Consider the following 144,179-nt stretch of genomic DNA (forward strand, 5'->3'; position numbering starts at 1 on the left):
ACCTGAACCGCTCATCCGTCTCTCCTCCAGCTGCCATCCACGGACCCTAGAAAAGTGTCCTGTTTCGAGCTAAATACTTCTGCTGCAGCATCCACTGTCTTGCCGAAAACTGCAGGTATATCACAGCCTTCTGCAACTCAAACCATCCATCCATCCATCCATCTATTATCCACAGGGTCACGGGGGTCTGCTGGAGCCAATCCCAGCCAACACAGGGCACAAGGCAGGAACCAATCCTGGGCAGGGTGCCAACCCACCGCAGCAACTCAAACCAAAATAAGCACATTTATTCCAAAACAAATGACCCCAGTCAAACTTATAAGTGTGGATGGGGAGCTGACTAAAATAGACGGCCCCGAGCCACCAAATCTTTGAAAAGAGCCGGACCTCCCATCACGACTAGCATCTAACAACCCAAAAAGTCCCGGTTGTTTTGTGCGGCGACGGGTACCCCACAAACCGACAAGTAGATATTGCTGCTCTGCAAACCGATGCAAGCCCCGAAGCCAGGCTTCATCTGGCACGCCCCCTACTGCTCGATACGCGCCTCGAAGTCTTGGTTTCAAATGTTCCGTCACTACATGCAAGTATGAATATCACTGTACTTTGTGCACATGACAATAAACCCGACATGAAATGATATAATAAAGGAATCAAAGCGCATAACAAGCTGCAAACCTGGCGAGGAGGGCGTGCCACTGGCCCGTGAAAACGTCACATCACAGCACGCTCAGCTGTCCTGCTGCAGGAACAAGTGACTAAAAAAAAAAGCCGGGAGGGCGGAGCTTCTGTTAAATCCTACGTTTCTCTTTCTCGCGCTCCCTTTTTTACAGTTTGCTTCGCTACTCTTCATGCACATGAGCTAACGTCGCAATGGCCGAAGAACTGTACACAAAACAACGGACTCTAGAAATGCGCAAGAGCCTTATCGGGTGAGTTAAAATGAAAGCAACCGGCGTGGCATGCGCTTTATTTCGTGCTGCTCCTGCTGACATCTTTACGTTACATTCTATCCAGTCCAGTGAACATTTAGCGTTCCCGGTTTTTTTTTTTTTTACTCACTTGCGAAGTGTTAAGAACCCTGACACGCACACCTGAGTTCGCGCCTCCAGTCCACGACCGCCTTCCGTTTGCGACGCCTGGACACTGCTTTATGGCAGCGTGGCACGCACACACGTAGTCGCTGCCCCGCGCTCAGTGTGCCGCGCTTAGTTCGATTGATCACGAAGCTGTCGTCAAGCAGAACAGCTGCACATGCACGTAGCTTGTATTTTTCATAAAGTCATTCGAGTTTTCTTAATCAACAAATGGACAAATAAGTCCTTTGCATTGCTTTCCTTTAAAGGGCCTTATAATGCAAGTATCATATTTGCATAATGTAACGCCCACTTCGATTGAAAACTATGGGGTATTGGCCATAGACATATATAGGTAGACGCCGCATGCACTGTGTTTCCCAGTCGACACAATACGACAGCGCGTCCGCCATATTGCGAGTGGCAAAAGTGCCACTTAAACTAATACAGGTAGACGTGGAAACCGGGTTTTCTGATGAAAAAACAATAACGTTAGAAACAGTATCGTTTAAATGCAATTATTTATATTAATATTATTATTTAATAACTTAATCAGATTAATTAATTTAATTAACTCCTCCTATATAAGTCACGTTTCTCGGGCTGCCTTCTTCCATCTCCGAAACATTTCTAGACTTTGTCCTGTTCTTACCCAACACAGTACTGAAGTATCGGGTAGTGCCGAGTCACCTCACGTGTAGATTACACTGAAAAAGAATATCATCATCATCATCAACAACACTGATGTTGTTCATTCAACGTAAATTTTATCTTTCAAGCAATTTAAGATGAATCATTTAGTGTTGTAGACCCCCGTGACCCTGTGTTCGGATTCAGCGTGTTGGAAAATGGATGGATGGATTTAGTGTTGTAGCTTGAAATATTTGGTTTCAGCTCTCAATCAAAGTAAAAAAAATGTGTTTGTACCAAAGTAAGTTATGGTGGAGGAAATAAACATAAAAATCCTATTTCAGTTAAGCTCATATTTTAGGTTGTCCGTGTGCTGTGTTTGAGGGGCCGTTTGTATGTTCTTCTGGTTAAACTTTCCATCGTGCTGGTTTAGTAGCTGCCATAAAAGAAGAACACTTTCCCGAGTGGAGTGGACGTGGTTATACAGGTCATGACTTAAAAATGAAACTTAAAAAATGTGGGTTTAATAAGATACAAACAATTATATTGGTTCAGATTGAAAATATTAAGTGTGAATCATTGACTTAATTATTTTAAGTTGAATGAAGGTTATACTTTTTTCAGTGTACCGTAATGCTATTCTATCTGGCATCCCACAAAAACGTATCCATCGCTTACAACTTCTTTAAAATTCTGCTGCCAGGATGATAACCTGCTGTTCTAAATCCACTGAACATATCACACCGATTCTCTCTCAACTTCACCGGCTCCCTGTTCACTACAGAATACAATCCACAATCCCGCTCTGAACATTTAAAGCTCTCCATAACCTCACTGATCTCCTCCAGACTGGCACTCCTCTCGCTCACTCAGATCCTCCTCTGCAGCTCAACTTTCTGTACCGCACATCAGACTCAGTGCTATGTGAGCTTGAGCGTCTCTCCTTGTGCTCCTCAACTCGGGAATTCTCTTCCCTCTCATATCCGTCAGCTCGATTCAATAACACATTTTAAAACTGCCCTCAAAACGTATCTTTTCAAACTGGCATACCAATTGTGAATTTTGCACTGTTACTGCCAGTTAGTTATCTTTGGTTTTTTACTAATTATTGCTTTTTGATTTATCATTCTCTTGTTTTAATTTTACTAATGTTGTTTAATTTTATTGTAAAGTGACCTTGAGTGCTAAGAAAGGCACCTATTAAATAAAATGTATTATTATTAATTATTGAGATGAAAACTTGACCAAAGTCTGAAAGTCAAAATAGTAAGACTGTAACTGGCAGTCTGGTCTGTCTTTTTAACAGTGAAATGATCCACTCAATGACAAAAAGAAACAATTTTATTGTATACAAATTGGCTTGATAATTTCTGAAAACATTTCACGCATTCCTCTCTCAATCTCTCTCTCTCTCACACACACACACACACAATGTGGTTACTTAAATATATACAGGAACAGGACTGTCTTCCATAGCTTTTTCTGGGTTTTGCCACTCCATAATTTGAGAGTATTCAGTCTGTCAATGTGGTGCAGCCTTAGTTTGTGGAAGACAGACACAACTAAAGACATGAGCATGAAATGATGGCTGTCGATTTCAAACTGTGTTTCCTCGATGAGCTCCTTGAGAAAAAACACATCATCAAGTTTGAGAAATGTTAACAGCTAAGAACAGTCTACATAGTTAGAGACTAAATACGTTTAGCCAAAACATTGTTTGGAGGCTCATAAATGCATAGCTTTGCTAGCTTAGCCTGGCGTAGCTAAAGTTAAGATTATAAAACGGGATTTTCTAATGGCCAGATATAACCAAAATAATTGTTCAGCCTTACCTATGAAATGTAATCCCCTGGGATCTGGTTTGGAGCGTACAGCGGTTTGTACAATCCCAAGTAGCACATGCGTGAGGCATCTTTACCCATTACTTCACGCCACAGCAGTGCCACTCGCAATATGGCGGCGACGTTGACGTACGATTCTGCTGGTCATGAGATGTCTAGTTATTCTATGTCTATGGTGTTGTCATCCATCCTCAAGAACAAATACAAGAATAGAGATTATTGGAGATAATTTAACTCGGCTCTCATTGTGCTTCTTCTCCTCTGACGCAGTTTTGTTTTTGTAATACATTCTCTAACAGGGTTCATGGAGCTAGCATTGAAAAACTGTGGATACTTTTTAGAGTATCTTTCTAATGTCCTTTACCAATTTAGGTCTCATTTCACTTTGTTTATTATACTCCATCTAGTTTTCTTGTTGATAGTTGAACGGTTTTCTGGGTCATTTTGAGTCGGCAGTTCTTAACACACCATAACACCTGTGTACTGTACTTATAACACTCCCGTGCTTGTTTTTTTAAATATATTTGATTAGATAAACTATTAATCCCTTGGGGAAATTTAAATGTGTAGAGCAGAAGAAACATAAAAGCATGAATACAGACTCACAGAAAAGATAATACAGCCAATCGATCAATAAATAAAAACAATATAAAAATAGGTGTAATGAATGCATCGTGTGGAACCATTGAATTGCCTGATAGCAGTGGACAAAAAAGACTCTCAGAGGTGCTTCTTAGGGGAATGAGAAATAATTTCTGCACTGTGATCATGTTCAGAAACACAAAGGGGGTAAATGCTAACATTATTCAAAGTTATTGTCTGTTTTTACTTGCATTTTTATTACTCTTTTATTACTCTTTAATATTGTTTTTTTGTATCAGTATGCTGCTGCTGGATTATGAGAATTTCCCCTTGGGATTAATAAAGTATCTATCTACTATAATTTCATTTTATATATGAAATCTCTCCAGTTCAGTTACATTTGATGGACAGCCTGCTTGAAATCATCCCATAGATTTTCGAGGATATTCAAGTCAGGGGACTGTGACGGCCATTCCAGAACATTGTACTTCTCGCTCTGCATGAATGCCTTTGTAGATTTCGAACTGTGTTTTGGGTCATTGTCTTGCTGGAATATCCAACCCCTGCGTAACTTCAACTTTGTGACTGATGCTTGAACATTATCCTGAAGAATTTGTTGATTGTGTTGAATTCATCTGACCCTCGACTTTAACAAGGGCCCCAGTCCCAGAACTGGCCACACAGCCCCACAGCATCATGGACCCTCCACCACATCTGACAGTAGGTAGCAGGTGTTTTTCTTGGACTGCCATGTTCTTCTTCCGCCATGCAAATCGCTTTTTGTTCTGACCAAATAGCTCCATTTCTGTCTCATCAGTCCAAAGCACTTTGTTCCAAAATGACTCTGGCTTGTTTAAATGAGCATTTGATACAACAAGCGACTCTGTTTGTGGCGCGAGTGCAGAAAGGGCTTCTTTCTCATCATCCTGCCATACAGATGTTCTTTGTGCAAATTGTAGAACGATGTCCAGATACACCATCTGCAGCGAGATGTTCTTGCAGGTCTTTGGAGATGATCTGTGGTTGTCTGTCACCATTCTCACAATCCTGCTCATATGCCGCTCCTGTATTTTTCTTGGCCTGCCAGACCTGCTGTGTTGGTTTAACAGCAACTGTGCCTGTGGCCTTCCATTTCCTGATTCCACTCCTTATAGTAGAAACTGACAGTTTAAACCTCTGAGATGGCTTTTTGTAGCCTTCCCCTAAACCAGGAGACTCAACAATCTTTGTTTTCAGATCGTTTGAGAGTTGCTTTGAGGATCCCATGCTGTCTGTCACTCTTCAGAGGAGAGTCAAAGGGAAGGAAGCACAACTTGTGATTGACCACCTTAAATACCTTTGACCACTCATGATTGGACACTCCTGTCTATGAAGTTCAAGGCTTAACGAGCTCATCCAACCAAGTAATCAGCACTGAGCAGTGACAGGCATTCAAATCAGCACAATGACAAGGGGACCCACATTTGTGCACAGCCAGTTTTTCACATTTGATTTAATTTCATACTAAATACTGCGTCACTAAAAATCTTTGTTCAGAAAACACCGCAGTACTCAGATGTTCCTAGGAAATGAAAGACATACCACTGTTATCTTTGTGTTGAAAGGAGAGTCAATTATTATGCAGGGTGAGAGAGGTTCCCAAACTTTTTCATATGACTATGTGTGTATATATATATATATATATATATATATATATATATATTGTGGCATCTGGCCGGGACGCCCAGGAGGACCGGAGGAGGGCTTGTGCCTCCTCCAGACCACGAGGGGGCGTCCGCCCTGGTTGTGTTGGGGGCCTCGGGTAAAGGGCTTTGAAGCCCAGCCCTGTAGGGACCCGTGGACACCGCCAGGCGGCGCCCCGGTGCCTGAATATCCCTGGAGCCCAGCACTTCCGCCACACCAGGACGTGCTGGAGGGAAGACGACAGGGGACACCCGGACGGCTTCCGGGTGCGCAGCCGGCGCTTCCGCCACACTGGGGCGTGTCTACGGAGGAGTGCCGGGAAGCGGCTGGAGCCCATCCGGGTTCCTATTTAAGGGGCCGCCTCCCTTCAGTCGGGAGCGGAAGTCGGATGGAAGAGAGACGGAGCTGGAGGGAGAGGACTGGAGGCGGCCAGGAAGGCACAAAGACTGTGAGGCCTGGACATTGGGGGAACGGTGCAAGAGGCACTAGGGTTTGTGGTGCACGTATTTGGACTTGTAAATAGTGTAAATAAACGGTGTGTGGTGGAACTTCTGATGTCCGTCTGTGTGTGTCTGGGTCTGTGTCCACATATATATATATATATATATATATATATATACTGTATATATATATATATATATATATATATATATATATATATATATATATATATATATATATATTTATAATATAGTAAAAGCTAGCCCGGCCACAGACAGACATGACAACACAATGTCCACCACACACACATTTATTTACAACCACTGTTTACAAATATTTTTTACAGTTTTGCTGTTCAGTCCTTGGTTCCTTTGGCTTCCTCCACTCCTGTCCTGCAAGCTCTGTCCTTCTTCCACCGATTCCGGCTCTCCGAATGGAATGAGGTTGTCCCTTTTATCCAGCCCCAGAAAAAAAGTGCCACTGTCATGGTTCCTACTTCCTCCAGGCATCCTATATATATATATATATATATATAATGTACATGAGGGATGTTCAAAAAGTTTCCACACGTTCTTTTAACTCTATTTATGAAGAGTTTCAAAAACAAATTACATCACTTTTCTACATGAGTCACCTTCGTTTGCGGTGCAATTTTCCCAGCATCATATCAACTTTTTAATGCCCAATTTCTACTATTCCCCGCCTTCACCATTTCAAGCAAAAATATAAAAGTGCGGAAACTATTTGAATGTGTGTGTTATATATATATATATATATATATATATAGATATATATTATAAAAAACTTGGGACAAGATGTGCTCTTTTGAAGAGAGATCTTTGAGAGGCAGAGACACTTTCACGTCATACTTACAACCATTGGAGTAAGTCCCGTGATACACATGCAGAGCGGGTTAGAGATAATGGAAGTAGGAAAATTCAAAAGTCTGAAGAAAATGAGAGTAAAGCTCGCATTAGCGCAAGCAAACAGAAAATATCATTCAGTGAAATGATGGACCAGCGAAAAGAGATTGAATAGTGTTTGAGGATGGCTAGAGTAGAGTAGAGGAGAGACAAGACAGTGACTTTAAAACGTTCAAAGCACCGCACAAAATGCAGATCACGCCGCACAGGAGCAGCAGCAAGCCAGCAGCTGATCGAGCAAAGAGGAGGTAAAAAGAACAACTGTTATTTGATTCCCATTGTACCACCGTTAAAGAGGGGTTTCGGAGGAGAGACCTCATCTCCTTGGGGTGCATTCAGCCCCCCTTTACACAATGGCGTGTAGCGAGGGGGCGGAGGGGTAGGCGAGCGAAGTGCAGATCACGCGGCATGGCAGCAGCGGTAAGCCAGCAGCTGATCAAGCTAAGAGGAGGTAAAAAGAAAAGGAATTTGTTACCCGATGTATCTTCATTTAACAGGGGTTTCAGAGGAGCGGCCACGTTCAGCCGCCCCCCTCTTCACAACGGTGCGTAGCGCTTGGCTGGGGGAGGGAAGGTGTTGGTGAGTGAAGTCCCCTAGTATATATACAGGGTGGTCCAGATCTAATTATGCAGATTCAGATCGTCTGGATGACTTTGATTTATGTGGGGACGATTCCAGTTCGGCGCAAAGACGATTCTTCATGTCGTCAGTTCGCACACTTCTCGATGGTCCGGGACTTTTCGGGTGATTTTCTATGTAATAAACTTAATAAGTTATAGCATAATGAAAATTGCATAATTAGATCTGGACCACCCTATATATCATTTTGTGATTCTACAGTGTTATACCACTTCCATATTTACCTTATGATTCAGTCATTAAGATTTTAGCAAGGTTTTACAGATTACAGCGGACCCTTGACTTATGAACTCAATTCATTCGCGAGGGCTGGTTGTAACTCAAGTTGATTGTAAGTCAAGACTATTTTTCCCATAAGAAATAATAGAAATACCCATAATGCACTCCAAACTCCCACAGCAATACTTACTTAACCTTTTCATAATAAAAAAAGGGTTGTATAATGTGCATAATTTACCAAAACGCCAATAATTTTTCTAATGTGCTAACCAAAAAGTTATAAAAAGTGCCTAGCCTACCAGAAACAACAATTTCATACTGTACTCACCATTTAATTTGACATCTTTGGGCTGCAGGAAGGGAGGAGGAGGAGAATGAAACGGAAGGTGGTTATTGTTTAGAAGGAGCCTCCTTATGCAAATCTTTTCTTTGTAAAATTGTCGAGATGGTGGATTTCGACATGCTGTACATATTCGCGAGATCGGTCACACGAACAGCACTCTCATATTTCTGCACAATTTCCTTCTTCGTTTCGATTGTGATCGCTGTTTCTCAAGTTAATAATGACAGTAGTCGAGCACTCAGTTCAAAGCTGGCCGTGTTGTGAACTGCTGTAATAAGACACTCCAAAGCAAGCCGGTGCTGACTCAGCCTGATGACATCATCATGTGCCGCGCCAGCACGCTAGCTAACATCCCTTAACAAATCGCTTTCTTTACCTTCGTTACCTTCTCTTCCTTCCTTAGCAATTATGCATCTTGCTTGCCATGGTCTTAGTGAATTATATATATATAGATAAATCACTGCACTGACCGAAATTACGTCCACAAACATATGTATCTGGGGTCCGACTGACGCTTACGAATGCTCTCGGCTGTTTGTTTACAATCGCACAAGCGGATACACGTGACCACATTCGGGTCGTAACGCAAGATGTTGGTCGTAAATCAAAACAAAAATTTTGGTCGTAAATCAAGTTGTTCGCACGTCAGGCCGGTCGTATGTCAAGGGTCGACTGTAGATTACATTATTTCATTTATAAAACCACATTTAAAACAACAGAGGTTGTGCCAAAGTGCTGTACAAAACAGCATTAAAATAAACACAATAAAAACAATCATGCAAATGCAGATTAATAAAACAACCTATTTTAACATCCACCACAACCCCATTATACACAGAGAAAGACAGAAGAGAACAAGAAGGTCTTTTAAAAACCTCGATAGAGGATGAAGACCTGATGTGAAGAGGCAAGTCATCCCAAAGTCTAGGAGCAAAAAGCTCCGTCTCCCTTTGACTTCAGCTGGAGTTGGGGTTAACAGACAACATCCTGGTTAGAATCGGCCTGTACCAGAGGCCTTCTTGATCTCCTTACCTCGTTGTTCTGTTTATGGATGTGATGACAAGTGGGATAAAAGACTAGACCCCCTGCAGGCTTTGTGCTGATGACACTGTGTTGTGTAGCAACACAAAAGATAAAGTGGAGAGGAAGTTGGAAGAATGGAGATGAGCTTTGGAAGATAGAGAGCTGAACATAAGTAGGAAGACGACAGAATAATAGAGGTTTAATGATGATTAGAATTCAGAAGTTAGCCTGTAGGGAGAGCTGTTGAAAACAGGGGAGATGTTTAAATATCTAGGATCAACGGTAGCCCAAGATGGAGAATTCTATGCAGAGACAACCCACAGAGTGCAGTGTAGAGGAAACAATTGGAAAAGTTATCGGGAGTATCTAAGATTTAAGTTGAAGGTTGAAGGTAAGATTTTTAAGACCGTGGTTAGACCAACGATGGTGTATGGAGCAGTCAAGGGAGCACAGCAGGAGCAGAAGCTGAATGTGGCAGAAATGAGAATGTTGAGATGGATGTGTGGAGTTACAAGAAGGGACACCATAAGAAATGAGACCATCAGAGGTACAACAAAAGTGGGAGAGACATCTAAGAAAGTACAGGAGAGCAGTCTCCACTTTGGCCTCTCTCACTTTTTCTTCCCTTGTACTTCCTTTTCCATCATTCTTTTTGCACATACCGTATTTACGTGTGTACCACGCACACATTTTTTCCCGAAAATTAGCATTAGAAAATTACGTGCGCATCATACACGAGGAAATGTAATTCTGTAATGTTTACTTCTTCTGCTTGGGCTCACTCTCTCTCTCTCTCTCTTTCTTGCTTTCTCGCTCTCTCTCTCTCTCTCTCTCTCTTGCTCTCTCTCTCTTCTCTCTCTCTCTCTCTCTCTCTCTCTCTCTCTCTCTCTCTCTCTTGCTCTCTCTCTCTCTCTCTCTCTCTCTCTCTCTCTCTCTCTCTCTCTCTCTCTCTCTCTCTCTCTCTCTCTCTCGCTCTCTCTCTCAACCTAAACATTTCCTATACAATCACAACGTGCGTCGTACACAGGGCAAAACGATTTTCCCAATTTTCTTTCTAAAAATTTCTGCATTCATCTCTATTGGCGTATCGAATTTATTAATTTAGGTATGTCTACAAGCCTTAAATTTCACGCCATTTGCCTTGTTCTCTCTCTCAGGGGTGGAGATCGATATGTCCTTAACTCAATCTTTCTTTTTGTAAAAACTTGATTGATTTGTATGGATTGCAATAAAATTAATAAAATTAAAAAAAAAAAAAATTAGGGTGCGCATCTTACACGAGGGCACGGTGTTAAACGAGTAAATACGGTATTCATTGTGTTTCCTCATCACATGTCCATACCACTTCTACCAACTCTCCTGTTCTTTCGTAGGTTCCTTTCCCGTTTTTGTTGTACCTCTGAGTGTCTCATTTCTTATTTCGCCTTTTTTGTAGCCCCACACATCCATCTCAACTTTCTCATTTTCGCCATAACCAATGTCTTCTCCAATTTATGGTCTGCAGTTAAATTGTAAAAATACCACTTTAATGTAAAACATGAGACTTCTACATGGCTGGGTATGGAGGAACTTAATGTGAAAAAAATTATAAAATAAAAATTTTAAACGGTAAAAAAAAAATCTGAATTGGCCAATGAAATCAGTGATTGGTATCACTCCTAAGAAAACCTGCTTGGAGCACCACTAACTAGATCACATCTGTCTGACAAATTTTCTTTTATTCATTTTGTGCATTTGGGGGACATTCAGGATAGACATCAGTGCGTACTCAGATCAGATTTGAATTACCTACAAGCGATCAGCGGTCAAACACAAAAATCAGATATGACTTGAGGCACTTTTAGCTGCAGTGAGAATATGGCCAAAATGAGGACTGGTGTGCGTGAACTTTGTGCCCAGTCAGGCTGGGACAGGCTTCAGAACTGTGGTTAGCACACAGATGGATGGATGAGAGTATCCTACAATAGCAGTAAGGTACATACAAGCAAAGAGTAAAATTATAACACCTACCACCTAAATGATGCCTCGACTACACTAAAGCTAGATAATTTAAGAGTTGGGTACTGCCAATATGACTCCATCGCCGGGCAGTCATCTTTTTGTGACCTAAAGTCAAAATAGTAATCACTCACAAAATGTACAGATTGGCTAATAAACTTTTCAAAATTTCCAGTAGGCAAAATAACCTACTGATTAGCAGGTGATGCACTGGCTTGGCGCTGCTCCTATAAAGTGGCAGGAGACTGTGTTCAAATCCCTGCCAAGCTGCTGCCCGTGTAGAGTTCGTATGTTCTCCCAATATCCGTGCCGGTTTTCCTCCCATTTCCCATAAATGTACAAGGTAGTTGCTGTGGCATCTTTAAAGTGGCCTGGTATGAACAAATGTGTGAGTTAAGTGTGTGAATGTGTCTTGTGCCAGACTGGAGCTTCATGCAGTGCTTCTGCTCGCCTTGCACAAGCTGCTACAGAGGTGCACTTTGTCTCCTTTCAATCCTGTGTTGCAATATGCAGGTTAAGGAGAATGATGAGTTTATCTGGGATGTTCATAGCTGCTTCCCTTTCCACCAAAGCAAATTAAGTTTCCTTTGTGTTTCTGAGTAAGGCTGTGGCTAAGCTGATACCATTGCAGAACACTTTTATGATCCTTACCTCTGGTTAACAGACACGCAGTGTATTTTGTTTGGCTCAGTGTCTTACTCTGTAGTTGCGTTTGGTTTGGGGGCTGGCTGCCTTCCAGCCTGAGCCGGTTAAGGTGGTTGTGAAAATTTATGGATAGATGAGTACTTTGACCTTATACTGTTTAACATGTTAAATTTTAATAAGTGTACTATTCTTTTCCAGGGCCTCCTGTAAATTGTTTTATTCAGATGATCCTGTGAAGATAATGAGGGCCAAAGGGCAGTACTTGTACGATGAACAAGGAAGACGCTACTTGGATTGCATCAGTAATGTCCACCATGGTATGCCACTTTTAGAACTTTAGAACTTTATTTGTCCCCAGCTCTTAAAATAAATAAATACAGAGATAGATAGATATTAAGTTTAGCGTAGTAGGATAGATAGGTAGATATTAAGTTTAGTGTAGTAGCCAAGATAGATAGATAGATATTAAGTTTAGCGTAGTAGGCAGGATAGATAGATAGATAGATAGATAGATAGATAGATATTAAGTTTAGTGTAGTAGGCTAGATAGATAGATATTAAGTTTAGTGTAGTAGGCTAGATAGATAGATATTAAGTTTAGTGTAGTAGGCAGGATAGATAGATATTAAGTTTAGTGTAGTAGGCAGGATAGATAGATAGATATTACGTTTAGTGTAGTAGGCAGGATAGATAGATATTAAGTTTAGTGTAGTTAGATAGATAGATATTAAGTTTAGTGTAGTAGGCTAGATAGATAGATATTACGTTTAGTGTAGTAGGCTAGATAGATAGATATTAAGTTTAGTGTAGTAGGCAGGATAGATAGATACTTACATACATACATACATACATACATACATACATACATACATACATACATACATACAGTGGCATGCAAATGTTTGGTTCCCCATGCTTAAAATGTCTGTTTACTGTGAATAGGTAAGTGACCTGATCACCAAAAGGCATAAAATTAAAGATGGCACATTTCTCTTCAGCATTTTATGCAGGATTACTGTATGTTTTTGTAAAATTATACAGTAAAAAAAAGGAAAGGACCACCATGCAAAAGGTTTAGCACCCCAGAATATTTGAGGTCTCGGATAACTTTTCCCCAGGTGGTCTCAGACCTTCATTAGCTCCTTAGGACTATAGCTTGTTCACTGTCATCGGTGTGATGAAAATGTCAAAGCTGTATAAATTCTCAGAATCCTCACTCCTTGTCCCAAGAATCACCAGCCATGGGTTCCTCTAAGCAGCTGCCTTGCACTCTGAATAATAAAAGAATCGATGGTTACAAAGCAGGAGAAAGATTGAAGAAAAAAACAAAGCGTTTTGAGGTCACTGTTTCCTCACTTCGTAATGTTATTAAGAAATGGTAGTTAACCGAAATGGTGGATGCCAAGTTGAGGCCTGGAAGATCAAGGAAACTTTCTGAAAGAACTGCTTGTTGGATTGCTAGAAAGGCACCTAAAAAACCCCCGTCTGAATGTAAAAGACATTCGTGAAGATTTAGCAGACTCTGGAGTGGTGGTCTACTGTTCTACTGTGCAGCGACAGCTCAACAAATAAGACCTTCGAGGTAGAGTCAGCAGAAGAAATCCTCTCTTAACCACAAAATTCAGCACCTGAAGTTTGAAAAGGAACATCTAAACAAGCCTGATGCATTTTGGAAAACAAGTCCTGTGGACCGATGAAGTCAAAAGAGAACTGTTTGGCCACAATGTGCAAAAGCATGTTTGGAAAATAAAGGGTGCTGATTTCCAGGAAAAGAACATGTCACCAGCTATTAAGCATGGCGGTGGATCGATCAGCCTTTGAGCTCGTGTTGCAGCCAGTGGCACAGGGAAGATGTCATTAGTAGAGGGAAGAAAGGAGTCAAATAAATACCAGCAAATTCTGGAAGCAAACATCACACCATCCATAAAAAAGTTGAAGATATAAAGAGGATCGGTCCTACAACAAGATAATGATCTGAAACACACCTCAAAATCTACAGTGGGGGAATTAAGTCTTTGATCCCCTGCTGAATTTGTATGTTTGTTCACTTTCTAAGAAATGAACAGCCTCTAATTTTTATGGTAGTTTCATTTGTAATGGAGAGAGACAGAAAATCAACCAAAAATCCTGAAAAAAACAGTCCATCCATCCATTATCCAACCCGCTATATCCTAACTACAGGGTCACGGGGGTCTGCTGGAGCCAATCTCAGCCAACACAGGGCGCAAGGCAGGAACAAACCCTGGGCAGGGCGCCAGCATACCACAGGGCACACACTGAGGACAATTTAGGATCGCCAGTCCATCTAACCTGCATGTCTGAAGACTGTGGGTCTAAACCCACACAGACACGGGGAGAACATGCAAACTCCACACAGGGAGGACAAAACAATACATAAAAGTTATAAATTGATTTTTACGTCATTGAGAGAAATAAGGATTTGACCCCAGACAACCCAGCCACAGATTGTCCGGCACACAGGATACAATCAATCAATCGATTCCAGATACAGTGAAACCTTGGATTGCGAGGATCTTAGTTTGCAGTGTTTTGCAAGACGAGCTAAAATTTTTAATAAATTGTAACTTGATAAAGAAGCGAGGTCTTGCAATACGAATAGTACGTATACATTTTGTGCGTCGAGCGTCACGTGGGGATTGTGGGTAATCGTCTCCCATGCTCGTTCTCAGTCGTCGTGCCTCTCTCATATAGTCAACATCCGTATGAGCGTATACTGTTTACTACAGCATTGTGACCACGCGTGTGTGTGTGAATTGTGACGTGTGCGTCCCTGTCATGCACCCCAAAACACGAACACGAGTCTTAATACTTTAACAAAACCAGCTTCATTCACCATGACACAGGAACAGCGCGGTTATTTATTGTAGCGGGATCTGCCGCTCTCCTATACAGAGACACAGCGGTCAGGCAGGGTTGTGACCAGGTTGGTGGCTAAGTAATCCTGTGCCCTGCATTTATAATGTTCCTTGTATCACCCATCGACGGCAGGCCATTATAGCATGACTGCAATCTTTTCTGATTCTCTTTTACAGCGAACTGCTACAGTGCCGGGAGCCTGTAGTTGCTTCGGGACGCTCTTCCACGTGTCGTCCCATTTTTCCCAAAAGAGTTTAGAAACCTTACAGTTGCTTTATTTTGTGTCCAAGTGTAGTGACTCTTCAGCCAAAAGCGACTGTCATTGCAGCGTTTCCTTGTTAAAGTCGCAAGAAAAGAAAAAGATTCCAGTGAGCCAACAGATAGCAGGGATTCCGTTAGTTAGAGTGAAGATTTTGTATTAATCATTTTTATATAAATATTTGTGGGTTGTGAAACGAATCATCTGAGTTTCCATTATTTCTGATGGGGAAATTCGCTTTGATATACGAGTGCTTTGGATTTTGCTCGCTAACTGGGGTTCCAGTGTACTCCTGGTCTCAACTCGTTATGTGTATAAAGCACACCTGTCCACAGATTCAGTTTCTTCTGTTCCAACCTCACCACCACCACCGTGGGCAACGCCAAAGAGCCGTCAAAGGACGTCAGGCTGGAATGGGCTACAAGACCACCTGCAAGAAGTTTGGCGACAGTTAGTCAGAAATGGAAGAAATATAAAATGACCATCAATCACCCTCGGTCTGGAGCTCCATATAAGATCTCGCCTCGTGGGGTGAGGATGATCATTAGAAAGGTGAGGGATCGGCCCAAAACTACACGGGAGGAGCTTGTTAATGGCACCATTGGTGACGCACTACGCCGTCATGGAGTGAAATCTTGCAGCACCCGCAAGGTGCCCCTGCTCAGGATGGCACAGGTGCAGACCCCAAGACTGTTCATTTCTTTGTAAGTGAGCAAACTTACACATTCAGCAGGGGGTCAAATACTTATTCCCCCCCCCCACTGAATACCTCAAGAGGCACAAGCTGATGGTTTTGCCACAACCCTCACAGTCCCCCATATCTCAAAAGAGCAGTGCATGCAAGATGGCCCAAGAATCTCACAGAATTAGAATTACTTGGTATAAAAACCCCAAGTAAGGATTAAAAGACTCTTAGCTGGTGTGGACGAAATAGATAGATAGATAGATAGATAGATAGATAGAAATGAAAGGCACTATATAATAGATAGATAGATAGATAGAAATGAAAGGCACTATATGAATAGGATAGATAGAAATGAAAGGCACTATATAATAGATAGATAGATAGATACTTTATTAATCCCAAGGGGAAATTCACAGACCCGACAGCAGATGTGGTTATAAAGCAGCTTTATTTTTCAGAGTCACGGTGAGAAGAGTTTCAGAAAAGCAGACAATCAAAAGTACATGACAGCGTCAGGGCTCTTCTGAACCCCATCTGTTGGGTGGGGTCCAGTTTTATACCCCTAGAATGCGTGATTTAATATCATTATAAAATGTAACAGTCAACACTTTATTATACACAATCCTTGAGCCCCTTCAATGCCCCTTGTAAAACTTGATTTCTTGGCCCCTTTGTTATGCGCTCAGATGTAAGCTAAGGGACAACGTGATAAGGCAGACTGTGTGGAATGCTTAGACCTTGAGTCCTTTGCACAAATATTTTTCTGTTTGCTAAAACAAAGCATGCTGTTACTTGGTTTCGTAAAGCTTACTTATCAGACATGAATTAGTACAAGGGAACGAAGAGAACATTCGTCTTCCACATTGGCCGCAAAAACATTTCCAAGCTGTGCTACCGGCCAAAGGGTGTGTTACTAAGTTCTGACCATGTCGGGGGCCGAAACGTTTGCTTCAGGCCCTTTCCGTTTTTTTGGTATTTTGTACCTGTGAATGATGGGAATAAAATGTAATCTTGCTTAACATATTAAAGAGATGGATCATTTTTAACTTTATGCCTGTTGGTGATCAGTTCATCCTCTGCTCACTTAACTATTCATAGTAACAGTCATTTTAAGCAAGGGGGGGCCCAAACTTTTGCATACCACTGTTTCTTTATACACATACACAGTATGGTCTGAACACACACCAGAGTGACTGAAAAAGAAGAAAACGTTAAAGAGTGTGACTTGGCAATCAGAGTGAGGCCCTATCTAGGCATACAGTGTTGCTGTTGGTATAAAAGAGCCCCCCCGTGGCATTTCTTTTATACACTTTTGTTGCTCAGTGCTGCAGTGGGCTGACGCCCTGCCTGGGGTTTGTTTCCTGCCTTGTGCCCTGTGTTGGCTGGTATTGGTTCCAGCAGACCCCCGTGACCCTGTAGTTAGGATATAGCGGGTTGGATAGTGGATGGATGGATGTTGCTCAGTGTTGACGTGGCATGGTGTGCAGGATGTGCAGCATTGTTCATAATGACACTCAGTTTTGTTTTCATTCTCTCCTCCTCTGCATCCTCCAGGGATTCCAGAGTGTGCCCATTAACGGAGCCCGCCCTTTAAATTAGCTTGTGGGATTTGATGAGCCTCTGTTGAAGTGATGTTACCAGCCCAGCACACCACACTGGGCATCACAGAATTGTAGAAGATACAATACAATACAATTAATTTTTGTATAGCCCAAAATCACACAAGGAGTGCCGCAATGGGCTTTAACAGGCCCTGGCTTTTGACAGCCAAGCCTTGACTCTCTAAGAAAACAAGGAAAAACTCTCCAAAAAAATCCTTGTTGGGAAAAAATGGAAGAAACCTTGGGAAAGGCAATTCAAAGAGAGACCCATTTCCAGGTAGGTTAGGCGTGAAGCGAGTGTCAAATAAAAGTGGTCAATACAACACAATACACCAGATGTGAAGGATGTCAGTACCTGAAGGAGAGTCTGCTCGACCCTTTCTTATATAGTTCCTCGTTGTTACGAGATCAGTCCCACCGGTCATTGATGTGGCCCCCTAAGTATTTGTAGGACTGCACCTCCTCTACATCCACTCCCTGAATCGTGATCGGGTGTCAAGGATCTTTGGTGCGGTGAAAGTCAATAAGCAGTTCCTTGGTTTGATATTAAGTTTGCAGACAATTCATTTTGCACAAGCTTGTTGGGCTGTTGAGTGGCCTGTTGTCATCACAGTTGTCCTAACGTTCGAAAATAAATGTGGTCTGGAGTTCCTTTATGGACGCCTGCTTATTCTGTGTTGTGTTTTTGTTTCTTCTTAAAGTTGGACACAGTCATCCAGCTGTGGTTAAAGAGGCTTCACAACAGATGGAATTGCTGAACACCAATGCACGGTTTCTGCATGACAACATTGTCCAGTACGCACAAAGACTATCTGAAACACTCCCTGAGAAGCTGAACGTCTTTTACTTCTTAAATTCAGGGTAAGGCTCTTTTTTTGTATGTATAGTATGGCTAATCTAAGTTGGTCTTTTTGTTGTAACTAAGGCGACCGACTTTTAAGTTGACCACTTCTTAAGGCAATTCAATATGTAGATCAATTTGATACTTTATACAAACTCATTAATTTGGTTATATTGCATTTGAGCGGTATTACTTTAATACTCGTAGTTTCTGTTATTTTTGTGATGAAATTGAAACTTTTTTTCTATATTGAGGTCGCCCTTTTAAACCCCTGATATTTACTACGCGTGAGACAGTTGTACTCCATCAACATTAATTATTTCCAGAGACATAATTTTGTCTATTTTTCCAGCGCATCGCGCACAAAAGCAAGGGAACGATGGGAGCACCAGAACTCTGCTCACATCATGTCGCTTCGTACCGCAAGCTGCAAGTAGTAAGTCTGTGATAAGCGGAATACCGCTACGCTTTCCACTTACGGGACGGAAGGACAATCCCGACCGCTTTTATATAGTAAGAAAGAAGAAGAAGATATTGCACAGTCTGGAGTAGAAAATCATCTTTTACCTGGAAAAACGAAACTACAAATCTCATCATGCATCGCAAAATGGACGGGCGTGTGAAACTCAGCGCCACGTAGCACTCACGGGACAGAAGGACAATCCTGACCGCTTTTATATAGAAGGATTACACTTTCATCATTATTACAACTAATAACAAGAAATCTCTACGTATAAAAGGCAAAGCCCTCCCTGACTCCTCACTGATTCTCCCACTTTCCATATAGTTGGGAAGCTGACATTTCGTGTGCTCATTCCTTGCAGTGTACTTACAAAAGTTCGGTATGTTTCATGTCCTATTGCAACACCCAAGGCGGGCAAACGGGTGTACCCCCTAAACTATATATATAGATAGGGGAGACCCCTCTTTATTATCCAAAATACGTAGGAAGCCCAAATTTCCCACGCTCATCCTTTACGCTGTACTTACAAACGTTAAGTATTTTTCATTTTGCACCGTGCCCCATAACAAACTTTCGAAAATAACATCTTTTTGGCGGTTCTCACCATTATGCCGTAAGGAACTTTCGGAACTGACCTCTCCTTTTGGTGGTTTCATTCCTTATTTCCATTAACAGACGATTTATTTCACGGCAGAGACGCACAAAGGCCGCCCCCAGTCCCCCTTCCTTTTTCCGCACGGCCGCTGTCCGCGCACCTACCACATGATTTGCTCCCTGCCTATATACATTAACGACATCCCGCGCTCATGTGCCTCCTCACTCGCTTCCTTACTTTCCTCCACTGTTCGTTGTGCTCACTGCTCCCTTCTTCTTTACTCCACCACTTCAAGCCTGTTATTGTTGGCCTTGCTTCACGTCTTCCTGCTGGTGACTCCTGCGTTTTCGTTTACTCCACCGCTTCAAGGCTGACATTGTTGGGTTTCCTTACTTCCTCACGTCTCCCTCCTCATGACTCCTGCCTTTACTTTTACTCCACCGCTTCAAGACAGCTTGGCCATTTTACAGCCCGAGGGCAGAACTAGAAACGTCATTTACAAAGAGATCCTTACATCCTAAAAATGTGCATTTCTCATACACAACTGTTACAATCATAAATTAAACTCTGTACAATCATCAAATTCACTCTCAATACTAAAATAAGCCTACATTGACAATCATGTTACGTTATTTTTAAAATGTTTCCTTTTCTTTTTCATAACTTCTTTAACACACTACTTCTCCGCTGCGAAGAGCGAGTATTTTCCTAGTACAGTACTGGATAAAAAAGGATACAGCGGTTTGGATTATAGATGGATGGATGGATAAAGTGGTGTCAGAAATTAAATGGATGGAGGGACTTCTGATCCAAGTGATAGTGTAAGTGAACAGAAGTTAATGAGACCCTTCAGGGGATATTTTTTTTTTATTTTCTTTATTTCGCCTTATACAATTTCTCGTATTAGGAATTTGTTAGTTTTCGCATACCCCTTGGGGTCAGAGTGCAGGGTCAATTTCAGGTTAAGGGTCTTGTTCAAGGGCCCAGCAGATCTCATTTTTGGCATTTTTGGTCTCGAGTGGCTGGCCCATCTCTTTTGGCAGTGACTGGGATTCGAACCGGCAACTGTCTGGATACCAGGACAGATCCTTAGCCTCAGGGCCACCTCTCTGTTTCAGACAGAAAGCATTTATGATTTAGATTGAAGTATTTTATTAAATAAAAACTAGGAGGCTCGGTACGCTCGCCACCCCTGGCCCTGCACTACGCGCTAGCCTCTTTGCAGTTCTGTCGGTCGCGTATGGGGATGCAGTTGTACAGTTTGAACAGATTTTTATTTTCATGGGAATTGTTACATATGCATAATAGAACTATTTTACATTACAACGAGTAATTAACCATTTTAACAAAGAGTAAAACGTAATCATTTGAAAGTAAATGATGTTTCATGTTGCGTTAGAGTTATTTGTTGATAATACAATTTTGTTCTTTTTGGCTTTGAAATTAACATGCAAATACTTTTGAAACTTACACTTTTATTGTTAAACTTCAGTAAAAACAATTTTTTAATAAAAGTTTCGTCAATATCGCATTGAATGTTGATTCTGTGTTTGGAGTTACATCGTGACAACACAACGTATAACTGGCCGTGATTGAATTTAGTTTTCTTTCACTTTATTAAATAAAACAACATTTTCGAGTGTTTGTCTTTGAGATTTGTTAATTGTCTTTTCAAAAGCTATTCTAACTGGATATTGTTAATGTTTTAATACGAATGGCATATCAAGATCTCCTTTGTTGTCTAATGTTATCCTCTGAAGATGTACTACATTACCTTTCTTGGATACGTCCTTCTTTCTACAGTAATTTGTGTGGTGGAAGACCGGACTGTGTTGACAGTTGTAGTTATTCTTCGTGATATTGTAAGTTGATGTTTCATCTTCTGCACCATCACCAGCAACTGCTCCAGCATAGCTATTGATACGAATTTAACCAATTTGCCGTGCAACCGATCAACATTTTTGACTTTCTCACTGCTAGGATTGCTCATGAACTCATTTCTTCTGTTGATAACCCTTCGTGGTGAAATTCTTCAATAAGATTTGGACGTAATACGTCTACTTTAATTGGGAACTTAAAGTGAGGAAAACGTTAAAATTTATAAGAGCTGAGAGAGCAGAAAATATGTCTGTCAAAAGCATTTACACGAATGAGAGGTGAGAGGACCACAGGCGTGGTTGAAAATGGTTGAGAGGAGGGCTTGACTTGAAAAAAATCTCATGGCCAAAGTCTCAACTCGTGGGACTTGATAAAATCTTCCAAAAACTCTCGTCTCATCACAGGATTTTTTTTTTATTATAATATAGAGAAATGTAACTTTCTGTGAAAAGCAAGTCCACCACCCTGGTAATTGTTAAATATTTTTAATTAGTGTTATCATTAACGTCATGAGGTCGCTGGTAAGGGGTGTGTGGCGCTCCTGATATCTATGCAAAAGGACGAAGGTCCAAGTCTTTAGAGTCCTGGTGCTCCCTGTTTGTGAGACATGGACGCTATCCAGTGACCTGAGATGAAGACTGGACTCCTTCATGTGTGTCTCTTCAGAGAATCCTTGGGTCCTGTTGGTTTGACTTTGTGTTGCTCATGGAGTCCCGAATGAGGCACATGACCTGCATTGTGTGGGAGCGTCAGTTACAGCACTATGGCCATGTGTCGCGTTTACCCGAGGGTTCGTAAGATCCTCATTGTTGGGGTCCCGAGTGGCTGGACCAAGCCAAAGGGTCGCCCATGTAACACCTGGCTGCAGCAGATGGAGGGTCATTTCCGGAGGGTAGGATTGGACCACATGTCTCCCTGGGGGGTTCCCAACCGTAATCCTGAGTTGTTTCGCCGTGTAGTGGGTGCGGCAACGCACTGTACCAGTGCATGCTCCCCAACTTGACTTGACTTGTTATCATTAAATTAAAGTGAAATTCAGTAATTTAATAAGTAACACTGAAGCACTGAACTTTACAATTATTTGACCAGCAATAATCAACTGAAATGCAGTATTCTGGGTTTAAGAAGTTTTGATATTAATAGAAATTTCTTGAAGTGGTAGTTAGATTTCTATATGCTTACATGATTTAAAAGTCCACCCTCACTTTAAGGGGGTTGACTTATTTCCCCATACCTCTATAGGCTGACTGAGAGACAAATTGATGACATACAGTATATTCCATTGGGCCGTAGTAAACCCTAGTTTTGATGGTGGACAGCTACAAAGCTTTACTCAACCTTAGTCCATCTGTCTCCTTTTCTCTCATTTTCACTTCCTGTATATGCCGTATTTACGCGTGTACCACGCACACATTTTTTCCCAAAAATTAGTATTAGAAAATCAGGTGCGCGTCACACACGAGGAAATGTACTTCTGTAATGTTTACATTACGCTTGCTCTCACTCCGTCTCTCTCGCTCGCGCACTCGCGCTCTCTCTCTCTAAATGCTTCCTATGCAATCACAACGCACGTCGTACACGGGGCAAAATGATTTTCGAGATTTTCTTTGTAAAAATTAGGGTGCGCGTCTTACACGAGGGTGCGTGGTACACGAGTAAATATGGTACTTGTGGATAAGTCTGGCCTTGATTTTAAAATATAATTTCTGGTATTTTATAATGCTGGTCGTATAAGTCTAATGTGGAAAACTCACGCTATTGGTTTTACAGTTGTAAGTACACGAGGCCAGTGATTTGAACACTTATAAGATTGTACCAAAGTGTACTGTGCCATTGTGACATTCTTTTGAGTGATTAAAGTTAATAAACCGATAGTTATATCCTATATTGCATGTCTTTTTTGATACAAACAAATGTACCGTATATACTTGCGGATAAGTCGGGACTTGATTTTACTGTATAATTTCTGGTATTTTATAATGTTGGCCATATAAGTCGAATGCGGAAAACTCACACTATTGGTCCAAGAGATTATGATATGCTAACGTCCACCTGAGAGAGTAACCACTGAGCACACGGCCTTTTTTTGTGGGTGCGGCAATGTGTTCTATCAGTGTGTGCTCCTAAACTCTCGCTCTCTCTGTTTCGCCTGCGTCACTACACGGTGATACCCAAACTATTCTAAGGCAACGTTTGCACTGTTTTGTGTTTTTTGTATCTCACACCCTCATACACCTTTATTGTAATAGCATCCCTTATGTACGATGGAGCGTTCGATCAGAAGAAAATATGAAGCTGGTTTTAGATTAAACGTTGTTGAAATAGTGAAAGAAATTGGTAACTGGGCAGCAAGATTGGAGGAGGCAAGAAGATGTAAAAAAAAAAAAGAAAATGAAGTGTTGCATTTTTGAACGGGCGTATAAGTCTCGGTCTGATTTTATGATCAATTTTTCAGGTTTCAAGACCCGACTTAGACGTAAGTATATACAGTATTCTTTTCAGTTTTTTTCAGCTAGCTTTGGTATGCTTTCATATTCCTCTTGGGAATTACTGACTATTATAACTGGGCACCCTTAAAGGAATATTCCACCCCATCCATCCATCCATTTTCTAACCCGCTGAATCCAAATACAGGGTCACAGGGGTCTGCTGGAGCCAATCCCAGCCAACACAGGGCACAAGGCAGGAACCAATCCTGGACAGGGTGCCAACCCACCACAGGACACACACAAACACACCCTCACACCAAGCACACTCTAGGGCCAATTTAGAATCGCCAAGCCACCTAACCTGCATGTCTTTGGATTGTGGGAGGAAACCGGAGCGCCCGGAGGAAACCCACGAGACACGGGAGAACATGCAAACCCCACGCAGGGAGGACCCGGGAAGCGAACCCGGGTCTCCTAACTGCGAGGCAGCAGCGCTACCACTGCGCCACCGTGCCACCCTATTCCATCCCAAAATGATACTTTTTTAATATGTTACTTGTCCCATGTGTTTGTAGTGAGACTTACTAGCTGATGTTTAACGGAGAACAGAGATAACAACCTCTGATCATATGGGAACCTATGGTGACCAACGCTGGACAACTGTAAACAATTTCAAAAATGTGCATGAAAAAAACACTTGTGTCACATGTCTAGTCATCCAGTCGTATACTCATAGCGTGCAAAACACACACATTTTTTTGCTAACATATTGTTAAATAAATACCTTCAGAAAATGAAAATAGTCCACAAACAGGAAGTGCATTCTCATTATGATGCTCTTTTGAATTTTTGAAGATAGGACTCTTGACCAGTGAATGAGGGTGAAAGACAGGGCACTACAAACCACATTGTTTCTGGGTAGACCTTTCCTTTAAACATCCATTGCTGTCTATAAACCTACCAATCCAGGGCCCTCAAACAAGAATAAATGTATGATTAAGCTCCCTTGTTTATCTGACGACACTACCTCAGTGGCATGATTATACAATGAGCAGAGCTCATCCCGGCCAATACCCCCAGGCCGCCAGATGGAGCCCTTCCTGCAGCATGGAGGTGCCCCAAATTCCAGCAGGGCATCATGGACTGTGGAGTTTTCCTGTACAGCCCTGCTGGATAATGTCGGGGCCGCCAGGGGACACTGCAGGGAGAACCAGAGATTTGTATTTTCCATACAGCCTGGAAGTACGTCCCAGTCACATGGACAGAGGAAATGACGTACTTCTGGGTTGAAGAAGAGGAGTTTTTACCTGACCCAGAAGTGCTGGATAATCATATGGACTGATTGCTCAGAAGCACTTCCGGGTCATGGACTATAAAGGATTCTGGGAACTCCCAGACGGACGAACTGAGTCAGGTGAGTGACAACGCGTCTGGGAGTGGAGGATTGGTTATTGTTATTGTAGTATTGATTAGTGTTTATTGTTTAGTGTTTATTGTTTACTAGCAAAATACCCGCGCTTCGCAGCGGAGAAGTAGTGTGTTAAAGAAGTAATGAAAAAGAAAAGGAAACATTTTGAAAATAACGTAACATGATTGTCAATGTAATTGTTTTGTCACTGTTATGAGTGTTGCTGTCATATATACAGGACACCCTTGCCCCTAATAGCGAGTGTTACCTCCTTTGGCTGAAATAACTGCAGTGAGGCGGTTCTTGTAGCCATCTACCAGTCTTCGACATCGGTCTGAGGAAATTTTACCCCACTCCTCAATGCAGAACTTTTTCAGCTGTGAGATGTTTGAGGGTTTCTTGCACGCATACAGCCCTTTTCAAGTCACCCCACAGCATCTCAATGGGATTCAAATCTGGACTTTGACTTGGCCATTCCAGGACTCTCCATTTCTTCTTTTTCAGCCAATCTTTGGTTGATTTACTAGTATGTTTTGGGTCATTGTCATGTTGCATGGTCCAGTTCCGCTTCAGCTTTAATTTTCTAACTGATGGTCTCACATGTTCTTCAAGCACCTTCTGATACACAGTAGAATTCATCGTGGATTCTATGATGGTGAGCTGACCAGGTCCTGCTGCAGCAAAGCAGCCCCAAACCATGACACTTCCACCTCCATGCTTCACAGTTGGTATGAGGTTCTTTTCTTGGAATGCTGTGTTTGGTTTCGCCAAACATGTCCTCTGCTGTTGTGTCCAAATAATTCAATTTTGGACTCATCTGTCCAAAGAACATTATTCCAGAAGTCCTGGTCTTTGTCAACTTTATCTCTGGCAAATGTCAGTCTGGCCTCGATGTTTCTCTTGGAAAGCAAAGGTTTCCTCCTTGCACACCTCCCATGCAAGTTAAACTTGTACAGTCTCTTTCTGATTGTAGAGGCATGTACTTCTACATCAACAGTAGCCAGAGCCTGCTGTAGTTCTCGAGATGACACTTTAGGGTTTTGGAGACCTCTTTTAGCATCTTGCGGTCTGCTCTTGGGGTGAACTTGCTGGGGCGACCAGTCCTGGGCATGTTGGCAGTTGTTTTGAAAGCCCTCCACTTGTAGACTATCTTCCGGACAGTGGAATGGCTGATTTCAAAATCTTTTGAGATCTTTTAAATCCCTTCCCAGACTCATAGGCTGCTACAATCTTTTTCTGAAGTCCTCTGACAGCTCTTTTGTTCTCACCATGGTGCTCACTCTCACTTCAACAGTCAGGAGCACACCAAACTAAATGTCTGAGGTTTAAATAGGGCAAGCCTCATTCAACATGCAGAGTAACGATCTACTAATTATGTGCACCTGGTGTGATATACCTGTGTGAGATCTGAGCCAATTTAAGAGGGAATACATGTGAGGGTGTCCTATCTTTTCCTCAGTTAGAATAGGCATTTTTGTAGAATGACATTTACAGAAGATCTTGAAAAGACTTTTCTTCAGTTTTCTTTGTTTAGTTGGATTACTTTAATCTCTCTGTATTGTTGAAACGGAGATGAAATAACCATTTATTAAAAATGTTACAAAAACCACATGCTTTCAAAGGGTGTCCTAATGTTTTCACATGACTGTATATATATATATATATATATATATATATATATATATATATATATATATATATATATATATATATATATATATATATATATATATATATACACATACATATCTACATATATACATATACACACACACCTAAACATATACATACATATCTACATATATACATATACCCACACCCACACCCACATCCACACCCACACCCACATACACATACACATACACATATATATATATATATATATATATATATATACATATATATATATATATATATATATATCTACATATATACACACATACAAATACACACACACACATATATATATATATATATATATATATATATATATATATATATATACACCCTTTAAGTGCGAGCAGCTGTTGCTGGGGGTGGCAGAATCCATGAAGGAAGAAAAATGAAAAACATTATTTGTACAAAATCTTAATTTATTTATCCATTCCTAAATACAAAGTAATTAAATGGACAGGCTATTTTGTATCAGTGCAATACGCTGATTGTTAAAACAGATGACTCCCGCTCTTACGTGCACTTAGTGCTGCGTGGGTATTATGAACTGTCGTATCTGTTCAAGTTCTATCTAAATTTTAAATATAAGTAATTTTTATTTAGTCGACAGAAATATCTTTTGTAGGAATGTAAATTAAATTTAGTCATCATTGCATGAATTTTTCTTCACCATAGAAATTTAAAGACTAAATTCAACTTACATTCCTACCAAAGATATTTATGTTGATTAAATAGAACCTACTTATATCCAAATAGAACTTGAAAAGATATATTTTTTCTAATCTGATTGCGCATTTTAGATCGACTTGACGCGCACTACATCGAGCCCGCATGCTATTGTGCTCTGGCCTATTGTGCTCTGGCCTGCCTACCTCAATAAGTCACCGTCGCTTCTCTCTTACTTTTTTACCGTTCATTTAATCATGGCTAGTCACAAAAAAATAAGAAAATGGAAGGAGGATTACACTGAGTATGGCTTTACCAAAACAATTATTGATGGCGAATAAAGTATCCATTATTCATAAAGCTTCAATTGGTGATCTGTCTTTCTGCGTTAACCTCATATCTTTTCATACTTCTTCTCAAACCAAGGGGGTGCGAAATCGGGATCGTCCGTCACAGGGGGTGCGAGGGTAAAATGAATCGGGAAGCGCTGATATATATGTATGTGTGTGTGTGTGTGTATGTATATATATATACTGTATATTGAAATAGTTTTACTGTCAAATAATGCAAACAGTACGCGACACGTGTTTCGCCCTAATTCTGGGCTCATCAGGTATACACACTCACTGCACCCCCTCTCGGGAATCGAACCTCGGCGCTAGAGGCAAAGCCTCTCGTGTAGCGTCACGGCGTGTGGTTCGTTTATTTGACAGTATGTAGATCGGGGTATATATATATATATAGCAAAATACCCGCACTTCGCAGCGGAGAAGTAGTGTGTTAAAGAAGTTATGAAAAAGAAAAGGAAACATTTTAAAAATAACGTAACCTGATTGTCAATGTAATTGTTTTGTGACTGTTATGAATGTTGCTGTCATCAAGGATTTGATTATCATTATTTTTTTCAATCAGGTTTGACCACAGGTTTGGATACGTTGTGTTCAAGTTACATTCCGTGTTTGTCAACCGTTGTAAAGATAACACGTTTCATTCATCGATTCCTTTCTTACTGCATCAATAAACAGCTCATCTTCCTCTTTATCTGAGACGTGATACACTGCATGCACGTTTTTTTTTTACACTGCCTTCTTTTAGCTGGACGTTGACTTTTTCCACCGTGTGCTTTGTTTCCGCAGTAGCTGCACTTATGAATATGCTTGTATGCGTCACTCGCTTCATATTTTTTTGCTGCCTTCTCAATTGTGTAATGCGTTTTTTGTTCAGCTTTCTTTGGAGCTCTTCCTTGTTCTCTACGTACTGTGTTCACAGTCAGTTCACATGAGCCGCTCGGTGTACATGCATTGAAGGTTCTCAGCTGTGCCTGTGCCATCTCATGTGATGTCCACGGCTTTATTTAATGTTAGCTAAGACCCGGCACTAAAGGTTTCTCTCGCAGTTTCGCTGAGTTTGTGCCAAACACCACCCTGACCATCTCATCTTCGTCTGCATAAGCACAACCCTTCACCCGCGAATATTTAGCGGCAGCGTGTCTATTGGATTGCTGCTGACTGACGGCCTTATGTGGGCAGGCACTCAATTAGGTGGGAGGCGTGACGATGAGGGACGCAACTCCGCCTCACACAGCGAGCGAGCTGCAGGCTATGGCTGGTATGTATGTACATAAGTAGGTTCCAGTTATGACCGTTACGCGTAGAATTTCGAAATGAAACCTGTCCAACTTTTGTAAGTAAGCTGTAAGGAATGAGCCTGCCAAATTTCAGCCTTCTACCTACACGGGAAGTTGGAGAATTAGTGATGAGTCAGTCAGTCAGTGAGTGAGTGAGTGAGGGCTTTGCCTTTTATTAGTATAGATTGTGGAGTGGAGGGTGCTTTGTGCACATTATTACATTAATAAAGTCAATTATTGGACTTTTACCTGGTGTCTGGCGTCTGGTCTGAGGGTTCAAGAGGACGACAGCACCCCCTATCTGTCACACTGGAAAAGAGTCCTAGTCGCATCTCCTACAGCACTGTGGTGTGATTAACCACTGGCTAAAGGTGTTTCAGGACAACAGGTGATTTATAGGATGGCAAGCATCATTCATGGCGGCCTCTCCATTTCTTCTTTCTACCTCTGCCTCCTGTGAGTCAGTCCAGATACAGGCCTTTATTACAGTTGGTGTCTCTACTGTAGGTACCTAAAATAAATCAAGAGTGGATAATTCAATACAAAGGACTCTGTAATACTGTATAGTGGGTGGAAGGGGATGATGGGACCAAAATGCACCCTTGTACTTAGACCAGCATACGAGGGCCATTCAAAAAGTTTCTGCACTTTTATATTTTCATTGGAAACGGTGAAGACGGGAGGGAGGGAAGAGTAGTAATTGGGCATTAAAAAGTTGATACGACGCTGGGAAAATTGCATCGCAAATGAAGGTAACTATGTAGAAAATAGATGTCATTTGTTTTTAAAATTCTTAATAAATAGAGTTAAAAAAAGTGCAGGAACTTTCTGAACATCCCTCATATTTTACACAATTCTGCCTGTGAAGATGTTTGAATTTCTTATCTTAGACTACTCATGAGGTATTTTTTGCATCCATCCATAACTGTTCTTCCTTTTTATGTCATTTGTTTAAAGCATGTCATGGATTTAGAAGCAACAGACAAATTGCAAAAGCCAGTTCTGGAGGCTGGCCCGGACACAGACAGGCAGACACGTTCATTTCACCCCACACACCTTTATTTACACTATTTACAAAGTTCATAAGTGCCACACAAGTCCCCAAAGTCCTGGCCACACAATGCCTTACTTTCCTGTTCAGGCCATCTCCTTGACTCCTCCAACAAGCTCAGTCCGCTCCGCTCCCGACTCTCACCCTGAATGAAGGGAGGCGGCCCCTTTTATCCACACCCGGATGTGCTCCAGGTGCTTCCCGGCAATCTCCCGCCGACACGCCCCAGTGTGGCGTAAGTGCCGGCTCCAGGTGTCCCTGCTCCTCTTCACCCCCAGCACTTCCTGGTGTGGCAGGTGCTGAGGTCCAGGGCTCCAAAGGCATGGAGGCACCCCCTGGCGGTGACCACAGGCCCCTATAGGGTGGAGCTTCAAAGCTCTGTACCCGTGGCCCCCAAAGGAACCAGGGCGGCTGCCCCCACGTGGTCTGAAATGGGCGCACGCCCTCTTCCGGTCCTCCAAGGCATCCCGGCCGGATCGTCGCCCCAGGCATCCCTGACAATGCATACACACACAGTCATTTATGTGGGATCAATTTAGAATCCATCTTCTGAAGTCAACCTGTGCAGATGCCACTAACATATATGGGAGTTTCGAGCTTGTGAGGCAGCATCACTTTCCTTGTGAATGTCAATTAGTCAGATCTTATTTTATATAATGCCTTTCCGAGCAAACACAATCACACTTTTTATATTGGAGTACAGTGTAACACAAATGATTTGATACCTTGAGCCTTTGTTTTCTTTCATCCTAGTTCAGAAGCAAATGATCTTGCCCTCCGTTTGGCTCGTCAGTACACACATCATAAAGATGTCATTGTTTTGGATCAGTAAGTATATCTTACACTATTTTTTTAAATTTCAATTTCTGTAAGTGTAATCAGAATATAAGTTTAATATATCACTGTGCCCTGTGCAAATATTTTAAATCTGCTTTTCTTTTCTTCTCACATGTACAGCTAACACAAAACCAGACTTAGCACAGAAGGGCTCATCATTTAGAATTGCTAGGCAAGCATCTTAAGACAAGACAAGTTAAGAACAACTGCAAATGGGCAACGTGCACTATGTCTGTGCGTTAGAGTCAGCATGCCTCTCTTCTGGACATGGAGAAAGAGTATATATGTGAATTTCCCCTTGGGATTAATAAAGTATCTATCTATCTATCTATCTATCTATCTATCTATCTATCTATCTATCTATCTATCTATCTTATAGTGCCTTTCATATCTACAGTGGGATGCAAAAGTTTGGGCAACCTTGTTAATAGTCATTATTTTCCTGTATAAATCGTTGGTTGGTACGATAAAAAATGTCAGTTAAATATATCATATAGGAGACACACACAGTGATATTTGAGAAGTGAAATGAAGTTTATTGGATTTACAGAAAGTGTGCAATAATTGTTCAAACAAAATCAGGCAGGTGCATAAATTTGGGCACCGTTGTCATTTTATTGATTCCCAAACTTTTAGAACTAATTATTGGAACTCAAATTGGCTTGGTAAGCTCAGTGACCCCTGACCTACATACACAGGTGAATCCGAGTATTTAAGGGGGTCAATTGTAAGTTTCCCTCCACCTTTCATTTTCTCTGAAGAGTAGCAACATGGGGGTCACAAAACAACTCTCAAATGACCTGAAGACAAAGATTGTTCACCATCATGGTTTAGGGGAAGGATACAGAAAGCTGTCCCAGAGATTGAAGCTGTCTGTTTCCACAGTTAGGAACATATTGAGGAAATGGAAGACCACAGGCTCAGTTCAAGTTAAGGCTCGAAGTGGCAGACCAAGAAAGATTTCGGATCGACAGAAGCGACGAATGCTGAGAACAGTCAGAGTCAACCCACAGACCAGCACCAAAGACCTACAACATCATCTTGCAGCAGATGGAGTCACTGTGCATCGTTCAAACATTCGGCGCACTTGACACAAGGAGATGCTGTATGCGAGAGTGATGCAGAGGAAGCACAAACAGAGCCGCTTGAGGTCTGCTCAAGCACATTTGGACAAGCCAGCTTCATTTTGGAATAAGGTGCTGTGGACTGATGAAACTAAAATTGAGTTATTTGGGCATAACAAGGGCGTTATGCATGGAGGAAAAAGAACACAGCATTCCAAGAAAAACACCTGCTACCTACAGTAAAATATGGTGGTGGTTCCATCATGCTGTGGGGCTGTGTGGCCAGTGCAGGGACTGGGAATCTTGTCAAAGTTGAGGGACGCATGGATTCCACTCAGTATCAGCAGATTCTGGAGACCAATGTCCAGGAATCAGTGACAAAGCTGAAGCTGCGCCGGGCTGGATCTTTCAACAAGACAACGACCGAAACACTGCTCAAAATCCACTAAGGCATTCATGCAGAGGAACAAGTACAACGTTCTGGAATGGCCATCTCAGTCCCCAGACCTGAATAGAATTGAAAATCTGTGGTGTGAGTTAAAGAGAGCTGTCCATGCTCGGAAGCCATCAAACCTGAATGAACTAGAGATGTTTTGTAAAGAGGAATGGTCCAAAATACCTTCAACCACAATCCAGACTCTCATTGGAACCTACAGGAAGCATTTAGAGGCTGTAATTTCTGCAAAAGGCGGATCTACTAAATATTAATTTCATTTCTTTTTTGTGGTGCCCAAATTTATGCACCTGCCTGATTTTGTTTGAACAATTATTGCACAGTTTCTGTAAATCCAATAAACTTCATTTCATTTCTCAAATATCACCGTGTGTGTCTCCTATATGATATATTTAACTGACATTTTTTATCGTAACAACCAACGATTTATACAGGAAAATAATGACTATTAACAAGGTTGCCCAAACTTTTGCATCCCACTGTATCTATCTATCTATCTATCTATCTATCTATCTATCTATCTATCTATCTATCTATCTATCTATCATATAGTGCCTTTCATATCTATCTATCTATCTATCTATCTATCTATCTATCTATCTATTATATAGTGCCTTTCACATCTATCTATCTATCTAAAGCCTTGGAACACGGCACTAACACGGCCTGGTTATATAAATGTGATTTTTTTTTTGTTGTATGGATTTTCCTGATTTTTGGTTCACACTGTGAAAAGATTGGACAGACACAGGAAGAGGTTTGGGGGCAGCTGCCTGTATACTTGAATTAGGCTGCCAAAATTGAAATGTTGGATCCATAGAACAGGTCTCAGCAGACTTCAGTCCAACAACAGAGCAAACATAACAGGCAAAAATGGCGGTTTTAAAGCCAGGCAGGGAAGTGATGTCACTGGGGCAGGAACCGGAAGTGACATCCTCCAGTCTAGGCGAAATTTCCCATGGTTGGTCTGCTGATGAAAAAGAGGGAGGATTAGTGCACCCTGCCACCCTGTGGTCCGGCATGGAATTATCCCTCTGTGAGCCCTTCAGCTACCTCCAATGCACACAACACGTATTTCCACACTCAAAATCTTGCAAAGTTTTATAAAAAAGGCCTTGGATGTTAGGATGAAATTGGTTTAAATCTATTTATTACTGTCAAGTGACAAACACATTATTTTATTTTTATTGATATTACTGCATTAGCATGCAGGTTTGTATTAGTAATCCAAACTCCACTGGTGTCATCTTCTTGGTCTTTATGTTTCACTGATGCTTTTATGCTTGATTTAATAACTGGAATGTTTTATGTAATTTCATTTATAGTTTATATTAAGTTCTATAAAAATAAAAGTAGTTTTTTAACATTCTGGATTATCTTTTAAAGCGCATATCATGGGAACCTTACCTCACTAATTGATATCAGCCCTTACAAATTCAGAAATCTTGATGGCCAGAAAAAATGGGTTCATGTGGTAAGTGTAATTATACGTGTCTTCATTAAGTTGCCATTTGAATTCTCCATTTCACTATGTTTGCTGATTCAAAAAAGGGGTGCATTTGGGGACTTTGTTAACTGCTTAAAAATTGGAATATTTTTATCTTGTGTTTCTTTACTTCTTCAGAGATACAGAAATAGTGCCCTCCATAATGTGTGGGACAAAGACTTTTTTTTTCTTGATTTCCCCCTCTGCTCCACAGTTTAAAATTACAAATCAAACCATTCAGAAGTGATTAAAGTGCACATTGCAGACTTTCATTTAAGGGTCTTTGTGTACATTTTGGTCACACAACACTTTTTCTACACATTTCCCTCATTTCGGGGCACCATAATGTTTAGGACAGTTGGCGCCACAGGTGTTTGTGACCCCTCAGGTGTGTTTCATGGCTTCATCAGATACCTCTGCTTGCTTCTACCCTATGGAGTCTGTAGTTGCCATTGTTCAATGTGAGGATAAGAGATGTGTGCCGATTAAAGTAAAAAAAAAGTCATTATGAGGCGAAAAATAAGAATAGACATCTGTAAAACCTTAGGATGATCTAAATCAACTGTCTGGAATATCATGAAGAAGAAAGAACACACTGGTGGGCTCAGTAATCGAAAAGGGACTGGTAGGCTAAGGAAGACCTGCACTGCTGATGACAGAAGAATCCTGACTATGCTAAAGAAAAAGCCCCAGACACCTGTGCGACAGACCAGAAACAGTCTTCAGGAGGCCGTAAATGAGTCTTAGACGACTGTCAGCAGAAGACTTCATGAATAGACATACAAAGGCCACACTGCAAGATGCAAACCACTACTTAGCCACAAATAAACAGGATGGCTCTTTACAGTTTGCAAAAAAATACTTCAGTGCCTGTAGAACTCTGGGAAAAGGTTTTGTGGACAGACGAGACAAAGATGAACCTTATCAGAAGGAATATCAGGGGCAGTGTGGAGGCAAAAAGGAGCTGCCAAAGATCCAAAGCAGACCACCTCATCTGTTAAACTTGGCAGTGGGGGTGTTATGGCCTGCATGGCTGTCACAGGTCCTGGCACATTTGGTGATAGAACTGCTAAGGGCAGTGGCACAATGAATGTTGAGGTTTAGGGAAATATCTGATCTGCTCAAGTTCCAGTAAAGGTGTTCAGACTCATTAGACAGTGCTTCATCTTACCACAAGATAATGATCTAGACATACTGCTGGGGCAACACAGGAGTTTATCAAAGCTAAAAAATGGAAAATTCTTGAATGACCAAGTCAGTCATTCGATTTCACTCCAATTGAGTAGGCCTTCCATATGGTGAGGACAAACTCCCCGCAAACAAGCAGGAGCTGAAGATGGCTTAATTAGAGGCTTGGCAGAGCAACACCAGAGAAGATCCTCAGCACCTGCTGATGTCTATGAATTGCAGACTTCAAGCAGTCATTACATGTGTGGGACATGCAACAAAGTTTTAAATACGACGACTTTAATAGACCTGCCAGTGCTGTGTCCCAAACATTATGGTGCCCTGAAATGGGGGTACCATCTAAAAAAGGTGCTGTCATTTCTACATGCTGGGACCAAAATGTACACAAAGACCCTTAAATGAAAGTTTGCAATGTGTCGTTTAATCACATCGGAATTGTTTGATCTGTAATTTTAAACCGTGGAGCAGAGGAGGGAAGTCAAGGAAAATGCATCTTTGGCCCAAACATTATGGAAGGCTCTGTATCACATTTTTGCATATTAACTGTGTTTGTAACATTGGGGCGTGCACGGTGGCGCAGTGGTAGCGCTGCTGCCTCGCAGTTAGAGACCTGGGTTCGCTTCGGTCCTCCCTGCGTGGAGTTTGCATGTTCTCCCGTGTCTGCGTGGGTTTCCTCCGGCGCCCGGTTTCCTCCCACAATCCAAGGACATGCAGGTTAGGTGGATTGGCGATTCTAAATTACCCCTAGTGTGTGCTTGGTGTGTGGGTGTGTTTGTGTGTGTCCTGCGGTGGGTTGGCACTCTGCCCAGGATTGGTTCCTGCCTTGTGCCCTGTGTTGGCTGGGATTGGCTCCAGCAGACCCCGTGACCCTGTATTCGGATTCAGCGGTTAGAAAATGGATGGATGGATGGATGTAACATTGGGTCATATTAAGGCATCATGGTTATAAAATAATGTAGTTACATCAGGGGTACCCACACTTTTTCGGCTTGCAAGCTACTTTTAAAATGACCAGGTCAAAATGCTCTACCTACATCAAAAACGCTATATATATATATATATATATATATATATATATATATATATATGTATGTATACACACAGTGGTACCTTGCTATACGTCCGCTTTGGAATAAGCCCAACTTGGTATACGTTCTGTCTGGACGTGAAATATTTTGTTTGGTATACGACCTTTGTTTGGAATACGACTTGCGTGCTAGAGCACCGCGCGCTACCCTTGTTTACCTCTCTCGAGACAAAGCCACGACTGCCCACGGGCGTCAGAACACGCTATAACTCTCTGTGAATTTTCATGTGATTTTCTGTTTTTTCGTGTAAATTTGAATTGATTGTTGAAAAATATGAAGGTGGCATGCGTATCCGGGACATGGCTGTTGCATACCGTTTGCCGAGAGCGACGGTATCTACGATTGTGAAAAGAAAAAGACGTTATTAAAAAGTAAAGTGAGGTTACATTTTCATTTATTTCATCTAATTGCTTTTGTATTTATGTATTTTAGTATTAAGCAGTGTTTAAATTATTTTATACATCCCCATCAATGTATAATATGCCAATAACAATAGGATTTTTTTTCATGGGAGCGGATTAATCATTTTCCCATTATTTCTAATGGGAAAAATTAGCATGGTATACGTCCTGTTTGGTATAAGTCAAAGGATCTAGAACGGATTAAGGACGTATACCGAGGTACCACTGTGTATATATATATATATATATATATATATATATATATATATATATATATACACGAGGGGGGACCCAAAAATAACGGGAAATATTTTTAAAACATGTTTAATTTAATTTTCTGTACAAACTACAATTAGTCTCCTTCAAAGTACTCTCCATTGGCGGAAATACACTTATCGAACTGTTTGTTCCATTGTTCGAAATATTTTTTAAATTTATCTGAAGTAATGCCCATTAATGCTCTGGTCGTTTCTTGTTTTACCTCTTCGACGTCAGCAAAACGCCTTCCTTTCAAGTCTTTTTTCATCCAAGGGAACAAAAAGAAATCACACGGAGCTAAATCCATTAAGTAGGTGGGTGGTTCAGGGTTGTCATACCGTTTCAATAACAATAGTTTCTGCAACACTTTTTTCAAGAAAAAAACACAATTTCACTGCCGCGCGTTGCTCACGATAATCGGCCATCGTAAAAAAAACAACGCTTGCACAAAACTACTTTTACAAAATTCACTGAACACAAGCACAACCTTCCAGACTGATGGCACTTCAGTTGTTTGAATTGTGAGGAGTGTAACTAGATCTCCCTAGTGGCCAGTACCAATCTAACAACAACAAAATTCCGGTTATTTTTGGGTATCCTCATATATATATATATATATATATATATATATATATATATATATATATATATATATATATATATATACATACATAGTATCAGAGGTGGGTCGTAACGAGTTACATTTACTCCATTACATTTACTTGAGTAACTTTTTAAAAAAAAATTGTACTTCTAAGAGTAGTTTTACTGCACCATATTTTTTACTTTTACTTGAGTACATTTGTGAAGAAGAAACGCTACTCGTACTCCGCTACATTGGTCAACACTCGACTCGTTACTTTTTTTCCATTAGATAAAGTCTGACAGACAATTTTCAGTCTGCTGTGTGTAGCGTAAGCTGTCAAGTTGCGCACGCGCCTTCCATTGCGTCTCCAGCTCTGACGCGAGGTTTTCGATGTTCCCCAAATCGAGGCGCTGCAGCTTTGAGGACAGATGTTGCATTTTTCGTTTGAAAGCATTAACTGAGCTGATCATATTGACCATATTGGTTTTCTCTTTTCCTTGCAGCTGTAAATTAAGCTCATTCAACGTGTTGGTCAGATCGGAAAAAAAATGCCAAGTCTAGCGGCCATTGATCTTTATTAAGTTGCTCGTATTCTGCATGTTTAATGACGAGAAGAGACTCCTTTTTCTCCGGCCAGGAGTCTTGAAATCTCAGCAGCAATTTCTCCCTAGCCATCTGCCTCATCGCACGTTTGATCACGCATGCAGGATGACCAGTGTGTTAGAAGAAAAGAGATCTCAGACTGGCCACCCTGTATGTCAATCAAGTGGCAAATGCCATAAGGAGGATATATGATAGATTAACATTTAAAAAAAAAATATTTGAATGCAATGTGATCTACCTGCACAACCTTTCCAATCTACCGGTCGATCACGATCGATGCATTGGGCACCCCTGAGTTACATGTATTAGTAGAGTACATAAATAATATCATAAAATGCTGTTAAAAACTTACTTAGTTGATCAATTCTTGCTGTGTCTGACAACTCTAAATGAAGCCTCTGTGTGTATTTGTGTGTGTGTGTTTGGTTGTGTGTATGACTGGGCACTCTGATCTGATGCCTAATCCAGGGTTGAGTCCTGCTTTACACCTATGATGGGCCCCGGCCACCGGCACCTAGAGAATGATATCCATTTGAGAAAGTTCTGTTGGGTTGTATTACAATACATTTTCTATAGCGAACCAAATCCCTAGGCACTTTACAAATGTAGAGAGATATTACTAATATTGTTTATATTCATATACAGGGAGATTCACTCGAAAGAGGCCCAGAATATTCTGTAATAACTCTCGCTAGGATGAAGCAATCTGAATGAAACAACGTGCAATGCGCTCCTCATTATATGGAGCTTTCAACAAGCCGGGATGCCCCTGCGTCAGAGCAATGAGTCAGGTGCCGGACAGCCGTCGGGATGCATACCGCCCGTACCCCTTCACTCAGTCATTTGACGTCTCATCAGGATGATGGTGTACAGTATTGAGCAGTGTGTCTTCATGCTGCGAACCTATTGGGTCACCAGTTCGTTTAAGCGATATCAGAATCCAGAAATGGATGATCGTGAGTTAATGGAAGATGGAGCAATGTGACAGACTTCAGCAGGGAGCATGGCAGACATCGAGTCCTTCTTCTGCAACAGGGGTAATTTAAGGCCGCCACGGTTGCCTGATCTAACACCACCAGACTTCTTCCTCTGGGGTCTGCTCAAAGGAAAAGTCTATTGAAACAAGCCTCGCACTGTGGAGGATTTGACCGAAAACATCCAACATGAAATTCCAGCTATTCCCCCCCCCCAAGACGCTTGCCGATAAGTTCAGGAACATGGAGCCCTGCGTCAAAATGTGTCTTGCAGAAAATGAAAACCACTTTCTGCATCACATGTAATGCAATCGATTACACATACGTCAAGGTATAGAGCAGATTTTCTTTGGTTCAGACTGCTTCATCCTAACGAGAGTTATAACAGAATATTCGGGACCACTTTTGAGTGAATCTCCCTGTATTTTTACAACTAGAGCAAAGACAGGCAAAGTGTGTTACTTAGGTTCACATTAGGAGTCAGAAGTGAGAATTAATACTACAACCCTTGAGTTTAAATACTTATGACTTCCGATTAGTCCACACTGCCTGCCGAGCAAAGAAGAAAACTACAAGAAGCAAATATGGATTAGGATTTAGAGGTTCATACTGTTCTTAAAGGCAATGTATAGAGGCAATGCAACTTGCTAATAAAATATTGATTATGTTGTTAAGAAAAGTGTTCAGTATATAAAATAACAAACATTTTGCTGAAAGTCTATAATACTTTTACTCGGGCTGCTCTGGTCACTGCAATACACAAAGGCAAGCAATCGAGTTCACCTCTGGACTGAAGAGCATGTCCTGCTTGGCAGAATCCTTCTCTTTGACCAGACTTGTGATGATGACATTAATGTAGCATGTGCAATAATTCTGCTTCTAATTTGGTTTTATTACAGGCCCCACTGCCTGACACCTATAGAGGAAAATATCGAGAAGGTCACCAAAACGTGGCCCAGGCCTATGCAGATGAAGTGAAATGCCTGATAGATAATGCTGACAAGAAAGGCAGAAAGGTAACTCAGAAACTCTTACTGGATAAAACGTACAACATACTTTTAGCTGAAATATTCCAATGTGGGCATATGTGTGTTCTTGTACTTCACTATCTTAGAAAAACAAAAACAGCCGATCTCCTTCATGCTTTCCTTGTTGCTGATTTGTAGGCTGCTAAATCATTTTAGATGTGTGGTATACCAATATATGAGAGAGACGGTATAAATTAAAAGTGAATACTTGAATTTGCTAATTCTAAGAGGGGTTTCACTGAGGTTGATCAGACAGTCTCAGGGAAGGTCAAAACTTAAATCAAATTCCAGATTAAAAAAATAACATAAGAAATTTCACAAAAAGCCCATTTGATTAGCTAATAGCTATGCTCTCCCAAATCTCATCCAGGTTCTTCTTAAAGGTTTGTCAAGGTTTCTGCTTCAACTCCATCTCTCGGTAGTTTGTTTCAGTTTCCCACAACCCGTTGTGTTAAGAAGAGCTTCCTGGCTTCAGTCCTAAATGCTCTTCCAGTTCATTTCCATTGATGTCCTTGAGTATGTGGTCCAGCCTTAAGCTGAAAGAATTCTGCTGGATCTACTTTATCAATGCCAGTACCTGGAAGAGGTCCCCTCTGTGTCTCCTCTGCTCCAGACTAAACAGTTACATGCTTCTCAAAGTGCTTACAAAATGTCAATTATCTTTTCATTCAACACCATGCCACAAGACTCACCAACAGTTTCAGCCCCTGGTGCCATTAAACTGTTAGCTTCCATACAGTCTGTTTGACCGATTACCTGTACTACCAATTCAGTGTTATCAAGTGGGCCCTGGAATTTAGTTCTTTGAAATAACTAGGGGGCTTCGGCCAAACCCCGTGTTTGATTTTCCGGATACACACTTTTAAATTTTTTTTTTCTTTGAATTGTTGCTATTTCATTAGTTTCACTTTTATTTCAGAACTTCTGTCAAAACAATATTTGGAATCTTTCGAGTCCCAATGTGCTGAATCTTTTTAATGAGGTCCATGAGACGTGTGTTTAATGACTTTGTACCCTAATTCAGGGTAGGTTTCTCTGTTTGGAATTTCAGCACAGACAAAACGATCTTCATCACCAGCAGTAACCAATAAATGCATGTGAGGTAAACTCCATTTTTGAAATTCTCTGACTTGAACTTCAAAGCCTTACAATATTTACATACTTCTGACATATCACCTGTGTTCATACAGTGGTGTGAAAAACTATTTGCCCCCTTCCTGATTTCTTATTCTTTTGCATGTTTGTCACACAAAATGTTTCTGATCATCAAACACATTTAACCATTAGTCAAATATAACACAAGTAAACACAAAGTGCAGTTTTTAAATGATGGTTTTTATTATTTAGGGAGAAAAAAAAATCCAAACCTACATGGCCCTGTGTGAAAAAGTAATTGCCCCTGAACCTAATAACTGGTTGGGCCACCCTTAGCACCAATAACTGCAATCAAGCGTTTGCGATAACTTGCAATGAGTCTTTTACAGCGCTCTGGAGGAATTTTGGCCCACTCATCTTTGCAGAATTGTTGTAATTCAGCTTTATTTGAGGGTTTTCTAGCATGAACCGCCTTTTTAAGGTCATGTCATAGCATCTCAATTGGATTCAGGTCAGGACTTTGACTAGGCCACTCCAAAGTCTTCATTTTGTTTTTCTTCAGCCATTCAGCCGCTTCAGCTTGAGTTGACGAACAGATGGCCGGACATTCTCCTTCAGGATTTTTTGGTAGACAGTAGAATTCATGGTTCCATCTATCACAGCAAGCCTTCCAGGTCCTGAAGCAGCAAAACAACCCCAGACCATCACACTACCACCACCATATTTTACTGTTGGTATGATGTTCTTTTTCTGAAATGCTGTGTTCCTTTTACACCAGATTTAACGGGACATTTGCCTTCCAAAAAGTTCAACTTTTGTCTCATCAGTCCACAAGGTATTTTCCCAAAAGTCTTGGCAATCATTGAGATGTTTCTTAGCAAAATTGAGACGAGCCCTAATGTTCTTTTGCTTAACAGTTTGCGTCTTGGAAATCTGCCATGCAGGCCGTTTTTGCCCAGTCTCTTTCTTATGGTGGAGTCGTGAACACTGACCTTAATTGAGGCAAGTGAGGCCTGCAGTTCTTTAGACGTTGTCCTGGGGTCTTTTGTGACCTCTCGGATGAGTCGTCTCTGCGCTCTTGGGGTAATTTTGGTCGGCCGCCACTCCTGGGAAGGTTCACCACTGTTCCATGTTTTTGCCATTTGTGGATAATGGCTCTCACTGTGGTTCGCTGGAGTCCCAAAGCTTTAGAAATGGCTTTATAACCTTTACCAGACTGATAGATCTCAATGACTTCTGTTCTCATTTGTTCCTGAATTTCTTTGGATCTTGGCATGATGTCTAGCTTTTGAGGTGCTTTTGGTCTACTTCTCTGTGTCAGGCAGCTCCTATTTAAGTGATTTCTTGATTGAAACAGGTGTGGCAGTAATCAGGCCTGGGGTGGCTACGGAAATTGAACTCAGGTGTGATACACCACAGTTAGGTTATTTTTTAACAAGGGGGCAATTACTTTTTCACACAGGGCCATGTAGGTTGGGATTTTATTTTCTCCCTAAATAATAAAAACCATCATTTAAAAACTGCATTTTGTGTTTACTTGTGTTATATTTGACTAATGGTTAAATGTGTTTGATGATCAGAAACATTTTGTGTGACAAACATGCAAAAGAATAAGAAATCAGGAAGGGGGCAAATAGTTTTTCACACCACTGTATATTCCATCTCTATTAGCCTTTTCGTTATTTCTCCGAGTAATAATTTCTCTTTCTTTGCACTAATGCGATCTTTACTTTCTTTATTTTAATACTGTCACATGATCTGACATACCCAGCAACTCAATCCAACTAGTTAACGACTCACCCCGATGCAATATACAGTAACAGTTTTAAGTCAGATAGGCAGGCTTTGTGGGCATGAGAGCTGGCAACCAATGGGTGCTCATCTGGAGGTACTGTATCTTTATATATAATACGCTACGGTGGCTGTTCGTTTATCTGTCCAGGATTTTAAATCACCTGTAGCTTGCAAACCGTCTGACCGATTGACCTGAAATTTGGTACACATATACTACGTGATGTCTGCTATCCGCTTTTGGAGCAATGATTGACCTCCAAGGTTATTCCTCTTTTTATTTTTATTTTACTTCATTGTAGAATCAACTCTCGGCGGCGCATGTGTACGGGTGCCGTTCTCATCCCTACCACCATTGCCGTCACTTCCCCAACCTCTTCATATCTTTAATCATTCGTGAGGCAGATTGAGGACTTAAGCAAAAAATTAAGAAAAACGTACTAAGTAATTGCAACACAAACACTGACTTAAAAGTTTTAACGTGAAAAGATGCCGACGAATAAAGAGAAGAAGCGGGCGGCTAGAGTGGAAAAAAGAAGAGCTGCTCAGGATACAGCAAGCACATCAACCTCTGAGCAAACGAATGGTAAAACATACAGAGAAAGAGGAGGAAAACTACGAATGTTCATGTCAAGTGGATTCACTGCAGGTAATCGTGTAGTGTGCCATTACTGGTAATGCATATTAAAACAGCAGGATGGAATAGGAAACGTGGGTGTTTTGGACCTTGAACACAGAATATATGACTTCTTGTATTTTATGTACCACGACAGAATAGGGAAAAAAATAGGCCAAGACTGCGACTGAACTCGGTGTACCTGTTAACTCTTCATATAGCGCCAGCTTTTCTTTCAAAACCATAGTGTTATTTTATCCTGATCATAGTTACCATGCATCCACTGCCATATACTTTTGTAACTTTGACCTTAACAGCCAAACAATGCATCAACTTACAAAAAAAATGGCCTCAGATTATAGCAACACCCCAAACAATGTACTATCTACCAATATGTTCACTGGTGAAAGAACTACACAAGCAAAAGTAGGTTTACAGTTGTAAGTACACAAGTCCAGTGATTTGAACACTTATGAGATTGTACCAAAGTATACTGTGCCATTGTGCCATTCTTTTGAGTTAATAAAATTAATAACCCTATAGTAATATCCTATATTGCATGTCTTTTTTGATACAAACAAATGTATTGTATATACTCGCGAATAAGTCGGGACTTGATTTTACTGTATAATTTCTGGTATTTTATAATGGCCATATAAGTCGAATGCGGAAAACTCACACTATTGGTCCAAGAGATTACGATATGCTAACGTCCACCTGAGAGAGTCACCACGGGGCACACTGCCTTTTTTTTCTATGTGGGTGTGGCAATGCGCTGTATCAGCATGTGCTCCTAACCACTCTCTCTCTCTCTCTCTATTGTGCCAACATGACCACACGGTCATTAATACCCGAACTATTCCGAAGCGACGTTTGCACTGTTTTGTTTTTTTTTGTATCTCACACTCTCATACACCTTTATCGTAAGAGCATCCCTTAACTACGATGGAGCATTCGATCAGAAGCAAATATGAAGCTGGTTTTAAACCAGAAGTCATTGAAGTGGCAAAAGAAATTGGTAACTGCACTGCTGCAACAAAATTCGATGCGTCTGAAAAACTGATGCGTGATTGGAGGAGGCAAGAAGATGTGAAAAAAAAAATTAAGTGTCATATTTTTGAACAGGCACATAAGTCATGGTCTTGATTGTATGATCGATTTTTCGGGTTTCAAGATCTGACTTATACGCGAGTATATACGGTACTTACAAATATAAACCACAAAATAACTGATGGCGTAAGGATTCAAGTCAATCATTGTGGTGTGATATTTTATAATACAATATAAATTGAGGCTTGATTTTACTGTATAATTTCTGGTATTTTATAATGTCAGTCGTATAAGTCGAATGCAGAAAATTCACGCTATTGGTACAAGAGATTATGATATTCTAACACCCACCTAAGAGAGTAACCATGGCGCACACAGCTTTTTATTTCTATGTATTGTGCCTACATGACCACGTGGTAATACCCAAACTATTTTTGCACTGTTTTGTGTTTTTTGTATCTCACACCCTCATACACCTTTATCGTAAGAGCATCCGTTATCTACGATGGAGCGTTCGATCAGAAGAAAATACGAAGCTGGTTTTATATTAAACGTCATTGAAGTAACAAAAGAAATTGGTAACTGCGCTGAGGCAACAAAATTTGAGATTGAAGGGGGCAAGAAGATGTAAAAAAAATAAATAAAGTGTTGCATTTTTGAATGGGCCTGAGTTATACATGAGTATATACGGTAAACCTACTTTTGTTCACACCAGGTTCTGAAGAAACACCAAAATAACTGAAAAGGAAAAAAAATCAAAAAAGAAATTGGCAGTCCCGGTTCCAGTAAGGCACTACACAGACTCACTGCTGTTGGTATAAAGGAGCCCCAGTAGTGTTTCTTGTCACACGTCTGCATGATGATTTGCTGGCTAAAAGTCCTCATTGTTGGTGTGTCAGTGAGATGATGTACAGCATTGTTCATAATGGCACTCAGGTTTGTCTTCATTCTCCCCTTTCCTACGACCTCCAAGTATTCCAGAGTGCATCCCATAGCTGAACCTATCCTTTTAATTAGCTTATTAATTTGGTGGTCCTCTCTTGAAGTGATGTTACCAGCCCAGCACAACACACCAGCCATCACAGAGTTGTAGAAGATGTGAAGGATATTACTTCTAACATTAAAGGAACACAGACTCCCAAGACAAAAGAGTTTGCTCTGCCCTTTCTTAAATAGCACCTCTCTGTTTTACGAGACCAGTCCAAACTGTCATTGATGTGGACCCTCAAGTACTTGTAGGTGTAGTGAATAGTACCTGGTACAGAGGCTCTTCGGTGCGGTGAAAGTCAATAACAAGATCATTGGTTTTGCTGATCCTAAAGCTGCTGTCATCCACATCTTCCTGCTACTGGATCGCTTCTCTGTTGCAGAATATCACTTGACCTCATGGCAGTAGTACTCCCTGCTTGTGGGACTGCAAGCCTGCAGCCGAGTGACCCTACTCGTCTTAAGGGATGTCTTCCCTCAGACCCTATTACCTGATGGCTAGAGCATTAAGCAAGACAGCAGAGCAGGTGTTTCAGTTTACTTATCCATTAACATATCATATATCATTATAAAGCAGAAGCAAATGAGCGTATCAAGTTACATGATACAACCGGAATCCCAGCAGCCCTTCAATGTTAGCAGCATCAGTTCATCATCATAGGTGATTTCAGTCTCTTCTCCCTGTTCTTAGGTTGGCCAGCCCTTGTAGTAAAGCAGTTACATGTTGCTTACAGCTGGCTGTCTCCTCCTCTCAGTGTCTATGTCACACCCACTCGATGACCGTCTCTCGTCTGCCTTCGCCTCATGCTTGTATTAGTTGACTCCCAACCATCAAATTTGTGCGTGTGTTTTTTTTTTTATATGACCAGTCCATCGACAGCCGTTCAGCAGCAAAAGCAACACAGGCCCCAGCTTGTGACCTTTCAGAGATGAGCTGTGGTTGAGGGTCCAAACAGCTGCCCGTGAGGCTATCATGTGCCCCATATGCCCTTTGTTTAACCTTATCTAAAAGTGTCTTATCTCTTAACACATGTTTGATGTAATTAAGGCTAATACAAATATAACAATAATTGCAAGAAAACATATCACTAACCTAACAGCAAAATATGCCATCGTCATATAATGATGGTTTCTCTGTATATATATATATATATTGTGGACGCGGCCCGGACACAGACAGGCGGACATGTTGTTTCTCAACCACCACACGTTTATTTACAATATTTACAAATGTTTTCAATGGTCACACAGACCCAGTAATGGTCACTAAGACCCGAAATTAGTGCACAAACCCCAAACACACACAGTCCTGGCCACAATATGCCTTTCTTCGGGCCGCCTCCACTCTCTTCTGTCTTGTCCTCCTTCCACCCGACTCTAGCGATGAATGAATGGAGACGACCCCTTTTAAACAGTCCCCGGATGAGCCCCAGGCGTTCTCCGGGTGCCGTCCTAAATCTTCCCCCCAGCACTTCCTGGTGTGGCGGAAGTGCTGGGGTAACAGGTCCCCAAGGCATTGGGGCGCCTCCTGGCGGTGACCATGGGCCCCTGCAGGGTGGAGCTTCCATGCCCTGTACCTGTGGCCCCCAGAGCAACCAGGCAGGCAGCCCCCACATGATCCAGGGTGGGCTCTGACCCTCTTCCGGTCCCTCACGGCGTCCTGGCTGGGTCATTGCCCCTGGCATCCCTGACATATATATATATATATATATATATATATACAGTAAACCCTCATTTATCGCAGTTAATCTTTTCCAGACTCAACCACAATAAATGAATTTCCGCGAAGTAGGATTCTTTATTTATTGAATATTTTCGTAGTTAGAGCATAGAAAACCTTCTCAATACGTTTTTTAACATTATTAGAGCCCTCTAGGCACCTCCAACACCATTAAGCCAAATGTTTAAACTGTACTCCATGACATGACAGAGATGACAGAAGGGAGCAATGTGAAGGTAGTCTCTCAGTATTTTTCAGAGGAGCGTCCGTATCCTCTAGGCCAGTGTGCGAACAGCCTCTCTGCTCACACCCCTCCATCAGGAGCAGAGAATGTCAGAGAGAGTGAGAGAGACAGAGAAAAGCAAACAATCAAAGATCAATATGTGCTGTTCGGGCTTTCCAGTATGCGAAGCACCACGCGGGAAGCATATCATATTTCATTGAGGAGTTTTATTTAATACATAATACGTGCTCTGATTGGGTAGCTTCTCAGCCATCCGCCAATAGCGTCCCTTGTATGAAATCTACTGGGCAAACCAACTGAGGAAGCATGTACCATAAATTAAAAGACCCATTGTCCGCATAAATCCGCGAACCAGCGGAAAATCCATGTATATATATATATATATATATACAGAGAGAAAGGTATAGTGTATATTTATGTACTATACATATTAAAAGCCTTAATTAAGTTTCACACTTTTGACATTTTTAGAAATGAATATATCAATCTTCTCACTGTTAACCCCTACTCATATCATTCTACAGATTGCAGCATTTTTTGCTGAGTCTTTGCCAAGCGTTGGAGGGCAAATCATATTGCCAACTGGTTACTTTCAAAGAGTAGCTGAGTAAGTATAAATGTATAATTAATCTTACATTCTTTCTACCAGAAATCACAAATTTACTTGGTAAGATACTACAGTATATATTGTATTTTCATTCAGCAGTTTTCTTTGTTTTTTTTAGTTAAACTGTTAACTAAAATTGGTGATTGGTGGTCCCATTTCTGGACCGGACACCAATACAGTCATGTGCCAGTTTACAGCCGGCAAGGGTGAGGCCATTTTTAGTCACAGCCAATGGCCTACGGAAAACAATAGGGTAATAATGTCCTGGAAGTTGCCAAAACCACCCACTACAGGCTGTAAAGGCTGTACACCTTTTCTTTATCATGTACATGCAGCAGGGCTGCCAGCCATAGACTGTACTCTGCATAGAATAGTGAGAGAAGTGGTGGTGGAGCTGCAGAGGTAGCCACCTCTTGGCTATCTTTCTTCCTGCACTGATGTTAATAACCAACAAATAGCCACAAACTAGCAATAAGTAAAAAAAAAAAATATATATATATATATATATATATATATATATATATATATATATCATTACGCTCACAGAGTTTCAATCTCCAGGGCATTGATTGGCCATGCCAGGCAGCATTTTTTTGAAGTCCCGCTTCATGTACCTGGACTATTTTTTGATTTCTGAACTATGCAGATTGTTTATGCTTTTCTCTTCCATCAAGAATATACAAATGCCTTGTAAATAATAAATCCTTTGTTACTATTATTTCATAGGGTCTTATATGCTTTCTAACTTTTGGAGGGCCCTTCAAAGTTTGTTTTGATTGGCGGTACTCCACGTGATTAATTCTTACGCATTCAGCCTGCACTGCCTCCCTTGCACAGACCTAGCATGTGACTGCCAAGACTAGAAGAACAGTTTGAGGTACTCCATACCGGCAGTTAAAGAATGAGCACCGATGACCCACACCAGACCCACAGTGTCTCAACTGATATGACCTGTACACTGTGTTATCGACAAATGGCCAAATGGCCGGTCCTAAATGAACCTGTAAGCCTGTGCATGACTGTATAATGGATTGGCAGTGGAAGACTGGTGACAACCTTTGGAGCTCCTCATAAAGCTACCTATGTCAGCCCTAGATTTTTCTGATGTCTTCAACCCCAGCTCCTAATTTTAGGACCAGACAACCCCATCTCCCTACATCAGTTGACCACTACAATGGCAAAGAGTCTTGGTTAAGTTATAGATCTTTCGTGGTGCTGCCCATTGCTTTGGGATACCATTTTTCTGCATTGTTCTTCCATTAATACAATATATCACCATGTGAGTGTCTTAAAAAAAAAATAAAGCAATTTAGCGTTCCCTTGTAGCGGTCAAGTGCTGCTAAGATTCACACCGTCAATGTGACGGTGATTTATTTATTTTAGTGGTGGATTACCAGGGACAACCCCAGCCTTGGAACGACACACACACACTACAGAGACCAAATAAGGCACGCTGGGAACATTTAATGATAAAGAATATAATGAAGTTAAATGAAGTAAATGGAAATAATAATACCACCCCTGACCCCTTCGGCGATATTACATTTAACAAATAAACACAATAAACACACAGCATAAGTCCATGTAAACCAAACCAGATGAAATGAGAGGTGGTGAAGTTAAGTCCAGCGATCTGTATGTTGAAAGGGTGAAAGAAAACTCAGTCCTACCAGTAGATACTGAAAGGATGAAGTCAGATGGATGGTTCAGGAGCGCTCCACTCTTCCGGAAAACCAATAAATTCCAACACAGTCCTCAGTGCACAGGTAGACAGATGATCCAGACCCCAACAAACGAATACAGTCCAGGACACAATGATTAATTAAGGTTCAAATAACAGCAGGAAGCACGACAGATAAACGTAACACACAACGCACCAAAACAAAACAAACTTTTTTTTCTTTCTTTGACACCTGCCCTCTTTTTAAACCCCTCTGGCCACCTTTGACCCCAACAGCCCATGCAAGGACTGCTGGGAGATGCAGTTCTAACTACTAGCATTGCTACAACCTAATTGTGATGTGTCAGTTTTACAGGTATGGCAGCTGTCATCACATCCTTTGTTAGGTGTCTTATAGTCTGTCTTAACTACAACTACCACACATTTAGAAAAAGAACTGTAATAATTAGATTTTAACAAGCATTAAGTTGACTGTTAGGGTAAGGATCATTTGCAACAATCTGAAATGTGATATAATTATTACTGGCAATTTAATCTTATATGCAAAATTCAGTTGAAGCTTTATTAAGTCCACTGTTCTTTTTGCACCAGAACAGCTTAAATTCTATCAGGCTATGATTCAACAAGATGCTGGACACATTCCTTACACATTTTGGTCCATGCTGACAGATTTTTGAAGCTCTGAACTTCCATATTTGGACCTTGGCCAAAGTGCACCTTATTGGATTACGGTCTGGCGACTGCACAGGCCATCACAGTAAACTGAAGTCACTGTAATGTTTATGGAATTAGCTTGAGATGATATTTGCTTTGTGGCATGACCGTTGTGATGTCCAGTAGAGCCTCTAAAACTCATTGAATGTGAAAAACTTAAAAACAGACCTTAGGTTCAAGCAGGCCCCAAAATATGAAGAAGGCCTGGCTCTAAAACTGGCCTGCACTCTTAAACCAGATTGAGTCAATTAATCTCAAAAAAGGAAAGAGACACTAGTAAACACTTAGCCCAAAGATCAAAACTGAGATTTGAATAATAGTAATAATGAAGTTTACTCAAAAGAATATTTAGTAATCAAACATGAAGTTTATCCAGTCTTGCCCCAAAGAGGCAACCCAAGAATGAACAAAATACAAAAGCCAAAGACAAGAGCAAAAAAGTTCAAAAACACCAATTTACCAAAATCACAAGACAAAAGGGAATTCGAAATAAGGGTCCGAACATCATGAGCAGAAGTGAGTACCTCAGCAACAGGCCTTATTTAGGCTGAGGGGGGTCCCTACAGCTGCAGCTTCAGGGGGCGCCTGTGGGCTCAATATGTAACGGACAAGAAAGCTGACTAACAGAAAAAATGAACACATTATATGAAAAACAAATGACAGAAAGTAACATAAATGTTAATGTAGAAAAATAACCAAAAGTAAAAAATATGAAAATAAATAAACCTCACAAAAGAAAATGGACACTGAGGATGTAGCCTGATAATGGAGGATTATCCCTTTCGGAAAAAGGCTAGACTGTGGACTTAGAGGGATGCACATGTTTAGCAACAGTACTTAGATGTGAATGCTGTAGCCTTTAAATTAAATTCTTTTTAGAACCTTAGAAGACTCTAGACGAGAACAGGCCATTCAGCCGCACAAAGCTCACCAGTCCTATCCACTTATTTCTTCCAAGAAAACATCAAGTCGAGTTTTGAAAGTCCCTAAAGTCTGACTGTCTACCACACTACTTGGTCGCTTATTCCAAGTGTCTATCATTCTTTGTGTAAAGAAAAACTTCCTAATGTTTGTGCGACATTTACTCTGAACAAGTTTCCAACTGTGTCCCCGTGTTCTTAGTGAACTCATTTTAAAGTCACCGTCTCGATCCACTGCACTAATTCCCTTCAAAATTTTAAACACTTTGGTCAGGTCTCCTCTTCATCTTCTTTTCCCTAAACCATAAAGGCTCAGCTCTTTTAATTTTCCCTCATAACTCATCCCCTGTAGCCCTGAATCAGCCGAGTCGCTCTTCACTGGACCTTCTCTAGTGCTGTTATGTCCTTTTTGTAGCCTGGAGACCTAAACTGCACTCAGTACTCCATTTGAGGCCTCACCAGTGTGTTATAAAGCTTGAGCAGAACCTCCTGTGACTTTTACTGCACATGTCAAGGCGCTATATACCCTGACAGTCTGTTAGCCTTTTTAATGGCTTCTGAACACTGTCGGGAAGTCGATAGCTTAGAGTTCACTATGACTCCTAAATAGTCATATTAAGTGACCTAATGTGTGCCATTGCACCACCAGCACCAGCCTGTACTGTCAACACAATATGGGATTGCTCTATCAATTCATGCTATTTACACCAAATTCTGACATGACGGTTTCAGTGTGCCAGCAGAAACTGAACTTCAACTGACCAGGTGACACTGTTTTGAATCTTCAGTGGTGCATTTTGGATGAGCTTTGCGTACTTACAGCAGTAGCCCACGTACTTCAAGGTCCAATGTATTGCTCATTACAGATGTCCTTTTGCACACTTTTGTAGTAATAATGTTCTTTGAGGATTTGTGGTCTTTCTTTTGGCCTGAGTGGGTCTGGCCACTCTGCTCTGACACCTCTCATTTGCCCACATAATTACCAACTACTCATTTGAGGTATTTTGTCTATCGGTCTATCCTATGCAAAAACCGGAGAGATCTGTGGGGATTCTGTTTCTGAGATGTTGGAAGCGCAATGTTTTGTTCCACCCATCGTGCGTCTTGTCCATTCTACACTTGACATCTTGATCATGTTTGGATGCTGTATGGCATGTAGTTGCATGTGATTGGCCGTTGGGAGAAGCAGGACGATTTGTTTTAAAGATGCAAGGAGGACCTAATAAAGTGGCCATTAAGTGTAGCCATGTTTGAGGTGAAAGCAAAAAACCTTAGCACACGGGTCCTCAATCATGATCCTGGAGGGCCGCAGTGGCTACATATTTTCATTCCAACCAGTTTCCTAATTAGAACTCATTCCTAGCTGAAAATGAAACTTGGCATTTAACTCTATGCCTTCTTAGTGCTTTCATTTATCAGAGATTACATTGTGGATTAGGGGTCCTTAATTACAGTCCTGGAGGTCCACTGTGGCTGCAGGATTTCACTTCAAGCAGTTTCTTGAATAGAACCCATTTATTTACTACTGAAGCAATATGTTTTTGGGCTCAATTTTAGTTATCTTGCCTGTTACAATTCAGAACACTTAATTGCCTATTTTAATTTTTAGCGACTACATTTAAGGTTTAATTGTTGCCTGTTTTCTTAACCACACATTAGTTAACAATGAAATACAGCTAACCTATAAACCAGCAGCTCTCCTTGTTAAACCTGTTCATATGCACTATGAAGTAACTGTGTTAAAAAATGTTTAGAAGTAAATGAGAGGGGAATTGGAAGGACCGTTAAGTTTAAATCTGTTCACGTGATTAATGTTCTCACAGATGGAAATTTCCATTGGATGAGTGAAAGAATTAACAAGTCCATCCATCCTTCAACCCGCTATATCCCAACCACAGGGTCACGCCGGAGCCAATCCCAGCCAACACAGGGTGCAAGGCAGGAAACAAACTCCGGGCAGGGTGCCAGCCCACCGCAGGGCAATTTAGGATCGCCAATGCACCTAACCTGCTTGTCTTTGGACTGTGGGAGGAAACCCACGCAGACATGCAAACTCCATGCAGGGAGGACCTGGGAAGTGAACCTGGGTCTCCTAATTGCAAGGCAGCAGCGCTACCCACTGCGCCACCGTGCCACCCACAAATTAAATAGTTAAATACCAAGTTTCATTATCAACAAGGACTTTCTTCTAATTAGGAAACCAATTGGAAGGAAAACCTGCAACCACTGCGGCCCTCCAGGACCGTGATTGAGGACCCCTGCCTTAGGAAATATGCAGCCATCATTTAGAAAGAAACTGGGTTGCAAATCAAGCCCAGGTGCTTGGGAGCAGTAAAAAGCTTCATATTGTCATTTTATTATACTTATCCACCTATTTTCCTAAACATTCTTGTAGGTCTTGGTTGCAGGCAGCCGATATGCCCACACTAACAGCATTAGTTATTTGTAAGTAATCCTATCCCATTCAAACCAGCACACCAAAACTGAATTATTTTCAGCTTAAGTTAATACACAAAACGCTCCACAAGGGGCCAACACTGACTGCAGTGCCTATGGGTCAAAAAACAAACAAGCTGAACTTCACCACCAGTGTTCTTATTGTCTAAAATGTAATTGTAATAAAAACTTGCCGCTTCTTCTTTGTAGGTATGTGCGGGCTGCAGGAGGGGTCTTTGTGGCTGATGAAGTCCAAGTGGGGTTCGGTAGAATTGGAAAACACTTTTGGGGTTTCCAGTTGCAAGGCGAAGAGTTTACCCCTGATATCGTCACGATGGGCAAGCCCATTGGAAATGGACATCCCATTGCGTGTGTAGCAACGACGCAGGAAATTGCCAGCACGTTTTGTGCAACAGGAGTGGAGTTTTTTAATACGGTAAGTATAATGCAATCTGGATGACTGGAAATCACACATTTTAGGTTTATTTCAAAGTTGAAGACAAATATGCAGTGAGTCTCCAACACTTTATTGCAATTTTCAACCTTTCTTAGTGTAAAGGCTGAAATCAGAATAAAAAATGATGTATCTTTATCACATGTATTGATAATCACTCAATTGTATAATTGTTTAATACAGTATTTTTCATCTGGATGACTTGAAATAACACATTTCAGGTTTATTCTGAAGTTGAAGACATATTTACAGTGGTTGCCAAGAGCCTCCAACACGTTATTGAAATTTTCTGGTTTTCTTATTGTGAAGGCTGAAATCAAGAGAAAAAATGTCACATCATTTTCATCTTTAAATATAATATTTAATTGTATAAAAATGAAGGAAAATTAGCCAATCAGTCATTCTCCAACCCGCTATATCCTAACACAGGGTCACGGGGGTCTGCTGGAGCCAATCCCAGCCAACCCAGGATGCAAGGCAGGAAACAAACCCCAGACAGGGCGCCAGCCCACCGCAGGGCACACACACACACCAAACACACACCAAGCACACACAGGACGATTTAGGATCGCCAGTGCACCTAACCTGCATGTCTTTGGACTGTGGGAGGCGAAAGTGGGAAGCGAATCCGGGTCTCCTAACTTCGAGGCAGCAGCACTACCCACTGCACCACCATGCCACCCTGAAAGAAAATTAATTATTGAAACATATTTAAAAACAACACTTCTCCATGGCAATTCCCTAATCCTCTCCGATTTGCTGAATGGTTCTTCTTCACCAATCAGTGGATCATCTAATTCCAATATTGGCAAATGGATGTCTGCAGTATGTCTGGTCAAGAGTGGGATGCTGATTTGCGATAGGGGATCTCCTAACCTTTTTTATTTGTCTATTTCCCTTCGCTTTTAGTTTGTGGCCGCTGGTTTCTTACATGTCTGTCCCAGCACATTTTTTTTTCTTCTTTTTCTTAATCACTTCCCACATTTTTCATTTGATTTAAAGGGTTACTTCACCCAAAAATTATAATTTATCCCCCCTTCTATGTGTTGTTTTTATTCATCCATCCATCGATTATCCAACCCGCTATATCCTAACTACAGGGTCACAGGGGTCTGCTGGAGCCAATCCCAGCCAACACAGGGAGCAAGGCTGGAAACAAACCCCAGACAGGGCGCCAGCCCACCGCAGGGCACACACACACACACCAAGCACACACTAGAGACAATTTAGGATGCACCTAACCTGCATGTCTTTGGACTGTGGGAGGAAACCCACGCAGACACGGGGAGAACATGCAAACTCCATGCAGGGAGGACCTGGGAAGTGAACCCGGTCTCCTAACTGCAAGGCAGCAACGCTACCCACTGTGCCTCCGTGCCACCCCTGTTGTTTTTAGGTTATGGCCAAAAAAAATTATTAGTATCATGTTTTTGTGGAGAATGGAATTAACACAATTCCTGGTAACAATAGGTGTTAATGGGAACCACCAATGAAAAACCACAAACAATATCAAAACATGCATAAAAAAAATCTTGACATGTCGGGTATCTAGTTGCTTACTCACCTCCCAAATATATGTATTTTTGCTTCAATATGTTTAATAAAGCATTTCCAGATAATCCCTTTGAATGAAAGTGGTGTGTGCTGAATTGAGAAGGTGCTTTTGAATGGAGGTTCTGCCTCCTTTCTCATTCATTGGTCAGGACAAGGCCCCTCCAAATGCATGGCATGCTGGGCAGTTGCCCGGGGGCTTCACTCTAATCTATGTATGTTTTGACTTGCTGTCAATAAATAAATACTATACTGTATTAAACTCTAAATATTTTTTTATCGTGTTACAAGTGGACTGATTTAGTATCACAGTCACCTCTGCCACCTCACGTGTCTGTCTGTGTACGGATTTCACGCACTGCATAACGTAAAAGCGTTTATGTTAATGTCACTTCAGCTCAATTCTTTGCAAAGAAATGTTGCAAATATTTGTGTAGAATACTTGATTAATAATAAATAATTCATTGTAATTTCATACGGTGCCATCTCCGTCTGTATGGTTTACCAAATGAGTATCATTTATATGTTGAAATTCTTCTGTTTTTCAAGGCTCATGTTATATTGTTCAGATATTTGTGTTGATTCATCTTTGCTGTATGGCATGTTTTTTAATGATTTTGTTGAAAGTAACAATGCAATAGATATTGTGGAGTACAGCCCGGACACAGACAGGTAGACATGATGTTTTAACACCACACAAGTTTATTTTACACTATATTTACAATAAAGTGAGCACGACCCAGTGCCGCAGCACCAATCACCCCTTAAGTCCTGGCCACAACACATGATGCCTTTTCCTCTTCTGACCTCCTCCACTCCTCTCCTCCGAGCTCTGTCCTTCTTCTCTCCCGACTCCAGCCATCGAGTGGAGGGAGGTGGCCCCTTATATACACACCCGGACGAGCTCCAGGTGCTCCCCGACACTCCCCTGTGTGGCGGAAGCGCCGGCTGTGCACCCAGAAGCACTCCGGGTGTCCCCGGTCCTCTTCCACCCAGCACTTCCGGGTGTGGCGGAAGTGCTGAGGTCAAGGGCTCCAAAGGCATTGGGGCTCCTACGGGGTGGACCTTCAAATCTCTGTACCCGTGGCCCCCAAAGGTACCAGGGCGGTTTCCCCCCACATGGTCTGGGGAAGGCGTAAGCCCTCCTGGGCATCCCGGCCAGTTCGCCACCCCAGCCATCTCTGACAATATATGTTTAATTTTACCCACCATTTACATTTTTATTCCTGTGAGTGGTTGTGTAGGTAGGGGCACCAGTGGGGCTATAATGCTGTTAAGAGGGCCCTGGTCAGGACTCTCATTCATTGGCTACCATCCACTTCATGAGATACCAGCGTGGCAGAGCATGGTCTGAGGAATGCGAACAACTAGAGATTAAACGTTAGAGAAAGGAATGAGGAAACATTACCAGGTGGAAAGTATGTGCCATGGTTGTGCATATTCAAGATATTTCAGAACACAGAAGATCAGTTCCACACTGCAGCCAATGCAAAATCCAGCAGTACTCCATTTTTTGCCTAACAAACAATGAATGGCGAGTCAGAGATTGGTCTTCAGTTTAGAAACTCAAAAACTATCCTGCACTCGTGTTTTTTTTCTAATTTTCCAGGAGTGATTTACCATATTTTAGCAACAATACACAGATATATTACACAACACAAGCAACTTGGTATTTTTTCATGGACCTGTTCATATTGATCGCTGTTGTTCAGCCTTGGTCATCATTGATATCTGTTGTGTCAGGAACTTTATCTTTGTTTTCAATATAACATGAGGTTAAAAAAATTTTTTCGGTCATCACTACAAATAACATTATTTGTTATAGTCATCATCTATATGCTACACTGATCCCTCTCCCACTTGGACAGAGGCAGTGGTGCTGTAAGAATTATGTTTCTGGACTTCTCTAGCGCCTTCAACACCAACCAACCTCTGCTCCTTAGGGACAAGCTGACAGAGATGGGAGTAGATTCACACCTGGTGCCATGGATCGTGGACTATCTTACAGACAGACCTCAGTATGTGCGCCTTGGGAACTGCAGGTCTGACATTGTGGTCAGCAGAACAGGAGCGCCGCAGGGGACTGGACTTTCTCCAGTCCTGTTCAGCCAACATACGTCGGACTTCCAATACAACTCGGAGTCCTGCCACGTGCAAACGTTCACTGACGACACTGCTATTGTGGGCTGCATCAGGAGTGGGCAGGAGGAGGAGTACAGGAAGCTAATCAAGGACTTTTATTAAATGGTGCGACTCAAACCACCTACACCTGAACACCAGCAAAACAAAGGAACTGGTGGTGGATTTTAGGAGGACCAGGCCCCTCATGGACCCTGTGATCATCAGAGGTGACTGTGCAGAGAGTGCAGACCTATAAATACCTGGGAGTGCAGATGGTTGATAAATTGGACTGGACTGCCAATACTGATGCTCTGTGCAAGAAAGGACAAAGTCGACTATACTTCATTAGAAGGCTGGCGTCCTTCAACATCTGCAATAAGATGCTGCAGATGTTCTATCGAGACGGTTGTGATGAGCGCCCTCTTCAACTTGGTGGTGTGCTGGGGAGGCAGCATAAAGAAGAGGGACGCCTCACACCTGGACAAACTAGTGAGGAAGGCAGGCTCTATTGTAGGCACGGAGCGGGACAGTTTGACATCCGTGGCAGAGCGACGGGCGCTGAGCAGACTCCTGTCAATCATGGAGAATCCACTGCATCCACTGAACAGGATCATCTCCAGACAGAGGAGCAGCTTCAGCGACAGACTGCTGCCACCATCCTGCTCCACTGACAGACTGAGGAGACCTCACACTATGTGACTCTTCAATTCGTTAAACAATTAAACGTTAACAATTATACAAAGTTATTGTCTGTTATACCTGCATTGTTATCACTCTTTAATTTAATTCTTTATCAGTATGCTGCTATCTGGAGTATAGTGGAATTTACTGTTAGGATTAATAAATCTATCTATCTATCTATCTATCTATCTATTATATAGTGTCTATCTATCTATCTATCTATCTATCTATCTATCTATCTATCTATCTATCTATCTATCTATCTATCAGGTTAAGTAACAGATTAAAAAAATGTTTTCGCAAGAACACTGTTCAAATGTCAGAGAGAATTGTTGAACTCAATTATGACGTCTAAGCCTTCTGCCTTCTTGCAACACTTTGTTAGCCTTGGCAATGCTGCTGACCTTAAACTGCTTCCACCACCAAAATACAGCAGCACAGCTAATCGATTCATCACCGCACACTTGCCATCACATTTCAAGAGTTTCATTACTGCTCTTCCCAAGCTTAACGAAAAGAATTCAACCACACACTTCTGCCGTACTCTCACAGGAACATCTTCTTCATCCACCACGATGACGCATACGAGGAGCTTCCTCCACTCGCTGTGACTGAATGCTGAAGAATATGGTGGTCCGACTGCACGTTAACACACATGATTGTTTGCCATTCACAGACACTTGCACAAGATTCCTACGTCCACCTCTGTGAAAGGGAAACAGGAGCAGTCTCATTACTTTTTCAATCGGTGCTTAAAGAAAATGGCAGAAGCCTACTAATTTTTAGAAAAATAGCTGAGTTAGGATTTGCTCTAGAAAACATTTTTTTTTTCAACCCAGCCACAGGGGATGCACAAACCAGTGTGTTTCTTTGTGCCGGTCCCAAGGCCCGGATAAATGGGGAGGGTTACGTCAGGAAGGGCATCCGGTGTAAAATTTTGCCAAATCCATATGCAGACGGATGATCCGCTGTGGCAACCCCTAACGCGAGCAGCCGAAAGAAGAAGAAATGCAGCACTTTTGGGGAAAACCAGCATCACTTTATTTCAACAAGACATGGCTCTTCCATTTCATTCCTCATAATAAAACACTGACCTGCTGTAATTTCCTGCTACACTCACAGCTTTTTTACAAAGGGAAAGTCTTGTCCAGTCAAGGTGGTTGCAATACATTTTTTAATAAATCTGATAGATTTTTCTTTTTTAATGTTTTCTTTCTTTGATCATGAATAACTCAAAGCCAAACATAACAGAATTATATTTTAAGGAAGACGCGCTAATCTGATATTAATATGAATTCTGAGGATTATTAGGATGTCCATGCAGCACCTGCCCTGAATTAAACACTTCATGGCTTTCAAGCTCAGTAGTTGTATAACATTTTGCTAAGACGCGGCTTTATTCATTTTTTTTTCTCTTTTTCCGTTCCTCTCCAGTTTGGAGGCAACCCCGTGTCGTGTGCCATTGGTCTGGCTGTGTTAGACGTCATTGAAAAAGAACAACTGCAGGAAAATGCAATTAAAGTCGGCGACTTTTTCATGAAACTAATGAATGACTTGAAAGAGAAGCATCCAGTCATCGGCGATGTTAGGTATGTCACATTTCCTTCATTTTGTCAGATATTTGTGTAGTATGGTGACGGTTCTTGTGTATCCTGATTCACCACTCCAAAACGGTGTTTCACGTGTCGGGGATCCACCTGGTTTATTTTGCACTATTAGGAGAAAAAAGAAATTTATGAAAAAAATGTTTTGTCTTATTTAAGATTATTATTAATAATAATAATAATATTATTATTTAAACATTTCATACTAGTTGTTACTACGTTAGAAATATATGCTAGTGCAGTGGTAGCGCTGCTGCATCTCAGTAAGGAGACCAGTGTTCATGTCCCAGGTCCTCCCTACGTGGAGTTTGCGTGTGTGGATTTCCTCCCAAAGACATGCAGGTTAGGTGGATTGGCGATACTAGTTAGTGTGTGGTTGGAGGGGATGTGTGCGTGTGTGTGTTTGTGTGTGGTGTGTGCGTGTGTGTGTTTGTGTGTGCGTGTGTGTGTTTTCACCTTGCAATCCTTGCGCCCTCTGCTGGCTGTGACAGGCTCCCTGTTCAGTACTGAGGAGGAGGAGGTTTGCCTCACCCACCACATGACAAACCAACTCAGAATCCCAGATTAGGACCCGAGTGCAGCCATGCGACGAGTGACTCCTCAGCGCCACACCAGTTCAGATGGAATGGAACCAGTGGGAGGTTTTTTTTATGGTGGCTGGAGTGCAGGGGCCCACATGCATTGCTGGGTGCAGATTAACATGATACCCTGGACAGAGCAATTGCAGGTTAAGGCATTTTGGCATTTACGGGATTCGAACCTCAGAGCCACCACTTCACCTCTGTAATAAGCGGGTTAGAAAAATGACTGACTGATGATTTACTTAATGGAAGAATTTACACAGACTAAGCAAAATTTTAAAATCGCTCCTTGTTGTGTTCACATTTTACATTGTTTACATTATTATTTTTATATGCACAGTGAACTGTTAGGGTTAGGGTTAGGGTTGAGCTATTTTCAATGTGCCAGTATATATGAGGTGTTACGTCATTTAATTGTCAATGGATAGATGTCTTTTGGCACGTTTATCCATTTAAAACTAAATCTACAACACAATAAAAGGTAAAGAAAGTGGCAGGGTCTGCATACTTTGCGAGTTGACTGTAAGAAAATTGACTTTTGCAATACTAAACAACATACTGCAGTACACATCCTTACGTCTAAGCAACAAACGCCACTACATATTAAATCCTAGGTGTCATATATATTGACCAGTAATGGTGCACTGCACGAATCCACTTGATAGGCGCATTCCTAGTCTTCATCCTCTTTCTCTGTACGTTTATCATTCGTTTGCTCAGAGGTTGATGCGCTTGTTGCTTCCTGAGCGGCTCTTCTTTTCTCCACCCCAGCGGCCCGCTTCTTCTCTTCTTCCGTTGGCATCTTTAGCGTTAAAACTGATTAAGTCAGTGTTTGTGTTGCAATTACTGAGTACGTTTTCTTGAATTTTTCACTTAAGCTGGCACTTAAATCTTCAATCTGCCTCAAGAATGATTTAAAATATGAAGAAGTAGAGGAAGTGACGGCAAAGGTGGTAGGGATGAGAACGCCACCCATACACATGTGCCACATGGCAGCCCACAGCCGAGAGTTGATTCTACAATAAAATAAAATAAAAATAAAAAGAGGAATAAAAATCATCACCCTGAAAGCGGGTAGTAGACGTCACATAGTAGATGTGTACCAAATTTCAGGTCAAACGGTTTGCGAGCTAACAGGTGATTTAAAATCCTGGACAGGCATATGGACAGCCACAGTAGCGTATTATATAAGAAGATTTTGCTTACTAGTATTTGCTAAACTCAAGACAAAAAAAGATCTCTCTCCATGATATAATTGTAATTTGTGAACTAATTTTAATTGTCAGTCATTTTCTAACCCGCTTAGTACTGAACAGGGTCGTGGGGGTCTGCGGGAGCCCATCACAGCCAGCACAGGCCACAAGGCAGAAGAAACTATGGACAGGAGAGGGCGTCAGTCCATCGCAGGTCAAACACACACACACTCACATACCAAACACACACTTGGGCCAATTTAATGTGTCATGTCCACCTAACCTGCATGTCTTTGGATTGTGGGAGAACGTTCAGACTCCACATAGGCAGTCTGCATCTCCTTACTATCTCCTTACTGCGAGGCAGCAGCGCTACCATTGTTCCATTGTGCCGTCCTAATTCTAGCTGGGAATATTCATATCTCAACCCCATTGTTATAACAAAATAAATCTGGACAACTGAGTTAAAATTGCAGTGAATAAAGAAAAAATATTTCAAGGCAGTAGGAGGGAATTGGTGCCCTTTCTCACGTCATTGTGCACAAGGCATGAGGCAGCCCTGGTTGGGGTGCAGATTAATTGCAGGGCCCATGGTGCAGCAGGGAGCGTTAGCTCCTAGGATGGACTGGTTTCAGTGCCCCAAGTCACACTGTGGGCAGGGCGTTTCACTTTGGTACCCATCAAATAATCTTGGGCTTCAGTTTTCATCTTTTTCTGACTGGAGAATACAACAACAATTTATTTCTTGTATCGCCCAAAATTACACAAGGAATGCGTCAATTGGCTTTAACAGGCCCTGTTAGCCTTGTCCTCCCAGACTTGATTCTCAAAGTTGATAAGAAAACAAATAAACTCCCAAAAAATATCTTGTATGGAAAAAAAAATGGAAGAAATCTTGGGAAAAGCAACTCCGAGAGAGACCCCCTTCCAGGCAAGCTGGATGTGCAGTGGCTGTCAAAAAATGTGTAAACGGCATTGTGGACGTTAGAGGGAGCAGTTGCACCATGAAACCCAACAGACAGATGCTCTGGACACAAGTTAAAAAGCACTAAGATGAATTTTAATTATTTTCGTATCAATAGTGCCTCCAAAGCACCACATCCACAATAAATCAATACAACAATTCTCTCCTTTTCTCCATCACACTCCCTCCCAACTCCGGCTCCCTTGCTGGGTCTCCGCCAGTCCTTTTATAGTCCTTGACACGGAAGTGCTTCTGTCCTTCCGTCCATGTGATTCATCAGCACTTCCAGGTCAGATGGAGACCTGTATTTTCTTCAGCCCGGAAGTACTTCTGTCCTTTCGTCCCCATGACTTGGGAGTACTTCTGAGCTATAAGGGGAAACAGAAATCCCCGTGTCTCCCTGCAGCGTCACCTGACGGCACCCATGGTACCCAGCAGGGCTGTGCAGCCGAACTCTATCTCCCATAGTCCCCTGCGGGAATCCGGGGCACCGCTAACCTGCAGGGAAGTCGTCATCTAACGTCCTGAGTGTGTCGGCCAGGTTGAACTGCTAGCCGTCCATCACAGCATGATGACATTACAGAGAACTCGGTGAGCATTAGGAAAAAGATCCTCTGGTCTGATGAGACAAAAATTGAACTCTTTGGGAAGAACTCCAACAACAACATTTATTTATTTATATAGCACATTTTCATACAAATAATGTAGCATGATGAAGAAAAGAGAAATAAAAGACAAAGTAAGAATTAGAGTAAGACAACACTGATGAACATAGAATAAGAGTAAGGTCCGATGGCCAGGGAGGACAGAAAAAAAAACAAAAAAACTCCAGACGGCTGGAAAGAAAAAATAAAATCTTCAGGGGGTCCAGGCCATGAGACCACCCAGTCCCCTCTGGGTATTCTACCTAACATAAATGATCAGTCCTCTTTGTATTTAGGTTTCTCTTGGAAGGACTTGATGATGATGGTCATGTAGACTTCTGGCTTTTAATCCATCAATGTAGGAACATCACGGTGCTTTGATTAGGTGGTGGTGGCGCAGGTCGCCACCACAGAAAACCGGGAAAAGAAATAGAAGAGAGAGTAGGGGTCAGTATGGATTTTAAAGCCACCATGAATAGTTATGATAATTAATTGAATATGCAGAGTATCAGGATTAGATGAAGGTGAAGTTATCAGAAAGCCGAGCACTATGTGTGTCAAAGTCCAAGCACTGTTCATCACCTGTCTAATTCCTACGGATTGTCGTCCCTGCGCTGAAGCGTGCTTGTGGCAGCACCACACTATGGGGACAGGAAGACTAGTTGGAATTGAGAGATGGGTGATTGCAGCCAAATACAAAGACATCCTTGAAGAAAACCAGCTCCAAAGTGCTGAGGTGACAGCTCACCTTTCAGCAGGACAATGACCTGAAGCACAGAGCCAAGACAACGCTGGAGAGGATTTGAGACAAATCTCTGAATGTCCTTGAGTGGTCCAGACTTCAACTCCACAGAACACGTGAAGAGAGATCTGGAGATGGCATTCCAAAGAGCTTGAGATGATCTTCCAGGAAGAATGGGATCAACTGCTCAAATGCAGGTGTGCAACCTTGTAGAGACTTACCAAGAAGACGTCAAGCTGGAATCGCTGCCTGAGGACCTTCTACAAAGTCTTGAATTAAAGGTCTGCAAACTTCTATGAATGAGAGATTTCAGTTTCTGATTCTTGAATAAATTTGCAAACCCATTGAAAGACATCTCTTTCATTTTGTTATGATGGGTTATTGAGTGTAGATTGATGGACAAAAATGACAATTGTGTACCGGTACAATGACATCTTAAACACAATAACGTGTGCAGTGAAGCAATCTGAAGACTTTCTGAATCCACTATATTTGTGTTAAACAAAAGAGGGCCATGCCCACTATAGAATATGGTGGTGCCAGTGCCCGGCTGTGTGCTGCATTTCTTGAGCACAAATTGTATTGTATTTCTGAGGCAGCCATGATAGATTGGCCATCTAGCTCTGTGAAGATGATTAGTGGGTCCTGTTTTGTGTCTTTCATTTATCTCATTTTTTGACACCCATTGCATGCCCAAACCTACCTGGAAGGGGGTCTCTCTCTGGATTGGCCTACCCAAGATTTGTTTCTATTTTTTTCCCCAACTAAGGGTGTTTTGCTGATTTTTGTTCTTGTCTTCTTAGGGAGTCAAGTCTCTTCTGTCAAAGCCCATTGCAGCAGTCCTTGTCTGATTTTGGGCTATACGAGAAATAAATTGTTGTTATCAAAAGAGATTGTGAAATGAACAGAGGAGACATACTAGAGGAAAAAGATGGTACATTCTGCAATTTATACTCCAAACCAGCCCACGAGGTCACCAAACAGCCTGTTGGGCGACTTAAAACAAAGAAGATGAAATTACTTGAGTGGCCCAGTTAAAGTCCTGACTTCAATCCCACTTAAAATCCATGGCAGGAATTCAGGATAGCTGGACAGCTTCCTTCCCTAAGAAACCAGCAGCTTTTGGAGAGCAATTTTTGGAAGGAAGTGTGGGCGATTATTAAATCTGCAAAATGTGAAAAACTGCTTACCATAATAGACTTGAGGCTGAAATTACAATACTGAATGTCTAAGGACTAAAAGGGGAGGATATGTGTCAGAGATGGATGTCTCAGTTTTGCATTTTTATATATTTTCTTTGATTAGCAAAATGGCTTATCATAATTTTAACACGTACTGTATATAAAAGTCAAACAATCTCATATTAATACTAGCTGACATACCCAGCGTTGCCCTGGGGGAAAATAAAGTGTTTTTTTTAAATTGTTTCAGAAAAATAGGATAAAAAAAACACAGTTTTAAAAATAAAAATAAATTAACAAACAATGAAGACTCCCTAATGTGCTTGTCTTGCGGTCTTCTACGCATGTTATCATCCAGTTGACGCTCGGAGCCGGCCAACTCGATTTAATTTCAAAAGCGACAGGCGGGCGTGGTGGGTTAGGGCTGATTTCACCCTACAGTATTTTTAGACGGCCGATGAGAAACACGTGTGCCAAGTGTCATGAAAATCACTTCAGCCGTTCAGAAGTGATGCTGGAACATACATACGTGCAGTACACACACACACACACACATATACATTGACTTATATATATATATAGCTTACCTTTTAAGAAGGCATTCAAATTCAGGATATACTTGCTCAGGTGGTATTATGTTAAAGGTTCATGTTTAAAGTCATTGTTTAAGTTCTATGCCATTCATTTTTTTTTAATCCCTTTGTGTTGATTCTATATTATTTTTGTGATTCAGTGTATATTTTGTGTGAATTTCCCCTTGGGATGAATAAAGTTATCTATCTATCTATCTATCTATCTATCTATCTATCTATCTAGTGCCTTTCATCTGTCTATCTATTGTGGCAGTAGGGGGCAGTAGTGCACCCTTGAACCCTCAGGTACAACTCCAGACACCAGGTAAAAGTCCAAGACCTTTTTATTTTCGTTTAACACCGTGCACAAAGCACCTTCCACACTACTCAAACTATTAACTATAATAAACACAATTCCCTCAACAATAAACTCTCCTCCTCGCCCAGACATTTTGCTCCTCTCCCTCCCAGCTCAGCTCAGTGTCTGGACTGAGGCACCGTCCTTTTATAGCCCCTGACCCGGAGGTGTTCCTGTCCCATCAATCCATAGTTCCTAATTCCTTCCGGGTCAGGGCAATCAGTCCTTTTACTCAACCCGGGAGCACGCCATTTCTTCCCGTCACGTGACCGTGACATACTCCCGGGTCATACGGCCTCACAGGGCCCATAAGCCCCCCACAGCGACTCCTGGTGGTCCCCAAGGTATCCAGCAGGGCTGTGTATAGACACTACAAAGTCCATAAGGCCCTGCTGGACCTTGGGGCATGATCCTGCTGTCGGGAGAGCTCCTCCTGGCAGCCTGGGGTTGCTGACCAGCATGAGAAGCCGGCAGTCCTCCACACTATCTATCTATCTATCTATCTATCTATCTATCTATCTATCTATCTATCTATCTATCTATCTATCTATCTATCTATCTATCTATCTATCTATCTATCTATCTATCTATCGCCTTTCATCTATCTATCTATCTATCTATCTATCTATCTATCTATCTATCTATCTATCTATCTATCTATCTATCTATATAGTGCCTTTCATATCTATCTATTTATCTATCTATCTACTTCATGATTTAGGTACTAAGTATGGACAAGTATGAAAAAATCTAAATCCTCAAACAAAAAAAAGTGCTTCAATATACCTTGGAATAACCTAACTGAATTATTTTAAAAAGATATATAAATGGCAAATTATAAACGCTTTGTGAAGACTCGAAAATATCAAAACAAAACGTGTACTTTTCAGAAAAATGAAAGTATTTTTAATTTCCTTTAAAGAAATTGCTTTTAGAAAGACTTCGCTTCGCTCGCCAACCCCTTTGTTTGGTTAATCGGATATACAATTTTTTTGTTTTTTCCTTTGGAATTGTTTCAATTTCATTATTTGCAGTTTTACTTTAAAGCTTCATTATAAATAATATTTTTTGGAGACACATTGTGACAATGCAACGTATAACTGCCCGTGAGTGAATATTGTTTCTGTTTCCCTAATAAATAATCCGATTTTTTCTAATGTTTGTCCCTGTGATTTATTGATTGTCATAGCAAAAACTATTCTCACAGTAAACTGTAAACATTTTAATACGAATGGCATATCACGATCTCCTTTGGTGTGTAATCTTATTCAAGTAATATATATATTACCTTTCTTTTTGCCTGTTAAAATTTGCATCGCTTCTCCGTAATTATAAATACAGTATACACCTGACCGAATTATGTATTCTTTGAAATTCAACTTCGTTGCTTTAACTGTTGCTGGTCCACAGATTCTCATAGCGTATGGTCTATTATTGAGTAAATCCACGTTCTGCGCATAAGAATGATGAGAATGCGAAAAGACTCTACTCTTTGCCTTTTATTTCTGACCTCGATTTGTCCTGCTCTTTTTTCAATTACACCTCGTTCTGATGGTTAATCACCTTTTGTTTTGCGGCATTGCGATCTTTTCTATCTTTTTTTTGATACTGTAGTGACTGACATGATGAAGTGTCACAAAAGTTTTACCTGAACAATCGCCAACTTCGTAACCCCAAACACAACTCTCTAGCACTTTCTCCAACAACTCATCCCCCGCGTCTCGCCCCCCCTTACCGCATCAATCACTACCCCGCTATCAGTCTTCCCGTGTTGTACTCCGCCCTCCTTCAATCGGACCGAACAGTCACTTAAACCAAAAAGGCCGCAACCTGGCAACAATACTTTAGAATTTTACTGGTTTCATAATCTATCTGCCTTTTTTTCTCTCCAACGATATTTTGGGTGTCTACTCTCCGTATTGTCATTACTGCATACGCTTTATATGTGTTGAGAGCACAGGATGTGTGTGCAATACATGCGTTTACACAACTGACTGTTTTTTGATGCATGTGCTCCTTTATGATATCATTTGTGAGTAGGGCGTGTATTGTAAGAATCCCATGTTCCACGTCCCGGGAGACGGTCCTGGCACAGTCTCTTGGCACCAAGCCTCATGTTTACGGTCCTTTTGTCTCGCGGGTCTTTTAAATGTCTTCCGGGAGAAGATCACGTATCGTAGCCTAGCCTTGCTTTTGCATTCCAGGATTTCTTTTTATAATAGAGAGAAATGGAGTGAATGGGTCTAAAAAAATTGTAAGAAATTTTGTGCTTGGTCCACGAAATTTTTCAAACCGTTTCTTACCGATGGGCCGAGGGTAACCTACATTCCAATTTCAAGTCCCAAGTCCTCCTGGTTTGGGAGATTTCGTGATGAGTGAGTCAGTGGTATTTGGCTTCTCTCTCTCTCTCTCTCTCTCTCTCTCTCTCTCTCTCTCTCTCTCTCTCTCTCTATATATATATATATATATATATATATATATATATATATATATATACACAGTGGTGTGAAAAACTATTTGCCCCTTCCTGATTTCTTATTCTTTTGCATGTTTGTCACACAAAATGTTTCTGATCATCAAACACATTTAACCATTAGTCAAATATAACACAAGTAAACACAAAATGCAGTTTTTAAATGATGGTTTTATTATTTAGGGAGAAAAAATCCAAACCTACATGGCCCTGTGTGAAAAGTAATTGCCCCTGAACCTAATAACTGGTTGGGCCACCCTTAGCAGCAATAACTGCAATCAAGCGTTTGCGATAACTTGCAATGAGTCTTTACAGCGCTCTGGAGGAATTTTGGCCCACTCATCTTTGCAGAATTGTTGTAATTCAGCTTTATTTGAGGGTTTTCTAGCATGAACGCCTTTTTAAGGTCATGCCATAGCATCTCAATTGGATTCAGGTCAGGACTTTGACTAGGCCACTCCAAAGTCTTCATTTTGTTTTTCTTCAGCCATTCAGAGGTGGATTTGCTGGTGTGTTTTGGGTCATTGTCCTGTTGCAGCACCCAAGATCGCTTCAGCTTGAGTTGACGAACAGATGGCGGACATTCTCCTTCAGGATTTTTTGGTAGACAGTAAAATTCATGGTTCCATCTATCACAGCAAGCCTTCCAGGTCCTGAAGCAGCAAAACAACCCCAGACCATCACACTACCACCACCATATTTTACTGTTGGTATGATGTTCTTTTTCTGAAATGCTGTGTTCCTTTTACGCCAGATGTAATGGGACATTTGCCTTCCCAAAAGTTCAACTTTTGTCTCATCAGTCCACAAGGTATTTTCCCAAAAGTCTTGGCAATCATTGAGATGTTTCTTAGCAAAATTGAGACAAGCCCTAATGTTCTTTTTGCTTAACAGTGGTTTGCGTCTTGGAAATCTGCCATGCAGGCCGTTTTTGCCCAGTCTTTTTCTTATGGTGGAGTCGTGAACACTGACCTTAATTGAGGCAAGTGAGGCCTGCAGTTCTTTAGATGTTGTCCTGGGGTCTTTTGTGACCTCTCGGATGAGTCGCCTCTGCGCTCTTGGGGTAATTTTGGTCGGCCGGCCACTCCTGGAAGGTTCACCACTGTTCCATGTTTTTGCCATTTGTGGATAATGGCTCTCACTGTGGTTCGCTGGAGTCCCAAAGCTTTAGAAATGGCTTTATAACCTTTACCAGACTGATAGATCTCAATGACTTCTGTTCTCATTTGTTCCTGAATTTCTTTGGATCTTGGCATGATGTCTAGCTTTTGAGGTGCTTTTGGTCTACTTCTCTGTGTCAGGCAGCTCCTATTTAAGTGATTTCTTGATTGAAACAGGTGTGGCAGTAATCAGGCCTGGGGTGGCTACGGAAATTGAACTCAGGTGTGATACACCACAGTTAGGTTATTTTTAACAAGGGGCAATTACTTTTTCACACAGGGCCATGTAGGTTTGGATTTTTTTCTCCTAAATAATAAAACCATCATTTAAAAACTGCATTTTGTGTTTACTTGTGTTATATTTGACTAATGGTTAAATGTGTTTGATGATCAGAAACATTTTGTGTGACAAACATGCAAAAGAATAAGAAATCAGGAAGGGGGCAAATAGTTTTTCACACCACTGTATATATATATATTCTCTCTCTCTCTCTCTATGAGAGAGAGAGAGAGAGAGAGAATATATATATATATATAGAGAGAGAGAATATATATATATAGAATATTTATTTATATTAATATTTATATATATATATAAATAATGAAAACAAACACTCCCCTTGAAAAAAAAAGGAAAAATACATAAGAACTTGTGGCTTGGATAACAGAGAGCTGCTGCTGTCAATAAAAAGCTTGTAGGTGACAGCAGCCTATAATGGTGACCCCTTCATCGTGTTTGTTTGTTTCTATCTTGAAAATCTGTGTTATTTGAATAATTCACTGTTCGATGCAACTTTGTCCTCATTAGGCAGTTATTTTTCCCCTCAGAGTTTTTATGTAAACGGATTTTTTTTTTTTAAATAAGACAATATCACAAAAAAAAACCAGAAATCTAATTTTGACTCTAACTGCTTTGAAATAAAAATGATTACAGAGAACAAAGTTTCATTGTATAATTTGTTTTTCTTTAAACTGGAGAATCAGCCGGGGGTCTGAATACTAGATACTGTATTAGCTGTGTTACATGGTGAAGGCCACTAGGTGGCAGCATGGTTCCCTGTATGTTCGGTGGATTCAGACTTTACTCGGACAACTTCACTTTTTTCACGTTTTATGTTGCAGCCGTGTGCTAAAATTACTAAAATTCTGTTTTCTCCACATGAAAAAAACACTCAACATTCAATTAGTTCAAAGTAAAAGCAGGATTTTTAAATTTGTGAAATGTATTAGTTGGTGGTGGTTGAAGTAGTTCCCAACTGTCTATGTAAAGTGCTATTATGTACCAGTGACGTGCGGTGAGGTTCATGGCTGGTGATTTACAAATATATGAACCCCAAAGAGTAGCTTATTGATTATTCAATTGGCAGCCAGAATGCACACTGACTGCTGGTTATGTTTCATATGTCATCAGCATTCTTTACACGCACACAGATAGCTAAGGTGCATATCTAGATAAGAAAGAACGTTACATTTATAGCGGCGAGAGAGAGACAGCGGAGAGAGCGCATTTGCTCCTCACCCTCCATGTGTTCTAAACTCGCCGTTGCGATTCCACAATTCACACTCATTCAATACAAATGAAAGTACAGAGTGGTGTACAAAAAAAAAACGGATTTTAATTTTGACCTTAATTGAAATATTTAGTTGTTTTTAAAAGCTTTTAATTCTGATGTTTTAATCAATTTTAATACAGACTAAAAAAAATAATATTTTATTTAAGGTCAATAATATTTTATTGAAGTGCGGGGGGGGGAGAAGACCAGGGACACCCGGAGTGCTTCCGGGTGCTCAGCCAGTACTTCTGCCACACCTGGGAGGGCTGGCTGAAAGTTATTAGGAGGCACCTGGGCTCATCCGGGTAGGGATAAAAGGGGCCGCCTCCCTCCATTCGATGGCTGGAGTCGGGAGAGGAGAAGGACGGAGAGGAGAGGAGGCGGACCAGAAGCGAGAGGGATTGTAAAGGCCTGGACTTTGGGGTGAAAGGGGGTTGTGTGCTCTTGTAAATATGGACTGCGTGAATAAACGTGTGTCGGGTTTTCTACCTACGATGTCTGCCTGTCTGTGTCCGGGCTGTTTCCCACAATATAAATTGCCATCATAAAAACTGAGGCAGCAAACTTTGTGAAAATGAATATTTGTGTCATTTCCAAACCTTTGGCCACGACTGTACAACATCACAAAATGTGAAAAAGGTGATGGGGTCTGAAGACTTTCGGAGTCCATCCTGTATAAAGTCTGTCACTGGCCCTCTCCTTGATCCATTTCAGTTTGCATACAGGGCAAGTCGCCCAGTTGAGGATGCAGTTCATTTATGCCTGATCTATATTCTTCAGCACCTGGACTTGTCTAACACTTATTTGAGGGTCTTGTTTGTGGATTTCTGCTCATCCATCAATACTATTGTTCCAGAGTTGTCAATCCAGTTTGGTGTACCCTATGGTGTCTGCCACTGGATTATGAGTTTCTTGACAGGTAGGACGCACTATGTGAGACTGGGCCCCAATCTGTCCGATCCAATGTCAGTTAGCACAGACTCCCCCCAAGGCTGTGTTCTTACACCCCTCCTGTTTTCACTTTATACAAACGACTGTAGATCCATGGACAAATCTGTAAAAATCATACCATTTGCAGATGACACCACCGTAGTGGGTTTAATTACTAATAATGACCTACCAAAGACCTACCAAAGCCTTTTTGTAGAATGGTGTACTTATAACAACTTGGAGCCCAGAGCTACTAAGACAGTGGAAATGAGGATTGACTTCCGCCGACAAGTCACATTAACTGTCCACCTTTGCAAATTGATGGCCAGACTGTGTCTGTGGTTCAGTCGTTTAAATTCCAGGGGGCTACTTTCACTAATACATTAAAACGAGACAAGCACATCACTTCCACCATCACGAAAGCCAGACAGAGATTAATCTTCCTTTGCCATCTTAAGAAGCTTAGCATATCAAGGTGTATATTGTTCAAATTTTACTCAGCCATCACTGAGAGTATTGTGATCACCTCCATCACTGTTTGGTTTCCTTTTGCCTCCTCCCTTTCTAAGAGTCGGTTGCAGCGGGTGATTTGTTCACCTGAGAATATCATTGTGTAGCGGTCCGACACCGCTAAGATTCACACCGTCAAGCTGACGGTGATTTATTTATTTTCATAGAGGATCCCAGGGACGCTCCCAGCCTTGGACTGACCCACACACACTCACATACAGAGACAAAATAAAGCACACTGGGAACTAACCACAATTAAAGAATATAATGAAATTCAGTAATATAAATGAAAACAATAATACTAGCCCAGTACCCCTACGGCGATATTACATTAAACACAAAAACACAACTCCACACAGCAAAGATGTAATGAGACATGATGAGAGTAAGTCCAGAGATCTGTATGTTGAAAGGGAATGAAAAAGCAGTCCTACCGTAGGGTAGACACTGTAAGGGTGAAGACGGGTGGATGGTTCAGGAGTGCTCCTACACTTGCGGGAAAGCCATGAATCCACAATCAGTCCTCAGCACACAGGTAGACAGAAGATGATCCGGACCCCAACACCGAATACAATCCAGGACACAGCGGCTAAACATGGCTTAATTAACAGAAGGCAGTCCAACAGGTAAACGAAACACAAAATACAACAACAACAAACACTTCTCCCTCTTTCGGACACCTGCCCTCCTTTTAAACCCCTCTGACCACCTTTGACCCCAACAGCCCCTGCAGGGACTGCTGGGAGATGCAGTTTTAGTTACTAGTAGCACTGCTACAATTGGCTGTTGTCTCCCAGCATGAAACGATCTGTTCATCGCCAGAGCATAAAAAGAGAGTAGGAAAGATTGCAGCTTACTCCGCCCGCCCCGGCAGCCATTTGTACATTGCAATGGAAACCAGGGGCGTCAGCGAACCCCAAGCCCCTAAACAAGATTACACCAAGCACAGGGTTCAAATAATGGAAGGTTTATTAAATAATTCCACCACAAAGTTGCACAAGTATGAATAGATACGTTTTCCTTCTCCACAAACCTCTCCTTTTACCACCGCACTGCCCTCCTCCAGTTGAGTGCTGCTCCACGTCCTTCCAGCTCCGACTCGCTTGGATAAGGGAGTGTGCGGTCCCTTTTATTATAGACCTGGGAGTTTGCACAGCGTCAGGTTAATGGTGGGTTGAAATTGTGTTGTCTTGAGTTGGTATTGTCTTGTATTTCATGTTTTTCCACCTAACCAAAGTCAATTCTGGAATGTTTCACCTGCTAGAAATTACGCGATTCCGATTTCAATTTTAGCTGTGTCCCATGATGGAGGCCACAAGATGGCGCCATACTTCCATATAAATGTTGCCCAGGTGTGTACAGTACATTGATAAGATGTTACAGTATCTTGCAAAAGTGTTTGTCCTGTTTTGTCCCATTACAACCTGGAATTCAAATGGATTTTTTTGGAGGGAGGAGTACTTTGGGGGTTAGCACCATTTGATTTAAACAAAATGAAGGTACAAAATATTTCTTATTGTGACACAAACATAAATTAAGCTAAAAACAAATCCTAAGTGTGCATAAGTATTCCCCACCCCAGTACATAGCAATGGGGATTGTGGAAGAGAAGTAAAAAAGAGAGTGCAGGCAGGGTGGAGTGGGTTAGGAAGAGTGTCAGGAGTGATTTGTGACTGATGGGTATCAGCAACAGTGAAAGGGAAGGACTACAGGACGGTGGTGAGACCAGCTATGTTATATGGGTTGGAGACGGCGGCACAGGAGACAGAGATGGAGGTGGCAGAGTTAAAGATGCTAAGATTTGCATTGGGTGTGACGAGGATGGTCAGGATTAGAAATGAGGACATTAGAGGGTCAGCTCAGGTGGGACGTTTTGGAGACAAAGCCAGAGAGGCGAGATTGTGTTGGTTTGGACATGTGCAGAGGAGAGATGAGGGGTATACTGGGAGAAGGATGCTAAGGATAGAGCTGCCAGGTAAGAGGAGAAGAGGAAGGCCTAAGAGAAGATTTATGGATGTGGTGAGAGAGGACATGCAGGTGATGGATGTGACAGAACAAGATGAAGAGGACAGGAAGATATGGAAGAAGATGATCTGCTGTGGCAACTCCTAACAGGAGCAGCCAAAAGAAGAAGAAGAAGATTATATTCATCCGAAAATTCAATGTCAAGATTTTGATGAATCTCGACGTTTTAGACTTCCCTGAATCCAAAAATACAATTTTTGGAATGATGTCTCTCTGTGTGTGTGTGTGTGTGTGTGTGTGTGTGACCACGATGACTTGAGTACGCTCTCACTTAGGTCAACCAAATTTTGCATACAAGTATTAGGTACAAAACGTAGATTTCTGTCAACTTTTGGGCTATTTCTGTTAACCAGAAGTGGTGCTTTACCTTTTATTCATGCAGCTGCAGAGTCCAATTTATTCAACTTTACTTTTATAATAATTGTTCAGTATATTATTAATTCAATTTGATTTGTTGTTGATGGTTCTTTAATGTACATATTATAAAAATATAATCCTTGTCTTGCAGATTACTCCTCAAATATCCATCCCCATATCCGAGTATATGAGAAAGTCGAGGGAAGAGCACTCCCAGATTTTTTCTTTATTCTGACCACTCTACCATAAAGTCCCACTATGTGGAGTGTACAGTTTAAGGTGGTCCAATGGACAGATAATCCCTTGTCTGCTGTGAATCTTTGCCGCTCCTTCAGTGTTCTCCTTGGTGTTTTTGTTGTTTCTCTAATTAATGCCCTCTTTGCTCGGTCTGTGAGTTCTGGTGGGTGGACTACTCGGGTCTTGTTCAGAAAGCGGACGCCACTTGAGATGGCCTTTCCCTCACCCAAACACTAACCTTAAGGTCAAAAAAATAGGTCCATGATGTTAAGTCACTATTTTAGGGCTAAAATGATAACAGAAATGTGAAACCTACTTATATACCTAATCGTTATTATTGTGAAACAACCAAGTGGCGTCCGTTTTCTGAACAAGAGCCGGCTTCTCTTTCAGGATATACAGTAGTGGTGTAATATTCTTTCCATTTTTATAATAGATGTAATGGTTGCTCCACGGGATATTCAAAGTTTGGCATATATTTTTATAACCCAACCCTGATCTTTACATCTCCACAACTTTATATTCTGACCGGTTTACTTGCTTAGTGGTATTGTAAAGTCAGGGGCCTTTCAGAACCGACATCATGTGACAGACGATGTGACACTTTGATTGCAGACACGTGGACCCTCATCCACTAATGATGTGACTTCTGACGTGCATTGTTTGGACCTGATCTTATATCGGGATTGCATAGCAAATGGGATGAATACGTATGCACTCAGTTTTTTGGGTTTTTTTATAATCACATAGGTATTTTATTTTCATTCCAATTTAACAATTTAGATTTTTTTGTTAAATCCGTTACATAAAATCAGGATGAAAATCCATTTTAATTACAATACTATACAATACAATGCAATTTATTTCTGTATAGCCCAAAATCACACAAGAAGTGCCGCAATGGGCTTTAACAGGCCCTGCCTCTTTGACAGCCCCCCAGCCTTGACTCTCTAAGAAGACAAGGAACAACTCCCAAAAAAAATGAAGAAACCTTGGGAAAGGCAATTCAGAGAGAGACCCCTTTCCAGGTAGGTTGGACATGAATTGAGTGTAAAAAAAATACAATACAATACACAGACAATACAATACACAGAACAGAACACAAGTAAATCCTCACTACAATATACAGGGTGGTCCAGGTCTAATTATGCAATTTTCATTATGCTGTAACTTATTAGGTTTATTACTCTGAGCCTGTATCCAACTGAATGGAGGACAAGTGGGACATTACATGGACAATCATTGAATTAATTCAATGTAAGTCCATTTCGTTTATTACAAGATATTTCAAGCAATTCTTTTGACTTGATTTCCTGCATTGCATTAACAGTTGCAGAATTAGATCTGGACCACTCGATCGATCGATAGATAGATAATGTAAAAGGCACAATAGATAGATAGATAGATAGATGTAAAAGGCACTATAGATAGATAGACAGATAGATAGATAGATATGAAAGGCACTATATAGAGATAGATAGATAGATAGATATGAAAGGCACTATAGATAGATAGATGGATAGATATATGTAAAAGGTACGATAGATAGATAGATTGATGTAAAAGGCACTATATTATAATTATTATAAATGTTTTAATAGATTTTTTTTTTTTAATAAATCTTTTAATTAGAATTTTTTTTGTCCCCAGGGCAAATGTATCTTTTGCCAAAGCTCGATAAATAAATAAATAAATAATTATAAAAACAGCAGACCCCACTCAAATCAGACCAGAAGTGCTAAGAAGAAAGGAAAGACAAAAAAAAGTACAGAACAGAATTCAACAGTAGCTGATATCCCATAATAAGATTTGGATTTGTAAGATTGTAATGCAAACGAACAGGACAAACACCCAGAGGGATGAACACTTTTGCAAGCTGTTGTATATTTTGTGCAGAGGTCTACTTGTTGCTCAAGTCTTTCTCTGTAACATTTCTTCCATAGGGGCTGTGGACTCTTTATTGGCATAGATTTGGTTAAAGATAAAGAAACCAGAGATCCTGCCACCGAGGAGGCTGAAGAAGTAGTCAAAAGGTAATTTCTTGTATTCATGACTTCTTCCTACGCAACACTGCCTGCTCACTTTACTGTAAGTTATTCTCAGTTCCGGTTTATTATATTCGCATATACTTGCACGTTGGCATATTTCAATGAATTCTTGTAGACAGTCTTGTGTGGAGGCGTAAGAACGTAAGAAATTTGACAAATGAGAGGAGACCACTCAGTCCATCAAGCCTGTTTGTTTAGATGATCACTCAGCCATCCCAGTATCTCATCCAGGTTCTTCTTAAAGGTTCTCAAGGTTTCTGCTTCAACTCCACATCTCGGTAGATTCCCACAATTCTTTGTGTAAAGAGGTGCTTCCTGTCTTCAGTTTTAAACACACTTCCCCTTAATTTCCACTGATGTCCTCGAGTGTTCCCCCTTAAGCTGAAAAAAATCTGCTGGATGCACTTTATCAGGCTCTTTGAGGAGTTTAAATACCTGAATGAGGTCCCCACACAGTGTCCACTGCTTGAGACTAAACAGGTTTAATTCTCTGAGTCTGTCACAGTAGGACATGTCCTTAAGTCCCATGATGCACTTGGTTGCCCTTGGTTGTGCCAGTAGCAAAAGGTGCTATATGAAATAATATTACTAGGCTGATCGTAAACAGAAGCGGCTGAAATGAGTTTCCTCCGCAGGGTGTCTGGCTTTCCTTAAAGACGGGGTGAGAAGCTCAGTCATCCAGGAGGAGCTCAGAGTAGAGCCACTGCTCCTCTGCATCAAGAGGAGTCAGATAAGGTGGCTCGGGTATCTGATCAGGATGCCTCCTGGACGCCTCCCTGGTGAGGTGTTCCAGGCACGTCCAACCAGGAGGAGGCCCTGGGGAAGACCCAGGACACTCTGGAGGGACTTTGTCTCCTGGCTGGCCTGGGAACGCCTCGGGATTCCCCCAGAAGGGCTAGAAGAAGTGGCCGGGGAGACAGAAGTCTGGGCATCTCAGCTCAAGCTGCTGCCCCCGCGACCCAATCTCGGATAAGCGGAAGAGGATGGATGGATGATCAAAGTAGGAATTTTTTTCAAATGGCTTCTGACGTGGATTTTGGCTGTAAACAATTCAACTCTGACTGGCTGTCATGTTTGAATGAACCATTTCCATGTGATTTAAGATGTTTTAGAATTCAAGGTAGTTACAAATATTTAGATTCACATATATTATTTAATGCATGTAACTTTTATTTTTATATTGTGGGGTGTTGCTCAGTTGACAAGAGGTTGGCAGGGTGGTACAACAAGGGTGGGACCTCTGACTAAGGGAAAGAGCCACATTGAAGGAAGAGGGCACATCTGAACTTTACTGTAAGCAGACATGGGGTTTGATAGTTTTTCCGTGCCATCAGACCAGACAAAAAGTGCAGTGTCCTTATTTATAAAGCTTGCGTACGCAAAATAAGACGCTGGAAACGTTAGGATTTATAAAAGAAAAGTTAACGGTTTGCTTGTTTATATTTACAGCGACTCTGACACAGGCGTACACAACATTTTTGAGATTTTTAGCCAAACCAGCTAAATGACAGGTCAGGTCAAATCAAATTGGGGAGTATGCACTCGTACAGCACGTTGCCGCACGCACCCACCCAACGACAAAACAGCTCGGAATCCCAGTTGGTATTAAGCAGCAGACACATAATCCAGTCACGCCTTCCATAAATGACCATCCATCTGCCGCAGCCAGGTGTTACGTGGGCATCCCCTTGGCCTGCTGTTGCCTCTCAGGTCCTCCACAATTAGGATCCTGCAAGCCGGATCACCCTCGGGGAATTGCGACACATGGCTATAGTGCCGTAACTGACACTCCCTAACAAAGCAGGTTAACGTGCCTCATTCGGGACTCCATGAACAACACAAAGTCAAATCAGTGGTACCCAAGGAATTCTCTGAGGAGACACACATGAAGGAGTCCAGTCTTCATCTCAGGTCACTGGATAGCGTCCACGTCTCACAAACAGGAAGCACCAGGACTCTAAAGACTTGGACCTTCGTCCTTTTCCAGAGATATCAGGAGCGCCACACACCCCTTTCCAGTGACCTCATGACCCCCCATGTTCTCCCAATCTGTCTACTGACTTCATAGGAAGAGTCACCAGACACGTGAATGTCACTGCTGAGGTTATGTAATCCTCTCGATGATGAGGTCAACACTCTCTCCGCAGACAGACACCCTGCTGATGGCCGTGCCCAAGAGGTCACTAAAGACCTGGATGTTGGTTTTTATCTGGACCCTCGCCAGCCCAGACACTCAGACTCCTCACTCAGTCTCTCGTGCACCCTGATCAGAGCCTCCATTGAGCATCGTCAGCAAAGTCAAGATCAGTGAATCTTTCTTCACCAAGAGATGCCCCACAGCCGCTGGACCCCATGACCCTGCCTGACACCCAGTCCATGCAAGCATTGAACAGAGTAGGAGCAGAACAGAACCCTGATGAACCCCAGAACCAACACGCAGAGGTCTGATGGTAGAGCCGCTCACTTTTTCTTTTTTCCGGATGCCCCAACAATAGAGAAGATGACTTGACCCCAGCAGTCCAATCCCAGAATATCAATCCGTCCCTGATGTGTTTCTTGGTTTCTTTGCTGCCCTTCTTGACACCCACCAGGCCATCCTACAAACGTCTTCACCTCACTCACACCTGCATGCTGCCATTCCTGAGCAAGCTCTACACTGGTGGTGCCCCAATCCCACAGCCATGAATAAAGAATGGGAGCAAAACATCCTCCGATAGCAACTTCTCCCAACCATCCAAGAACAGTTTGGTGACCAACAATGAACGACCCAGCATGATGGAACACCGGGCCATAAGGCAAAAGGGAGAACTAAGTGTCACGGGGAACAAAACATTGAAATTTGGGGTCCATGGCCAGGAAACTCCCCAGACCTTTAATCCCATTGAGAACTTGAGGTCAATCCTCAAGAGGCGGGTGGCCAAACAAAACAAACCCCAAATTCTGATTATATAAGAATGGGCGGCTGCCATCAGTCAGGATAGTCGGCCCAGAAGTTGATTGACAGACAGCCTGCCAGGGTGAATTGCAGAGGTCTTGGAAAAGAAAGAAGGGCCAACACTGCAAATGTGGACTCTGGGCATAAACGTCATGTCATTGTCCATAAAAGCCTTTGTAACTTCTGAACTGCTTGTAATTCTACTTCAGTACACCAGAGAAACAGCCGACAAAAAGATCTAAAAACACTGAAGCAGCAAACTTTGTGAAAACCAACACTTGGGTCATTCTCCAAACTTTTGTCCACGACTGTACATCTCCTGTTGCAGCATCATGTCTAGCTAGAGATCAGACGGACTCACGTAGACACAGTGGTTTGAGGGGTCAGCGGTCACTCAAGTTTATCTGCACTGCACAGCTATAAGCCTGCAGTTAGAATGACAGCGGGCTGCTCGTGATGGATGACCCAGCAAAAGAAAGTGAAACGAAGGTGACATACCACACTGCCATGAAGAACTTTAGTGTTGTAGTGCAATGCCAATGATTTGAGAGTGTCAAGGAGGAGATGGTAGGCCGCCGCTCCCACTCCGCTCGCTTTCTTAAAGCCGCACTGGCGTCAGGACTTTTATCTTTTCAATTGATGTGGTTGTTGTATGTGGAGAGAAAACACCTTTGCATTTCCATCCATCCATCCATTTTCCAACCCGCTATATCCTAACTACGAGGTCACGGGGGTCTGCTGGAGCCAATCCCAGCCAACACAGGGCGCAAGGCCATTTGCAATTGCACTTGTGTTAAATGTTGCCTATTCCTCATTGAAACACTCCAATGCAGCACCCAGGGGATACTGAAGTGACTTTTGTAATTGTTTGATGAAAAAATGTCTACACCAAATAATTCTGCATTTTAAGAAATATTTTTGTATTTTTTTATTTTCAGAAATGCTTAAATAATTCTATGGTTAATTTAAAAAGTAACACCTAAGCTTACATTCTTATTAAGAAATACCTGTAGTCACACATTTTCTGTACTGGCTATTATTCATCCCTTAAAACTGCTTAACTGTTTAATTTTAGAATCAATAAAAGTCAGTCAGTCATTTTCCAACCCGCTATATCCTAACTACAGGGTCATGGGGGTCTGCTGGAGCCAATCCCAGCCAACACAGGGCGCAAGGCAGGAAACAAACCCCAGGCAGGGCGCCAGCCCACCACAGTTCATATAATAGTTTTGATCTAAAATTTTATTTATCCATCCATTAACCAACCCGCTATATCCTAACTAGAGGGTCACAGGGGTCTGCTGGAGCCAATCCCAGCCAACACAGGGCGCAAGGCAGGAAACAAACCCGGGCAGGGCACCAACTCACCGCAGGGCACATAAACACACAGGACAATTTAGAATCATCAATGCACCTGACCTGCATGTCTTTGGACTGTGGGAGGAAAACCCACGCAGACACGAGGAGAACATGCAAACTCCACTCAGGGAGGACCCAGGAATTGAACCCAGGTCTCCTAACTGCAAGGTAGCAGCGCTACCCACTGCGCCACCGTGCTGCCCCCTGAAAATCACACTAGGGTTTACTTTCGGGGAAACACGGTAGCAACAGATATTTCTTTTAATTATAAAATGTAACTACAGACACGCACACATTTGTCAAGACTGCACCAAAAGTACAAGAGAGTTAGTATCATGGCCTGTTTGTGTGGTGTGGGGAGAGGGGGCTCATGTATTCTCTTGGTACGCTGAGGGGCCGTGGAGGGATAAAGTTTGAGAACGACTGCCATAGCGTGTGTATGCATGAGTGGCCACCATGTGCTCGAGCTCTTTATGGATTCTAGCTGCTCTTTTCAAATGCACAGCACACCATGTCTGACGTTGGCTCATGAACATGAGAGTCACTTCAGGTTACTCCACAGTGCCTTTGAGATGAGGCCGAGTAGAAGGTTATACCCCTGAAATAACTGCATAGTTACATGGAAATGCTTATTGTAGAATAAGAATGATAATAATAATAATAATATATGCCAATCTGTAGGTACAAAGCGGCCCCACTTAAGCAAACCTAATAAAGTGGCCACTGAGTGTTATCAGTAGCACCAAATGTTGTCATAGTGAGAGCTTCATCTTGCTGTATTATTCCTCGTGAATTAATAATTAATTATGACGGAGTACATGTTTGCTCATCCTGAGCGAGGTCTTTTAAACAAAAGGTAGGCGGTGTGCACGCCATTGTGAAGTGCAGGGTTACCGGATACACAAACAGCTGTATGACATACGTGTGGCTCGTGGCTCGTAACTCACACAGGATTAAACCGTCAGGCATATTAGGTTCAGTTTAAGAGACCAGTGAAGTTCTTTCCTTGCAGCCCGTCGCCACTCTCCAGCACCACTTTGGTCCTTACCTTCAAAGCTCGTGTTCTCTCTCACTCAAATGTATGTTTTGTTTTTGTAATGTCATTTTTTAAATATATTCATTATAGATATTATTATACAGGTGCAGCTCAATAAATTAGAATATCATGAAAAAGTTCATTTAGTTCAGCAATTCAATTCAAAAAGTCAAAGTCATATATTATGTGTATTCATTATATCGGGTGGTCCAGATCTAATTATGCACTTTTCATTATGCTATAACTTATTAAGTTTATTACATAGAAAATCACCCCAAAAATCCCGGACCATCGAGAAGTGTGCGAACTGACGACATGAAGAATCGTCTTCGCGCTGAACTGGAATCATCCTCATATAAATCAAAGTCATCCAGACGATCTGGATCTGCATAATTAGATCTGGACCACCCTGGACACAGAGTGATATATTTCAAGCATTTATTTCTTTTCATTTTGCTGATTATGGCTTACAGGTAATGAAAACTCAGAATTCAGTATCTCAGAAAATTAGAATATTACATAAAAAATGATTTTTAATACAGAAATGTTGGCCTACTGAGAAGTCTGTCCATGTAGGCACTCAATATTTGGTCGGAGCTCCTTCTGCATGAATGACTGCATCAGTGTGGCGTGGCATGGCGGCGATCAGCCTGTGGCACTGCTGAGGTGTTACGGGTGCCCAGGATGCTTCAGCTTGTCTCCTTTAATGGCTCTGGTGTCTCTCATCTTCCTCTTGATAGATTCTCTGTGGGGTTTAGGTCAGGTGAGTTTGCTGGCCAATCAAGCACAGTAATGCCACGGTCATTAAAACAGGTATTGGTACTTTTGGCAGTGTGGGCAGGTGCCAAGTCCTGCTGGAAAAAATTAAATCAGCATCTCCATAAAGCTTATCAGCAGAAGGAAGCATGAAGTGCTCTCAAATGTCCTGGTAGACGGCTGGCTGCGTTGACTTTGGACTTGATGAAACACAGTGGATCGACACCAGCAGATGACATGTCTCCCCAATATCATCACTGACTATGGAAACTTCACACTGGACCTCAAGCAACTTGAATTCTGTGCCTTTCCACTTTTCCTCCAGACTATGGGACCTTGATTTCCAAATGAATGCAAAATTGAAAAGAGCAATTTGGACCACTAAGCTGTTAACAGTCCAGTCCATTTTCTTCTTACTCCGGGAAAGACACTTCTGATGTTGTCTCTGGTTCAGGAGTTGCTCGACATAAGGAATCCTATGACGGTTGTAGCCCATGTCCCCGATACGTCTGTGTGTGGTGGCTCTTGAAGAACTGACTCCAGCCGCAGTCCACTCCTCGTGACGCTCCACCAAATTCTCGAATGGTTGTGCTTCATTCACAATCCTCTCCAGGCTGTGGTTATCCCTGTTGCTTGCGTGCCTCTTTTTCCCAAACTTTTTCCGTCTACTCAACTTTCCATTAGTATGTTTGGATACAGCACTCTGAACAGCCAGCGTCTTTAGCAGTGGGTTAGCAGTCTTCCCTGATGGTGTGGCCTACTGAACCAGACTGAGAGACAATTTACAGGCTAAGGACCCCTTTGCAGGTGTTTTGGGGTAATTAGCTGAGTGGAGTGAGACACCGTCAGTCTACAATATTGAGATTTTTCACAACATTCTAATTTTCTGAGATACTGAATCTTGGGTTTTCATTAGCTATAAGCCATAATCAGTAAAATGAAAAGAAATAAACACTTGAAATATATCACTCAGTGTATAAGTAATCTACTGTATATAAATACAGTATATATATATATATATATATATATATATATATATATATATATATATATATATATATGAGGTTCACTCAGGGACGTTCTTAGGCGTACGTGAACTACGCATCCGCATAGGGCCCCGACCATGAGGGGGGCTCCCGGCCCGGCCCCGACTTACAATCGTTTTTTTTTGTCGGGCTGTGGGCCTGGGGCCCCTGTCATGCCCCTGGCACTGCAGCCGTCTGTGCCAGTCCTTCACATCGTGTGTCACGATAACCTCCTCATCCTAAATTTTATCGTTCTTTGCCAGCCGTTTTGTTAGAACAACTTCCTGACACCCCAATCATCCAGGGCCTGCACATTTCTGAATTGGCCCCCAAACTGCTAAGAACGGCCATGTTTCACTTTTTGAATTGAATTACTGAAATAAAGTAACTTTTCGATGATATCGTCATTTATTGAGCTCTTAACCAGAAGATTGCACCAGGGGGGCTATACAATGGCACTCTAAAACAATTCCCTCACAGGGATTAAAAAATCAGATTCAAAATGATCAAATTTAAAAAATAAAAAAAGAAATAAAAAAAAATATATATAATACACACCATTGCTTATCATGACGCACTTCTGTGCTCTGTTGTGTCCCCTGAGAAAAGCTCTTAGTCCAGGGGCTATACAATGGCCTGGCAATTCCCTCACAGGGATTAAAAAATCAGATTCAAAATGTTTTCAAATTTACTAAAAATATATCTGAGGCACACTGTCCTTAAAACTCACTGTAGTAAAATGGAGGGGGGAAAAAAGGTACCCCCATGGACAAAATTTTAGGTTCCAAAGTAGTCTGCAAAATGGGATATGCGTGTAAAATATTGTTGAGAATGGACCAATGGTGTAGAATTGTACAAAGAACATAAACGCACATATTCAGCTTCATATAGAAGGCCTACACCAGACCCCTTCACTTTCTTTACATTTTGCTAAGTTGCTGCTTTATGTTAATATAATTAAAATTATTTTTTCCCCTCATCAAGCAAACCTTACTACCCCAGAATGACAAAGCAAAAACAGAATTTTTTCCATATTCAAAATAAAAATCGGGATGTGGTCTTTGTAGCCGTAGACCAGTCAAGAGTGCCCATGCTGACCCTTGTCCCCCACCATAAGTGCCTATCATGGGCACGTCAACATCAGAACTGGGCCATGTAACAAAGGAAGAGTGACCAGGGGCCTCATGCACACATAGCAGTAAGTGAAGCAGGACAGTGAGGTGGGCCCTGCCTGGCTCCCCACTCCTGATGTCACGCTTCCCCCTCCCCTCGGCCTGCAGCCTCTGTCTCAGATTATCGCGAATATATCACTCCTACAAGTGAACTATAATACTTAGCGTGATCGAGAGAAGTCGCAAAATCAGCCAGAATGTTCAATCACATTATAGAAAAAAAAAGATCTAAATCCGTTAAGTAGTTCTCTCGGTCGCTAGCTAAGCCAAGGTGAAGCGGAAACGACAGTGAGGAGGACCCGTCCCCCTGAGTGTCTCTCGGATTCACGCTTATTAATCATCGCCTCAAGTGAACTATAATAATTAGCACAATGAGAAGTCGCAAAACCAACCGGAATGTTCAAGCAAATTCTAGAGAAAAAGATCCAAATCCCACAAGTAATTCTCTCGTGAAAAGCGGACAGATGGACAGACAGACGTTGGATTTTATACATACATTCATATATATACATACATATATATACATATATACTGTATACACTCACCTAAAGGATTATTAAGAACACCTGTTCAATTTCTCATGAATGTAATTATCTAATCAACCAATCACATGGCAGTTTCTTCAATGCATTTAGGGGTGTGGTCCTGGTCAAGACAATCTCCTGAACTCCAAACTGAATGTCAGAATGGCAAAGAAAGGTGATTTAAGCAATTTGGAGCGTGGCATGGTTGTTGGTGCCAGACGGGCCAGTCTGAGTATTTCACAATCTGCTCAGTTACTGGGATTTTCACGCACAACCATTTCTAGGGTTTACAAAGAATGGTGTGAAAAGGGAAAAACATCCAGTATGCGGCAGTCCTGTGGGTGAAAATGCCTTGTTGATGCTAGAGGTCAGAGGAGAATGAATGGGCCGACTGATTCAAGCTGATAGAAGAGCAACTTTGACTGAAATAACCACTCGTTACAACCGAGGTATGCAGCAAAGCATTTGTGAAGCCACAACACGCACAACCTTGAGGCGGATGGGCTACAACAGCAGAAGACCCCACCAGGTACCACTCATCTCCACTACAAATAGGAAAAAGAGGCTACAATTTGCACGAGCTCACCAAAATTGGACAGTTGAAGACTGGAAAAATGTTGCCTGGTCTGATGAGTCTCGATTTCTGTTGAGACATTCAAATGGTAGAGTCAGAATTTGAGAACATGGATCCATCATGCCTTGTTACCACTGTGCAGGCTGGTGGTGGTGGTGTAATGGTGTGGGGGATGTTTTCTTGGCACACTTTAGGCCCCTTAGTGCCAATTGGGCATCGTTTAAATGCCACAGGCTACCTGAGCATTGTTTCTGACCATGTCCATCCCTTCATGACCACCATGTACCCATCCTCTGATGGCTACTTCCAGCAGGATAATGCACCATGTCACAAAGCTGAATCATTTCAAATTGGTTTCTTGAACATGACAATGAGTTCACTGTACTAAAATGGCCCCACAGTCACCAGATCTCAACCCAATAGAGCATCTTTGGGATGTGGTGGAACGGGAGCTTTGTGCCCTGGATGTGCATCCCACAAATCTCCATCAACTGCAAGATGCTATCCTATCAATATGGGCCAACATTTCTAAAGAATGCTTTCAGCACCTTGTTGAATCAATGCCACGTAGAATTAAGGCAGTTCTGAAGGCGAAAGGGGGTCAAACACCGTATTAGTATGGTGGTCCTAATAATCCTTTAGGTGAGTGTATATATATATATATATATATATATATATATATATATACACACACACACAAACACACACATACAGTGGGTATAGAACAGAATCCCCCCTTTGAAATATTCCCATTTTTTTTGCTTTACAGCCTTAAATAAAAACACAAACTAATATTTTTTTCCAGCTTTACTTACTCAATGCAATCTCTAACATCCAAGTGAAAGGCATCACAGCTACAGTTCAGAAAATGTTAAAAAATAAAAAAACAAGAAATCCTGACATGAATAAAGGATCAACATAAACTCCATTAGCTGTAAGTGCCCACTATTTCCATTGCGGTTACTGGTTTCCTTCCACCTGTGATCAGTTGTAATCCGTGTGATTAGTGAGGCTGTTCCTGGTCCACTCATTCCCTTGCTTGGCAGAGCAACTGACAGCAAACAACTGACTATGGGTGGCCAGCCACTTTCAAAAGATCTCAGGGAGAGAGTTGGACAGACGCAAGACAGGAGATGGAGACAAAAACATCTCAAAGGCTTTATCAATGCCAAGGTGCACAGTAAAGTCCATCATAAAGAAGTGTCACGTTTTTGGTACTACTAGGACCCTCCATGGATCTGGCCATCGCTCCAAACTGGATGAAAGAGCAAAGGAGGAAACTGGGAAGAGAGGCTACCAAGAGGCCAATAACCACTCTGAAGGAGTTACAGGATTTGATGGCACACAGTGGTCATTAATGGTGTGCAGGTGACAACAACTTCACAAGCGCTCCACCATTGTGGCTAGTTGGGAGGGTCGCACTTCTCAAGAAAGGCCACATTAAGGCTCGTTTGAGCTTTGCCAGAATGCACCTTGAAGATTCGGATGCCAAGTGGAAAAAATGTCTTCTGGTCAAAGGAGAGCAAAATCAAACTATTCGGCCTCAGTAGCAAACGGTACACCAATGCAGTTTGCACCACAGACTATGCAATTATTCTTTTTTTTATTTAATTTGTGTTTGTTCTACATTAAATCTGTGATTCAGTATGTATTTACCAATTTTATAATTACATTTAATGTTAGATGCAATTAATTACATACGTTTATGCGAGTATTTATCTTCTAACCGATTCCTACTCCTAATACGCACGCACACACACAGAAGGGTGCTGATGCTAACGGCCAACTCTCCTTTTTCCCTTACAACCTCAAGAAACCTCCCCTTGAGGCCAAGGAAGTCCTACCATTTGTGGTCTGCCCAGAATAAAAATCAGAAGCCCCCAGAAGGAGCTGACGACCGTAATGTGCGGGCCGAGACTACAACGTGCAGTTGATCGATCGCTAAAGGGAATTGTTCCTCACAAATGCTCGTCTTTTTTTGGTAGTTTTTTCTTTGTCTTTGGCTGGAAATAAGCAGGGTCTTGCCTGGTTGGTACCCCAAGTCCCATCACTCACCCTGCTAAAATACAAACACACAAACAAACAAACAAAAGGCCTGACCCATCATCTTGGCCTTAAGTGAAAGCTACAAGAATTCAGAAACGCTTCAGTAGCGGCAACCTTGGCAAAATGGCCTGTGGTTGTAAGTTTATTACAGCTAAGTGATTGTAAAAACAAGTGACATGGGAGAAAGCAAAAGGAGAGAAACCAATTATGGGACAAAGAACAGCAGAACAGGGAAGAGCACCGACATCTGATGAGTGACAAGTGTAGGATACAGAATGCAAAAAACGACAAAAATGGAGAAATGCATGCTGATAATCGAGAAGCTCATCGGGTGGGTACGTGTTTAGAATTCATAATCAGGTGCAAGTACTTTCTCGTTTTTATATCTAGTGCACCCGACTAAACAAGGGCTCCTTAACTTTACCGTGTGAGGACAATACTTATAAAAACAACATCCAGTTTTGGGATTTATTGAGCATCAAACTTTAATAAAACACATAAATGACTGCAAAGTGACCTGCGGTTGGTTGTGTGTTTACGGCAAAGCAATGGCAGCAAGAAGAAGAGCGTCGAGCAATCTGAAGTGATAAAGACTGAGAGACGTAAGGAAGGCCGACCTGAAATCTATGCTACTTCTTGTCCGTCTATGTGCTTCAGATGTTATTGTATGTTTCGATTTTTTTAGGTTTATTGTTTTTTCCACAAGTAGTTCATTTTCATCTTGCACACTCCCAGAATGTGCCCTGCCTTGCGCCCTGTGCTGGCTGGGATTGGCTCCAGCAGACCCCCGTGACCCTGTAGTTCAGGGTTGGACGTTGACTGACTGACGTTCCCAGAAAGCCCACATATGGCCGGCTCTCCGAGTCACCACAAATAATAAAATACATTTGAACTTCTAAAGGAACTGAAAGAAGTAACTTAAGTAGTATCAAGAGCGCCGCCTTGTCTTTAACTCATCCTTATTTTTGTTGCATATTTGAGCTGAGGGTCTGTGTACGGCAACGTGATTGTAAAAGCAAGTGACATGGGAGAAAGCAAAAGTAGAGAAAGAAATTGTGGGACAAACAACAGGGAAGAGCACCGTAATAAAAAAGGAACAATCCGGAGTGGCGTCCCCTCTACTTTCTCGTATACTCAGATATGGGGCTGGACACTTGAGGAGTAAACTATATTTTTATATTCTGTACATTAAAGAACCATCAACAACAAATCTAATTAATAATATACTGAACAATTATTATAAAAGTAAACTTGAATAAATCAGACTCTGCAGCTGCATGACTAAAAGGTAAAGTATCACTTCGTTAGCGGAAATAACTGAAAAGTTGATAGAAATCTACGTTTTGTACGTAAGTGAACCAAAGTGAAAGTGTACTCAACTTATCGTGTTTACTCACACACACACACGCACACGACTCCAAAACTGGTATTTTCAGACTCTTGAGAGTTTGATTAATCTCCATACCATACCATATTTATTTGTTGAGCACTTAAAAGCACAGCATTACAACTGACCGAAGCGCTGTACAGTTACAACAAGCAGGACTAAAAGCAAAATATTAAAAATAAACATTGAGAGAATTAAAACAGAGATACTAAAAACAGGTCAAGGGACCAAATAAAATAGAGAAAATAGCAAAAGGCAAGTGGAAAATGAGGCAGGTTAAGAATTAAAAGCCAATGTGAAGAAGTGCGTTTTCAGGCGAGATTTGAATGTGGCGACTGAGGCGGCTCGCCTAACCACTAAGGGCAGGGAGTTCCAGAGCCTGGGTGCACAGACGGAGAAAGCCCTTTTAAAACGTGCCTTGGGAACGGTTAGGAGCAGCTGATCTGCGGATCTAAGAACACGAGGGGGATTGTGACGATGGAGCAAGACACTCAAATAGGCGGAGGGCTAGACCGTTTAGTGCCTTATAGGTGAGGAGGAGAATCTTAAAATCGATTCTGAATCTAACCGGCAGCCAGTGTAGGGTTTTCAAAATCGGTGAAATGTGTTGGATTCTGCTACTTCCAGTTAGAAGCCTTGCAGCCGCATTTTGAGCCAGTTGGAGTCTAGAAAGCGTGGCTTTACGGATACCAAAAAGGCAGGAATTAAGAGTAATCTCGACGTTTTAGACCTCCCTATCAAATTTTTGGACGATTACAATACTGTCCCTATTGTTTGTATACAAGAAAGTAAAAAATGTATAAGAACTGCAATTAGTTTCACTGATTCAGTCATTTCAAATTTTTGCCTTTTTAAGGAACACAATCCAACAAATCAGTGACATAGGAAAGGGTTTTGATGGCAACACGCATCAGGGTTCACATACAGAAACGCTGCCGTGTTATTCAGATTCTTTTATCAGAGCTTCTGCGTATTTTCTAACCCCAAACGAATTCCTAACCGCTACACCCAGGACTTCTAAAGAGCCACTATGAAATATTCTTTATAGCATTTAATAATAAAATACTTGGAAATGTGACAGGAGTTATAAAGTGAATATTTTAAAAAGTCTTGAAATACATAATGAGATGTTGCCATTTCACTGGCACGACTGGTAGGAGATGATGTGCCATCACTTGCCGAGACTGACGTGGTATTTCATGAACATTTTTAATTTCCACTTGCTTTGTGTGATGAACTTGACTACAGTGTGGTTAGTGTTGGATGTTCAACCTAAAACTGCTGCAGTGCATTACGTCGAATTTTGTTATATTAATAAACGCATTAAACAAGCCCAAGTGTGACGATTGTGGGTTCAGTATGTCATCACTGATTGCACATTTCACAAACAGCAGGTTTCTTGTCTGGTCTTACATTATAAAAATGAGCAGCTACGATATCTCAATGAAGTGATGATCTAGAAAGGACTTTATGTAAAAATAAAAGCATTCACTTCCTCCACCCTACTCTGTCCAATGCAGGGTCACAAGAAGTCCCAACTGATGCAGGGTGCCAGTCCATTGCTGGTCCACTCAGCTCATCATCGAACTTAAACCTTGCGACCTTTTTGTCTGCATTTTACATTTCAAAAACTAACCAAATAGAGCAAAATGAAATCCACTTCAAGCTAGCAGATGATGGCACACAGTCAATTAATTACTGAAATCCGCCCCGTGTCATTGTTAACAAGTGAAAGAATCACTGCAGTAGTATAATCAGCAATATAAAACTGACCAGAGTTTCTGTCGTTTCAGACTAAAAGACGACTTTATAGTCATGAGTACCGATGGGCCCGGCAGAAACGTGTTGAAGCTCAAGCCACCAATGTGCTTCTCTATGGAAGACGCCCAGTTAGTTGCTGAAAAATTAGACCGGATCTTCACAGGTAAAGGTTTCATTTACAGCCACGGCTCGAGTGAAACTTGTACTCTTCACCTCTGATCAGTTTAGAATATAAAAGGTGCTTTTTACATTTTCAAATCTACATTTTCTGCTTACCTTTTTAGTGTTGCCAAATAAAACTAATTTGAAATGTGATACGCTTGGATTTCATGGTGTAAACCCCAAGACAACAAGATTAGGGATATCGGTTAGGCTACCGTGGCAAGTTATGTGACATTTCTAAAGAAAGTGTAGAAAGACTTTAACAGGCTTCTTTTCCTTCTTTTTTAAACAGACATGAGCAACAAGAACAGATGAAGAAAACCAGGTCAGTATTTTACAGCAAGACTTTTACTGGGCCCACTTATCCAAGATTGCCTTCAACAATTTCTATTGTCTCAACATTGTTATTGCTAAACAATTAAAATCCATAGTGATAATCAGCATCTTTCATATTTTACACATTATTATCTTCTTGATGAGCGAGTGGCAGCCTTTCCAGCAGCTCCGTGAACGACTTTATTTCACTGATCACTCCTACCACTTTCTTTTATGCGGACTTGTTCCCTGGACACTTTTAACTACTTGTGAAGTTCCCCTTGGGATTAATAAAGTCTCTGATCTATCTATCAGTCCCAGCTGAATGTCCTCAAGGAGTACACTTGCCTTTTTCCCATAATAAATATTCCCACTTGGTCCCAATATACAGCACAGGCCAAAAGTTTGGACCCACCTCCTCATTCAATGTGTTTTCTTTATTTTCATGACCGTTTACAGCACTCCATCACTCTCCTTCTTGGTCAAACAGCCCATACACAGCCTGGAGGTGCGTTTGAGGTCATTGTCCTGCTGAAAAATAAATGATCGTCCAACTAACCGGACTTCTGCACAACACAACTGCTGGTCCCAACCCCATTGACAAAGCAAGAAATTCCACTAAATAACCTGATAAGGCACACCTGTGAAGTGAAAACCATTTCAGGTGACTACCTGTTGAAGCTCACCGAGAGAATGCCAAGAGTGTGCAAAGCAGTAATCAGAGCAAAGGGTGGCCATTTTGAAGAAACTAGAATCTAAAACATGTTTTCAGTTATTTCACCTTTTTCTGTCAAGTACATAACTCCACATGTGTTCATTCATAGTTTTGATGCCTTCAGTGAGAATCTACCATGAGAAATAAAGAAAACACATTGAATGAGGAGCTGTGTCCAAACTTTTGGCATGTACTGTACATTAGTACTGAATCTAAGTCATACAAGATTTGTAGTTCCGTTTTAATTTTAACAATAAAATATACTGGGAGGAGAAGGGTCTTTACGTCACAAGAACCACCCAAAACTGAACGGACAGGCAGAGTGCAGCTTCCCTCTAAAGCGCAGAACCAACAGTGGAGGACCCTTACCAAAATATGTGGACACTTGAGTAGTCATTGGCACTAGCTGTAGTTATTCCAACAAGAAATAAGGGACCGATTCTCTCAATATGCCAGATAGAATCATTCCCAGGAGACAACCCCATCCCAGCAGACCTCTGCTTTTACTTAAGACTCTTACATTAACAAGCTGTGCTCTTACTGGACATTTTGTTCTCGTGACAGAATTACAGAACTGGGTTTGTGGTTCCTGCAGTGGGCTGCCATCCTGCCCTGTGACCTGTGCTGACTGGCATGACCCTGCGTTAGGATACAGCAGGTTGGACAATGACTGACTGACTGACTGGGTAGTATTTTGAATTCAAACATGGCAGTTAAATTACAAGACGACAATTTTTCATTCCTTAATTTTTCAGATTTTTTACATTTCGATTTTCATTCCACTTTGCTAGATGCTCTGGTTATTTTAAGCACTGATTTACTAATGGAGACAGCAGTGGGTCCAACATTGAGGGAGCGGCTGCTTTTCAGTATTAGCATTACTTGTCCCGTGCGGACTCAACATTTCACGGTTAGGACACAATTAGCCCTCAACGTCCCTGACTCGCGGTTCTCTTCCAGCTCTTTAGGGTCAGTTGCAGTGGAGCCGAGGTAGCACCGCACTAGCTGCCGTTCAAGATCACAATATGTCATGTGGTACTAAGAGGAGACAATCCTCACGTCTTAATGCTGAACATCAAAACAAGATCGATACCAATTTTAACTCATCTGAAGCTGGTCTTGGTTTTTGTCCCGTGTTCCTCAAGAGGCCATCTATCGCCCACTAAGAGTCACATCAACATTTAATGACTTACTACAGTACGTGTGCCTCCCAATGGAGGACAGAGCATGGAGGAAAAACTGTACGCCTTGGCAGGAGTTGCAGAGACATGTCATAAAGACGCTGGGCCAAATTCAACCAACACCATCCTCGCAAACACGTGTCACCCAAGGCAAAAGGCGTTTCTCTCGGTTTCTTAAGGTAAAATGGATTCATTCTGTCACACGAATAGGAATCGTAACATCGCATTTCTATTTTGTACATTACCGCATTCAGTGTTTTGACCTTTGACTGAATCTGCAATAGGACTTTAGGATGCGGTCACTGCGCCTGCGGAAATAATCCCACTGGCCACCCTATTTCTAGACTGGAACTTCAGACACACGCTCATACATCACGTCACTCATACACATCACTGATAGACACCTGAAATAAGTTACCAAGTAGTGTGGTAGACAGCAAGACGTCAGGGTCTTTCAAAACTCGACTCAATGTTTTCTTGGAGGAAACAAGTGGACAGGACTGGCGAGCTTTCTTGGGCTGAAAGGCCCGTTCTCGTCTCGAGTCTTCTAATGTTCTAATCACTACCCCTCAATCTATTGTACAAGTGAGTGGGGGGCTTAAAAACTCCCAAGGAGACCACCTGCCCGATTATTTTATTCTTGTGACATTAGAGGATGAACATGTGACACCCTCAATGTGGTCTGCTCTTAACCTGGCAATTGTATACATCAGTTTCTTAATTAAAGATAATACAGAAGAGTTGATTCTTGTCCTGCATTATGCACCTACCTTTTCCTAACAGCCATATTAAGCTTAATACATTAAGTTACTGACAGGACAATATTCATAAGGAATGTCTCAACTCTGCACAAACTTCAGAAAGCACAGGTGCTATAATACAAAATGAGAAATCTTGTATCACGTCAGAACACCACTTGCAAAAATATACCATGACACCCTGAGGGAATATAGCATGAAGAAACTGGCAGCATGTATTAATACAATTTCATAATTAGGCCGATTAACCTTCCTTAAAATGACATCATGTCTAAATACTTGACCAGAGATTTGTTTTATATCATGCAAATCCTTCCATCCAGCACTTGTCTTTTCTGGGACACAGAGTTACAGAAGCAAATGTGTTTATCATCCAATACTTTGGTCCAAACATATGGTTTCCACATTTAATGGTATTTTGCCTTTTCATTTAAGTCTGCCTGATGCACGCAGAGTTACTTTAACATTACCCACCATACTAGTTCTGTTCAACCTGCTCACAAGGTGGTCTAACTTGTAACTATTCTTCTCAGACTTCAGGACTTTGTCTTGATCTACTGCTAGTCTGCACCTATGTAACTAAGGCAGAAAATCAAAATCAGATGGAAGGATGTAGAAAAAGGTGAAAGTGAGGGTAAAGCAAATAAACACTCAAGCGAATAAATGCAAATTCTAAACAAAGAAAAAAGTAGCACTTTGTTCAACAATAAGACCAGGAAAGAAAAAAAAAAAAACACGATTTGAATAAAACAGAAGCAGATTTTCACTTACTAAGTGAGCCTGACGCTGAAGTAGCTGTAACTTAAATGCCACTGACAAAAACAGTTAAGGACCAAATTTTAGGTTTGAAAACTAGTTAAATATATAACCTGGGGGTTCCAATCAGGTTGGTTTATTCTAGCAGAGAATCAAACCCATGACTTGGGGGCCATTGCCCTAAAACATGTAAAACCACCCCAACCCTCCCAAAATATTCAGCTATAAAACCAATTTAGAAAACGTAACATTTTTTATCACAGCAAGCCATTTGAATTTCTTCCAACAGGTTGTCCTCTGCATGTATGGAGTCTTGCACAAGTTTATAAATTTTCTAAAGCCTTTAATTGGAATGTTAAAACCTACATAAATTTAAAACTGTTTTTCTTTTAATCACTACAAATGAGGTTAAGAGCAGCTTCAACCCACCAAATCTGTATATACAGTTAAACTGCCACTCAATGACTGTTTAAAACGGTGGTCTCAAATTCTGGTCCTGGAGGGCTGCAGGTTCATTCTAACACTTTAGTAAATGGTTTTTGAATCAAGTTTAATTGACTTGCTCTTGAAGACTCGGACCCAAAATTGTTTTTCCTTAATTAGCAGCCAAACAATGAGGAAAAAAAAAAACACCACACGACCAGCAAACTGTGCCCGTCTTAAAACCTCTGAATAAAGATGAAGGTCTCGGGAATGTTGGATCTCCTCAGGTACACAAAACATTTAAGCGTTTAGAAAATTTCGGAAATGTCTACAATTTCACAATTCGAGCAACAAGCCATTGAATTAATGGGTTTAACGACAAGACTGCCTATTTAAGCAACTGGTTGGAGTTTGAGACCCTGACTTAGCTGGTCTTTTGTTGGCTCCCTCACTTTGATTTCATTTGTTTGGATGCCATTTAAGGAAAGAAACAAAGAGCAAGCCTTAAACTAAAAAGAAATGTTAATTAGCAGCAAAAATTGGTCACCATTTAAGGGTCAGAAAGAAAACCTGCAGTCACAGAAGCCCTCCAGGACCAGAGTATGAGACCACTGGTTTAAAGCAACCTGTCCACAATGGGGGGGGGGAGCCCCTGTAAATTGCCTGAATTCTTATTGGTTAACTAATCTTGGCCTAAATAGTAAGAAAAAAAAAAATCCTAAGACTATGTAAAGCAAATCACATCAAAAAGCCAGAATTAGTTTGATTCTATCAGCACCAGCTTATGGAATATTCGTCTGTACCAAGAAAGGTGTCAAGAGGCGAGAGCAACAAATGAAATGAAACTGGTTTATTACACGGGCACTGCATGGTCAGAGGAGGCACAAGCTTGCCAGCTGTCTGTACGAATGACTCAAGCCGACCATTTTAACAGTTTAAAGCCCCCACCCCATACGTCTGTACATTTCCAGCTTTTGATTGCAAGAAACTGGTAAGTCACATTTAAAAGTACAAATTAAAATTATCCATTTACAAATTACATGTATCAGTGTATACCCAAATGTAATCTTATATATATATTAAAAAAATAGGATTTGGAAAATTCAGGACAAGAACACAAAAGATAATATAAAAAGCATAGTTTATTTCTACTTTGTTGCCCAAAAGGAGAATAACTTGCAGTGTGGCGGGGAGGAGTGTCCTTATACATTTGACCAAGTCTACATTAAAAATTAAATTCCAATTTAGTCATTTTCTATTGACATCTATAAATCTTGTCTGCCCTTAATCATAGCACAAAATTACAGCAAGCAATCTCATTCAAAAAATATCCAAACAGAATGCCCTTTCAAAGCTTAACCATGCAGCTTCAGCATACTTGGCACACAAGTTACAGTGAAAGTAAATATAGAAACACACAAATTACTTAAAATTGTTTATTTCAAAAGCTTCCCAGCTTTGATCGTATATTGTGGTAAATCCAGTAGACATGTAAAATACAACCTTACAATACATTAGATTCAAAATAGGTACCAAAAAGTACAGTAAAAATAACACTTCCATTACTGGAAATGTATATGGACACAAAACAATATAAAATAAAAGTGGAAAAGTGACACTTGCTTCCCCAGTTCCTCACTTGTTCTGTACAAATGGAGCACAAGTCTTTAAGTCTGCCAACTCCAAAAGGAAAGTTAACCCCCTGTATTTAATGCAGCAGCATGAAGGGGACCCAGGATCTTGTATTTTATTTTATACCTTAAAAGAAAAATGGGTGCATTAAATAAATGAGAATGAGTAACTTACCCAATTCTCAAAGAACTCAGGAAGCTGAATTAAGCTCCTAGGTTGTTACAGTACTTCAACTACTGTGTGCTAGGTTTTAAAAAAACACACATTACACTAAGTCATGCTCATCCTTCATATGCTTAGCACAAGCCAAGCAAGGCATCAACTGATGGGGCATACCTGCACAACGTGTTATCAGTATGGCTTGTAGCTACTCTGGTGACCGCCACGTCTTGGAGTTTTCCCATAGCTTGTATTACCCTGGTCTGGAGAGAACACAAGTTAAATAACCAAACATTTGTGGGGGGGCTGGGGGAGAAAAAGGTTGCTAAACAACCTCCAAAATGTGAAATGCTCACTTACTGTAGTCATAGCCACCTTGACCATATCCATAGTATCCAGCATAGTCATAATTGCCATAACCTCCATAGCCACCATAACTTTGCTGTCCACCATAGCCATACCCTTGACTGCCATAGCCCTGATTCCAGTAGTTATTATACCCTTGGTTCCAGCTTTGGTTTTGGGCTATTAAAAAAAAAAATAAATTAGCCAAAAACAGACTGCATTCACTGCTGAATCAAAGTGTTTAGCAAGATTTAATTAGGACAGACAGATGCCCAACTTACCACTGCTACTACCACCACCACGACCACCTCTGCCTCTTCCAGAGAAGCTTCCACCTCCCCGGCTACTAAACTGTTGCTGTTGATAAACCTCCTTAGGTTGGGCAATTTTAATTTCACACTGCAAATAAAAGTTGTTAAAAATGGGTAAGTCCAAATCAATCCTTACAGCCAACATTAGTCCTGGTTAAAGGAATTCTAACAAAAAGTTACTCCATGTAGTTAGAAATGGTAGCTCAGAAATTAAGGTTTTCATGCAGAACAAGAGAATACCAGTTGATATAAATGGAACATAATGGTAATCCACTTCGTGCAATAGCAAACAAATTGCACCCAACCAATGGGGGGAAAAAAAAAAAAAAAACTCTAAATAAAGGATGTATGAAATTTAACACTTCCAGAAAGCATTACATATAAAAGCAGGAAAGGCTGCCATAATACTATGCATTAGAGTTTCTGCCACTCCTGCTCAGTCACTTGTCAAGAGTGCAGTTTCCCCAAAATTATAGCAAAACCTCATGCTTTCAGGAGACACTTGAAAATTTTTTTCCACTAGACATAGCACCTTTATGTTCCATCATATTTTTTTCTTGGTCAGCATGAGGAAACTGAAGATTAAGGCCACCACTACAAAGTACATGGAGCAAGTAACAATACCAGGGGTCAAACAAATCCTTCAAACAGAACATGTGCAATGGCCACACAACCACCATCTGTTCAGTTACCTACCTTGCTTCCACTGACATTATGATATTTCTTCTCCAGAATTTTCTTAACTGGAGTCTCATCTTTAAATGTAATAAACACAAAGCCCCTTCTCTTATTTGATTTAGGGTCCATTGGAAGCTCAATTGACTCAATCTATGCAAAGAAAGGGAAAAAAATAAAACAAACTATTTGTACCAGCTACCAAAATTACCATTTTTGGTCCCAAAGGAAAAAAAAAACAAACCTCTCCAAAGGTCCCAAAGTATTCCCTGATTTTCTCTTCTGTTGTTTCTGGATTTAAGCCTCCAACAAATATTTTTTTCACAGGATCTTTTTTCATAGCCATAGCCTTCTTTGGGTCAATCTGCCGGCCGTCTAGTCGGTGCTCTTTCTGCTCAAGGACCTGCAATACAAAAGAAACACAGTCAAGATTGAGACATGAAGACTAATCAGACGTTGGGATCCGAGTATAAAAAAAAAAAATTACCTTGTCTACACTGGCAGCATCCTTAAAAAGAATAAACCCAAACCCTCTTGATCTCCCCGTGTTGGGATCCATCTTGATAGTGCAATCCGTAACCTCGCCAAACTTGGAAAAGTAGTCCTTAAGATCTTTCTTGCTAGTGTCCCAACTTAGTCCACCAACAAACATTTTTCTGTTGAAATAAGAGACATGCCTTCAGAATTCAAAAGACTGGATGCTTGACGCCCAGGAGGACAGACCTGCAGCATCTTTCCAGAATGCTACTCAACATCCATCCTCATAGAGAGAGAGAGAATTAAAATAAAAGCAGTGGCCTCAGCTCACAAAAGGCACCGCTTTTGTCTCAAGACCCGTAAATCAATCAGATCGCGGTGGGCCGCGATTGCTCCCCTTTTACCCCTCAATAGCACGCAAGCTCAACACGCAGATGTGCGGCTCTCCCCCGCCCATCCCCCCCTCAATTCAGCACATGGCGCCAACAAAGACGATCAGAACAAAGGAGGCAATGCAGCGCCTCTCTGTACGCGATTGCCCCTAAAGCTCCACTCGATCGGTCTTAAAAAGAAAATCGTCACAAAAAGAGCCGCGCATTTACCCCGCATCCTCTTCACTTTTGCTGGCGTTGATCTGATCGCCTTCTGTTGCGCCATTCTGCCCATCACCGCCAGCCCCTTCTCCCGCCGCGGTTTCTGACTGCTCCGCCGCTTCGGCTCCATTCAAGTCCTCTCCTTCGTGGCCGTTTTCAGAAGTCTCCATCAGTTGCTGCTCGGTGTCAGACATGGTAGATTGTGGCGTTTCAGATGTTAAATCTACAAAAGAAAAAAAGACAGGGCTTCGTTAAGAATTGCCCACAGCAAGGCCGAGATCAGCGCTCATCATACACCCTTAACCCTTTCTAACAGCCAAATGTTTTAGAGGAAACCACTACGCGGACGTGTTCAAAAGTCTGTGCACCGAAACGATGCTGCTTGCACCCAGTTCAATTCGGGGCCTACGCTGAAAGAGTCCAGCATTTGCAAGGCCTACGCGAAGAAGAAAAAAAAAATGCAACAAACGGAACGACAAAGCACGAAAGGCGGCGATTCCTTACATAACAGGCCTTGCGTATTCCAAAAAAAACTGCACAGGCCCAGCACGATAAATAATTACATAGACGGCCCTCGAGGTAGCGTTCACAACGAATTATAAATCTACAAACATTATTGAGACCACGCGCGGCGGTTAAACAGTCCCCCCGCAAAAACCAAAAAGAAGCGTCAACGCGGGTCTTACATTTCACACAATCGGAGCTTCCGACCGCTCGTCAAGATGGACTCTCCCTCGTATTGCCAACTCGTGGCTGATTTTATAGCACCGGATAAAATCGTCCGCTCAACAAAGACGATTCCGGTTCGTGGAAAGGAAGTGTCAATCACATTGATCGCCATTTGCTATTTGTCGTCGCCCTCTCCAAAGCCTGCCCATCGCTTTTTTTAAAACGCTAAGTGCGAAGAGATGGGCCGGATCTAAAAAAAAAAAAATCATTTTCAAGGAGAAAAAAATCGAAGTACAGTGGAGGAGGCTACATTATACAAAAAATTGCAGCTTTTAATTTCATGTAGGGATATTATCGGCATTACAGAGTCTAAAGTACGAGGAAATGTCAGGACAAACCAGATACACTGGCATGTTATTTTACAGACGCACAGCAATTCAACTGAACGCAGTAGGAACAAAGCGACGTTACACCGGATTTACATATTCACGAGATTTACCTAAAATTACCAAAGAAAAGAATCAGCCATCTCATCCACTTCTGTTCAGCCGTTAAATAAAATAAATAAATGCCCGGATAACCGATAACGTTTGTGCAATCGTGCGTTTCTATTTGCGTGAGGAAGGATATTGTTTATTGCTACATTGTGTGATATACAGTATTTCGATATTATATACTAAGGTTAATATTAAACATAATTCATACTTACAAAGCTCAAAAAATCTACAGTGCCTTACACATGATACTTCTTGCTCTATCTATATTGTACTTTTTTTTACATTGGTTGCATCGTTGTCTTTTATTACTGCACTTTTTCTCATTTGCTTAGGCTCGTTTCTTAAAACACTTCCATTCTCATTGCTCCAGGTACATGTGCTGAAGCAGCGTATTTGGTAAGGCACAACAACACAGTACTTATGCAAAACTAAATTTGACACCCGAAACCTTTAACTGATGCACCGAAATTGAATTATTTTGTCAATGAAAACTTAAGTAAAACCAAAATGAAAAGACCCCATTCACGGTCTGTAAAACCAAAGGTGACGTTGTGTCAGTATGGCAGCAAACTCTGGAAATGGGATTCTAAACCTGCCATCACTTTTTTTTAAAAAAGATTAGCCGGACCTAAAAATGAATTTGCAAGGAGAAAAATTGAGGTACAGTAGAGATGGGTACATCACAAACAATTAGTTTTTTTTTTTTTTAATTTCATGTAGGGATATGAATGGCATCAATGGGACTAAAGTATGAGGAAATATCAGGACAAACCAGATACATAGGCCCGTTATTTTCTTCACGTACCCCAATTCAGCTGAACACAGTACGAACAAAGCAACATTATGTAAGATTTACATCATCACAAAGTTTAACCTAAAATTACAGAAGAAAAGGAGCAGCCATCTCACCTACTTCTGTTTAACAAATAAATGCTTCGATATCACCAACGTTTGTGCAAAAAGAGGCTACTGTTGGCTTGAGAAACAATATTGTATATTGCTGTATTCCATCCATTTTCTAACCCGCTGAATCCGAACACAGGGTCACGGGGGTCTGCTGGAGCCAATCCCAGCCAACACAGGGCACAAGACAGGAACCAATCCTGGGCAGGGTGCCAACCCACCGCAGGACACACACAAACACACCCACACACCCAGCACACACTAGGGCCAATTTAGAATCGCCAGTCCACCTAACCTGAATGTCTTTGGACTGTGGGAGGAAACCGGAGCGCCCGGAGGAAACCCACGCAGACACGGGGAGAACATGCAAACTCCACGAGGGAGGACCCGGGAAGCGAACCCGGGTCTCCTAACTGCGAGGCAGCAGCGCTACCACTGCGCCACCGTGCCGCCTCTATTGCTATATTATCTGATAAATTTTTATTTTATATATTAAGGTTATAGATAGATAGATAGATAGATAGATAGATAGATATGAAGGGCACTATATAACAGATAGCTAGATAGATATGAAAGGTACTATATGACTGATAGATAGATAGATAGATAGATAGATAGATAGATAGATAGATAGATAGATAGATAGGAATGTTCAAAAAGGTTTCACACATTTTTTGAACTGTAATTATTAGAATTTCAAAAACAAATGATATCACTTTTCTACATACTCAACTTCATTTGCAATGCAGTTTTCCCAGTGTAGTACCAACTTTTTAATGCCCAATTACCACTCCTCCCATCTTCACCGTTTCAAATGAAAATATAAAAATGCGGAAACTTTTTAAACATCCCTCGTAGATAGATAGATAGATAGATAGATAGATAGATAGATAGATAGATAGATAGATAGATAGATAGATAGATAGATAGATAGATACAGTGGGATGCAAAAGTTTGGGCAACCTTGTTAATAGTCATTATTTTCCTGTATAAATCGTTGGTTGTTGTCAGTTAAATATTATATCATATAGGAGACACACACAGTGATATTTGAGAAGTGAAATGAAGTTTATTGGATTTACAGAAAGTGTGCAATAATTGTTCAAACAAAATCAGGCAGGTGCATAAATTTGGGCACCGTTGTCATTTTATTGATTCCCAAAACTTTTAGAACTAATTATTGGAACTCCAATTGGCTCGGTAAGCTCAGTGACCCCTGACCTACATACACAGGTGAATCCGAGTATTTAAGGGGGTCAATTGTAAGTTTCCCTCCTCCTTTCATTTTCTCTGAAGAGTAGCAACATGGGGTCACAAAACAACTCTCAAATGACCTGAAGACAAAGACTGTTCACCATCATGGTTTAGGGGAAGGATACAGAAAGCTGTCCCAGAGATTGAAGCTGTCTGTTTCCACAGTTAGGAACATATTGAGGAAATGGAAGACCACAGGCTCAGTTCAAGTTAAGGCTCAAGTGGCAGACCAAGAAAGATTTCGGATAGACAGAAGCGCGAATGGTGAGAACAGTCAGAGTCAACCCACAGACCAGCACCAAAGACCTACAACATCATCTTGCAGCAGATGGAGTCACTGTGCATCGTTCAACCATTGGGCGCACTTTACACAAGGAGATGCTGTATGCGAGTGATGCAGAGGAAGCACAAACAGAGCCGCTTGAGGTCTGCTCAAGCACATTTGGACAAGCCAGCTTCATTTTGGAATAAGGTGCTGTGGACTGATGAAACTAAAATTGAGTTATTTGGGCATAACAAGGGCGTTATGCATGGAGGAAAAAGAACACAGCATTCCAAGAAAAACACCTGCTACCTACAGTAAAATATGGTGGTGGTTCCATCATGCTGTGGGGCTGTGTGGCCAGTGCAGGGACTGGGAATCTTGTCAAAGTTGAGGGACGCATGGATTCCACTCAGTATCAGCAGATTCTGGAGACCAATGTCCAGGAATCAGTGACAAAGCTGAAGCTGGCCGGGGCTGGATCTTTCAACAAGACAACGACCCGAAACACTGCTCAAAATCCACTAAGGCATTCATGCAGAGGAACAAGTACAACGTTCTGGAATGGCCATCTCAGTCCCCAGACCTGAATATAATTGAAAATCTGTGGTGTGAGTTAAAGAGAGCTGTCCATGCTCGGAAGCCATCAAACCTGAATGAACTAGAGATGTTTTGTAAAGAGGAATGGTCCAAAATACCTTCAACCACAATCCAGACTCTCATTGGAACCTACAGGAAGCGTTTAGAGGCTGTAATTTCTGCAAAAGGCGGATCTACTAAATATTAATTTCATTTCTTTTTGTGGTGCCCAAATTTCTGCACCTGCCTGATTTTGTTTGAACAATTATTGCACACTTTCTGTAAATCCAATAAACTTCATTTCACTTCTCAAATATCACTGTGTGTGTCTCCTATTTTTATGATATATTTAACTGACATTTTTTGTCGTAACAACCAACGATTTATACAGGAAAATAATGACTATTAACAAGGTTGCCCAAACTTTTGCATCCCACTGTAGATAGATAGATAGATAGATAGGAAAGGTGCTATATAATATAGATAGATAGATAGATAGATAGATAGATAGATAGATAGATAGATTTCTATTTTTTGGGAAAGTGTACTGCGCCCCACAACCGGGACATTGTGTTGACAGATTTTCGCACACTCACGTTGTTAGGATTAGGTGACACTGTGGCGCAGGTCCACTGCCTTATAGAGTCCTGAGCTTGAATCCCATTCCTGTGAGAAGTCTATGACCAGTCTGTTTATTCTTCCTATGACTCTGTGGGTTTTTCTCCTGGTTTCTGAACCAGATCCCAATGCTGTGCTTGTTAGGGTGGTCTTCTAATGGTGCTAATATAGTGTTCTGGGACTTTTCAGGTAAAGAAAGTAGACCGTTTTGAGGTAAGGCTGTTCTACTCATTAATCATGGCGATGGAGAATGGCAACATGTTGCATGTTGATTAGCATGTGAGAATTTAACTTTTTTCTGTACATGTGATAATAAGGAATAATTTGTTGTCTGAAAGTCCTCAGTGTTGGTGTGTCAGTGAGAGGATGTGCAGCATTGCTCATAATGGCACTCAGTTTTGTTTGAATTCTCTTCTTCACCATGACCTCTGGGGGGGGTCACATTGCACACCATAGCTGAGTCTTCCCTTGTAATTATGTGTTATTTATTATAATTCATACATAGAAAGATCAATAGAAATACTAGGATGCCTTACACATGATGCTGTCTGCACTGCTCATATTAGGCTGGACTGTTTCTAGACATTGGCGCATTATTAGTGTTTATTACTAATATGTGATGACTGAAGGTCATCTAAAGTGCTGTAGTAACCACAGCTGGACAGGAAGCCGGCTATAACAAGCACACTCGTGTGTACAGCTGTACCCAACAATAAAATGATAAACAAAATTTCTCAATAAAATGCTGAATGAGTTAAAGTTTTCGTTACCCTATTACAAAAGAACAAAATGCTCATTTTAATTGACAATTTATGACAGGTTCATTTAGCAGCTGAAGATGCAAATGCAGAAGCTTCCACTAAAAACAGATTTGAGTCCAACCTTACAGGCTCAAGAGGTTTATCTGTCACATGCAGAATCATACAGGACAGTAAAGTGCAGTGAATTTTTTTTTTCTAGCAGATCCTAGCCTGTGCTTAAAAGAAAAATCTAATACTAACCCATAGCAAAAATACAACATACCAAAAGTAAAAAACAAATCACGTTTAATAATTCTGTTCATTTCAAATTCTAATTGCAATTGGGTAGAAGCTCCTACAGAGTCTTTTGAGGCAGCAGAGCCTGACTTCAGCAGCTTAAACAGTTTATTTGTGGGAGGACTGGGGTCCCGGAATATCCTGAGAGACCTGATCAAGCATCATCTGACGAAGATACAGCTTACAGTCAGGGCCATACGTATTTGGACATTGACACAATTTTCTTCTTTTTGGCTCTGTGCACCACCACAATGGATTTGAAACAAAGCAATTAAGATGTGATTGAAGTGTAGGCTTTCAGCTTTATTAATTCAAGGAGTATACTAAAAATATCGTATGAGCCATTTAGGAATAACAGACTGCCCCCATTTCTAGGGGCTCAAAAGTATCTGGACGTTTGACTGGCATGTGGTTCCATAGCCGGGTGGGGGCATTAACTATTAAGCAGGTAAAAGCTCTGGAATACTTCTGGACCTGACTGTATTTTAATGGCGTGAAAATTATAGCACTCTTATCAGAAAAAAAAATCTTTCTATTTGCCATATTATAACATACTATCTTCCAAACCCTGAGCAGGGCTGCGGGTGAAGCTGCAGTCTACCCCAGCACGGATCGGGCCTCAAGGCATCTGTGAATCTTTTTTAAAAGATTTTTTGAAATGAAAAACCTCCAGTGTTACACTTAATTTTTTCCATTCTGTATGAAAACATGATGTTAGGAAATTTTCTTGGCCATCACTACAAACCACAGTACATAGCATAAGTGACATGTAAAAATGTCAGTTTTGAATGGAGTATTCATTTAAGATTTCATTTTTGCAATCATTTTAACACAGTATTCCTTTATTAAGAAATATTAACACATGGAGCACAATGTCACTAGCGTCCTAGATGGGAATCCGTCTTGCTTTGTGCTTAGCACTGTGTTGATAGGCTGCAGCTCCCCATGACCCTGAACTGGATAAGCAGGTTTGACAGTGGATGGGCAGAAGGCGATGAAAAGTACATTTTTCACCCATCCTTCCCATATTAAAAAAAAACTGGTTACAAGACAGAGAATTATCAAGGTGATCAAGGACTGACAAGTTATGGCAGATGGATTATTCTTTTTTTCCTTCAGGAGCTACTTGAAAGTTATTCCACATAAGTCGTAAGTAGTCAACGTAACATATTCAGACCTTCTGAATCTATTTCAAGGTTATTTTGCTGGACTTTATACCAGCCACAAGTCAGGGGCCAGTCCACACTCACACACCCTTCCACCAAGCTAATGTACATGTTTCTAGGTTCCTTATTATCACGTGTACAGAAAAATGAAATTCTCACATACTAATCAACATGCAACATGTTGCCATCACCATGATTAATGAGTAGAACAGCCTTACCTCAAAACGTCTGCTCTCTTTACCTGAAAAGTCCCAGAACACTATATTAGCACACTGTCTATACCATTAGAAGACCACCCTAACAAGCACAGCATTGGGATCTGGGTCAGAAACCAGGAGAAAAACCCACAGAGTCATAGGAAGAATACATACACTGGTCATAGACTTCTCACAGGAATGGGATTCAAGCTCAGGACTCTATAAGGCAGTGGACCTGCGCCACAGTGTCACCTAATCCTAACAACGTGAGTGTGCGAAAATCTGTCAACACAATGTCCCGGTTGTGGGGCGCAGTACACTTTCCCAAAAAAATAGAAATCTATCTATCTATCTATCTATCTATCTATCTATCTATCTATCTATCTATCTATCTATCTATCTATCTATCTATCTATCTATCTATCTATCTATCTATCATATAGTGCCTTTCATCTATCTATCTATCTATCTATCTATCTATCTATCTATCTATCTATCTATCTATCTATCTATCTATCTATCTATCTATCTATCAATCGGGTGGTCCAGATCTTGTTATGCAATTTTCATTATGCTATAACTTATTAAGTTTATTACATACAAAATCACCCGAAAAATCCCAGACCTTCAAGAAGTGTGCGAACTGACAACATGAACAATCGTCTTTGCGCCAAACTGGAATCATCCCCACATAAATCAAAGTCATCCAGACAATCTGGATCTGCATAATTAGATCTGGACCACCCTGTATCTATCGTTCAGTCGGAGATAGGCACCTTTAGCCTAAAGAAGGCACTAGGAGTCTCAGGACAGACAGAAGAATCAAGCTTTACTGTGCAGTGCACATACAGACTCAATTCAGGTGACCTGAACACTCAGCAACGTTGCCATCTTACTTTTATTATAGTTCTTATCAACAGTTTTCCTCGCTTAGCTCATCTGTCACTCTCGACTGACCCCCAAGATTCCATTGCCTTGGTCCTCCAATATTTTCCAGCCTAATGAGGGTAGCACTCTATTCTATCCATCATGCCCACTTGACAGGCCCTCTCCCCAAACTGCACCCGTCCAGTACCTGCAGTGTGGGGAATGTTTTTTTAGCATACTTTGGGCCTGAATGTAGCAATCAGTCATCACTTGAATAACACGGCATATCTGAGTATTGTTGGCGACCATGTGTATCCCTTCATGGCCACAATTTACCCATCTTCTAATGACTACTTCCACCATGATAATACACCATGTCACAAAGCAAAAGTCATCTCAAACTGCTTTGATGAATGTGACAATAATTTCATTGCTCTTCAGTGGCCTTCCCTGTCACCGGTTCTAAATCCAATAGAATATTGTTAGGATATGGGGGAATGGGAGATTGGTAGCATGAATGTGAAGCTGACAAGTCTGCGGAAACTGCATAATGTAATCAAGTCAACATGGACCAGAATCTCAAAGGGTTAGGGTTTCAAATAACTTGTGTAATCAATGCCACGAAGAACTGAGGATATTGAGAGCAAATGGAGGTCCCACCAGTCTTAGTACACTGTTTAAATAATTTGTCCAGTAAGTGTTTATATAAAGTATATATATATATATATATATATATATATATATATATATATATATATATGTGGATCCACGGGAACACCCATGGGCTACACCCTACGTTCTCCGGAATCCTTGGTGGCAGCCTCCCTGGGTTGCATCGGGGTCACAATGGTGAAACACTGGAGCTCATCCCTGTTGGGCTCCATGGCCACTGCCAGGAGGAGCTGCATGGCTTAACGAGCCCATGTGGGCTGGACTGCAGCCTCACCCAGAAGTGCAGCCTGAAGTAGGTCAACAAGCACCTGGACCACTTCCAGGGGTGCTATAAAAGGAGCCTGCAGCCACTACTCGAGGCCAGAGTTGGGAGGAGGATGAAGCTGCCTGGGAGGAGTAGTGGAGGAAGAAGAGAGTGGTTTAGGGTGATTTACTTTGTGTGTTGTTTTGGGACTGTGTTGGGCCCGTGGGACACGGGGAAGACGTCACCCATGGCTGAAGAAAAATAAAAGTCCTTATACTTAGATTTTTACACGTGCCTCCGTTGTCAGTCTGTGTCGGAACGATGCCCATATAGTGCATTTGCCACTATATATATATACATACATACTAACCATCCCCTGCGGCTTTGCCCGCGTATTAGTGAAACAGGACAGCGCGGAGGCCCCACCCAGCTCTCTACTCCTGACGTCACTCTTCCCCTCTCCCTGCAGCCCGATGAGACTATCTCGGAATAGCGCTAAGAAATTGCTATCGCAAGCAAACTGTGATACTTAGCATGATGACAAAGTCACAAAATCAACGGAATGTTCAAGCAAATTATAGAAAAAAACCCGATCTAAATCCGTTAAGTAGTTCTTTCGTGAAAAGCGGACTGACATACAAACGAGTCTAAAAAACTCTAAGAAATTTCACGGTTGGACCACGAAATTTTTCAAACCATTTCTTAGCAAGCACCTATGGGCCAAGGGTAACCTACATTACAAATTTCATGTCCCAAGTCCTCATGTTTTGGGAGATTTCGTGATGAGTGAGTCAGTGGTATTTGGCTTTTATATATATAAGAAGATATATATAAATACACATTTTTCATAATTTTGACTCCTCCACAATAGATTTGAAACAAAGCAATCAAGATGTGCTTTAAGTGTAGACTTTCAACATTAATTCAAGGATTTAACAAAAATATTGTATGAGCTGTTTAGAAAAGACATACATTATTATACATGGTCCCCCCCTATTTTCAGGGGCTCAAAAGTATTTGGACAAACTAACATAATTATAAATATAACGATCATTTTCAATATTTGGTTGAAATTCCTTTCCAGCCAATGATTGCCTGAAGTCTGACCCCATGGCCTTCTCCACGTACTGGGTTTCCACCCTGGTGATGCTCTGCCAGGCCTTTACTGCCGCTGACTTCAGGTGCTGCTTGTTCGTTGGACTTTCTGCCATTAGTTTTGTCTTCAGCATGTCCAATTGGGTTGAGGTCTGTTGATTTACTTGGCCATTGAAGAATATTCCCTCATTGTGTTTAGTTAGTTTGCTGTCTCAGTATGCTTTGGCTTATTATCTTTCTGTAGTGTGAAACGCCATCCTATCAGTTTTGCAGCATTTAGATGAATCTGAGCAGACAGTATGGCCGCCCTGGACACCTCAGAATTCATCCTGCAATTTCTGCCATCACTCGTATCAATAAACAGCAGTGAGCGACTTCCACGGCAGTCACGTATGATCATGCCATAAAACTGCCTCTACCATGTTTCACAGATTATGTGGTATTTATAGGATCACAAGCCATTTCTTCTCTTCTCCATACTCTTCTCAATCTGTCATTCTGGTATATATTGATCTTTATTCCTTTTTCCAAAGACAATTGTTCCAGACCTGGACAAGCTTTTAAAAAATATTTTCTGGCAAAGTCTAATCTGTCCTTCCTATGCTTGAGGTTTACCAGTGGTTTGTACTTGCGGTAGACCCTCTGTCTTTACTTTCATGAAGTCTTCTCTTAATTGTAGACTTTGGCAATGATAGGTCTACCACCCAGAGAGGGTTTGTGGTTTGGCTAAATGTTGTGAAGGGGCTCTTCTTCATCAAGGACAGAATTCTGCAGTCATCCAGCATAGTTGTCTTCTGTGGCTTTCCAGACCTGTTGCTGAGCTCACCAGTGCATTCCTTCTTTTTAAGAATCTACCAAATGGTTGATTTGGCCACTCCTGGTTGTTTCTGCTGTCTCTCTCTAAAGGGTTTGTTTTGTTTTCTCAGCCTAATGATGGCCTGTTTTTACTTTCATGAAAAGCTCTTTGGACCTCATATTGCAAGTTCACAGTGACAGCTTCCAAATGCAAATTACACACGTGGAATCAACTTCGACCTGCTTAATAGTTAATGAAATAATCAGGGATCTGCTACCATCTGGCTATGGAACAGCTTGTCAGTCAAATATCTAAATACTCTTGAGCCCCTGAAAATGGGGGACCATGTATAAAAATGGCTGTCACTCCTAAACAGCACATACAATATTTTTGGGAAACCTCTTAAATTAAAGCTGAAAGTCTACATTTCAATTACATAATCCATCCATCCATCCATTATCCATCCCGCTATATCCTAACTACAGGGTCACGGGGGTCTGCTGGAGCCAATCCCAGCCAACATGGGACGCAAGGGAGGAAACAAACCCCGGGCAGGGCGCCTGCCCACCGGAGTCAATTACATAATGATTGCTTTATTTCAAATCCATGGTGGAGCCAAAATGATGAAAATTGTGTCACTGTTGAAATACTTATGGACCTGACTCTCTCTCTTTGTCTTTCTGTGTGTGTATATATACAGTGCATCCGGAAAGTATTTGCAGCGCAGCCTTATTCCAAAATGGATTAAATTCATTTTTTCCCTCAGAATTCTACACACAATCCCCCATAATGGCAATGTGAAAAAAGTTTACTTGAGGTTTTTGCAAATTTATTAAAAATAACAAAACTGAGAAATCACATGTACCTAAGTATTCACAGCCTTTGCTCAATACTTTGTCGATGCACCTTTGGCAGCAATTCCAGCCTCAAGTCTTTTTGAATATGATGCCACAAGCTTGGCACACCTATCCTTGGCCAGTTTCGCCCATTCCTCTTTGCAGCACCTCTCAAGCTCCATCAGGTTGGATGGGAAGCGTCGGTGCACAGCCATTTTAAGATCTCTCCAGAGATGTTCAATCAGATTCAAGTCTGGGCTCTGGCTGGGCCACTCAAGGACATTCACAGAGTTGTCCTGAAGCCACTCCTTTGATATCTTGGCTGTGTGCTTAGGGTCGTTGTCCTGCTGAAAGATGAACCGTCGCCCCAGTCTGAGGTCAAGAGCGCTCTGGAGCAGGTTTTCATCCAGGGTGTCTCTGTACATTGCTGCAGTCATCTTTCCCTTTATCCTGACTAGTCTCCCAGTTCCTGCCGCTGAAAAACATCCCCACAGTATCAACATTTTTTTTTTCAATCAACATTTATTTATATAGCACATATTCATACAAAAAAATGTAGCTCAAAGTGCTTTACAAAATGAATAGAGAAATAGAAGACACAATAAAAGATAAACATGAGTCAACATTAATTAACATGGAATAAGAGTAAGGTCCGATGGCCAGGGTGGACAGAAAAAACAAAAAAACTCCAAAGGCTGGAGAAAAAAATAAAATCTGTAGGGGTTCCAGACCATGAGACCACCCAGTCCCCTCTGGGCAATCTACCTAACATAAGTCAAACAGTCCTCTTTGTATTTAGGGTTTTCATGGAAGGACCTGATGAAGATGGTCACGTAGACTTCTGGCTTTCAGATGCTGCCACCACCACGCTTCACTTTAGGGATGGTATTGGCCTGGTGATGAGCGGTGCCTGGTTTCCTCCAAACGTGACGCCTGGCATTCACACCAAAGAGTTCAATCTTTGTTTCATCAGACCAGAGAATTTTGTTTCTCATGGTCTGAGAGTCCTTCAGGTGCCTTTTGGCAAACTCCAGGCAGGCTGCCATGTGCCTTTTACTAAGGGGTGGATTTCGTCTGGCCACTCTACCATACAGGCCTGATTGGTGGATTGCTGCAGAGATGGCTGTCCTTCTGGAAGGTTCTCCTCTCTCCACAGAAGACCTCTGGAGTCACTTCCCTGACTAAGGCCCTTCTCCCCTGATTGCTCAGTTTAGATGGCCGGCCAGCTCTAGGAAGAGTCCTGGTGGTTTCGAACTTCTTCCACTTACGGATGATGGAGGCCACTGTGCTCTTTGGGACCTTCAAAACAGCAGAAATATTTCTGTAACCTTCCCCAGATTTATGCCTCGAGACAATCCTGTCTCGGAGGTCTACAGACAATTCCTTTGACTTCATGCTTGGTTTGTGCTCTGACATGAACTGTCAACTGAGGGACCTTCTATAGACAGGTGTGTGCCTTTCCAAATCATGTCCAGTCAACTGAATTGACCACAGGTGGACTCCAATGAAACTGCAGAAACATCTCAAGGATGATCAGGTGAAGCAGGATGCACCTGAGCTTACTTTTGAGCTTCACGGCAAAGGCTGTGAATACTTATGTACATGTGCTTTTTTTATGTACATTTTTTTCACGTTGTCATTATGGGGTGTTGTGTGTAGAATTCTGAGGAAAAAAATTAATTTCATCCATTTTGGAATAAGGCTGTAACATAACAAAATGTGGAAAAAGTGATGCACTGTGAATACTTTCCGGATGCACTGTATGTCTATAGTAATGCATGCTTGTCGAAGGATCACCTTCCAGGCTCGTCCCGTCTATGTACTCCCACTCCAGGATAGGAAGGTGCGCTGTCATTAACAGTATTGTCTCATATCTCATCCACTGAACCAAGAAAATGCCCATGAGGGCAACTAACTCCACCCCTTCCATTCAGAGTTCCATAAAGGCCAACTGGTCCCTAAGGTTGGCTGTCACACTTGGACCAGAGCTGACCTCAGGACGGAGCTCCGCCAAGCCAGACCTGCTCTGTTGAGCACCCGTCATCTGTTACCAGGCAACCATTGCCTACTGTTTTGTTTTGCTTTTGTGCCAAAGGCATCAAATTAAATGGGGCAACCCACTGCTGACACTCCCAACGATCTTTTGACTTCTCATGTCCTCCCTTGACCACAATATATATAAATTGTAGGTGGGGAGTATTGTAGTTCAGTAATTGTCAAATCCTAGCCCAGTGGCTGTCTGTATGGAATTTGAATGTTCTCCTTTTGTCTGCACGTGTTTTCCTCTAACATCCCAAAGACGTCACTGTTAGGTTAAAAAGGGGACTCTAAACTGGATCAATGTAGGTGGGTGTTTGAATGTGCTCTATGATGGGCTGGTGGCCTGTATAACCCTTATACTGGGTGGATTTTGTCTTTTAATATTCTGATATTGTGATCTCCAGTTGGGAACTTCTGAGTTGTTCCTTCATTAGCACATATTTATTGTAAATATCTGTTGCTATAAACTCAGAAAGCTGAATGGATTTATTCTGAATACAAATGTGTTGTGATATAAAACTAATACTGAATACTGTAATTACAGCAATTTCAAAATATTTTTTAACCTCTGTACTTTTCTAAAAAAAAGTGAATGCCAAATTACTAATAAATGATGAATAAACATTTAATGTGCACTGCTGTCCCATTCAGGGCTGACTCCTACCATGTGCCTGATGATGCACTCCAGCCTCCAGCAACCCTGCCATGGAAAAATCAGATTCAGAATATGTACACATTTCTCACATAAAAGGTTTAACCATGAAAAAGGCAATGTCATAGAAGATACTTTAACATATTAGAGACTTGACAAGCAGTTAAGGAACAATACAGGGTAGAAAGAATTGGACACAACACTGTATTACAGGTCAAGGTGGATAAAAGTGTCAGTTAAATAAATAAATGAAATGTATTAGAAATTTTTCTGTTGGCATCCCTTTCTAAGTTTTATTTCTGGGTACATACAAAAAAAATCATCCATGTTCTAAGCCTGTGTTTCCAGGGCAGGGTTGTGGGGAAGCTGGAGCCTATCGTATGTGGACTGTAGGGGGCGCCCCACAGACCCAACCACCAGACCCAACTCGGGCCAAACACAGTTTCAAAGGTAAAATAAAATGTTTGTCTTATAATCACACCTTAACACAGTAAAAGGCAGTCCAGCACAATACAATTGAAAGAACAAGCACTTCTGTCTCCTGCTACTACATCCTCTGGTAGCCTCATCCACATCCTCCTGATTCTGACCCCGAGGTAGCTGAAGGTGCCCTCTTTTATGCTGGGCCTAAAGGAAGCACTTTCAGGTCTTACGGACACCCCCCATAAAATGGATATGGCTTCATGGAGCCCCCCTGTAGTAGCCACAGACCTTGACAGGGTTGCGCTTTCGCACTACAAGCCCCAGGCAACCCTGTGGGAGTCCAAACTGGGCCCCTATCAGTGGAGCACTGCTTCCTCTTTTGTTGGAGGATGAACTGCACATAAAATCTTTTCCTCTTTGTCTGTCCATCCATTATTAGTTCCTCCCAGCTGGGACAGAGATTGGTGATCCTTCCCTCCCTGGGAAAAAGATCTCTCACTCAACATATCAGAAAAGAAGTGGAAGGGAGCCATGCACAGAATTCACTCAAGCTCCATATGTGCAAAGCACACTGTCAGGGATGCCAGGGGCAACGGCCCGGCCTGGACGCCGTGAGGGACCGGATGTGGGTCTGCGCCCACCCTGGATCACGTGGGGGCCGCCATCCTGGTTGCTTTGGGGGCCACGGGTTGAGGGCATGGAAGCCCCACCCTGTAGGGGCCCGTGGTCAACGCCAGGAGGCGCCCCAATGCCTTGGGGACCTGTTACCTCAGCACTTCCGCCACACCAGGAAGTGCAGGGGGGAAGATTTAAGAGGACACCCGGAGAGCTGCCGGGAGGACAGCCGGCACTTCCGCCACACTGGGGCGTGGCCAACGAAGGAGTGTCAGGAATCACCTGGAGCTCATCCGGGAGAATATAAAAGGCTGCCGTCTCCCTTCATTCAGGGCTGGAGTCGGGTGGAAGAAGGACAAGGCACTAGAGAGAGTGGAGGCGGCTCGAAGAAAGGCATTGTGTGGCCAGGACTGTGTGTGTTGGGGGTTTGTGCACGGGACTGGGTCTTAGTGACCATAAATATTGTAAATATTTGTAAATAATAAACGTGTGGTGGTGAGTAACAACATGTCCGCCTGTCTGTGTCCGGGTCGGCTCCACAATACAATTGTTCAACTTAAAATCATCTTCACTCACTCAGAATATGGAACCAATGTAGAAAGCATTTTAAGGTGGAGAATCTTTTATCTGTGGCACCTCTGCATGAGAACCACCTTTTTCAACCCTCACAAACATATGCAGTTTTTAATATCTGGAAAACATTTGGGATTAAATTGCTTACAGATCTTTATATTGACAACATCTTTGCATTCTATGAACAATTAATTATATTCCAAATTAAATTTTTCAGCAACACATTTTCACTGTCTTCAAATTAGAAACTTTGTTAAACAGAACCTGTCTGATTTTCCTCATCTCACACCTTCCTCTATGCTGGAAAAAATATTGCTCAGTTTCGAGGACTCAGACAGCATTTCTGCTGTTAGTCCCTCCCTTTCAAAGATCCAAGAGGACAGTGGGAAAAGGATCTCTCACTCAACATATCATATCAGAAAAGGAGTGGAAGGGAGCAATGCAGAGAGTTCACTCAAGCTCCATATGCAGTGGGGGGAAACCCTCGTGGGTATGGGGAGAACATGCCAACTCCTCACAGGGAGGACCCGGGACTTGAAACTTTGCTCACCTTGTTGCGAGGCAGCAGCACAATCACTACACACCACAGAAGATGAATGAGTGGGTTATATTTGACTTCGGCCTGTCATACTTTCTTTGCAAATGTACCCAGTAAAGGCAGTTTTAATGACTACTTACATTAATGAAAACCTGAATATAAAAATGAAAAATGTGGTAACATATTAAACCATTTACTGTGATTGAAATAAGTAGAATATGTACAAATCCATAGTATCCCCATCAATGAGCGCTGATGTAGCAGAGAATCAGAACACCATACTGAAAGAAGAATTGCAAAGTACAGTCATATGAAAAAGTCTGGGAACCCCTCGTAATTCTTTGGATTTTTGTTTCTCATTGTCTGAGCTTTCAAAATAGCAACTTCCTTTTAATATCTGACATGTCTTCTGGGTACAGTAGGATTTCAGCAGTGACATTAAGTTTATTGGATTAACAGAAAATATGCAATATGCATCATAACAAAATTAGACAGGTGCATAAATGTGGGCACCCAACAGAGATAAGACATCAATACATAGCTGAGCCTCCTTTTGGCCTCTAGACGCTGTCCTATAGCCATTGATGAGTCTCTGGATTCTGGATGGAGGTATTTCTGTCCATTCTTCATACAAAATCTCTCCAGTTCAGTTACATTTGATGGCTGCCGAGCATGGACAGCCTGCTTCAAATCATCCCATAGATTTTCAATGATATTCAAGTCAGGTGACTGTGACGGCCATTTCAGAACATTGAACTTCTCCCTCTGCATGAATGCCTTTGTAGATTTTCAACTGTGTTTTGCATCATCATCTTGTTGGAATATCCAACCTCTGCGTAACTTCAACTTTGTGACTGATGCTTGAACCTTATCCTGAAGAATGTGTTGATATTGCGTTGAATTCATGTGACCCTCGACTTTAACAAGGGCCCCAGTCCCTGAACTGGCCACACAGCCCAACAGCATGATGGACTCTCCACCAAATTTGACAGTAGGTAGCAGGTGTTTTTCTTGGATTGCAGTGTTCTTCTTCCGCCATGCAAAGCGCTTTTTGTTCTGACCAAATAACTCCATTTCTGTCTCATCAGTCCAAAGCACTTTGTTCCAAAATGACTCTGGCTTGTCTAAATGAGCATTTGATACAACAAGCGACTCTGTTTGTGGCGTGAGTGCAGAAAGGGCTTCTTTCTCATCACCCTGCCATACAGATGTTCTTTGTGCAAATTGCTCTGAATTGTAGAACGATGTCCAGATACACCATCTGCAGCGAGATGTTCTTGCAGGTCTTTGGAGGTGATCTGTGTGTTGTCTGTATCCATTCTCACAATCCTGCTCATGTGCCGCTCCTGTATTTTTCTTGGCCTGCCAGACCTGCTGAGTTTAACAGCAACTGTGCCTGTGGCCTTCCATTTTCTGATTCCATTCCTTACAGTTGACACTGACAGTTTAAACCTCTTTTTGTAGCCTTCCCCTAAACCAGGAGACTCAACAATCTTTGTTTTCAGATCTTTTGAGAGTTGCTTTGAGGATCCCATGCTGTCTGTCACTCTTCAGAGGAGAGTCAAAGGGAAGGAAGCACAACTTGCAATTGACCACCTTAAATACCTTTTAGCACTCATGACTGGACACTCCTGTCTATGAAGTTCAAGGCTTAACAAGCTCATCCAACCAAGTAATCAGCATTGAGTAGTGACAGGCATTCAAATCAGCACAATGACAAGGGGACCCACATTTTTGCACAGCCAGTTTTTCACATTTGATTTAATTTCATACAACTAAATACTGCTTCACTAAAATACTTTGTTCAGAAAACACCCCAGGACTCTGATGTTCCTAGAAATGAAAGACATACCACTGTTATCTTTTTTTGTTGAAAGGAGAGTCAATAATTATGCAGGCTGAGAGGGGTTCCCAAACTTTTTCATATGACTGTATGTAAAGAGATGGATTTTAATCCCAGCGTTGTGTAGATTACTAATAAAAGCAGTTAGAGAAAGGCTGAAAAATAAATGTTACAAACATAATAATGTAGCCATTTGTTTTACATACAATATGTGGCTGAAATGATGCAGAACTAGACGTGAGGTTTTTTGCATTCTTTCTGACAATCCAATGGCTAGAAAACAATTTCCCCATTCAAACAGTGGATATAAAAAGTCTACCCCTCCCTCCCTGCCAAAATCACAGATTTTGTGTAATAAAAAAATGAAACCAAGATCAATCCTGTCAGAAGTTATTCCAATTTTATTGCAAAATTGCAATCTATAAAAAAGAAGGTGAAGACAAATCAGAAACTGTTTAGTGAAAAAAGGAAAAATAAAATCATTCAAAAAGCTGGCTGCATTAGTGTGCAGACCCATTAATAATCACGGATGCAGCTGCGTTCAGAATCAACCTATCACATTAAGTTTAATCTCAAATAGTAGTGACATCAATGAAAGTGGCTCTGATTGAGCATAGGTAAGGTTTGGCTGCTCCTGTAGGATTATTCTAATAGCCTCGTTTGACACATACTCCATAAGCCATGGTGGTCCGCAAAGAGCTTTTAAAACATGAACCAGATCACATCATTGAAAGGTATCAATCAGGACAGGGGTACAAAAAAGTATCCAAAGCATTAAACATCGCATGGAGCACAGTGAAGACAGTCATCAACAAGTGGAGAAAAAATGTCTCAACAGTGACGCTACCAAAATCGGGACGTCCCTCCACGATTGATGAGAAGACAAGGAGAAGACTGGTCAAGGAGGCTGCCAAGAGGCCTACAACAACATTAAAGGAGCTGCAGGAATTCCAGCCAAGTACTTCTTGTTCCCCACATGTGACAACTTGTGCTCTATAAATAAACTGACTAGACTTGAACTGACAGAAATCAAACGTATTCTTCATGTGTTTGGGTTGTGGGGTAGGGCAGCAAGACAAAAGCCTTTTCTCACAAAGAAAAACATCTAAGCCCGGCTGAACTTTGCAAAAAGGCATACTCAGTCTCCAACAACCTCTTCTTCTTCTTCTTTCAGCCTGCTCCTGTTAGAGGTCGCCAGAGCGGATCATCTTCTTCCATAGCTTTCTGTCCTCTGCATCTTGTTCTGTTAAACCCATCACCTGCATGTCCTCTCTCAACACATCCATAAACCTTTCCTTAGGCCTTCCTCTTTTTCTCTTGCCTGGCAGCTCTATCCTTAGCATCCTCCTGGTCTGGTGAGACCAAAAACGAACAATCTGGCCATGATTCCAAAAGGTATGTTTGCCACAGAAATGACACACCAAACCCACATTGAAGCACGGTGGAGGCAGCATCGGCCTTGGGGCTTTAATGAAGGTGAATAGAATCATGAAAAGCTGCAAGTATCAGTCTATTTTGGCACAAAACCTTCAAGCATCTGCTAGGAAGCTGAAGTTGAAAAGGAACTTTGCCTTTTGGCTTGACAATGACCAAAAGCATGCATCAAAATCAACAAAGCAACAGCTTCATCAAAGAAGGATCGCTGTTCTTGAATGGCCCAGCTAGAGCCCACCCAGACTTGTGGGGTAACCTGAAGAGAGATGTGTACAAGAGATGCCCACGGAATTTGACAGATCTGGACATTTTTTGCAAGGAGGAGTGGGCACAAATCGCCAAGTCCCGATGTGGCAAACTGATATACTGTTACCCAAAAAGACCGAGTGCTGTAATAAAATCAAAAAGTGCTTCAACTAAGTATTAGTTTAGGGGGTCTGCATACTAATGCAGCCAGGTTTTTGTAAGATTTCTTTTCCTTTTTTCAATAAACAATTTGTTATTTGTAACTTCGTTGTATAGATTGCAATTTAGCAATAAATGGGGGAAAGTTCTGACAGGATTTCTCATGTTGTAATTTTCTTATCACACAAAACCTGTAACTGACCAGTTACTGAAACGTTCCAGATCTAAACTATATCATTTTGTTTTTTCTTATTCAAGAAATATTGTTTCCATAAGTTTATTCCACAAGCGTTATTTTGTTTCCCTTCTCGGTATCTGGATGTGGCACTTGGAGCCACTGCTCTACTTGCCAGGCTGTTCTCCTGCGTAAGGAAAAGTCATCTTCAATAATGAAGTGTTGGAATTGTTGTCCGCATATTGATGGACCGCGTCTTTGTGGACCTGAAGAAAGCATATGACAGGGTGCCTCGAGAGGAGCTATGGTATTGTATGAGGGAGTTGGGAGTGGCAGAGAAGCACGTAACAGTTGTACAGGATATGTACGAGGGAAGTGTAACCGTGATGAAGTCTGCGGTAGGAGTGACAGAGGTGAGATTACATCAGGGATTGGCTTTGAGTCCTTTCTTATTTGCAGTGGTGATGGGCAGGTTGACAGATGAGATTAGACAGGAGTCCCCGTGGACTGTGATGTTTGCTGATGACATTGTGATCTGTAACGAGAGTAGGGAGCAGGTTGAGGAGACCCTGGAGAGGTGGAGATAAAAGAGGAGAGGAATAAAGGTCAATAAGACCACCAAGACAGAATACATGTGTGTGAATGAGAGGGAGGTCAGTAGAATGGTGAGGATGAGGGGAGTAGAGTTGGAGAAGGTGGATGAGTTTAAATATTTGGGATCAACAGTACAGAGTAATAAAGAGTGTGGAAGAGAAGTTAAGAAGAGAGTGCAGGCAGAGTGGAGAAGAGTGTCAGGAGTGATTTGTGACAGACGGGTATCAGCAAAAGTGAAAGGGAAGGTCTACAGGACGGTAGTGAGACTAGCTATGTTATATGTGTTGGAGACGGTGGCACTGATCAGAAAGCAGGAGACAGAGCTGGAGGTGGCAGAGTTAAAGATGCTAAGATTTGCATTGGGTGTGACGAGGATGGACAGGATTAGAAATGAGGACATTAGAGGGTCAGCTCAGGTTCGACGGTCGGAAGATAAAGTCAAAGAGGCCAGATTGCATTGGTTTGGACATGTACAGAGGAGAGATACTGGGTATATTGGGAGAAGGATGCTAAGGATAGAGCTGCCAGGGAAGGGGAAAAGAGGAAGGCCTAAGTGAAGGTTTATGGATGTAGTGAGAGAGGACATGCAGGTGATGGGTGTAACAGAGCAAGATGGAGAGGAGAGGAAGATACGGAAGAAAATGATCCGCTGTGGTGACCCCTAAAACAAGCAGCTGAAAGAAGAGGAAGAAGAAGAATAAAGGAGCGTTGGAATAATTGGAAAGATTCTGTCATCAGATTAGACGACCAGCGTAGAATCCAATATAGAAAACCCAGGAGGGTTTAGGTGGTCTGTTGGCCAGGGGTCTCCTTGACCATCACTGTCTCTGACTGTGTTTCTGACTTTCTCTTTTAAAATTTTGACCTCTGCCGTTGGCAACTGGCTGTAGTTCATCAATTAACTAATAGACAGATTTTGCTGGCTTCAATTTTTGTTTAATCAGTTTCTACCTACCTTCTCTGTGTATTTTTACAAATCTATATTTTTATGTGTACCAGTTCTGTATTTAGTAATTAGTATAATTTATATGTTAGATTATAGATTAAAGTGAAATGTGAATAGTTCACAGTGCCCTGCGCCTGCACTCAGTGAAGACCCCCATACACAAAAAGAAATGAGCAAAAAACAAGTGTTTGGGATATCATTTTCATTCAAATTTTCTTGATGAATTTGATACTTTTAAGCAGACAACATAAACAAGAAAAATCCAGCTCCTGCATATCAACTCCATTGTGCATTAAGGCAATTTTCTTTATCCTTTATTTTTGATATCTAAAAGTGGCACAGTGACATGGACGTTGTTATTACTGCCTCACAGCCTCAGACTTGAATTTCCAGACAGGTCCGACTTGCACATTATCCTTGTTTCTTCATCGGTTTCGTCTGAGTACTGTGATTTGGTCTCGCTTCCCTAAGACAAGAATGTCAGATTGTCATTTCGAAATTTGCCCTGTACGTGTGGCTGTTCATTAGTATGCCCTGTGATGGACTATTATGCCATCTCAGATGCCATGACTCAGTAATGGAAGAAACATTAAAAAAGATACTCTCGGTGCACTTCAGGAACAGGTTTGTGATGATGAGCTCTTTGAGAGGTGCTACAGTTGAGGCCATAAGTTACATGTACCTTGTATAAAAACGTATTATAATGCTATACCTTTAGTTACGAAATGCAAACATACAATACAATGAGGTATGCACAAAAATACAATAATGCAACAAATGACATATACGATACAGCAAGAGCTATGTCCAAAACAAATCCTAGTGACCTTTAAAATCCTGTTAATACAATCAAGGCTGATAGCCTGTAGACCACCGTCTTGACTGTTCTTCACCAAGATTGTGCTCCTCAAATATGTAAGTCCTTCCTATCTGAAACAATTCAAATTTAGTCTCTTAATTGTCTTTACAGCCTTGTTTGAGATGAAATGGGAATAAGTCAGATAACTGCATCTTCAGATACTCTCTGATCTGCTTATATGAATGCAACCAGAAGGGAAAGATCCCTGTATAGCCATTTATTTAATTTCGATTTATATTCCTTATGTTTATTCCATATGTTCAAGGTTTCTCCTAATTTAGCATCCTTAGCAATATGCACCCCCAAATTTTGTGACTGTGGCTATAACAGGAATTTCATATGCTGTTCCTAGATGGTAATCACGTATTGCTAATAATTTCCTTTTTTTAACAAAGATATACTCCAATTTTTTTTAAGTAAGAAAATAGAAAATAAATCTATAAACTGACTACTCTTAGGGACCTGCTAACCATTTCTTATAAATATATATAAAATAAAGCTGTATCATCTGCAAACTGACTTACGAGAATATGATTACCACAATCCATTCAGTTGCTTTATATTTTGTGTTTTTAAAGTAAGTATAGTAAGAACAACCAACAACCCATTGATTGGACCAGAACTTTTAATAAAATTCACTAAAATGATTTTGTGGTTGGCTTATGTCACCGAGCGCACAGTATACTTTATATTAATTTAGAGCACTTTGTAGACATCTGTTTTCACTTTGACATTAAAATGTTGTGGCAGACGCCTGGGGATCCTGCCCAGTCGGGACACCTGGAAGGACCGGGAGAGGGACAATACCTGCCCTGGACCACGAGAGGGCAGCCGCCCTGGTCTGCATCGGGGCCATGGGATCAGAGCTTAGAAGCTCAACCCTGATAGGGCCCGTGGCCACCGTAAGGGCCCCCCCCAGATGATTACAGAGCCATGGACTGCAGCACTTCCACCACACCCGGAAGTGCTGCCGGAAGTGAATCCAGGCACACCTGGAGTGCTTCCGGGTGCTCATGCAGCACTTCTGCCACACCAGAAAGTGCTACCAGAAGAGCATAATGGAGCCACAAAAGAGGCCACTTCACTCCATTAGTCGGGTTGGAGTTGGGTGGAAGAGGATGGAGCTTACGAGGAGAGGAGTAGAGGTGGCAGAAGACTTGAGAGAAAAGAAGGGACTGTGAGCAAATTACGGCTGTTTTGAGCATTCTGTATAGCTTTAAAACCGTAGGGAATAATAAACGTGTGTGATTTTGGACATTTGGTATCTGTCTGTCTGTGTTCGAGGGCTGAATCTCCACAATGTTGTGGCGGACGGCTGGGTGTGGTACCCAGCTGGGACGCCAAGGAGGACAGGAGGAGGGCTTGCACCTCCTCCAGACCACAAGGGGGTGACTGCCCTGGTTGTGTTGGGGGCCACGGGTAGAGGGCTTGGAAGCCCAACCATGTAGGTGCCCGTGGTCACCACCAGGGGGTGCCCCAATGCCTTGGGAGCCCTGGACCTCAGTACTTCTGCCACATCAGGAAGTGCTGGCGGGGAGAGAAGCAGGGACACCCGGAGTGCTTCTGGTGGTACAGCCGGCACTTCCGCCACACTGGGGCGTGTCGGCGGGAGATTGCCGGGAAGCACCTGGAGCACATCCAGGTGTGGATAAAAGGGGCCGCGAGAGTGGAGGCGGCCCAAAGAAAGGCAGAGTGTGTGAGAGGCCTGGACTTTGGGGACTTGCGGGGTTTTGTGTGCACTGTGGACTTTGTATATATTGTAAATAAATGTGTGGTGGTGGATTTACAACATGTCTGTCTGTCTGTGTCCGGGGCTCATTCCACAATGTCTATTTCTGTTGATCATTGTCAAAACAGCCAAAGTAAATCCACTTTAATGCAATGTTGTATAAAAATAAAATGTAGAATGTTTCCAAGGGGGTGAGTACTTTTTTAGGCACTGTATTAGATAAATATTTTGGATTGTATTTTGTAATGTACTTGATTAACAATAATAACAGGAGTGGATAATTGATGTTCTTATTTGATGGTTTAGAAGTTTTCCACAACTCATTATTTTCACTAAAGATGAACAGCGTGATGTCATCTGATTTGACAAAAATTCACATAACATCAAGTTTGCGACACAGTGTTATCTTTTTGACCCAAAAGAGCATGTATGAATGGATCCAAAAATTCTAAATTGGCCATGTAAATGTTGTGAGTATGGAATATAATGGGGGGGCCGCCATCCAATAAACATGGACAAAAATACATGCACTTGTTCAAGGAGACTGGGGGATTCTGATCGATCAAGTTACACAACATCTTTTGATAAGCTGTTGCTCTGCATATTCAACATGGCATATGACAGACTTCATCTTCTTGCAATGCTGGTTTACAGTTTCTTCAAAAGTGGGTAGATGACTAGACCAGTCTGATTGCTGCACATTGAGTTTTTAAAAGGGAAATTATCAAGAAATTGTTTCACAATGGCAAACCTGTTAATAGCGTGAAGCTCAAGCTGTCTGATCAATACAGACAGCTTGGGAATCAACCATCAGTTTTTAAAATTGAGGATTTTCTTGGGTTCCTTTCTTAGAGATGCATTTGTTGTTAACTTCAGAAAAGTAGAGTCTGTATGCAACATCTACCCGCCTGAGCCATGAAGCAAATCGCTCATAAGACTGGCCACTGTGATGTATGGCCGGCTGTTCATCCTGGCCAATACCCTCACGCCGCCAGGTGGAGCCCTCCCTGCAGTATGGAGGTGCCCCGAAGACCAACAGGGCATTATGGACATTGGAGTCTTTATTCACGGCCCTGCTGGATACCGTGGGGGCCGCTAGGAGACGCTGCAGGGAGGAACAGTGTTTATTTTCCCTACGCCCCGGAAGTACGTCCGAGTCACATGGACAAGTGGAATGACGTGCTTCCGGGGTGAAGAAAAGGACTTTTTTATCTGACCTGGAAGTGATAGGAGATCATATGGACTGGGGATTAGAACACTTCCGGGTCAGGGAATATAAAAGGATTATGGGAGCACCCAGACGGCGAGCTGAGTTGGGAGGCAGGGTGGCTAAGCGTCTGGGAGTGGAGGATTGGTTTATTGATTATTGTGTATTTGTATTGTGGAGAGGAGGGTGCTTTGTGCACTTATTATTGTAATAAACAAGTATTTGGACTTTTACCTGCTGTCTGACGTGTGGTCTGAGGGAGCGAGAAAGCCCTAATCTGTCACACCAGTAATTCGAGTTAATCAACGTAAAACAAGGTTGAACAGCAAAAGCCTCTGTTTAAGCTCTGTTAACTACTTACATAAGTTAATTTATTCTTTATCGAATAGGTTTAAAGCAGTGGTTCTTGAACATTTTTCCTCCAAGGTCCCCACAGTATACCACAAAAATATGTGAGCACCCTACACAATATTATTCCTCTTGTACTTTTGCTGCAATCTTGACAAAGGTCTTCTTTTTGAACTTACTCTTATTAACAATAACATATTTTCTGATACTGCTAGTACACTACCTGTGTTTTACAAAGTGAAAAAAAAAGAAATGGTGGTACACTGTGTTGTTTGGGCTTCTTCACACTCCTCCTACATATATAATGTTGTACACACAATTCCAGTATTACAATTTCTTGGGGGACTTTGGGGAAAGGACAGTCTCAAAGTCTGAAAGCACACTGGGAGGACAAATTTGTTTTTCTAATTACAGGTTGGTAGTTGGCTGAATGTTGTGAGAAGTGCCAGTGCACATAGTTACACATAAACTAACTGCCAGTGCTCTTAACAGAAGAACAGGGAAGTGTTATTATGGAGTACTGGTGAGTACAGGCACACCTCAAGCACATAGCATAATACAAAATGAAGAGTCTATTTCAAAAGCAGCCTGTATGTTCCATCCATCCATCCATCCTCTTCCGCTTATCCGAGATCAAGTCGCGGGGGCAGCAGCTTGAGCAGAGATGCCCAGACTTCCCTCTCCCCGGCCACTTCTTTTAGCTCTTCCGGGGGAATTCTGAGGCGTTCCCAGGACAGCCGAGAGACATAGTCCCTCCAGCGTGTTCTGGGTCTTCCTCGGGGCCTCCTCCCAGTTAGATGTGACCGGAACACCTCACCAGGGAGGCATCCTGATCAGATGCCCGAGCCACCTCATCTGACTCCTCTTGATGTTCTACTCTGAGCCCCTCCCGGATGACTGAGCTTCTCACCTTATCTTTAAGGGAAAGCCAAGACACCCTGTGTAGGAAACTCATTTCAGCTGCTTGTATTCACGATCTCGTTCTTTCGGTCACTACCCATAGCTCATGACCATAGGTGAGGGTAGGAACGTAGATCGACTGGTAAATTGAGAGCTTTGCCTTAAGGCTCAGCTCCTTTTTCACCATGACAGACCGATGCAGAGCCCGCATCACTGTGGACGCCGCACCGATCCGCCTGTCAATCTCACGCTCCATTCTTCCCTCACTCGTGAACAAAATCCTGAGATACTTGAACTCCACCACTTGGGACAGGATCTCGCTCCCAACCCTGAGAGGGCACTCCACCCTTTTCCGGCTGAGGACCATGGTCTCGGATTTGGAGGTGCTGATTCTCATCCCAGCCGCTTCACACTCAGCTGCGAACCGATCCAGAGAGAGCTGAAGATCACGGCCTGATGAAGCTAACAGGACAACATCATCTGCAAAAAGCAGTGACCCAATCCTGAGTCCACCAAACCAGACCCCCTCAACGCCCTGGCTGCGCCTAGAAATTCTGTCCATAAAAGTTATGAACAGAATTGGTGACAAAGGGCAGCCCTCTCACTGGAAATGGGTTTGACTTACTGCCGGCAATGCGGACCAAGCTCTGACACCGATCGTACAGGCCCTTATCAGGGGGTCCGGTACCCCATACTCTCGGAGTACCATAAACAAGATTCCCCGAGGGACACAGTCGAACGCCTTTTCCAGTTCCACAAAACACATGTACACTGGTTGGGCAAACTCCCATGCACCCTTCAGGACCCTGCTAAGGGTGTGGAGCTGGTTCACTGTTCCGCGACCAGGACGAAAACTACACTGTTAATCCTGAATCCGAGGTTCGACTATCTGATGGACCCTCTTCTCCAGGACCCCGGAATAGACTTTTCCAGGGAGGCTGAGGAGTGTGATCCCTCTGTAGTTGGAACACACCCTTCGGTCACCCTTCTTAAAGAGGGGGACCACCACCCAAGTCAGCCAATCCAGAGGCACTGTCCCTGATGTCTGTGTCAACCTGTATGTCTTTTTTTTTTTCTTTTTTTTTTTTTATTAAATAGAAATCATTTTTGCTAGTGACTGAATTTCTTAAATTTATCATAAAACGAACAAGCATTTTTAGGGTTAAATAATACAGCAATTACCAAAATGGGGAATTTGTTATTGCAAATATTTATGATGACAATAAAAGCGATTTATTCCTCACTAGGCTTAATTATCCATTCATCCCGCTATATCCTAACTACAGGGTCACAGGGGTTTACTGGAGCCAATCCCTGCCAACACAGGGCGCAAGGTAGGAAACAAGCACCGGGCAGGGTGCCAGCCCACCGCAGGGCGCACACACACCAGGCACAATTTAGAATTGAGAACATGCAAACTCCACGTAGGGAGGACCCGGGAGGCGAACCCGGGACTCCTAACTGCGAGGCAGCAGCTCTACCCACTGTGCCACCATGCCGCCCGGCTTAATTATTAATTTTTAAATCAAGTATGAAATATTTAAGTATTTCAGAAAACTAAAAATAAAATCTTATGTAATTTTAAAATGCATAATTACTGCACATATTACTTCATCACTCCATTACAGAAACTATATTGGTATCCTGTGTATACAGCACTGGAGCTTTTCCATCACCAATAGACACATTTAACATAAGCGTCCACATTCAATGATTAAGGTCACCAGAAAAGAATTGTGTGCAGTCTGGTAAGCCGCATTAGGACCAGTGGCCAGCCCTGACACCTGTGCGGCTTTGAAAATGAGGGGCATGTGTGACGTCAACCTACCATTTCCTCTTTGGCATCATGCTAAAACATTAAAGCCTTTATTTATGAGGCATGTCACCTTCTTGTCACTTTTTCTTGTCGGGAGAAGCCTGATCCCATTTTAATTACAGATTACTAGTTCAAATGCTCTGTGCTGCACAGAAAAACACTTGCAACCACTAAACCCCAAATTATGGTCCACATGTTCCCTATCTGTCCACAAGGGTGCTTCAGTTTCCTCCCACAATCAAAAGACATGCAGGTTACGTGAATTAGGCCACTAAAATGGAAATGGTGTGAGTTTGTATGTGAGAGTGTGAGGAACTACCACCCTGTCAAGGGATTGTTCCTGTGATTACGCCCTATGCTTACTGGAACAGGCGCCAGCTCCCTCACAACCCTGCCCTGGACAACTATATTAGGCAAAATGGATGGAAGGATAAATGATGGGAGTCCATCCAACGCATGAAGTGGACACAGGAGAGGTATTTTAATGCCAGGTGTAAAAATATTATATATGGGTACAATCCACACATTGAATGTACTTTAAATGGGTCTTTGAGAAATGCGGGTCATCTGTAACAAGTTTTGAATATTGAGGAAGCAGGCCATTTTAAAAAGGTGCCAGGGTCAGATCAGTCCTGCAAGCCTTAAGTATTATGCGGCGTTTTTATCATTATTTTCATTCAACATTCTCCCTACCCCAGTTCAGAACCAATGGATAGGGACTTATTGTACAGTACAGTGAAATCCTTACTTGCATGTGTGAATGAACATGTGCAATTGACCATCTCCACTGTAATGATACTTGGTCTCATTTCTAGAGGGCTACATAGCTACAGATTTTAATTAGATGTTGACTCCTCCTTTGAACTAAAGTCCTTTTGGTTAATTAGACTATTTGTTGTCCTGCACTGGCACTCTGAATATAAATGCACAATTAATCAAATGTAACGATAATAAGCATTATTGTCATCTTGTCTTTTACTATACAAATTCATCATTGAATTCAGGGGTTCTCAAGTATGGTTGAGTGTACTCCCCCCTACAAATTCTTCATGTTTTTGATCTGGCTGATTACTGCTTTAATCTTGACTCCTCATCTCAATAAAACATGCTGTTATTTCCCAATATCAAATTTCATTGTACCACAATAAAAAATCAGATTTGCATTCGTTATTTCTGCATTTTTTGTTGCATAAGCTCTCTCTTCTTGCTTGTTAAGGTTATTTTAGTTCTTTGAGCTTCACTTTGAAAGTAACCATACAGGTGCATTTACATTATATGGACTTAATTAGGACTGCTCAGTGGGAGTGCGGCTGCCTCACAACAAGAAGATTGGGTGCCAGGTGCTTCCTGTATGAAGTATCCATGGTCTCCTTGTGCCTGCATGTGCTTCCTCCGAGTGCTCCAAACGGTTTCCTCCCGCTGTCCAAAGATATGAAGGTTAAGTGGATTGGCAATGATGTGTGTGTGTTTGTGTTCGCCCTGTGATGGGTTGGTCCCCTATCCAGATTTTGTTCCTGTCTTGTACCTTATGCTTTTTGGGACAGACTTCAACTTCCCCGTGACTCTTCTCTGGATAACCAAATTTAGTAAGTGTATGGAGGGATGAATGGATGGATGGATTCAACAAAAGCAGCAAATCCAACAGAAAAAAGGGAGGTAATGAGTATTTCTGTTGGGAGTTTGGTTGATTTCCCTGTGTTCTTATGGCTTTCCCCAACTGTGCCACTTTCCTCCCTCATTTAATATTTTCTATTCAGGAGTGATTGTGGCTGTTTGCCTCGATATGTACGGAATACCACTTGTGCCAAAATGAAATTAAAAAAAAGTAACGATGAAAGTAATAATCAATTGAAAAAGAATTGAAAAAGTATATATACATACAACCACCCCAACCCGGACACACACAGGCAGGACACCAGTTCAACACAAAACCGGGGTTTATTTACAGCTTAAAGTGCACAAAACACGAACACTGCAACACACCAATACACAGTCCCTTCTTGCCTCCACTCCTTCTAAGGTTTTGTCTTCTCCCTCCCGACTCTGGCCATTCAATGGAGTGAGGTGGCTCCTTTTGTTCAGATCCTGAGAGTGTTCCAAGTGGCCCATCACTATTACCTGGAATCACTCCCAGGTCCGCTGGAGGTCCTCTGTAGAGCTCTACAGCTCCCCCTGGCAGCCCCCACGGAACCCAACATGGCTTCACCAAACTCCAGCTCCCGACATGCCCTGCTGAAATCTGTGGTGCCACAGCTGCCCATGAGGGCTGCCCTCTAGTGTTCCAGTGGAGGTATTGCCTCACCACTGCCCTCTCTCCTGGCCCCTCCACTCTGTTGGCATCCCTGGCCGTGGCCCCCCCATCACAATATATATATTGTGAAGCCCGCGACGTGTACAGACATCCTAACCCCAACATAGCACACGGTTTATTTACAGTTCAGTGCACAGATCACCAAGACACAGCACAACACAACACAGTCCCTTCTCTGCCACCAGTCTATCCACCTCCACTTTGTTCTCTTCCTTCTGACTCTGGCCAAAGAATGGTGGGGACTGACCCCTTATTATAGGGCACCCAAAAGGACTCCATGAACCCAACAAGCTTCTTCCAGCCGCACTAGGGCCCTGCAAATGTCCATGTGCCCCCTGGCAGTGGCCATGGGTCCCAACAGGGTTGAGCTTCTATGTTCATGACCTGTGGCCCTGCTGCAAGCCAAGGTGGCTGCCCTCTGTTGGTCCGGGGGAGAAATTATCGTAAAAACATCCTTCTGTGTGTCCCAGTAGGGTAAGGGCTCCGGCCATCCACTACTATATATATATATATATATATATATATATATATATATATATATATATATATATATACATATAGCGTATAAGGACAATATGTTCTAGGTGAAACGTCAACGACTAAGCAAAGAAGAAAGAACAGCGCGGAGAAAAGAGACTCAAAAGTGTTGGAGAGATAAAAAGGCAGATAAAAGATTATGAAAGCACTGGAATTCGAAAGCCTCAAACAAACGATGGCGCAATACACATGCAGAGAAAGGTAAAGAATATGAAACCAGTAAAATTCGAAAGTATTGTAGCGTCCCAGCCAGGTTTAAGCCTTTTTTATTTTAAGTGACTGTTAGGTTCGATTGAAGGAGGGCAGAGTACAGCATGGAAGACTGATAGCGGGGTATTGATTGATGTGGTGGGGGGGCGAGACCCGGGGGATAAGGGGTTGGAGAGGGTGCTAGAAAGTTGTGTTTGGGGTTACGAAGTCGGCGATTGTTCAAGTAAAACATTTGTGACACTTTATTATGTCAGTCGCTACAGTATCAAAAAAAGATAGTAAAGATCGCATTAGCACAAACAAAAGGAAATTAATCATCAGGACCAGGAGTAATTGAAAAAATAGCAGGACAAAGCGAGGTCAGAAATAAAAGACAAAGAGCAGAAAACAAAGTCTTTTCGCCCTCGCATCATTCAATGCACAAAACGTAGATTTACACAGTAATGGACCATACGCTATGAGAATTTGTGGTCCCACAACAGTTAAAGCAACAAGTTTAATTTCAAAGAAAACGCAATTTGGTCAGGTGTATATTTATGATCACGGAGAAGCAATCACAACACGAGCAACAGACATAAAGTGGCAAAAAGGACAGTGGCTGTGCAGGCTTTAAAATGATCGACGCTGTATGCCCTTGACAACACGAGCAGCGTTATACGTCCTGCGAGAAAGACAGCAGATGATCCAACGGCATCTCTTTATCATGTGTTCAGCTCCCCCCCCCGCCCCCCCTTCACAACGGGAGCAGTGTTACACGCCCTGTGAGAAACAGATGTAACTATGCCCGGAGCCAGAAATAAAGGACAAGTATTGTTTTTACAAAAGTTTTTAAAGTAAAAGTGAAAATAATGCATATGTAACAATTCCCATGAAAAAACAATCTCTTTAAATTGTATATCCGTAAACCAAACACAGGGTGGGCTGAGCAAAGTGAGCAGGGGTTGAGCCCCTAGTATATATATATATATATATAGTATATATATATATATATATATATATATATATATATATAGTTGTGCTTTTAAAGTTTGTGACCCCTTTAGAATTTTCTATATTTCTGCATGAATATGACCTAAAACATCATCAGATTTTCACTCAAGTCCTAAAAGTAGATAAAGAGAAACCACTTAAACAAATGAGACAAAAATATTATACTTAGTCATTTATTTATTAAGGAAATGATTGAATATTACATATTTGTGAGTGGCAGAAGTATGTGAATCTCTAGGATGATCAGTTAGTTTGAAGGTGAAATTCGAGTCCGGTGTTTTCAATCAGTGGGATGCCAATCAGGTGTGAGTGGGCACCCTGTGTTATTTAAAGAACAGGAATCTATCAAAGTCTGCTCTTCACAACACAAGTTTGTGGAAGTGTATCATGGCACGAACAAAGGAGATTTCTGAGGACCTCACAAAAAGAGTTGTTGATGCTCATCAGGCTGGAAAAGGTTACAAAACCATCTCTAAAGAGTTTGGACTCCACCAATCCACAGTCAGACAGATTGTGTACGCCTGGAGGAAATTCAAGACCATTGTTACCCTTCCCAGGAGTGGTCGACCAATAAAGATCACTCCAAAAGCAAGGCGTGTTATAATCAGCGAGGACACAGAGGACCCCAGGGTAACTTCTAAGCAACTGAAGGCCTCTCTCACATTGGCTAATGTTCATGTTCATGAGTCCACCATCAGGAGAACACTGAACAACAATGATATGCATGGCAGGGTTGCAAGGAGAAAGCCACTGCTCTCCAAAAAAAACATTGCTGCTCGTCTGCAGTTTGCTAAAGATCATGTGGACAAACCAGAAGGCTATTGGAAGAATGCTTTGTGGACGGATGAGACTAAAATCGAACTTTTTGGTTTAAATGAAAAGCGTTATGTTTGGAGAAAGGAAAACACTGCATTCCAGCATAAGAACCTTATCCCATCATGAAACATGGTGGTGGTAGTATCATGGTTTGGGCCTGTTTTGCTGCATCTGGGCCAGGACGGCTTGCCTTCACTGATGGAATAATGAATTCTGAATTATATCAGAGAATTCTAAAGGAAAATGTCAGGACATCTGTCCATGAACTGAATCTCAAGAGAAGGTGGGTCATGCAGCAGGACAACGACCCTAAACACACAAGTCGTTCCACCAAAGAATGGTTAACGAAGAATAAAGTTAATGTATTGGAATGGCCAAGTCAAAGTCCTGACCTTAATCCAATCGAAAAGTTGTGGAAGGACCTGAAGCGAGCAGTTCATGTGAGGAAAGCCACGAACATCCCAGAGTTGAAGCTGTTCTGTATGGAGGAATGGGCTCCAATTCCTCCAAGCCAGTGTGCAGGATGATCAAAAGTTACCGGAAACGTTTAGTTGCAGTTATTGGGGGGTCACACCAGATACTGAAAGCAAAGGTTCACATACTTTTGCCACTCACAAATATGTAATATTCGATCATTTTCTTTAATAAATAAATGACCAAGTCTAATATTTTTGTCTCATTTGTTTAACTGGTTTCTCTTTATCTACTTTTAGGACTTGAGTGAAAATCTGATGATGTTTTAGGTCATATTTATGCAGAAATAGAGAAAATTCTAAAGGGTTCACAAACTTTCAAACACAACTGTATACAGTATATATATATATATATTAAATTAAAAGAACGTCAGTGTAATGAAATATAATGTAATTATATTAAATTAAATTGTTGCTGGTTTGATTTCATAATGGTCTTATTTTTAAAGACTGCTTTTATTTAACAATGGGACTTTTCCATTGTCAAAAAAACACCAGATACAGACTGGTTCACTTCCCATAGATAAATCAATGCTCTGCTTCTAATTTCTACCTCTAAATTCCATTAGAAAATACATGAAAATGTAAAAAACATTAAGTGACACGAGGATGGAAAACATTAAAATCTTTCTATTCCTTGTTACAGCAGTAAATCACACACAGCTAAATATATTCATCGCGGATCAGGTCGCCGCCACCGCCGGGCTGCGAATAAAAAGATAACCAGCAGCATTTGCTCAGGAATAAGCCTTCCTTCTCATGGCCCTGAAAACAGAAGTGTCAGTGTGCCAAATTTACATTGTGCGGAAATAAACCCTGCTCATGGCTCTGTGCAAAAAGAAGCCTCATTAACTAATATTGCACTGTTTAACTCGAGATCTCTTAATGGCAAAGCATTGGTGATGTCAGAACTCATCACTGACACCAAACTTGAAATACTGTGTTTAACGGAGACTTGGCAAAAACCAAACAAATTGACGTCTCTCACGGAGGCGACTCCACCTGGTTTCACTTTCCATACAGAACCTCGCAGCTGTAGACAAGGAGGTGGGCTAGCGGTAATTATCAGAGCTGACTTAAATATCGAACGAATCCCAATTGACTGTCCACTGTCTTTTGAGTGCCTGGCTCTTAAACTAATAACGGAAACAGGTCCTGTCTCACTCATTGTTCTTTATCGTCCCCCAAAATACAATGCATCCTTCTTATCTGATCTGATTGAACTTTTAACCCACCTAAGCTCTTATTCTCAGAGAATTATCCTTCTTGGTGATTTCAACATCCATATTGACATTACTACATCTAAACTGAGAAATGAATTCCTATCCTTACTGGACTGTTTTGACTTGACACAACATGTTGATTTTCCCACCCACTCTGGTGGTCATATACTGGATCTGATCTGCACTTCTGGACTATCTGTTGCCAACATTTACAGCACTGATTTGGGACTCTCTGACCATAAAGCAGTATTTTTCACTGTCTCACTGCCTTTCCCTCCTCTTACCTGTAAACAGCAAATTTCTTACAGAAACCTTAAAAATATCTGTCCTTCTATCCTTTCTGGATCCATTTCTGATCTGTTACTGTCTGCACCTATTCCGTCAACACTAGATAGTCTTGTTGACCACTATAACTCAGCCCTTCATTCAGCATTAGATAAAACAGCTCCTTTAAAACATAAGGAGGTTTCCTTTAAACGTTCAGCTCCCTTGTATAACTCAGAATTGCGATCTATGAAAGCAACTGGCCTGCGCCTTGAGAGAATGTCACGTAAGACTGGCCTCACCGTGCACATCCAGGCTTTCTCTGACCACCAAAGAGCTTACAGAGAAGCACTAACTGCTGCTAAGAACACCCACTATGGCAGAATAATAGAAAGTGGCCACGATAACCCAAGGGTTTTGTTTTCTGTAGTTAATAAACTACTCGAACCCGCATCTGGCCCAACTACCTCTTCTACTGAAGTCTGTGAGGATTTCCTCCACTTCTTCCGTAACAAAGTTAAAGATCTAAATAATTCAACTAACATAAATACATCATCTGTTTATATCTCTCCCTGTTTTCCCACTCCATCCAGCTCCTTCTCTAAGTTCTCACCAGTCACATCTGCTTTTGTTAATGACCTGCTTTGTAAGATGAGACCGACTACTTGTGTACTGGACCCCATCCCCAGCACACTACTTAAATCCTGCCTTCATGCCATAATCCCGACTGCTACAACAATAATAAACTCATCCCTTGACACTGGCTCTGTGCCACTCACTTTTAAAATCGCTTCTGTAACCCCAATGTTAAAAAAGTCTGGTCTTGATGCTGACAATCTTAACAATTTCCGGCCCATTTCCCACTTACCTTTCCTGTCAAAAGCTCTTGAGCGTGTTGTAGCCTCCCAGCTCACCAATTACTTAACCTCTAATAACTTGATGGAACCCTTTCAGTCTGGTTTCAGGGTGCAGCACAGCTGTGAAACTGCTCTGCTATGGGTAACCAATGATTTGCTTATGGCAGCAGACTCTGGACAAACCAGCATATTAATTCTATTAGACCTCAGTGCAGCATTTGACACTCCAGTCAGACATGACATTCTACTGTCCAGAATGGAGAACATGCTGGTTATCTCTGGCACTGCCCTCCAGTGGTTCAAGTCCTAACTGACTGATAGGCAAGAGTTTGGCAGATCCAGCACGGCGCCAGTCACATAAGGAGCTCCTCAGGGCTCTGTCCTCGGCCCTCTGCTCTTCTGTATTTATATGCTTCTCCTTGACCGTATTATTTGTAGCTATGGACTGGGCTATCATTTTTATGCAGATGATACTCAACTCTACTTCAATGTTAAAAGTGGAACTTCATCAGAGCTTTCTCAGCTCACAACCTGCCTTAGTGAAATTAAAACCTGGATGGAGCAGAACTCTTTAAAATTGAATTGCAACAAAACTGAACTCCTGCAAATTGGGACTAAAATGCAACTTAATAAAATGAGCTCCTTCCCAGTTCATCTTGGCGGTGATCTCATCAGACCTGCCTCTACGGCAAAGAATCTTGGTGTCATTTTTGATTCTTCACTTTTTTACTCCCACCTTCGTAACATATTCCGTGTTCGCTCCTTCCTCTCCTTTTGTAATGCTGAGAAACTTGTCCCTGCTTTTATCACATCCTGCATAGATTATTGTAACTCGCTGCTGGCAGTTGCCCCTTCTAATCTTACATCACAGCTCCAGCTTATTCAAAACTCAGCTGCAAGAGCCCTTACTCGAACCAGCAGCAGCGAGCACATCACACCCATCCTGCTCCGTCTCCACTGGCTCCCTGTGTCTTACAGAATCGAATACGAAATCCTACTAATAACCTACAAAGCCTTAAATAACCTCGCACCAAACTACATCAGTGACCTTCTCCATCACTATGTGTCCGCCTGCCCACTAAGGTCCTGTGATTCTGGCAATCTTGTGGTACCCCACACTAATCTACACTCCATGGGTGACAGCAGGGCCTTCAGCTGTATAGCGAGTGCCCAGACTCTGGAATGACCTACCGAAATTAATCAGGTCAGCTGACTCCATGAATTCTTTTAAAAAACAACTCCAAACTCATCTGTTCAGGAAGGCTTTTAGCTCTCAGTTTCTCTCAGTTTACCTCTCTGTCAAGATGCTCATGTAACCTGTATGTGTGTGTGTGTGCTGGATCATCAATTATGTTGTCTGTTAGGCTCTCTCTGAATTTACTGTCTTAATCTTCTTTATTTATTTATTTGCTTTGCACTATGCTATATACTGTATACCCTGCCGTTCTTTCTTATATCCTGTAAGTGCCCTGAGCATGGGAAAGGCGATACATAAATAAAATGTATTATTATTATTACAGCTGTCTTTCTGCATTAACAGCATAAGAAGGAAAATCCAAACTAATTAAACAAGACATTCAATACATTACAGGAATAAGTTATGATGAAACCGGTTTGAATGAAATCTACACACCTCAAAATCCTCTGGACTTTTACTTTTCTTTTCTTTTCCTTCTGGGTTTTAACAGATTCCATGGTGTTTAGGGTCCTAAAAAGGACAGAAATTGGATGAAATTAATTTAAATAAACTGAACTTTCTCTCATAAAATATTCAATAATTAAAAAAAAAAACTAAATCTTATTAAAGTCATATTGAGTAAGTGATAACATCTTCAAATAGTAAAGGCTTACATTTCTCACTAAATGTTTTCCTCTGTTTTTTATAATTAACTGCATTCTACAGAAAATTGTTCTAATGATTCAGGATCTTGCACACTTCACATACCCTGCTTTGCTTTGTTTCTATTCTACATTCCATTTAAAATGGTCACATTTCAGGTAGGACAGAACAACTGCCTTCTTTCTATTACATTTATTTCCAACCTATAATGATGATTTCTTTTACTTTCCTTTCTTCCTTTTTCCTCCTATGGCTCATTTAATAATTACTTTATCAAAGGCTTCTGATTAGTTTAAAAAGACGGCTTTATCAGCTACTTCCTAACAAATCACCACTTTTGCAAAAAAGGGCTGGCATCTAATAACAACCTGAATTTTGACTTATTGGCTAACTATCTGTCATCCCTGCTTCACCAAATAGCTTACGTGTGGTGAGCACACTGACACAAAATCGCTGCCGTCACAACATCTAGGTGGGTGCTGCACATTTGTGGTGGTTCCCTTCCATTTATGTAAAGCACCTTGAGTAGTGAGAAAGCGCTATATAATTTTAAAGAATTATTACTATTATTGTTATTGTAAAGTAAACTGATGTTACTTTATGCCACACCGCATTGATAAGAGTTATTCTTGCAAAAGGAGCTTTGACCAAGTATTGAGTGCGTACATGGAGATGCTTTTTAGTAGGCCAACATTTCTGTATTAAGAATCTTTTTTTTATTGGTGTTATGTAATATTCTAATTTTTTGAGAAACTGAATTTTGAGTTTTCATTACCTGTAGGCCATAATCAGCAAAATGAAAAGAAATAAACACTTGAAATATATCATTCTGTGTGTAATAAATATACATAATATATGAATTTCACTTTTCGAATTGAATTACTGAAACACATTAACTTTTCGATGATATTCTAATTTATTGAGATGCACCTTTGTACATATATATGTACAGTACAGTATATACAGTATATGCATTTGTGAGGTCCTAAGCTCCTTTCTGTCAATTCATGTCTGCTGATGAACAATGTCTGGTGAAGTCAGCTCTGTGGTATCAAATCTCTTTCCAGACTCTTTTCATGTGTAGCTCCTAGCTGTTGGAACAAGGTGCTCACCTTCATTCGAACTTGTGAATTTCTTCCTCAGTATGTTTAAGAAGCAAATAGCTTACGTGTGGTGAGCACACTGACACAAAATGGCTGCCGTCACAACATCTAGGTGGGTGCTGCACATTTGTGGTGGTTCCCTTCCATTTATGTAAAGCACCTTGAGTAGTGAGAAAGCGCTATATAATTTTAAAGAATTATTACTATTATTGTTATTGTAAAGTAAACTGATGTTATAGAATAGAAATCAGATCTATATTTTGAGAAGCTGCTAGCAATAGCAGTTATGGACACCAATAAATCAGGTAATATATGAATGGGAACACATACATAGTGCATCTTCTATCAAACAATGTAATATGTTTCATACATATGTATATTAAAATATGTAATATGTTTCATTCATATATGTAAATATGAATGAAAAATATTACATATTTCATGTCATACACACATTATATATAAATATAAAAACACATACACATATATAGTGCATATACAGGTGTATGTCTTAATTCAGAAAAGGCAAAAGATGTCCCAAAGATATTTCTTTCAGTACTTTAGTGGTAAAGGGACAGTCAAGGAAGAGGTGAAGTGTATCAGAACCTCAAAGGGACAGTTAAAATACACTGAAATGGTGAATGTTCTGAGCTTGTGTTTTTCTGAAGTTTTCACATATGTGGAGGTGGACAACCCAAGCAGCAACAGGGTCTAATTGATTTGGAAATGTTAAATACTGCTTCCATAAAATAGGCTGAAACCTAACAAATCACCAGGACTAGATGACATTTATCCTCAAGTGCTTTCAGGAGGTCAGTGAGTATTTCTAAAAACCCTTCACCCATATTTTCCAAAACTCATTACACAATGAGGAAATCCCCAATGACCGAAAAATGGCAAACATTATGCTTTTATATAAAAAAGGGTGACCAGGCAGATTTAAGTAACTATATGCCAATAAGCTTAATGTACACCCAAGTCAATTAATAGAATTATTAGAGTGTGTTTGGTATTATTTATCTTGATTTTCAGAAGACATTTGATAAGGTCCCACACGAGAGGTTGGGCATCAATTTAAAAGAAATGGGAGTTCAGGGTGTAGATGGTGCAAAGTTGGCTAAAACACAAGAAGCATTGGGTTTGGTGTGAGGAATCCTACCAGAATTGGGTGATGTTTAAAGTTGTGCTATTCTGGGGTCAGTACTGGTGACACTGCTATTTGAAATATACATAAATGATCTGGATAGGAATATAACCAACAAGCCGGTTAAGTCTGCAGCTTATACAAAGGAATGGCAGAAGACCTAGAATCAGTCAAATCATTACAGAGGGACTTGGACAAAGTAGAGACTTGAGCAGATTTGTGGCAGATGAAATTTAATATACTGTAAGTAAATGTAAAGTATTAGACGTTGAAAGTAAATATTTTAGATTTTATTACACGATAGGAGGGTCTGAAACTTGAAAGGACCCCTTATAAGAAGGACCTAGGAGTCACATTGGACACACCACTATCTACATCCAGAAGGAGTATAGACACATTAAGGAGGCTAACAGATGTGTGGAGTACAAGCCAAGGGAGGTCAAACGTAAACTTTACAATGCATGCTGTTTAGTTTTAGTCTCCAGGCCATAAAAAAGACAAAGCAGCCCCCAAATAAAGTCAAGAGGACAGTCACTAGGCTGATTCAGGACTGAGGGGTGTGAGTAATAAAGGGAGATTAAAGGAGTTGAAAAGTTTTTAGTTTAAGAAAAAAGAGATTAAGAGATGACAGGATTGAAGTGTTATAAATTATGAAGTGAATTAGTACAGTTAATCTAGGCTGTTACTTTAAAATAAACTCTGGAACAGCAACACAAAGACATGGCAACAAGTTAAGGGTAACGTTCACAGAAACAGTAGTTCTTTTTTCCACACCAAGAATTAAAGATACATGGAATAAATGACCAAGTAGTGTGGTAGACAGTAGTAGGACTTTAGAAATTCAAAACTTAACTGGGTGTTATTTTGGAAAAATAAGGTGAATAGGATTGGCAAGCTTGGAATTGCTGAGCTGAATGTTCAAGTGTTTGCAATTTTTTTTTTTATTCTAGCATTTATTCTATGTATGCATGTACACTTTGTGTGTGTGTATGTGTGCATATGTTTTTTTTTGTAATGTATTACTGTCACTATTCTGAGAAGGCATGCGAGTAAGAATTTCATTGTACCTTGTGCAAATGACAGCCTTGCAGAGTCATTCAATACAACATTTGCAAAATCAGACTGTATCTAACAGTATGTTACACAGCTCGTAGTCCAGGGTTTGGTCTTGTCAAATCTGGACTGCTACAACTCCGTGCTGTCAAGAGTACTGGTGCGTGTCACCAAGCCGCTGGTGTTTAACCAGCTGAGGAGGCCACATGTCAATTGTATTAAGTTCAAATCTTTGATGCCTGATGACAGAGAACTGAATGGTCAGCACCTATATATACTGTATATATATATATATATATACACACATACACTATATACAGTATATATATATATACTAGGGGGTTCACTCCCTGCTCACTTCGTTAGCCAACTCCTGCGGGCCTGCGCTACATGCCAGCCACTTCGCATCTCTGCCACTCACGCTGTGAAGAGGAGGGGATGAATGCACCCCAAGGAGACGCGGTCGCTTCTCCAAAATCCCCACTTAAATGGTGATACAATGGGAAACAAATATTTTTTTTTTACCTCCTCTTTGCTCGATCAGCTGCTGGATTGCTGCTGCTGCCGTGCCACGTGATCTGCATCTTGCACGGCACTTCGAACAGTTAAAAGACTGTACAGCAGCTGTGCTACACTTTTGTCTTTTATTTCCGGCCCCGGGCATGGTTACATTTCTTGGCACAAAGTCGCAGGACATGATTTCTTGATATTTTTTAGTTTTTAAATTAGAAACAGAGTAAGAATCTGAAAATCTAACAGCGTCACATTAAAGTTCAATAAGTTCTGAAAAGAAAGATACCAGACATATATATGTAGGTTTTGAAATAAGCCCGATTTAAAGCGTGACAAAAAATGTGACACAAAAACATCACATAAAATTGTTGAACAAAATGGTTGTAGCTTTAGGCTCAGGATTTTATATATAGAGAGTATATATTTACTGGTACATCTCAATAAATTACGATATCATCGAAAACTTAATTTATTTCAGTAATTCAATTAAAAAAGTGAAACTCATATTATATAGATTACTTATACACGGAGTGATATATTTCAAGTGTTTATTTCTTTTCATTTTAGTGATTATGGCTTATAGCTAATGAAAACCCAAAATTCAGTATCTCAGAAAATTAGAATATTATGAAAAATCTCAATATTGTAGACTGACGGTGTCTCACTCCACTCAGCTAATTACCCCAAAACACCTGCAAAGGGGTCCTGAGCCTTTAAATTGTCTCTCAGTCTGGTTCAGTAGGCCACACCATCAGGGAAGACTGCTAACCCACTGCTAAAGACACTGGCTGTTCAGAGTGCTGTATCCAAACATACTAATGGAAAGTTGAGTAGACGGAAAAAGTTTGGCAGAAAAAGGTGCACAAGCAACAGGGATAACCACCGTCTTGAGAGGATTGTGAATGAAGCACAGCCCATTCGAGAATTTGGTGGAGCGTTACAAGGAGTGTATTGCAGCTGGAGTAAGTTCTTCAAGACCCACCACACACAGACGTATCGGTGACATGGGCTACAACCGTCATAGGATTCCTTATGTCGAGCAACTCCTGAACCAGAGACAACATTAGAAGTGTCTTTCCCGGGGTGAAGAAGAAAATGGACCAGACTGTTAACAG

The 144,179-nt window shown here is 41.5% G+C and overlaps 2 protein-coding genes across 3 annotated transcripts; one reads left to right on the forward strand and one right to left on the reverse strand.

Moving 5' to 3' along the window:
- The first annotated feature begins 572 nt into the window (after positions 1-572).
- On the forward strand, positions 573-93,115 carry phykpl (5-phosphohydroxy-L-lysine phospho-lyase). Of its 2 annotated transcripts, XM_039773910.1 has the most exons (12): positions 577-932; positions 12,242-12,360; positions 18,167-18,326; positions 30,851-30,925; positions 33,839-33,926; positions 39,936-40,052; positions 48,092-48,174; positions 54,136-54,361; positions 60,167-60,321; positions 77,760-77,849; positions 92,472-92,602; positions 92,894-93,115. In XM_039773910.1, the coding sequence occupies exons 1-12, from the start codon at positions 874-876 to the stop codon at positions 92,914-92,916; spliced, it is 1,326 nt and encodes a 441-aa protein (XP_039629844.1). In that variant the 5' UTR covers positions 577-873; the 3' UTR covers positions 92,917-93,115. The 2 variants fall into 2 exon arrangements, with proteins under 2 accessions (XP_039629845.1, XP_039629844.1); XM_039773911.1 differs by lacking the exons at positions 77,760-77,849; positions 92,472-92,602; positions 92,894-93,115 and adding an exon at positions 65,264-65,929 and having other exon boundaries at positions 573-932.
- A 5,056-nt stretch (positions 93,116-98,171) lies between these two features.
- Positions 98,172-101,733, reverse strand: LOC120541927 (heterogeneous nuclear ribonucleoprotein A/B-like). Its single transcript, XM_039773912.1, has 9 exons — positions 101,628-101,733; positions 100,951-101,164; positions 100,359-100,527; positions 100,116-100,274; positions 99,893-100,024; positions 99,167-99,284; positions 98,901-99,065; positions 98,718-98,803; positions 98,172-98,507 (listed from the first exon to the last, which is right to left on the reverse strand). Exons 2-8 carry the CDS (start codon positions 101,133-101,135, stop codon positions 98,733-98,735), a joined length of 999 nt encoding a protein of 332 aa, XP_039629846.1. The 5' UTR covers positions 101,136-101,164; positions 101,628-101,733; the 3' UTR covers positions 98,172-98,507; positions 98,718-98,732.
- Between the last annotated feature and the right edge of the window lie 42,446 nt (positions 101,734-144,179).

This window comes from Polypterus senegalus, chromosome 13, assembly GCF_016835505.1.
Source record: "Polypterus senegalus isolate Bchr_013 chromosome 13, ASM1683550v1, whole genome shotgun sequence".
Taxonomy (NCBI): domain Eukaryota; kingdom Metazoa; phylum Chordata; class Cladistia; order Polypteriformes; family Polypteridae; genus Polypterus; species Polypterus senegalus.

Excerpts from the sequence above, each read along its gene's own strand:
- phykpl (XM_039773910.1), top strand. The coding sequence starts at position 874 with ATGGCCGAAGAACTGTACACAAAACAACGGACTCTAGAAATGCGCAAG. Across the intron at positions 12,361-18,166 it reads CATCAGTAATGTCCACCATG|TTGGACACAGTCATCCAGCT; the intron begins GTATGCCACTTT and ends TTCTTCTTAAAG. Across the intron at positions 54,362-60,166 it reads GAGTGGAGTTTTTTAATACG|TTTGGAGGCAACCCCGTGTC; the intron begins GTAAGTATAATG and ends GTTCCTCTCCAG.
- LOC120541927 (XM_039773912.1), bottom strand. The coding sequence starts at position 101,135 with ATGTCTGACACCGAGCAGCAACTGATGGAGACTTCTGAAAACGGCCAC. Across the intron at positions 99,066-99,166 it reads TGGTGGTGGTAGTAGCAGTG|CCCAAAACCAAAGCTGGAAC; the intron begins GTAAGTTGGGCA and ends TTTTTTTAATAG. Across the intron at positions 98,804-98,900 it reads TCAAGGTGGCTATGACTACA|ACCAGGGTAATACAAGCTAT; the intron begins GTAAGTGAGCAT and ends TGTTCTCTCCAG.